At 34.4% G+C, this 138,577-nt stretch overlaps 4 protein-coding genes across 4 annotated transcripts; 2 read left to right on the forward strand and 2 right to left on the reverse strand.

Moving 5' to 3' along the window:
* The first annotated feature begins 11,351 nt into the window (after positions 1 to 11,351).
* On the forward strand, positions 11,352 to 42,009 carry trpl (transient receptor potential-like). Its single transcript, XM_068766804.1, has 21 exons — positions 11,352 to 11,378; positions 12,141 to 12,265; positions 14,225 to 14,462; positions 16,292 to 16,434; positions 17,082 to 17,262; positions 17,976 to 18,167; positions 18,698 to 18,932; positions 20,151 to 20,303; positions 21,410 to 21,665; positions 22,500 to 22,633; positions 23,517 to 23,640; positions 26,493 to 26,688; positions 27,102 to 27,269; positions 30,165 to 30,384; positions 31,597 to 31,795; positions 32,493 to 32,599; positions 33,678 to 33,815; positions 38,629 to 38,696; positions 40,168 to 40,275; positions 41,030 to 41,179; positions 41,854 to 42,009. Exons 1-21 carry the CDS (start codon positions 11,352 to 11,354, stop codon positions 42,007 to 42,009), a joined length of 3,318 nt encoding a protein of 1,105 aa, XP_068622905.1.
* On the forward strand, positions 24,401 to 25,687 carry LOC137923571 (tektin-1-like). Its single transcript, XM_068766789.1, is given in 1 exon segment — positions 24,401 to 25,687. A coding segment is annotated over 1 exon segment (1,287 nt).
* A 6,098-nt stretch (positions 42,010 to 48,107) lies between the features above and the next one.
* trp (transient receptor potential) lies at positions 48,108 to 89,089 on the reverse strand. Its single transcript, XM_068767100.1, has 21 exons — positions 89,025 to 89,089; positions 82,817 to 82,980; positions 77,302 to 77,446; positions 66,742 to 66,837; positions 65,827 to 65,969; positions 64,626 to 64,827; positions 63,984 to 64,157; positions 60,845 to 60,943; positions 57,439 to 57,574; positions 56,324 to 56,476; positions 55,949 to 56,094; positions 55,617 to 55,857; positions 55,407 to 55,530; positions 55,027 to 55,222; positions 53,551 to 53,715; positions 52,430 to 52,652; positions 51,115 to 51,277; positions 50,616 to 50,776; positions 50,019 to 50,201; positions 48,850 to 48,948; positions 48,108 to 48,718 (listed from the first exon to the last, which is right to left on the reverse strand). Exons 1-21 carry the CDS (start codon positions 89,079 to 89,081, stop codon positions 48,180 to 48,182), a joined length of 3,609 nt encoding a protein of 1,202 aa, XP_068623201.1. The 5' UTR covers positions 89,082 to 89,089; the 3' UTR covers positions 48,108 to 48,179.
* Positions 89,090 to 136,221: 47,132 nt separating this feature from the next.
* On the reverse strand, positions 136,222 to 137,530 carry FMRFa (FMRFamide). Its single transcript, XM_068767096.1, has 2 exons — positions 137,400 to 137,530; positions 136,222 to 136,664 (listed from the first exon to the last, which is right to left on the reverse strand). Exons 1-2 carry the CDS (start codon positions 137,528 to 137,530, stop codon positions 136,229 to 136,231), a joined length of 567 nt encoding a protein of 188 aa, XP_068623197.1. The 3' UTR covers positions 136,222 to 136,228.
* Between the last annotated feature and the right edge of the window lie 1,047 nt (positions 137,531 to 138,577).

The raw sequence follows: 138,577 nt of genomic DNA on the forward strand, positions 1-138,577 counted from the left end.
ACCGGCAATATTGAAATCAAAGAAGGAAATCTCTCGAGAGGAAGCCTATGTTTAATAAATTGTGCCTGAATAAGCTCAACTTTTTAATTTAATTTTATTATGTATAGCTAACCTAACCTTTTTTTGACTCCGGAAGGGTTATGTGGGATTCTTACCCTCTAAAACTTCGTCAATGGTCATCCTCGGTACCTTTGGCCACTGGATCTCCTACAGAACTCACAGGTATCCCGTAGTACTGTACCAAGACAAATGCCAAGGGGAAATGGCATTTCTCGTTGCTGCCTTTCTAAGGTTTGCATTGAATGGACAATAAAGGCTGATGCCCTAGTCGCCTCCTATGACAGATAAGGGATACCATAAACTTATTCTGATGAATATGGGCGAAAGAGTCGGACCCTTTTTTTGGTTTCGGGGAAAATCTTTCAGATGTTGAAGATACTTTTCCATTGATGGAAAGACAGGGTTGTGGGGGATTCTTATTTACTAAAACCCGCCGGTGGTTGTCCTCTGGGCTTTATGAGCGACTGCGGTATCCATAAGAAACTTTTTAATTATTTCCAAAGTACCTCGCGCTGTGTTATGTCAGATAGCTCATCCTGCGGTGCTATAACGATGGTTCTAGACCATGTCGGTTCATTGTTCGGCATAGTTAAGATCGCGGGAAGTCGTTTTACTCAGGCAGTACAAGAGCGATTATCGTGACTGTCTTTTAGTTAAGCCTATGCCTTGCAGTAGCAAGAAAAAGTTTACATTGCTCCAGATAAATAATTAAAGTTGTTTATTATCTTTACATACATAAACACATACAAATAAAAACTGCATATATCAATACAGTAATAATTTCTTTATTAACAGTTACGTCTCACTTTCATTGCCACATTTTTATGACGACCAAAATTTTTATTACTTATTTTATTGATGTTCGATTTTATACTTATTTAAAACTTTTTGTTGTATGCGTTAGAAATGTAAAATATTGATGTATAATAACTATAAAAAGTATAATGCCAGGGTTTGTCACTCAAAATAATTTCTTACAGGCAACCAATCGTATTGAAATAGAAGTTTAAGTAGCGGATATTCAACGTGTAGTTACAAATATATATTTATTTACATGTACTAATAATAAATAATTATTTATACAATAATAAATAAAAACATCAATATACTTGGATAAGTTCATACTAGCCACAGAGAGAATAAAGAAAACGTTAAATAATACTAAATTTCTTTTTTTTTTCACAAATATTTTTTTAAAAATTGCTAGCGACTTTGCATGTATTATATTTATGTGTAATGTATTCCACAACCGAACGGAATGTATAGTAAAAATATAGCCTTACCTTTTACTATACGATTACGATGTAGAATCCGTCGTTCGCCACAGCGGTTTTTTTTTTAAATAAGTGTAATATTCATTACTTTATCATCATGTAAGTTCATAGATATCCATTGCAAGATATAGGCCGCACAAAAGATCGTCATAATGATCGGTAATGCGCTGTTCGCGCCTAGCGATTTCCTGCAACCTTGAAAATGACCACAGTACATCTAGTGGAGGGCTTTCTCACGTTGCCTGATTCCTTGTCGCCACTAGAGAGCATTTTGGCCTCAAGTGTAATATATATTATACAATATATTATATATTTAGGCTATGACAAATATTCTTCTAGTCTAGTCTTTGGATGTAATGTTAAAAGACTGTAATTTTTTTTAAATAATGTACTAAAATTTTAAATTTCATTGCATGCATAATGTAATGGTTTATATCCCAAATGTCACTGGCAAAGTTAGTAGTTATAAAACATCCAATAAAACGAGTTAAAGTCCGAGGATCACTTTAATGGCATCGTTGAAGTTTTATTTCTATTCTCCTTTTAAGTATTTAAAATGCGTGTTTATTGATTTCTGTCATATGTTTAGTATCAAACATAAAATCCTGCTGTTTGGTATATATATAAAACTTAGTTAAATAAAATGTCAGTCATCTAAAAATATTGGTATTATGAAGAGTAAATTATAAATTTTACTTATATGTTTAATAAAAGTTTACTAGAATCAGATACATTAAAATTTTATATGAATATGAGTTAAAGTTATAACACTTTTGAATGCGTGTACAATATTCACAATATTTATGATATACAACTGCGAATAGGTAAGAAAAGTATGTTAAAGATAGAATACTATACTATACATCGTATATAAACATATAACACATATAACACGAAGCAAAAATAAAATATTTTTTCAACTTTTTTCCAGCAAAAGTGTCAATAAATTCTTTCGGAATATAAGACCAGGCAATTTAGTATTAAGATCATTGTATTAACTTTCTATAGGAAAACATAGACCTATGTTGGTACGGCTTGACGGTATATGAATAGTTTTTTTGATGGGGTAATCCTTCTATACCAGAGATGTTGAAGAATTGAAACAAAGAAAGATATACGTAGAAAATCATTTGTACAGGTCACCTTGAATTAAAAGGAAAATGATTTATCTAACTTTAAATCTAGGAGATTTTTAAAATAAAAATTATGTTTTATAACAAAAAAATGTACGAATGTATTTTAAATTTGTATTGTATTGAAAACTTTAAAGTTATTTCATAGAATGAAAAATATTTCGGATAGATTATCAATACGATGTATATGCAAATGCTTAATCTTTTATTACAGTTTTTAATGAAATGTACGAAGAGTCGCTGGACTCTAATCTCGTTAATCACGTGTAGGTTTTATAGTTTTTATCGATGCCATCGGTGAGATTGTAATTGAATATATATGTACACATATATGTATATATAAACACATACACACACACACATATATACGTATATGTATACATACATATAACAAGAGCTTTTTACACCAAATATTTTTAAAACTAATGAATGAATGTAACAATAATTTTCTTCTTTATATTATCTCTTTCTCTTACACATCATGAATGATCAATAACCGATTTTAATTTAATATCATTCAATCATTCATTCATTCACCTATGTACGTTTGATTATAAAATTATTGTTTTTATTTCAAATTAAATAGTGTAACAAAATATTTTCTTTTGTACATAGACAACGATAAATAACATTTATTTGTTCTAAGCGTATTATCTCATTAATCCCCGCATTAACGAAGTTAATACAATTCCGTTACAAGTGTCACGTACAATTGCATCATACTTATTTTATGATATTAAAGAGATTTTATTCACAGCAAACATGGAATGATCTTGTGTATAAGTCTTTGGATTGTTTTTTCCTTAGATCAGTTTAAAAATTTAATTGGTTCCCGCTAAAATTAGTAACATATTCCCAAAACATGAAAAAGAAAAAAAAAAATCAAAGTATTTTTTTATTAAAGTTGGCATTAACATGTGCTTTTGAATTGTCGATTAATTTACCATTATAAGCGGTAATGTACCAGCGACTTTGAACTCTGATTTGTTGAGAAAAGCCGAACTGAAACTCAACAATTATTCTTTTAAACTACAACTAACAGCTTTTTTAGTGTCTAAACTCGTAAGCAAAATGTTTCCTCTTATGTGCGTTTACTGTACTTATTTTTTTTTTGGATTTGATATAATCTTATCTTTCTTTCTACAATGTTGTATATAATTTAAATATAAAATTTTTTAATCTTGTGTCACCTATAAATGAACACCTAACAGAACCATTATTTAAATCGAAACTTTTAATGTACTCTTAACTTATATGTACTGCTAATAAGTTTCATACATTTCGATCGCCTACAAACAATTGAATGACAAAAATAGAGATTAGATTTTATTAGACTAGACAAGCTATATTAAATATGGCTAATATTAGTTTTCACAAGTAATAGACCTTAGTTTCTTACAATATTATCTGCCTACAATGATAATAAGCAGTGAAGCAAAGGCATCATTTTATTTTTTTTGCAGTCGAAAGCATAAATTTTCCTAGACCTCCGCTTACGAATTGTGAACCACTATTTCTTTGTAAGAAAAGGACTAATATATAGCTACTTCCGCTATGCAGCAGTAGTCGTGCAATGAAGTGCACCGCCCGGCAGCCCGCCGACAAATGCGCGAGCGGCAAACAATGCGTATCACACAACTACCTCCGTTAATTCACTCAACACGTGTTTCACCCCTCCACGGGTTATCCTCAGGAGTAATGTTACAACGACCAGTGCCAAACACCGAGTGACCGAGTGACACCGAAGACTCGGTATAGCGGAAGTAACTATATATTAGTTCCTTTCTTACTTAGGATGGACTTCCGCAAATTAACACCTGAATCTATTAGATAACGGGAATGTAGACACGGCGTAAGTAGGGCCCCCACTAGATGCACAGACGAGATAGTCAGGATCGCAGATACCGTAAGACCCGTGTTTGTGACGAACTTTGAGAGAGGCCAATACCTTGAAGTGGGTGTGTACAGGCTGACATGATCTTAACGTCGTATTGAAAAAGTTAAAACATTTTATTCAAGGAGATCGCTACGGTGAAGGATTTATATTTAAATATAAAGAGGTTTTACTACGACTTCGATACTTACTTATAAGTATTTATTTTCACCGCGTCCTCAATGACATAGTAGAAATGTAAATAGATTTATAAGTGTTAAAAAAAATCTTCGAATTACCTATATCCAGTTTTGTTCGGTGTGTAGGCTTAACACCCTGTATAATTGGATAATAAGGGTGTATGGGAGGCTATAAAAGGCTGCGCGGGGTTGCCTTGGCGCAGGAGTGGCGGTCAGCCAGCCTGTGCGTTCGTTCATTGCTTGAAAGTTTTTTTTTTAATATTTGAATAACTACAACAGGTTTATTTAGTTTCCGTTGTCGCAATAGTAAGGTGAGTTATTTATTTTATGATTTTACGCAAATGTGTTTCTAACTTTAATTTCTTAGTGTATTATTTGAAAGTTAAAAATACAGTTTTGTAATAAATACGAAAATACGTAACGTGAACAAGCTTGGCGATTGTTCATCACCATAACCATCATATTCAACTTCACCGATCAGACTTCTCTATTTAGCTAACTGAAATAACATTACTTTTAGTAATACTTCTATATTAACATTAAGTAAATCTTTTTAAGTATTACTGATGAACTATGTTGATATATGGATCCGAGATGTGGTCACTTATGATAGGCCTCATAAAAAGGCTCGAGGTCACTCAGAGAGCAATGGAGAGGGCTATCTCGATCCGTAAAAGAACTAAGATCACTGACGTAGCTCGAAAAATCGCTCGTTTAAGTGACAGTGGGCGGGGCACTTCGCTTGTGCAAGCGATGGTCGTTGGAGCCGAAAGGAAGAGTGGCGACCACAAGGCGGTAGACGCGGCGTGAATATGTCCCCTACTAAGTGGACCGACGACATAGTTAAGGTTTCGTGATGTCGTTGAATGCGGGCAGCGCAGGACCGGTCGTCGTGGCGATATTTGGGCCACGCCATGTAGTGGGCGTTCATCGGCTAAAAAGAAAAAAAGGAATAATCTGTATTGTTGGTTACTATTTAATAACAGTCATCGTATCAGCCCATAGACGCCCACTGCAAGGAAGATACCTCCAAAGATATCTATGGAGGGATATACCATAATCGCCTCACTTGGCAGACGAGTTGGCAATTGCAGTTTGGTATTACGGTACACAGAGGACGCTGCTTCCCATTCTAGTATCTTAAACATGTTTGTGAGCAATGGTAATTAATGTACAAAGTTTGGATTTTTAAAATTGTACCCCGGGATTTGAATCCGGGATCTATTAACTTAATAATATTGGAATTTATGTTAAACTAATTTCTATACGATTAACAAAGCCTGGTGGTTTGGCTAGTTGAAGTGGCAAGGAATAGAACACATAGCGTGCGGTACAATTGGCTGGTGAGGCTTTAAAGTTCGGGATTGAATATCGACGACCCTATAATCATGATGATATGTATATATAAATGATCGCTTAATATTCTACTATAGTCAAGCAGTAGTGCGTGAAAATTCTTATGTTGGGGAGAAGCACTTTGTTCACTTTAATTCATTGGAAAATCTAATATGTCGAACTGAGATTCCCGAAGTAGTAGACGAGCATAGTTATAATAATTCATTTTAAACTAAGCAACTATAGAACTCAAAAGGAAAAAAATATTCTAACGTTGCCTTTCCAAGAGAAATTGTGGCTGCTGAAAATCTGACTTGCTGATATAGGCCTCCCCAATTATTTTCTTAAAAACGATGGACAGACGTGTTCGTCTTGTGGTTGAGGTTCTGCATTATAATAAAAAATTTAAAATTTCTCTGTTCAGAAAAAAAGGAAAACCATCTCTTCTAGACCTCGTTCACCTCTCTTCATTTCTCTTTCTTTTGGGCAGTTTAGGTCCAGTTACTGCTCGCTATTTTAATGGCATCATTCCTCTATCGCATTTGTGGCCTTCTGTGGCTTTTTCTGGTCCTATATTCTTTATTCTGCCAGATTTTGTACCAGGAACCCTGTCTGGTAATATGGCGCAATCTTATTTACGCCTTGCCACTCTAATGCCAATATCGGTGATATTGCTCTAATTTATGAGTCACTTATTTGTCTTTTGGTCCCTTAGGGTGATATTATATATGATTATACAGAGACCCGCCACCAGTTTATTTATTGCTTAAGGATACCCTAAATTGCGACTGCGTGGTTGAAAAAACGCTGTGGTCAAGAGCTTAGATTCATCATAAAGACGAAGAAGAATTTTGAGATTTGTCGAATCTAGTCTTATTCTACGAAGATAATGTAATATACATGTATCGGGTAATTGTTTAAAGGAGCAAATGTATAGTTCATTTGCTGTCTATAAATGTATGCTCCACCCTGTACAATAATCAATGTTTTCAGAAATAATATCGTAATGATAATAAAGTAAGAAAATGTGTTCATATTTTTGGGATTATTACGTAGTAATCCGAAATGTTTAAAAATTAATTATTTACTATCTGTCCTTACAGACATTTTGCTACCAGAAGTTATTGGGCTTTCATATTCCAATAGAAAAAATAAATTAATACAATTTATTTCACAAAGATCACTACACGAAGTTATTGGTTATGGGTGTAGAAGTTTTAAAGTTTTATGTTTGTAAATGAGTACATTCACGTCCTTGAAGCTTTAACATTTATAATGAATCATTCCATATATGTGTTTTCTTTATTAATTCTAATTTGCATCGCTAGTATTTTTTTTTACATAATTTTATTTCGCTTTTACTAAACGCAGACAGTTGGGAGAGGGTTGACGCTATTTGATACGGATCTTTCATCTCCCTGCTGCAAAGCACGACAGCGTATTATAATTATTTACAATTTTTCTTACACAATTTTCTCTTTTGGGTAAATACAGCTAAAATTTATACATATTAACAATACAATTTGGAAGTTTTACTCAATTGTACATTAGATGGTACATTATTTTATTTCAAGTCGCTGCCCAAGACCTACAGACCGTTAAATGCCTTGAGGTTTAGGACATTGTGCTGGGCCAACTCATCAAAAGATTTTGCTGTAGATTTTTTTTTTTTTTTTTTCGGTTGGGGAAATCTTCTGGTATTCAAGATGCCCTGCCTCTGAGGGGAGGACAGGGGTATGTGGGATTCCTACCCACTAAAACCCCCCCCGGTGGTCGCCCTCTGCGCTAAACGGGGGACCGCGGTATCTCCCGGTCAGGGATCGCCACGCGGTCTTCCCTTGCGCCTTGCTATTTTTCGATAGCCCGTCCCGGGGTATGCGTGGATACGCTACCCCCGAAACCCTCGTGGTACTATCACGATGGTTCGGGACCACGTCGAACCATCGTCCGCCTCAGAGTCGCCGAAGCTAATGGGAGTTTAGGGCCCCCACCCTAAACTCCCGCGACTCCGAAGGCCCCGTTCATGGTAGGGGAGCACCATTCCTCGGAGGGCCGTCGCGAGGCACGTCTCTGCGCTGACGGCGTCGTCTCCGAGCGGGATCTGTCCTCTGCCGATCCCGTTCGGCTGCCTCCTTCTGGACCATGACGGTCTCACAAAAAGAGGCCACGGCCCTCCACGCCGATGACCCACTCAGCATCGCCGACACGATTGCTGGCAAGGAAAGGTCCTGTCCGATCTCGTCCGCCAGAATCCGCCGCTCCGACTGCCACGCCGGGCAGACCGCAAACGTGTGCGAGGCGGAATCCTGGGCGGCTCCTCCGCAGTGGAAGCAGTTCGCCGTCGCTTCGCGACCAATCCTACACAGGTAATCACCAAAGCAACCGTGCCCGGTGATCATCTGCGTAAGCCTGTAGGTGAGCCTTCCGTCTCGTCGCTGCATCAAGGCCTCGAAGACGGGCAGGATCGCTCCAACGACGCGTCTGCGCGCATAGCGCTCTTCCGAGAGCTTAGCGCGCCACGTCGCGAGCGCCCTGCGCCGTTCCTGCCGTCTGACCGCCTCGAGCACACGGTTCGGCTCGCCACCGCCGTCTCGGCGGAGGGTGCGGACTTGGTCGTAGACCCTCGCATCCGACTCCGCTAGAATGTCCAGGGGCGGAAAGCGCGCCAGGACTGTCGCCGCCTCGAACGATATCGTGCGATATCCGCGTACGATCCGTATGGCCATCCTCCGCTGGACGCTGTAGATCTTAGTTCTACAGCGTCGAATCGCCAGCCTTTTTGCCCACACGGGCGCCCCGTACAAGGCTACGGACCGTACGACCCCTGCATAGAGGCGGCGGACTTCCTCCGTGGGTCCCCCGAGATTAGGCAGCAGTTTATGCATGGCACCCGCTATCCTCTCAATCCGGGGGACGAGGCGATCGAAGTGCTCTTCGAAGCCCCAGCGACTGTCCAAAGTGAGGCCGAGGTACTTCATGTACCGCCCCACCGTGACATCGTGCCCACCGACGCGAACGCGCGAGTCGGGAGGTTCCCTCGTTCGAGGCAACCGGTGGAACCATAGCGCCTCGGTCTTGTTTGGCGCTATTTCCAACCCCAGCCCGCGTATTTTAGCGACGACGACTTCCGTCCCAAGCTCGGCGAGCTCCCTGGTCCTCTCGAAGTTGTCTCCGCTGGCGACTACCAGCGTGTCGTCGGCGTAACAAACGACGCACACGCCGGCGGGGAGACTGACTTGCAGAACCGCATCGTACGCGAGGTTCCACAAGAGTGGTCCTAGGACCGACCCCTGCGGCACCCCGCGCTTGATCTCCCTCCGGTTACTCCTTCCGTTTTGGTCCATGTACACGATGTACCTGTCTCGCAAGTAATCGCCGATGACGCCGCGCAGGCAGGGAGGGACCTCATGCTGGATCAGTCCCTCCCTTATCGCATCCCAGGGCAGTGAGTTGAAAGCGTTGACGATGTCGAGGCTTATCGCCAACGCTACACCACCCCGAGACACGGCCTGCTCCGACAAGGACCGAACGCGCATGATCGCGTTGACGGTCGAACGCCCCCGACGGAAGCCAAACTGGCTGTCGGCAAGATCGGGGCCGACGCGAGACAGATGCTCGCCGATCCGGGCGGCAAGTATCCTTTCGAACAGCTTGCCGCACTCGTCCAGCAGGCATATGGGACGGTACGCAGAGGGAGATTCTACGGCCCTGCCTTCTTTCCTCAAGAGGACCAATCGTGCCTCCTTCCAAGGCGTGGGAAACGTGGCTCGGCGGAGACAGCTCGTGAAAAGCTCCGCCAGCTTACCCCCCAAAGACGCCAGACTAAGTACCCAGACTCGACCCGGTATTCCGTCGGGCCCCGGCGCGGTGTTTCGCGCTCTGAGACGGCTCACGGCTCGATCCAGCTCCTGCGCCGTTACCCTCGTCTCATCCGTCCACTCCTTGCTGTAGATTTTATGTTAAGGAGGTCCGGTAAGTTGAACGTGGTTAAGTCTTTCGGATGCGAATCGGGAGCAGTGTCTGAGTAATGTGTATATAACATGTGTTAAAGCGACAACTGTCTATTACATGAATACAATGTTTCACTTTGTAGAGTTAAAACTTATTTACATCAAGGTTGTAACGTTAAATCCACGCAAAGGAATCCAAAAAAAGACACAGTGTAGCTAATTTCAGTACAATAAATTGAATTACATAGCAATGGTTATTGACCTCATATTGTATCTGGGTGATGGTCGGTGAAATGGATTATCTCGGATCTTGTAAGGCTTCACGTAAAGTCACGTTTCATATAGCCTACTTTGTTACACGTTCGTTTATAATTTGTTCGAAATATTAGGATTGTTTTGCGATTTATTTTGGGAATTTCTTTTTATTTTAGTTCTCCTTCAAATTAAAAAAAATAAACTTTACTGAGATAGAGTAGATTCATTTTCAACCTGGTGTGTGTCAGAGAGACACACATACACATACACACACACACACAGAGAGAGAGAGAGAGAGAGAGAGAGAGAGAGAGAGAGGGAGTTCTAGATTTGTGAACATTAAATTAGAGAGGGACAAATTAAATTAGTATTATTAACTGCTCTGTAAAATGAGTCACATGACTTTCTTTTACTAGAAAGTCGCGGCATTCAATTCAAAATTTGGAAATCTATGGTCATGCTTGACTTTTACATCTTGGTTTACAAAAAAAGCGCATGCTTCTACTCTGCTGCATTCATAGGTAGAAGTTTTTCAATGACTTTCACTGAACGATTGCCCTAATTCGTAGTAGTTTTTGCTAAGACTCCTTTGAACAATTAAAGCTTTATGTAAATATTTATTGCTAGTAAGCTTTTTATCACAAATATGATTAATTTTTAGAGGAATCAACTGCCTAAACAAAATACAGTCGGTATATTTAACAGATTAGCATCTCCTATTATTTATACTTTTCATAAGGGTATGCATTAAAATAATAGATATTTTAACTAGAAAACTATAAACCACAAAACACCAAACCACATCACCATCATCATGATTTCAGTGATAGGATTTCCGTAGCTGGACATAGGGCTCCTCTAACTCCGGAAACACGTTGCGCTTGCCAGGCTGTGTTCTTCATTCCAAAACCCTTAGAATCTAGCGACCGTCTGTCAAAATAATAAATAATTATCTTTAATTTGCAAAGAGAACCAGTTTATTTCGTTTCTCGTCGCTGTTAATTTTTTGTTTCCTTTTGTTTTGCATTTGGATCCAGTCGGGGTAAAATGTATTAATTTGTTAAATTGACTCCAGAAATACGGGGTAAATTCCTAAGATTTCTCTAGTCTTCACAGACATGTACATTTGTAAATAATTTATTTATACAATTTAAATAAAACGTTTTAATGTTTTGCTATGTTTTCTTTGACGATTGTTCTTAAACCATTGTTGTTTTATTAGAAGTTTATGCCGGTAACAGTCGAAGGCCGATATCAAGACAACTGCAGCCATGACAGGAAAAAAGGATTTGGAGAGTGTAAGTTCATTTCGATTTATTTTATTTTAATGGCTTCTTTAGTTGATTGAGTGGTAATTTCTTTAAAACTCTTTTGATACTTTGGACTCTGGTGCCGAGATATAACTTAAGAGTAGCTTAAGTTACAATAAATTTATGTGTCTTTATAAAAGTGGTTTAAGTGTAACAAACAGCTACAGAGGTTAGATCAGATTTCCCGCCTTTTACAGCGAAAGAGGTGTGACCATTTGAAAGAAAAGAGAATCGGTTTCAGAAAGTCATTCCTGGGGAGAACAGCGAACGAAAATTCCTGCTGAAAACAAACATCAAAGAAGTTTTCTTCTTTTTTTTCTTCTTTTCAGCTGTTAGATGCTCATTGCAAGGAATAGGTCTTTCTCAAAGACCGCCACGATGACCCGATTCGCGCTGCAGTCATCCTGTGACTTCCCGCGATCTTAAAGGGTTTAGTGTGTAAGAATTACATACAACTTTGTTCTAACCCCACGGAGTACCATTATAATGATCACCATGTCTTCCATAAAAGTCCACAGCTGGACATAGGCCTTCCAGATTTCCAATAGAAACGGTCAGATACGACTTACAATTAGTCCAACTTGTGCGTGGATATTCTGCGCTGCGCTTGCCAGTCTTCTCATCACAATCTTAAGGTCTCGATGGCTATATATTCTGTGCGCTATGTCGTCTAACAATGTCATAAAAAACTATAATGTGCTGTTAATAAAAGTTAATAATTATTCCTACGTTCATTTTATTTGTTGGCAGGGTGATCTAAATTTAGAATGTGCCAAGCAACCGATGGCAATTCCCGTTCTACCGAAGTCTCTTACGTTCGAAGAGAAGAAATATTTACTGGCAGTCCAGCGTGGCGACATGGCTAATGTTAGAAGGTGATATTTTTTCTCTTATTATATGGCTTACAGCTTTTTTTCTCTTTATGGCTTAAATTTAGTTTGTTTCGATAACATTAATTACATAATATAGAAAACCCAATGCAGAATACAGCTGGCCTTTTAAATGGCAGTATACTTAAGTTTTTAAATTAAAAATATATTTATGGTATTTAATGAATAAAAATATTGAAATGGAGTTTGAGACAGATCTAAATTTATATAACTTTGTGGATGGTTTATCAAAAAAAAAAAACAATTTCCAAGGCTTCTTGCATTTGCTATACAGATAAATAAATCATCAAGGCATTCTTTGAATGTTTGTGGCATCGATCTTGAAACTGCATGTTTTACATGGCCAATTGTAAGTCGTCTGTTCCCGTGCTGTAAAATTACTTAATTAGAAATAAAAATTAATGACTAAGCGTATATTAAAAACACTTAAAAATCACGGTACGGCGCAACGTTGGAAGTTCGCCCACTAGGTGGACAGAGTTTTGAAATGTTTGCACGCTCGTATAAGGATTATTTTGCCGATATATTGGGCTTACACTAGGAGTAACAATGTGGGCCTGTGCAACTTCACTGAACTAGTAAAAATCTTACGTTACTCAAGAGTTCAGGGCATTCCACAGAGTTGGTAATAATTTTTATCAGATAAATTATATCTGCAATGCTTGGAAGTTGTAGTGGTAAAGTAACGAATCTTTCAAAGTTAACTATCCATTATTAGTACTTCTTCCTTTTACATACTATGGTTGTCTGTAACAGATTGCCTTGTGTGATAAGAACGTCCATTGTACTTTTTTGTATATTATTATGCAACTATTTAAATGTACCCTAACGTGTACAATAAAGAAAATGAAATAAAAATAAATAAATAGGATATATAATTTCATGACTAAATTGCAGCGTTTCAACTACAGTAATCGTATAAAGCGATTCTGTGTACTTAGCTATTTTGTCAATTTACATACTGTTTGTAGAGTTCCATTATTGGAATGCATATTCAAGGTGGCTAGGGGCAAAAGTGAAGAATTTCAAAGTATTTGAAGTTTATTTCGTAATAGAAATAAGTACTAGAAGATTTAGATTTAGTTCAATCTATTATATAAAAAATATTCCATTATATTATAATTAAAAAGTACAAATTCCTTAACGTTTATTTCGTCGATCACCTTGATTCTTATTTTCTTAGCAGCTGTAAGGTTCTGTAGAAATATTCGTCTTATATCCAATTTACACATTTTTTAAAAATTGACTTTGGTTAAATATTTTTCTATCGGTGCAGTCCTAAGCTGTCATGTTATAAAAGAAAAAGACAAAACGAAAGCGGGCGTATAATCTCATGAGATATGATGGTTAAAGTTCATAAACTAATTAGTCAAGCAACATTGATTGTTATCGAATTAAAGTAAAATAAGAAAAGTTAAAAGATGAACTTTTAGGACAGATCAATTTCATTCTAAGGTCTATCGAATTAAGTTTTTCTGGTATTCTGCGCTTGATGTACATATGCGGTTTCTTTAAATAATACATAATGGAAAGTAATATGAACACGCCACGAAAAATTTCAGAAAATAAAGAAACTGGATGACGTTCATAGATAGAGATCACCTCCGAAGATTTCCAACAGGTTGGATGGTTGGAACCCTGGTTGGAAGTACCCTGCGTCCAACGTCTTTTGATGACCCTAACAAGGTCATCTCTACATTATCATGTCATGTCTACATTATGGATTGACGCCCTCCGCTGCCGGCTCGTGGTCTATTCCCGAAACTTCCCTACCGTCATATGTTCTACACACTATTGAGCCTATCCACTTCCACTCCAACTAGTCAATCGCTGGGCGCTGGGCTATTTCGGTTAATTCTTTTTGTCCACGGATCTCCTCATTCCGTTACATGGTCTCTTCTCCAGAAACTTAGGGCAAATCTTGATCGATTATAATCATTTTAGGATGCTTCAGAAAGCACATCGCAGGAATAACGTGGATATGAACTGTGTCGACGCTCTTGGACGAGGGGCGTTGACATTGGCAATCGACGGTGAAAACTTAGAGATGGTGGAGTTGCTCATTGTGATGGGAGTGGAGACAAGAGATGCCCTGCTCCAGGCAATCAACGCAGAGTTCGTGGAAGCGGTAGAGTTGCTGTTAGAGCATGAGGAATTGATACACAAAGTCGGAGAACCATATGTAAGTTTTTTACATGTTGTGTAAACAAATGATTTTTTTTAGTTTCTGTGGTCATTCAAATCCTCATTCATTTTGTATTAAATTGTAAGTGTCACCACTTACAAATTACTCCCACCAGCGATTTAACGACACTCAAAGAATCCTAGATTCAAATATATGTCACGCCGTTCTTAGGACGAGACATGCTCCTGACTATCCGAATTACGCGACACTTTATAAGAAAGATACCATACAACACAATTTGCAGCCAATGAAACCAAACAGTCCTTACCGGTCATGATGGTCAAGAACATATAGTGGGAGACAAACCTATCATCCTAGATCAATTCCATTTCAGTGCTAATAATTTTTGAAGTGATAGTTAGGTTAGTCAGTCCTATTTCCAAGTGACCAAACCGATGTTCGTTTCTCTGAAGCATCCTTGAGTCGAAATTTTCAAGCCGAGGTTCCTTCTCAGAAATTCTTGCTCCAGTTCACTCCAAGGAACACCTATCTAATTGATTTAAAAGCTTGACGAACCGTCAATCCGGTAATATTGTATGTGATGTAAGGGCATGAGTTGAGGTTCGCGCGGGAGCTGTCTTTCTAGTTACGTAAACTTGGTTTAGGCCTTTCCCCCCTTAGGATAAGCCGGTCGCTTCACGGCTATTATCTATATTTGTGTGCAATGTTGAATTTATTTGTAATTCGTATGAAGTGTGACTTTTTATATTTGTGTGAATATTGCTTAGGAATTAAAACTAATGTTTAACGAGTCATGTCGCAATTTATTTTTGTGGTACTGTCGTATGGAATACTTCTTCTACAACTTCTAGTCTATCAATAATTTTATTCTGATGATATTTTTTATTTTCGTAAGTGTGAACCAATATTGCGATCAATTTTATAATGTCTCTAATACGAGACAGTAAAATAAGTAATAAAATTGGCTCTTTCGTGAGTTATTTCCGCTTAACCGATTTATAGCGGCCATCGCTGGAAAGTTTTGCTCAGCGAAAATCAATTTTATAGCTGTTCTAGTTTTAGTCGCTTAAACAGGAAACCTAGTCAAGGTTAGATGACGAAATATGTCATGACATTAATGAGTGCATACATGCAACATTTGCAAATACGATTACATCCATAAATATACAGGATGATTTTTTTGGGCATAAAACATGTAAATGTTAAGCTAATTTGCTATCAATTATTACATGGCTACCCAAATAACTCTTCCCAAATATTAATTTCCAAAATTTCATTGTTAATTTTTATGTATTTAAAATGATATATCTATGTAATCAATATGGGTTAAACTTAAACGACAGTTTTCTGAAATTCCAAAGATAAAACTAAAAAAGGATATAAATTTTTAGTGGTTCATTTTGAGGTTATAATGACAGTTTAGTTCTAAAGATTTCATCATCCATTTTCTGTAATATATAATACGAAGAGGACCAATATTTAGCCACTTCTGCACATGCAATGGTAGTCGTGCACCGCCCGCCAGCTCGCTGATAAATGCGTATGCGGCAAACAATGCGAATGATAAAACCGCCACCGCCAAATTACTCAACTCGTGTTTCACCCCTCCACGGGGCATCTTCAGGAGTTATGTTACACCGATTAGTGCCAAACAGAGAGTCTCTGTGTGGCTAAATATTGGTCCTTTTCTTTTTTAGGATGGATTTCTGCAAGGTAACGCCTCCATTAAATATGGAATATACTAAACTGACATCACATTGCATCCAAACTATTTTCGTGTTAATATCATTTAAATTATAATAAGTATTATAATATCAGAAATAAATTCAGAATAACTAACGTAAATTATTTTGATTAATACACAGAGTTGGCAAAAGGTTGATCCGAACACGGCTACATTCACACGAGACGTTACTCCATTAATACTGGCCGCACATAAGAACAACTACGAGATTATTAAACTGCTTCTAGACCGCGGGGCGACATTACCGGACCCTCATGACATCAGGTACGAGAGGTTGCCTCTTTTTCGGAAATTTGAGGATCACGTATTGGCATTTTTAATTCAATTATTTGCCAAACAGTATTTGTATACTATTTGTTTAATTTACACAAACTAATCGAAATATATGAAGACAAAATTGTTTAATTAATGTACGTTCTTGGTGATGACAAAAGGGTTTTATGGATCATCCAGAGTGCAAAAGAAACCATTCTCGGAGCTTCGCATTGAGATTTAATGAGAAATTAGGAAAATTCATGTCGTTGACGTGGCTATCCGAATTGCTTGTGACAGTGGCTTGGATTTTGACTGAAGACCAAGATCCGAAAGTGACGCACGGGTATGCCAGTCGCTAGATGAACCGACGATATTATAAAGTTAGCGATAAATTTCTAAATGCCGGCAGCGCATGATTGGTCATCGTGGCAATCCATGGGAGTCTATACCTTGCAGTCGCCGTCTGCGCAAAGTGTGAATTATTTATAAGGTTATATCCCGGGAATTGAATCCGCGACCTCAAGTCTCAGTCCTTTATAGCAGGGCTTCTTCTGTTCAAGACACTAATAGACTTTTACTGCTCACAATAATATAATTTTTATATAACTAAGCAATTTTACCAGGCTGTTTAGGGAAAAGTTGATGTTTTGCTTCAGATGTGGCTGTGACGAATGCATCCGCGAATCTACCGATGATTCATTAAGGCATACTTTGGCACGTCTAAACGAGTACCGGGCTCTTGCGTCTCCATCTCTTATCGCGTTGTCGTCCACAGATCCTATCCTCACAGCTTTCGAATTGTCTTGGGAACTGAGAAACTTGGCATTCACTGAACCGGTTTGTATATCTTTATACGAAATTAATATTGCACCCAGTGTAAGAAAGGCCAATTAATTTTAATTTACGACACACGGCGCTAATTTTAAATTACAGTTGATCATCGATCAATGTTCGATTAATAGAATTATTATTTGAGAGTTAACAATTTTGAATGAATTTGGCAGATTATTTATACACGTTATTTATCAATTAAATTAAAGATTTTCCACAAAAACCTGGAAATTTATTTTATAGATTTTTTAATAAATGTAATTTAATACTCACAATTAAAAGAAGATTTTTTTCTTGCTGTATGGCGTTTATTTGAGACATTTTTAAGCGAAACAAATCTTATTTCTAGTAACAGGTTTATTATTAAGTTCTTATCAGGATTTTATATATCAACACTGATATTATAGTCATATCTTTTTATTACTTATTTTAAATAAGACATAGTTATGTTGCATACATACAAATAATATTTGATAACGTGAGCGTGAACATATATGGTTTAATTATAGTTTAAACTATGATTAGTTAAATTTGGAATGATGGACTTTTCAGAAATATAACGCAGGTCAGCAAGTTAGAAACAGGGGGCATTTTTAAAGTAATTGTACATGATTGCTGGTTTGATTGACCTTCCTGAAACTAGTCTGTTTGATATATTACACATTTACATTCTAATTAGAATACGTGAAAAGTACTAAGTAAGTAAGTTATATTTGTAGGAAAGTAAATCGGAATATCTAGAATTACGTCGTCAAACGCAGAAGTTTGCTGTGGATCTATTAGATCAGTCGAGGAGTTCACATGAGCTGGCCATCATCTTAAACCACGACCCTGAGGAGTCACCATTCTATGATGGAGACCATATGAAGTTAGCTAGATTGGAGTTGGCGATAAATTTTAAACAGAAAAAGGTTAGTTGAGGCGACGTAATAGACGATACTTTCTTGAATAGTGTCATGGTGATAGATTTCTCTTGTTATGCTTCATGAAATTTATTTTATTGATTGATATGAGATATTCTTTAGAACCGTCGCAAACAGTGACTCTAGAAGCGGTGCAGCAGCGTCGCTGTTGTTCGACCACATCGCTACAGTTGTGCCGTCATCCGCCATACTGTCGCGATACAAATACAATCCAGTAACCTCGGTTCTCTGCCCGTCACGACGCAGTAGCGCTTTATAAATGCGACTAACACGCGTTCGTAGCGATGTAGTCGTTCGCTACAAAAAGTCGTAGTAAGCGACAGCCCTTATATGTGATATTTATATATTTAAATCGCTTAGTTAATAGCAAATTTGTGTTGTAAATATTGTTATATACTAATAATATTACAAATATTTTTTTTAATTTTACATAGAGAATTTTATTTGAGTTGTTAAAAAATTTAATGTGATCTACGATGATTAATAATCGAATATAATAATAATAAATCATTTAACAGTTTGTAGCCCATCCAAACATACAACAGCTCTTGGCGTCTATCTGGTACGACGGAGTACCAGGGTTTCGACGGAAGTCAGCCATAGAGAAGATTATGATAATCTTTCGAGTGGCATTCCTCTTCCCTTTCTACTGCTCTCTCTACATGGTTGCTCCTAACTGTGAAATTGGCAAACTGATGAGAAAGCCTTTTATGAAGTTCCTAATACACGCCTCAAGTTATCTGTTCTTTCTTTGTAAGTACATATTTAGAATATAAAGTATCATCTTTTATTAATCTCCTCGTATTTGCTGCAAATAAATTTCGTCATAGAACCGATTAAGGGAATTTTAGAGAAATTATATTTAAAGGTTTTTGTTTCAATTACCTACTTTCGTAATAAATTGTAAAGTTGAGCCAGTAAAGAAACAACGAAAAACGAACAAAATGAGTTTGTGCCTTTCTTAAGAGCTAGCAGCAGAAAATTTGACTCACATTTTCGGCAGATTTTAAGTCCTCGTGACCATTTCAATTTATAGCTCACACTTTACAGTTAGACATACACAAACACAGAAAATTAAACTCATAACACAACAAGTGTTTTGGTGTAGAACATTTCTTCATAATTGGTAGTCCAACGCTATTAACTTTCCTTATGATACCTTTGGAAGGTAAAAAAGGCTGAAAACCAGCGCTGCTCGTTGGCTTCAACTGTCCTGATTAGCAGAAACGATACCACCTTCTTTTGACTCTATTATAATTTAAACATAAAAATCTTTATTATTGGCAATGTAACAAGGTAATAAATTGATTATATTATTTACTTATAACTTATATAGGACGGTGATTAATGGTATATCTTTTGCCAGGGGCTATTATTGTGGTGTCTATTCATGTTCCTGTTTACTAAAGCGAAACTATTGTTATTCAATTATTCAAAACGCATATTAAAAGTAAATTGGCTTGTTATTCAATAAACGAATGTTTAAATGACAAGAATCCTTAGCAGTGCTTATCCTTAGCAATGAAGTCGCTTGAATATTTTGAATTCATCTAGGCTATATCTCATAAAGTGTCTATGTTTAAATCTACACATTATATGTTGTTAAATTTAATTGAACGATGTATTATTGTAGAGTTTTTTCCTGCATTTTCTCCACAAATATGACACCTTACGAAGCAGAGTAGAGTCAAAACCGAAATAGATTAAAACAATAAGTAAATGATAAGTTGTCGATCAATAAGAGTTCTGTTAAAAGTTCCAATGTGGAATTACTGAATTTTATTTTTTATCATTATTTTACCACAGGCATGCTGCATTGATTTTAATTTTTGCATCACGAACTACGATTTGACTGTTATATCTGTTAAGAATATGTTAAATTAAAACATGTACGCTTCGTCAATAATTTTGAGAGAGTGAATTTTTTAATTGCTTCAAACATTTAAAATTTTGTGGTTGGATTTTTAACAGTGATTCTAATACTGGTGTCTCAACGAGCGGAGGTGCAATTGATACAAATGTTCGGCTCTGAAAATATGATAAAGCATTTGGAGAGTGAAATGTTGAAGCAGAGAGGAAACCCGCCCACGTTTTTGGAGATATTCGTCTTTATTTACGTTTTAGGTAAATTTCTTGTCTTAATTATTTTATGTACTTTCTAAAGTTTTACATACAGATATAATACGCGTAATAATAAAAAGTGAAACATGAAAAACAGTTTTGGAACGACATACGTTGTCAACTCTTTAGGAGTTTTATAGGTTGATTGGTTATATAGCTCATTTGTCAATAAAAAGCTATAAAGCTTTTTCTCATATTTATTACCACCCTCTAAAAATTGGTCACTTTAAAATGTGCTGCATTATTTTTTTATCCATTTAAATGCAACAGGTTGATAACTTTTAGTAACACAAGTATATCATGTAGAAAGATAGTAAATAATAATTAATTTTAATATGTGGTAATGTGAATTTTAATAACGTATTTTCTTGTTATATTATAATAAATGTTATTTAATTTTTAGAAACCGTTAATTTTTGATAGAATGTATCATACAGTAGTTGAAAAATGTTTCACAATATTTCTTAAAAGCTTTTACAATCACCCTGAATAGTTAATATTAATTTCTGACGAAAAACCCAAGTCAATTTTTTATTAGTTTGTTAGTTCAGATTGTAGATCAGGATTGTAAATATTTTATAAAAGATATTTTTATTTTTCTTAAATGACAACATAACTCGACCCCATCACTCTTTTGTGACAACTTCCGATAAAAGGATTGAGAGTGGTGGGGTTGAAACAGCGTTTTGATTATTGAGACGAGAGCTCGGTCACTCGTTCGATAAACATGTTGGCCTATAAGAGTATTAAAAGTAGAATGAAAGTATTTACTGTGCTGTGAATTGGAGATTTTCTGATAGGATTTAGAAATTATAGAAATAGTGTAATAAGTAGAAGTAACAAGGCTTTTAGTAATTAATAAGTACCAATGCATGTAAAATTATCATCGTTTATGATTTTAGCCATTGGAAGTCCACTGCTGGAATAGATAGCACATAGGTTTCTTTCTTTACCGGCATGTCTTTTGTGGCGCAAATTAACACACCACCAAGGAATGTATCTGAATTTACAAATTCTTTTATTACGGAATTTCTATCTATGACTGTAAACAGATTTACGTTAATGTACAAATCATTCCGTGTAATTAAAATACGTCAATATTTTTCAAGGATTTATTTGGGAAGAAACACAAGAAATTTACGTGGAAGGAATCCGTTCCTATCTCCGTAACATGTGGAATTTTATAGATTTCACTCGCAATTCTCTGTACGTTGCGGTAGCACTGCTTCGTATCGTTGCTTATGTGCAACAGACGGCAGAGATCGAGAAAGATGCTAAAACAATGTACATACCGAGGGAGCAGTGGAATGCATATGACCCTCAATTGATAGCAGAAGGATTATTTGCTGCCGCAAATATTTTTAGGTTAGTTTTATTTTTATTCCCATTTATTTCCGTTTATTTTGAATCGCGCCAGAAGTATTCTTCTGGCGCATTAAAATAATTAGAATTCAGATGTACCTGCTTACTGCAACTAATATTGTAAGCAAATAATAACTCATTTATAATAAATCATAGCAATAGTTATTAGGATCTGATGAAGCTATATAAGCATATGTTTTAAAAAAACTGTCTGAATTTATTTTGAGGCCTTCTCAAAATTCGTAAGAAGAACTCGTAGCTATTTAGTTCCATTGATATTTCAGAAATAAATTTATCTGATGTAACCAATCACCTGAGTGTTAAAAGTCTGAAGGACCTATTTAAGAGATATATTTTATCTCACAAAATATGATGTAAATAAATTAAAACTTATGTTATTAAGTAAATGCATGGTAATGTAATACATATATGTATCTTCATTTTAGAAATAATTATATATAGAGATATAATGAAATGGCGTGTTGGTGATGTTGTATGCACTTTTTTGTCAGATAAATATTTGGAAAATTAAATTTAAAAAGTTAGAGTACGTTTGTAACCCTCGTAGCTTAAAATTGAAGGATGTCACCTTATGGTGTTTTTGTTATGACTTCGAGGCTTCTTCTTCTCATCATCATGGTAGGTGACAGAAGCCCACTGCATAGCATAGACTTTCCAAAAAGACCATTACCGGTCTTACGCTGCTTGTATCCAGCGAATTTCTAGAAGTGCCCCGCCCGCAACGGGAGTGATCGCCAAAAACATTGTATATTATGATAAATATATAGTATTAAATACGATCTGACGAATATTAAATCATGCTTATATTCTGTTTAGTGCTTTAAAGCTGTTGCACCTTTTCTCCATCAACCCTCACCTGGGTCCGCTGCAGATTTCTCTGGGACGCATGGTCATCGATATTGTCAAGTTCTTCTTTATCTACAGCTTGGTACTGTTCGCTTTCGCCTGTGGTGAGTTTTTGTTTTTAAAAGATAAACTTGAGAAGTCCACTGCAGGTCATATACCATAGATTTACTTTTGCATCAAATAGGTCAATATTGTTTAAAATCCATGGTTACTATTGAGTAAAATTGTACAAGCAATTCTCAACTCTACTTTGATGTATTTTAATCGATATTGATGAAGTCGATAAAAATTAAAATAATTAAAAATTAATTTATTACCTAAGTATACGATTGTTGCGATCGACAATCGTATGATTGTTGCGATCTTTAACCCTTAAATGTATGACTTTTATTGCATATATACATTACGATGCTAGGAAAAATATAAGAAAATATGTATTTATAACATATTTTACTTATTTATTTAAAAAAAACCTTATGATGCAGATATACAACACTACGCATTCACTGTACACTATTGTATTCAAAGTGGTATGTTGCAGTTTTTCGTCATTGGGCATTTAACCGTTAAGGGAGGCCTATGTTTCTCAGTCTGCTGATATGATGATGATGATTCCCATAGGCTTTCTCCATAAATTTCCAATAGGACCGGCTGGAAGCAGCCTGCAACCACCTGCTTTTATATGACAAGGTCTTTTGACCACCTTATGAGTAGAAGCCTACCGCGCCTGCGATCCCGTATTTTTTACTAAACAAAATTAGGGTCCCAACATCTGTCCTGCTCGCTTTAAGTTCATTATGAAACTTATTTTGTTCACTAAATATTTGGTGAATGATTGCGAAAAATAATAATCAATTTTCACAATTTTCAAGTTTTTTAAAGGTTTTGTGACAATCCCGTCGAATAGAGAATGGAAATTAAAAATCTTCCAGTTACTCCGGTAGTATTTTATGTAACATCACTCGATATATTTTTTTCATTCATCAGGTCTAAATCAATTGCTTTGGTATTTCGCTGATCTGGAGAAAAAGAAGTGTTATGTTCTTCCTGGTGGTCTACCTGATTGGGACAACGCAGGAGACTCTTGTACGAAGTGGCGGAGTTTTGGCAAGTAAGTTGTGTCTCAATACCTTGCTCTTTTTTTCTAATTAACACGTTCACTGCGGGCCCAATTTTGAAGAACTTTCAGCTGGTGCAGCTGAGGTCGAATCAGCCTCAAGCTGAACTTCCTAGTAGTGCGTTTGAGGCCTTTTCTGCCTCATGTTCATCAATATTTTTTTACAATATTGAGTCAATGCTTCGCAGACATAAAGAAAGCTATATTTGTCTTTGTCATACCTCATACGGTTGAGTGTAAACAGCCGCCGCACTAGAGAGAAAACACGAGTTTTACGCGCCGCACCAGTGCAAAGTCTAGCATGAGGCTGAATCGACCTCAAGCCACAGTGAACGTATTAAAAATAAAAATTTTTAATAATCATCGTCATAATATGCAGTATGAAGTCCAAAGATATAGGCCTCCTTCATAGATTTTCGGGTTTAGTTGTATACGGGCTGAATTTGGCGTCTTGCGATGACCTTAAAGAATTATTCGAGCACTTGGCGGTGCTTCTTCTTTACTCCAGAAACTCAAGGCCCCAGTAGCTATCTATTTAGCACGGTAAGTGCCTCCTACTATTACTACAATCTGGCAATTCGTTGAACAATTTCTTTGGTTCGATCTCATAGACTTGTAATATCGTAATTCTTTCATACAAGGTTGCTAAGATGGTATCCATGGAAATAAATAAATCCAATTGTCAATTTACAAACAAGACTAGTTTTTGCTTATATATTTTTTCTTAGAATTTTTAACGTTTTTTATTAGAACAATGACTGATAGTCAATTTGGTGTTCGTCAAGTTATTGGCGCCCCAGTGGCAACAACGAGGTTGTCTGAACAAAGTATTGTCTGTGTTCCGCCTCGTTCCGCGAAATTTACTTTAGACGAATGGAGGCTGAGCAACGACCAAAGATGCAGGAATACCGAGGACCAACAACAACTCGCCGACAGAGTCCTGAACGAATCCGAGAGGATCTGCGAAGAAACCGCCGAACGCGCTGCTATCATGAAAGCAACCACAGACCGACGGATTGAAGAACGCATTGGAGACGTCGATTTCATTAAGAACGAGCTCAAAATTCAAAGAAAAGAAATTTGCTTAGAGCTGGAAGCACTAGGTGTGTATAAGACAAGGTGTTTAGATTGCTTAGCTTCCTTGCAAACAAATGCTCTCACTATTTGCCGTAAATGTCTCATACTGAGAGACGGACGTATCGGCATCGATTTGGTAGTAGATGGAGTTGAGCATGCGCTACAATAAGAGATAACAACCATCCTCGGTGGTCAGAGTTTGATCAAACGCACATTAGAACAGCTCAACGAACAGATGCGACGTCTTCGGTCCATTCGCTACCTGGTGGATCGCGATCTACAATACAAACAAGCCGCGATCGACTCGGACAAAGGCTCGCTGTCATTAAAACCAACCGACTTGTGTCTTTCAGTTTACGAAGGATACGCGAACCTAGATCCAGCGAGTATATCAGCTGAGGAGTACAACGCATTGTCAGCAAAAAACATTCAAATGGCTGCCAGAGAAGTGACCAGCGCGCGACCGATTCGAGTTTTCGTCGACACCTTATTGAACCAAGTTATTGATGACCTCTGGTCCGCTTACAACAAATGCAACCATGAATTCAATGAGCGTATAAAAGAGACTAAAATCGCTAAAGGTAAGCTTGAAGATATGCATCGAGAAACTACTGAAAAGATTTCGAAAATGCAAAACAATATATTACAATTGCAAAAAGCTCTGTCCGATAAGGAGGGTAATATAGGATTGGCACATACAAGACTTGGAAGACGCGCTCAGAGGATTAGTGCCGAGCTGGTCCGCGACCCTCCAGGTCAGACGCTGTATTTCGAATGTGAAATGTTAAGGCACAGCGTTGAGCAATTACAACAAATGTTACAAGAAGCAACTGCATCTCTGCGTTACCTTCTTCAAACACAAATCCAGTTGGAAGAGGACATAAACGTCAAGATGAATACTTTAAAGATTGACGAAGTCGACTGTTTAACCTTGAGGGCGACCATGGATTATCATGCCTACTAAGTTGCTTTACATCTGGTAATATGAGACATCGTATACATCATCATATACAGATATGGGATACATAACTGAAGATCAATAGTATCAAATTACAAAAAGGATTTTACATATTGCGAATGTTATGATAAATATTGTTATATTAATTAGTATAACAGTTTTAAGATTTTTTTTATAAATAACATAAAACACATAAATTACTTTTTTTTTCATTTTTACTGCATTGAGCTCTTTATTTACCTCTGTCATATCTAGGAATAACAATCAAAACTTTTGTTAGGGCTAGATCAAAAATTTGCTGCAAGGTTATGACTTGTGGTGAAGTTTCACCTTTTTTTAAAAAATATGTACTGAGTTGCTCCAAATTTAAACAAAACTAAGAATTTATGTGAAAAATATACAACTTTCTGTTAGTTAAATGATTTAATGGAACAGTGAGTTTAGAAAGAATTTAGACGTTTCTTATATTACATCGGCAAGTATAAATGAGAGTTTCATTCATTTCAAATTCACTATGATCACTGATACATTTTTCAGTCCTTAATATTTTATAAATATGTCGGATTATCATCGTTAATTTCGCCACAGGCTTTGAATTTTAAGGCTGCCATTGCTTAGTTTGGCTCTGTGCGGATTATATTTAATTTAAAATCTTAATTGTTTGTACGAATGATATGTTATAATTTTATAAACTAATTTATTCAGTTATTAAGGTACAAATAAAAAGCATATAACATAGTATTTTCTCAGTTTTAAATTAATATATTTAATTGACAATGCAAATATATATTATACCTGATTTATTTCTCAGTGTATTCGAAGCATCGCAGTCCCTCTTCTGGGCATCTTTCGGCATGGTGGGCCTGGAGAACTTTGAGCTGGCTGGAATCAAGAGCTACACTAGGTTCTGGGGCCTCCTTATGTTCGGTTCATATTCCGTGATCAACGTCATCGTCTTGTTGAACCTACTCATCGCTATGATGTCCAACTCTTACGCCATGATTGATGTAAGTTACATATAATTATTGAACAAAATCTAGTTAAAAATCGACATCAGTCGAAAACTTATTATTTTAATTCTAAGGAATTTTGAATATTATCTCTATTCTTTTCTGTGTTAATAAACATTTGTTTTATTTGATCACACCAGCGGGTTGCTGATCATCCAAATGATATTTTAGCGTCTGTTTTCCTTAAAATCAATAGCTTGTCTTGAGGACGAGAATAACTTAAGAATTCTGGACTCGTAATATATTTTGAGGAGTCTAGTCTTGATCTTGACTAAAGTTGAATAAAATAAATAATTTTATAATGTAATTTTTTCGTTACTAAGAGACAAGCATTCGTTGCAACAGTAAGCTGTAAGGGTTTATTGCGGATTATTGTTGTCAAAATATGATTGTTGTGTATTATTGTTTAGGAGCATTCAGACGTGGAATGGAAATTTGCACGCACACGTTTGTGGATGAGATATTTTGAGGAGGGAGCAACGTTACCTCCTCCATTCAACATATTCCCTACTCCCAAGCTTGTCTGCAAGTTGCTGAGGCTCAGAAAAAAGGATAAGCTAAAGAATATGGAACAGCAGGTAATAAAACATTAATTATATATTTATAGCAGTAATTAAGACTATGTGCCTTTTTACATCTATACTTATATTTCACTTTCTATGACACCTTCTTTCTTTTCGTGTTCGTTATAAAATTTTGTGTTACATTTACAGTATCTTAATAAAAAAAACATTTACCTTGTAGTGAGTATTTTGACACTGATATTCAATGAGGGTATGTCGGGATTTTTTCTTGTGACATGTGGACAGAAAAAAAAAAATAAAACTTAATTTTTTTATACACATTTTAAATTTTATTACAAGTTCTTCAAAAAAGGTTTCACTGCTAAATATTATAAGTAACATTAAAATGTAACTAACATCATTTTAATAGTTCATTATATATTCGCCCAGACTTTTCGTTGACTATTTTTAAGCACTCTCTAAGTGTTTAAAATCGCAAGCCAGATGTTTCCTCTTACGTACGATCGCTTATTTTGGAATTTATTTTTTTATTGTTGTGAATAGTATATTTTAAATGTTGTCACCTATAAAGGCACACAACAGAACTATTATTTATACGGCAACTTTTAATGTGTTTTTAACTTATGTATATAAATATATGAAACATTGAAAATTCTTTGACATAAATTAACAGTCAGGTGACCTTGGTAGCTCCGGGATATTCCTGAAACGATTGATCAGTTTTCGGGGGAAAGATTCTCGAAGCTAAATTCGACAGGAACTACATGATCCTATAGCGTTTTCAAAATAATCACTTTAAAAAGATAAATTTGTTGCCCGACATACGTTATATGGTTATATTTATTTATTTATTCCAAGGTCCTTCACACCTCTCAGATTTATTCATAATAAAATATAAACATTAATACATAAACCACGCAAATTATGAATTACATATAATTAACAATTAAAAATACAAAATTAGACGGGGGAAAATTAAAAGGGGAAGTACTAAACAGAATGTATCACAATAAATTGACAGTGTGTACGGAGTGTTTATATTTATTGTGTATGGTGTTTGTTTGATTGATGATTTCAGTTGTATAGTGTAAAGCAGTGTTTCTCAACCTTTTTTGTGCCATGACCCACCTTAGCGTATCTAAAATTCTTATATAATTGTCGTAAAATATTACATAGGGGGCCCCCTCTATAAAACATTTATCATTATTTAAAAAATTGCTTTCAATGATAGATACGACTTTTAAATCGGCCGGAGCGAAAGGAAACTCGTATCGAGTCTATTTTCGATTTGCTCCTCGTGGGGCGTCGGTCCCGCGTTAGGAAACACTAAAGTATACAGCATAAGTTCATATTATATATAATATATCGTATATAATTTAAAATTATGAATAGTTTCTCTCTTCCAATATTTTATCACGATCCATTTAAGTCGATTTTTAAGTTATTTCCGTGCAATGAGCTCTACATTAATTCTACTTAAAATCTCTAAGGTGAACCGGAATAGGAAACAAAGTTAAAGAGTATGGAGAGTTATCCAATTTAAACTTCATTATATACGACCTGGAAAATAATTGGTGCTTTTCTTTTTACAGGTATTTTTTTGAAAGTAAAGTAATTGGTTGTACTAGTAATTTTTAAAATTGTTTCTAATGCAATTGAGTGTTGTAATACAATGATAAATCTTTTAATGTTTAAATCATATTTAATATACTATGCTGTTTCGTGTTCGGATATACTATACATTCGGTCGATAAATATAAACTGAAATGATACTATGGTCACCGACTAAACGCCAAAGAGCACAATATAATACAAACATAAATAAAAATTATCCCATATTTGTATTTGTTATGTTACAACTTTAGAAAGACTTTACCGATTCGTATTTTATTATAAGTTTTTTAATAGTCTATAGTAGGTTTTTTGTGTGCGTAATGTATTTACAATGTCGATATATAAATCGAAAGTAGTTGTTGTATCGAGTTTGTTATGAGCTTTTTACAGATAAGAGCGCATATGAAAACATATTTCAAACGTATTTTAAGTTAAATGACGCAATTACAGGAAGTTTAATTTAAGCAAATTGAAATCTCCTGGCGTGTTTATTATGATGTACATAAGTGATAACTATATATGATATTTAGCGGGTAATATCATGTATTAATGTCATCACTACTTTATACATGGAACATCCATTGCAGGTTTGTACCACAGATTTCCAACAGGAACATTTGAAAGCGACTAGCATCCAGCCTCTGTCATCGACTATAACCAGGTCGTTTGTTCACCTTGTGGGCGGACGTTTCAAGCTGCGATCTATTACAAAACCTTAAGGTTCCAGTGGCCATCTATTGTGCTATATGGTCTGTTTATTGCCACTTCAACTATTCAAACTGCTGCGTTATGTAATTTTTTTCGCCTACGGATATACTAATTCCTGATTCAAACTTGAACAAATAACGCCCAATTTGTAGTAATACATTATCTATATAAGATTGTAGAGATGTTATTATTTATATAAATACTAGCTGATCCCGCAAACGTTGTTTTGCAAAAAAAATTAAAGTTTTTAATTAACAAATGTAAGATAAGGGTTGATCGTAGAGGGGTGAAAATTTATGGTTGTATGTATTCTTGTATGCTGTATCATAAAAAAATAAAAACAAAAAATTTCGTTAAAAAAATAAAAAAATTATTTTAAGTGTAAACAACCTTTATCACTTAGGGGTATAGAAAATAGATAGTAGCCGATTCTCAGATCTACCGAATACGCATATTAAATTTGGTAAAAATCAGTCAAGCCGTTTCAGAGGAGTTCAAGTTCGAACACCGTGACACGAGAATTTTATATATTAGATTATTATATTAGTCAATTTGATTTTAATTAATGTTGATATTTCAAACTTAAGTAGTAATACTAATTCTATATTTTTCCAATCATTTCAATAGGAACAGAAGGAGAAAGAAGACGATGTGCGCTACACAGCAGTAATGCGAGCTTTAGTGTGGAGATATGTGACGGCGATGCATAGAAAAATGGACGACGAACCTGTTACAGAAGACGATATCAACGAACTGAAAGGAGACGTTTCTTCGTTGAGATACGAGCTTCTAGAAGTGTTTGAGAAGAATGGAATGGACGTTTCTTTCACAGATAGAAAGGAGAAGAGTAAGTAGTCTAGTAATATAAAAAGCCAGCAATATGCATAAAAAGAGTAGGAGTCTTATTTTGAAGTTTTCTTTTATCTATGAAACACTCTATGAAATCGTCAATGATAAACTTTTCATCTGAATTTATGAATTTGATTTGATATCTCTTATTTGATTGCGTTAAAACAATGAATACACCTATTATGTAAAATAATATTCAAATTCAAAAATGTACTTACGTACTCTTAAATAAATCTGACTTATACATAAAACATAAATAAAAATGACAAGAAAGTGCAAAAAATATAGCTAAATTGGATTTTGGTAATAAATATTATCCAAATTCACTGTATATTTATTCCTAATTATTTATTAAGCGTGAAAATCATGTTAACCATTCAGAGAATAAAATATTAATCATAAACTATAGAAATATCTAATGGATTCAGGCATTATTTTGCGGAAGTCTATCCTAAGTAAGAAAAGGACCAATATTTAGCCACTTCCGCACATGCAATGGTAGTCGAGCAATAAAGTGCACCGCACGCCAGCCCGCTGATAAATGGGCATGCGGCAAACAATGCGACTTTCTCATTCTGTGTTGTTCATTGGCGGAAGTAGCTATACATTGAAACTACAGAAATACTCGTAGTGTTATTATATCAGCCTATAGACTTTAAAAGCATAGGCTGTCCCCAAAGATCGCCACGATGATTGTTCTTGCGCTGCCTGCATTCAGTGACTTCCCGAAAATACTGCAATGCTTGAAGATGTAGGTCTTTCACCAGTGTATGTTGCCGGTGATGACTTACGTATTCAACAGGTGATCGTTTACGATGGGCCTTATTCGAAGGCTCAAGGTTACCAGATGAACAATAGAGAAAGCCATTAAAGTATGTAAGATCAAAGTATTATAAATAATTTTTAATAAAATTAAAAATTTATAATATGATTAGTGGTAACCTACGAACTTATCTGGTACTTGCCAACCATGACTTACAATCGCAAGACATGCATTTATTTCTCGATGGGCACGTATACTATATGTGAATTATATATCATCATAGTATTTTATATCATAGTATTTTCTCGAAAGCGGCAAAAGAAAATATCGCGGGGAAACCATGCTGGTTCAAGAGGAAAAATTTAAAAGATCATCACCGTCTGCTGTGGTTTGTGCACGGCTCGTAATTTAGTGGTTAAATGTTTTAACAATAAAACATTATTTCAGCGGTCCTCGCAAAGCGTATGAAGATCTGGGAGCGACGTCTAATGAAGGACTTCCAAGTTGCACCCGTGGCGCCTATAGAAGACGAGGACAGACCGCAGCAAGAAACAGCCCTGTCTAGGTTCAGAAGGATAGCCAAGATGGCGGTTGCATCGACAAGTAAAGCTATGTGGGATAAAACACTCGCTGGAACTGGCATCGCGTAAGTATCTAAATTTTCTTCTTTTCGTCAACTGTTTTTTCAGCTTTGATTTGTTCAGAAAAATTATGTTAATCTTCTAAACATAGATTAAATCTAAACATGTAGTTGCAGGTGTCCTAGTATCCTCGAGATATTAAGTTCAGTCTGACCTAGCTGATCTAAAACCTTCCTGAATACGCATGAGAAACAAGACTGAAAAAAGAAGCATGTAGTCATATGTGATGCTAGACATCATAATCGTTATCCTCATTTTAGCTGTAGGGCGTCCACAGCTGGCCCTAGGGAGGTCGAAAGGGTCCACATTTAGCATGTTTCGACAACCTTAATGTGAAATAGTGGATTTTTTAAAAATAACTTTTGTATTTAAAATAATTATTTCTATTATTTATAACTTGAGAACGACTTTATTATACTATATTGACAGCTTATTATACCTACATAAGGAATTTATTAGACTTTGTCTTTATTCCATTCATTATTTTTATTATTTTTTACCTAATTGCTTCTATGGGTATTTGACAGATTTGTTGTCGCAACAGTTAGTCATAAGGCAATACAATATAAATTCCATTAAAAATCATAGAAATATGATACTTTTTAAATTAAACGTATCAAAAGAGGTTTTATTACGTTTAGGTGTAACAATTAATTTTAGTCTTACTTTAAGATTGCACATTAATTGCCTTATTTTGTTTAGGACCCAAATTGGTCGCTGCCGTACCAGAGAGTCTTTCAAGAACCAACAAAATCTCCAGAGAGCTATGGATGAAGCACGGAAACTCGTATTGCGTTCACCATTGCCAGGTAATGAATTCTCCGTGAATTTTTTTTATCTTAGGAAATGTCATCATCATCAACAATGTAATTTTAATTGTAGAACGTCCACTGCCGATAAATAAATGCATATTGCATAAAATATGCGAGGTGTATAAAGGTTTAATTTTTACCAAAAATTAAACTAAGTCAACTTATAGTCAGACGCTTTGCAGCACAATCTCGGTCGTCCCACGCGCGTCTTCTTTAAGCCACATTTGAACTCTATTGAACAATTGTATATAGCAATACGACATAAAGCTTCATCACTAATAGTTAATCTTAATTTATCTAACTTAGTAATTAACTCAAACTTCGATGAAAATCATAAAAAATAAACATCAAAAATTTTCACGTGTTAAATCCATAAAGAAATCGATAAGTAAATTTTAAGTTGCCGTAAATTTGTAACGTATATGAAAAGAGTAGTAGTGTTCCATTTTTGAATTTTAAATTTATTTATTTAAATTATTTTACATTGGCTTGTTTTTATAAATTTTAAATTCACGTACCATCTAAAGAAGTTGAACGCGTCGATAAACATGCAAGCATCAAGGTTAATTTCATTTGTAACTTTGATGATAGGAAACATAATGTTACGTTCTGTGGGTTTTGACTTGAAATGAAACGCCGCTGGTTCACAAGGAGTCCTTTATTCACAACTCAGAAGGTCACCCTACTTTAACACAAAGTATACTTTCGCTTAGTCCAAACTTCGCTCCCAAATCGCTCAAGAAATCACTTTCCAAATAACTCACTAAATAATCACTTTATATCACTGATCGTAGATCTTAATCTTATAACTCGAAAAACAACACTAAACTGTACACATGGGGAGTACACCTGTTTATACTACGGAGAAGGTTCTGTTAAGTTCGCGAGAGTACTCGGTTAGAATTTCCGAGAACCGTACACAAAATGTATAAATAACTTCAAGGTCACGCGCCATGGCACTTTTTGATCGTAGGGTTCCGTGCTTATTGTTTAGAGGGTTCTGTAACTCTTGCTTTATAACAATAACTTAAAATGTGATGTCATTGAACCGCTTTATTATTTTTATAAACAGAAGGATCACGCGTGCCAACTCCTATACAAATGCCACCGACACCGGGACGCACTTTATTGGAGCTGATTAAAGATATATCGACAGAAATTGGCCAGCCTCAAATATCAACACCTTTCACCAGATCTCCTCGGAAAGGCCTAGGTAACGATACCTTTAATATTTAATAATAAATAACTCTGTGTTTGGCACTAATTGGTATAACATAACTCCTGAAGATGCCCCGTGGAGGGGTGAAACACGTAATGAGTGGTTTGACGGTGGCAGTTGAGTAATACGCATTGTTTGCCGCATATGCATTTACTAGCGAGCTGGCGGGCGGTGCACTTTCTTGCACGACTACCACTGTATGTGCGGAAGTGGCTAAATATTAGTCCTTTTCTTACTAACGATACCTTTTGTTATGTATTTTCACTGAAGCGTTGATTTCGGGATTGATTTTTAGCTATCCACGAGTTCTATTAAAAAGGTCACAGAAAACATTGCGAGTTATATCATTAATTTAAAAAAAATCCTAAAGAGTATGTGACATATAGCAACATATACCAATTTGCACAAGGTATGACAGGTAAACGGCCCTTGCCGAATACTTTACATATAAGTAAAGTTTAGATGAAATGTAAAGAGACTTATGAAATTTATTGTTAATATTACACGGAAAAATTCGTTAATTCATGCAAATACTACATATGAGATTTTTAGCAGATTATCTGTATGTTAATTTTATTATTTTTATGTACATATCCAATAGTTTTGAAAGCTTTTTGACTTTTTCTAAATATTTTTTTACAAAAAAAAGCTGTGTTTCCTCTGAAAGATGTTCATAAATAAATTTATTTTTAACGCTCGCTTCATAATACATATTTAATATGATATTATTTATGCGCCTAAAACTTAGAAAAGAAATAGTAATAGACATATGATAAATACAAGAGAAAAAAAATTATTGGCTATGTCTAAATTTCGTCTTTGTAAACTTAACAAATCTTTCATGGGTTAGAGTACACCAAAACCTCGCTTTGCGTCGTTTCGTTTTGCGTTTTTTTCGAAGTTGCGCCGCTACTTAATTAACACTAATTTTCACTGTGCGTCGTTAGGTTTTCGAGGTTGCGTTGTTTTGGGTTCGCGCCTTCAATTTAAAAAAAAATTCTTTTTGTCCAAAAGATGGCAGCACTTTTGTTTCTATTTGCGCCATGCCATCAAAACTTGGGGATTCCCTTTCTATCTAAAAAACAACGCAATTTCAGTACAGTTTTAATTTCACTTTGTTTTGCTAATTTTAGATTTCAGTTTCAATTACGAAGTGTGTTGTAATGTAGTGTGTTGTGCTTTTTTAAAAAGCGAATAATAAATTTATATAAATTTTTACGTGTTGTTTCTGGTTACAAAAAAGGTAAATATTTTTCCAATTTATTTATTAGCAGAGTTATATAATTTTTATTTTTGGTTTTTAATGTTTACTTTGTTCAATTTTCTTTTTAAAAAGTGGTATTTTCGTAACTAAGGAACCTATCTTCGATCATTACATGGTTTGCTATAGAAAATCTTATTTCACTTTGCGGCGTTTCAATTTGCGTCGTGTTTTTTTGGAACGTAACCACGACGCAAATTGAGGTATTGGTGTATATTCATATATACTAAAGTTCCAAAAATGTCTTAGACCTCCCTTTTTTATTTTTAAATCTAAATTTAAAAGTGTATTATTAAATAAACCTTATTAAAACATTCAAGACATTTTAGCTATCGAAATCTGTGAAATAAGTTTTGATGACACATGACATGGTTCATATATTTTTATAGTATTGTACATTAAAAATTATTAAACTTCGTTTAAAAAAAGTTTTTTATCTACTCTTCTCAACACACCCGAGCCGGTGGTAGTTCACTACTTATAAAGTTAAAATAATCGATGATTTAAAAGTGAATTTAAATGTCTACTTGAACAAAGATATTTCGAATTTTAATTTTAATTCAAGTTGCCGTCAGCTCATTCTACATATATTGGACCAAAAAAAATAATATCTAATTTAAGGTACTTCGGAATAATTACGAGCTTGAAATAAAGCATTCGACACCTGGGGCACATAAACTTCGATATAATTCACTTAAAATTGGTTTTATTTCAACTCTTTCCAAAATTAGTGTGAACTGATTTATGATTTTTGGTGCAATTAAAGATTATCTTCTGCCCGCATCTAAAGACTCCAAGTGACCTTGATTACGTTGTCAACATAGTCGAGGTCCTACTTTAACCGAAAAATAACCATACAAAAATAAAAAACTAGTGATTTTAATGCGATATTTGTAATTATATAGGTGCGTAAATGATTTAATGTTTACTTGAACTTATCTAGCCTTATTACAGGGGGCCATAAAAATAAGCGGTGAAATATGTTTTTTAATCACAGCGCATACATTTAGATGAATTTCTACTTGATTATTGTAAGAAAAACTCATCTAGTACTTTGGGTAACCTCACGATTCTAGCAATAGGGACATCGCTTAAAAGGAAGAATAGTATTTTGATTACATACAAGACATTGTTAACCGATATAGAACGGAATTATTAAAAAAAAAACTTTTTTATTTTTTTAATTTACGCATATTTAACAAAAAAAGTACCATTGCTAATCTGTAACAAACTGCAATTAACCAGTTCATTTATTATTGTAGTAAATTTACCAAAAATGTGTATGCCATTTCTTTTTAAATTGTTTATATGGTCTAGTTTTTTTTAAAACGAAAAAAAATAATTCTTTATTTTTAACAGCTGGTGAGGGTGAGACATATCTGAGTCCAAGCATGATTCCCAGCCGAGCTGCTTCTCCGGTTGTACTTATGACAATTCCTGGACCAATAAAGGTAAATTGGCTATAAAAAATTACTACCATGACCAATATTTTAGGCGTGGGATATCCACAATTACACAGGTGCCTCCCACAGATTACTAATTAGTATCAGAAGCGGTTTCCACCCAGTGTCTTCGGTCGTCTTTTCACGTTGTCTATCCATGCTGTGGGTGAACATCTGTATTGTTGTATTGTTTCGTATGAAGTTAGTGCTGATAGCCTTGCGGCTTTTTCAGCTTCATCTGTAATGGGTTCACGGAACGGAGGGGTCTGTGAACTATATAAATTTACAAGATTCGAGATTCCGAACTCGTATCAATACTCGGTGGGGAGACGAGGTAGTCACAAAGGTAGTGGCCGCAAGATAGAGGCAGCGGGGTCAACCCAGCCAACTCTCGAGGACACAAAGCCAGCGCGACCCAGTTGGCCGGTAGAACTTGTGACTAGCGCGCATGTCTGGTGTGTGAACATCTCCACTTCAGAACTATAAAACCCCAGTGACCATCGCGCGCTAAGTGGACTGTCCACTGTCATTTCAAAACCTACCACAGCATTTGTAATAAATCAAATTTAGTAATTCAATTGTAAGAAAATATTGTAACTTGTATCAAGAATTCTTTTCCAGTAAATTTTCGAATTTTAATAATTTACATATCGGTGTTTTGCACTAATATTATAAACCGGCGTTTCTATCTATTTATCCATCTAAGTGCTTTGGAAAGTTTGTAGTTTTTTTTAAATATAAATAAGAATTACAATGATGGTGAGATAGCACAATAAACCATACTAGTTTGTACCTTTAACAAAGTTGTCCCTGAGTAAAAAAATATTAAGCATTAAACAAAAACTGTATGCAGTTAGTCAATCTTTCGTTTAATTACTTAAGTAGTGATTACTTAACCCTTAGTAGCCTGATTTACAAAAGTGATTTTTTTTAATATTAGTGTGTTTGCTTGCGGGTCTAGATGAAGGGAAAAATAGTTTTTTTTTTTTTAATTACGTTGGAAAGAATATTATACAACAGTAAAATACGTACAGCTAACCTATAAAAAAACTAATAGTAATGTGAACATTCGGTTTAAAAGAATGGTATCAAAATTGAAACTAGGTTATTAAGGGTTAAGTTTTTTGTATCTCTTTTAGATTGTTTGTTAATCCGTCGCGGTAATAGACGAGAGAAGGTCCGCTTATCATATGTATTATTCGCACGCGGCGTCTTTAATCTTTTATGAGTGGTTAAGTACCTTGTAATAGGAAGTGTCAAAAATTGAAGGGCTGTGATTGGTCGGCACAACGTCCAACACTGTCGTACACGGACGTAATGTGGAAAATCGCGTGGTCAATGAAAGATTAGTTAACCAGGCTTAATTTTGTTTCGTTTCTCGTGTTTCCCGCACACCGATGCGTGCTAGTGTTTAAAGAGAAGAATTTTTGTTGGATGTTTTAATTTTTACGCCAATAATGTTGTTTGTCATCAACGATAGGTTTTGTTTATTTTCAAAATCAGAAATGAATTTACTTCAATAATTTACAAAAATCTTTTTATTTCTTTGTTTGTTTTTGGTGGTTATAGTATGGCGTTAGAATACACATTAAAATTAAATTTGTCCAATTTAAAAAAAAAACGAACAATTATTTATAGGTATCCAGAAGCACGTCTCCCAGTCCCGGCGCTATGAGACCTAGGCCTCGTTCATCATCCCCGGTCTGTGAAATGCCGTCACCTAGGAATATGGCGAAAGGCGGTAAAACATATCTATACAACTGTTACCAAATGTTTTAGTCTTGTTAAAAAGATTTAACCCTTTATGTATGTAACATTATATGTAAGAGTTATTATAAAAAACACTTTGTGGCATGTAGTATTCTTTTTTGTTAAGTATATCTTTTAAATATTTACGCTAATAAAAACAAAATTTAAACCAATGAATTATCTTCCGCGTAGCATACATAGATTTAATATTTCCGCTACACCAAAATTTTATATTATAAATTTGATTATTAATCAAATAATTTTCTTCCTAGATTAGAACTTGGACCTTTAAATTTATAGTAAAGTAATACTATAAATAGATTTTCATTAAATTTAACTGCGTTAAATTCGATAGGTACCAACAGTGATTTGATATCTGCAAAGAAAAAAGCTCCCGAAGCTCCCACGTGCACTCATGATCAGGTAAATTATTTACTTAATAAAGTGGTATACATATTTGGACTTATATAGACTTCTTTTTTCAAGGAATTTAATTTTATTATAATTCTGACCTCGTTTTTAACCTATTAGCCGTGAAATGTAGAAAATACAGAAAATTGCGTTGCAATATAAGTAATTTTAGATAAAGGTCGTTAATTGCGTTTTAATTTCACGATGCATGTATCAAAAACGTTTCTACTAATTACTATTACTGATGACTGCTTAATTCGTTTTCCAATAATTGCAATTATTTCCAGAAGATAGAAGTCCATAATGTATACGGCACAGTGAAATACTGGCTACACCAAAATCACGACTCAAAAATCTCCTATTCATTTTTAATAAAAGGAATTATATTTTGTAAAAACTTCGCGAAACTTCTTTAAACTACCATTAACAAAAAACTTGAAGATTGATAGACAAAATAGGTATATTTAATTTGAACGAATATTTAAATGACAGAAATTTTTATCAATGATGTCGCTTGTTTACATTGTTTTCATTTAAGTTATATCTGTCTGAAAATGTGTATACACGAATCAATATTGTTGATCTTAATTTTAAAAGAGGTGTTTTGTTGTGTAATTTTTTTTTAATTTTTTCCTACTTCTTTTCTGTAACTATGATATTTCGCGTCTTAGTTAACAACGTTTAACAACTGTCTTCAACGTATTCTCGATATACACTGGCCTGAGAAAGTCTCCAACGTAGATCTCTGGAAGCGCTGTGGTAAAATGCCGATCGGCTAGCAGATCAAACGCCGCAAGTGGAACTGGATAGGCCACACCTCCGAAGGGATTCTTATCACATACCTAGGCATGCCCTAGAATGGAATCCTTAAGGAAAGCGAAGACGTGGCCGCCCAAAGTAAACCTGGCGGTGGACGATTACTGCAGAAGTGAAGGCAGTTGGAATGACTTGGAGCGAAGTAAAGCGCGAGGCTCAAGACCGCTCGGGATGGCGACGTACTGTGGAAGCCCTCTGCCCTATCTTGGGAACATAGGAATAAATAATGATGATGATCTCCATAACTATAACACCTTATCAAGCGGAGTAAAGAATCAAAAATATAGTAATAAAAAATGTTGTCTTTCAATAAGAGCTCTGTTAAAAGTTCCAATATTGAATAAATAAGATTTTGTCTTCATCAAAAACATTGAAACGATTAGTATTAATAGAACATGTTTTTCCTAGTAAAAATATACTTAAAACTTCTTCCCACATCTGAGGTGATAAAGTTCTACGATATAGTCGACGAAATTACTCAGAGTAAATTCTTAGAGCATTTGTAATGGACGTAGGAGCGAGAGATATAATATTCTTATCTCTTTAACCTGCTGTACTCATTTACTAAACATGTTTCTAGCGTATTTAAATCTACCCCTACAACGCGATGGATTTGGCATCCGAACGTTGAAACTATATAACGCTAAGTAACGTAATATTTTGGCAGATCGATTGCGAATCTAAAGACATGTCATCATTGGTGGTCGCCAGACCTGTAGCGCATGGAATCAAGCCAACAGAAGGCGCTTTACCACCGCCCCCTGCAAAGTCTAAGGTAAATCATATGATTCATTTATTTACATTATATTCCATTTTAATTCGTTTATAGTGGGCACTTGACAATCAAAATAGGAATGCTGGAATAGCTCTTTCACTTAAAATAAAGCTAAGAAGGTTTTGAACAGGTTCTATCAAAATGTAAAAAGCCTTTACCTTTCTCGTGGAGAAATTTCGCATACGATGCTATGCTCCGGAGCAACGAAATGATTATGCTGGACTACTGACAGCTAAATTATACCATGGTGTTATTCGACGTCTTTTGTTAAACTAAGGAAACGCCTTCGCATAATATCGTAGTTTCAACGGTGGTGGCCTAGTGCCTTAGAATAGAGCTGCCGTCCTCCACCCGTTATCATTACCACGCGAGATTTAGCTCGCGTACTACCGTAGAGCCAAGATATACCTGCGGCGGATCACTCGGAACCCTTCATCTTGTTATTGGGGTTGGGGATGAGCGCGGTATAACTCCCTCCGACATCCAGGTCACCAATTGCGGAGGGGGAGTTTAGATGTTCTTTCTCTCAGCGGCCTCTTTCTACAATATTACTTTCTCGCAGAAGGTTATATCAGAGCTCCATAACTGCTCGTTCTGTATCTAAAAGAGAACCTGTAAAAAGCCTATAACAACTTCTAAAAGTATCGCGGCTAAATGGTGTTTAAAAATTTATAGAATATTGTTTTAAATTTTTAATAAAAAAGATTATGTATAATGATCATTTAAACTTTGTTTTGTATTTACATTACTTAAGAATTCCATCGCACCAACAATGGAAGTGACTCCAAGTTCTCCTTCAAATAGATCGATGGCAATTTCAACACCAAAGAAATCAGCTGATAAGGCTGTACCAGATTCTCGTCTGCCGTCTACCACACCTTCACCGTCAGATAGTACTATAGTTGTAAGTAATAACAGAAATATATTTAAACTAGTTCAATCGCAATTAAAAAGTCTTTAATTAGCATTGGTCTAAGACGTACCTTTCCTCAAATTTAAATTAAACATTACATGTATATTATTAAATAAACCTTTTTTATAGCTATCAAGAGTGTAATGACGTGTATGGAAATTGGTTCGTTGATTCATTAAACTTGATATCATAATGTATGTATGAAACACTGCTAAATTTAACTTTTAAAAGCAATTGTCGAGTTTCTGGCCGCCTTCTCTGAGCAGATCTTCATTCCGAACCGCTTGTGGCTTACTACTTATAATGTTAAAACAATTAACGATATTGAATCAAAAAATTTTGAATTTGAATTTACAATATGATGTATCGCGTCTCTTATTGATTTCAAGATTAGTCGATCCCAAACTCAGACTAGAGAAGAACCGTCAAAAGAAACTCTGCGATAATATATGTTTCAAAAAATCGTTCGAAATAATTTGCTTTTGGACAATTACCGCTCATGCGCCCACGACGAGGCGGTACCGCTATCGATGCAAAGCTATATAGACTTTTAATGTGCATTCACGGGCACCATTTGAGATAAGATTTGTACTAACTTTTACCGATATCAAAATTTATACCAATTTAGAATTCGACAATTAAAATTATTGTTTTTTTTTATTTAGTGTCCCAACTCACCACCATCGCCTCCTGCGCGACATTCATCAACTTCCAGCACAGAACAATTGATACCATCACCCGGACACAAAACCCTGCGGCCCATCAACAAAATAGACGAGGTGAACACTATAAAACGTCAAATTAAAACTGGATGGCTCTGATTATTTATTATATCTTTTATATGTCACTGTCTTTTAAGAATATATGGTTATCTGTGTGTTATATTTTTATACTTTGTTTAAAAATATAAGCATATAATTAATAATGTGATATATCTACTAAGTTAGCTTATTTTATTTTTTTGCGAAGTAATCTTTAAGTCTGTCATTATCTTTATTTAAGCCATGGGAACTCCACATAGGCCTCTTCTCATCCATGGCCCGGGAGAAGGACCCTGGTCTCGGTCGCGTTCACTACCTAAGTGACGTCTCACGCACGATTGCGTTTACCAGCTACGTGACATCTCAGGCGCCGGGCCAATTCGAATATACTTTACAAATCTACGTTGTATATTGTCGTATTGGTTTTTTTGATTCTCGGAGCGTCTTTAAATTCACGCCATAAACTTTTACAAATACGGTACAATATACCAAGGTAGTCTGAACGCTTTATAGATGGACCGCATACCCTGTGCAGCCATCTGTTCTGCATGGCACACATTGCCACTTCAACTTATTATTCCTCTGGCCTATGTCCATTACTTTCCTTCGTCTTCGGATCTCTTTATTCCTGATTCGATCATAAAGAGAATTCGAACATTGTCCTCTCTGTCTCGTTGAGCGATTGCGATCTTGCAAATTGAAATATAACAGCCTGTTGAAACCATACCATATATATTTTTGCATATTAAAGCAAAGGTAGTTTTTATGCTTTCAAATAAATTTTATCGCTTAACGTTTTTTTGGTGTGTATATATCAATAAAATGCTTTTAGTCGATTTTTTTTTATTCTTAAATGCTTTTTCATCGTCTCTCGTTATTTATTCGTCACCAAAAAAGTACAGTATAGATTTTTTAAATCCACAATTCCTGTCGATATCAAAAAAGACTTGTAAAAGGTTATAAACTCTGGATCAATTATTAATAAAATACTAAATGATATTACTAGGGTATTATAAAACATAGAAGATAATAAATGTGTAGTTTCAGAGCGTTAAATTCATGGCTAGTTTGAATGTCTGATAGACCACGAGTATCCAATGTTTTATGATTTCCTAATAAATCATTTATGTAAAAATTCTATAACGTTAAGTTTTTGTTTATGACAATAGTAACCTATTTTAATTAATATTAAAATCTTATTAATTATCTGTAATTATTTTGGTGTTAACTTGTTACTATGTTTGTTTGTTTATACGTTATTTCTGTAATAAATGATAATATTCTGCTTATTATAGTTTAAATTACATAAATGTCTAAATATACATTCTTAGCGTACAATTAACTTTTAATTTTGTAAGCTCTGTGTTACGTATATTTGTGTTGTTTTAATAACAAGATGGCGACTGGTATAATAAATACATTATCATGTTAATTTAATGAGCAATATATATTTTTATATTTCGTGTGTTAATATGTGTATAATTAATATAAACTATCAAATTCTATATTGTCAAGCAGTAATAATAAAATATTACGTAAACCTATTTCGTTTTATTACTACAATTATTAATTACAATGTGTAATTTAAATCCAGTACGTGGCGATAAGTTTTCGAGTGGCCAACATGAGACAGACTTGGGAAAGCTTCCCATCATATCGATATTGTGGTCATCTCTGGGGGAGGCCTATATATTGCAAATGGGCGTCTGTCGGTCGGTATGACAATGATGATGTTGTGGAGATAGAAGCTGTTAGAAAATTGATGATATGATATCTCTATGGCAAATGATCGAGCCGTCGTACATTACTTTCGATCACTCTTGTATCAGACGACTGCCTTCCAGTAGAATATGCAAAGACAGAGTCAGCCTTCAGGTCAGGTCCTCGTGGTAGTTTTTCTAATTTCTTATTGCACCTGATTAACCTAAGCTATTAAGCTACTAAGCCTGATTTACGAAAGTGATTTTTTTGTAAATATTACTGTGTTTGCTTGAGGGTCTAGTTGAAGGGAAAAATAGATTTTTTTTTAATTTTGTTGGTAGAATATTATATAACAGTAAAATACGTACAGCCAATCTATAAAAAAAACTAATAGTAATGTGAACATTCGGTTTAAAAGATTGGTATAAAAATTGAAACTCTAGCTTATTAAGGGTTAAGCTGTAAATTATAAAAGTAAAGTAATAGTTATTTATTTTCCAAAGAACAATAAAATGCTATAGTATGGTGGTAATCAGACGATTCTTCTACACAATATTTTGCCACGTTACCTATTAGCGCTCTTGATTAAGGCTTGAGTTGATATGTCTTATTGCCTCTATAATTCACTCACGACTTCTTCTACCGTCAAACGGTAATAAATACGTGCTATTTCAAATACTTGCATATTCACTTAAAAACATGGTAAATTATTTTGGAGAGTTTAAGCTATTGAAGTAAGGAGAGAAAAAGGCATATATATTGAATAACCTTCTGCAATACAATTGAATGCTTACAATATCTATGGTGCACCAAACTCATAACAAACTAAACTAAAGTAAATCGCAAATAAAATTTGTAGTCTTTTATATAGATATAAAAATTCATTAACGGTAATTGATCTCTTCTAAATACATTTATAATATCTGTAATTGCAGATCCATTAAATGTAAGGAAAAACTGGTTGAATTTCGGATCACTTTTCGGACAACACAAAATTGGGTTTACTGGATGTTATATTAGGAAATTATTTAATATCTGCCCCTTCAGCCTTAATACTGCCAGAAGTAATTTGTCTATCATATTTCAGTAGTAAACAATGTACATATTTTAAAGTGATCACGTTATACAGAATGATTGAAAATAGGTTTAAAAGCTCATAGGCCTACAAAAAGCTTAAAGCTTTGATAAAAAGCTATAAATCCACACCTTTAAAGTTTTCACAGCTATTTATTATTACTCTGAACAAAATGTTTGAATATGGAACATGGGAATCAAAACACGAACTACGATCGTAAGTTACAACAGAAAACTTTATAAATGTAATCTTTTACCATGGCTTTTCTTAGCAGATCAGGGTTCCGAGTCGCACTTAAAATGCTAAAAACATTTATTATTCCAAATTCAGTGTAAATAATTAATTGAATAAATATATTTGGAATTTTGAATGTAACATATCCTTTTCGCTTGTGTCGAATCTGCTATCTATTTTACGTGAAATCAAAGTAAATATGTGAAATTTTCACATATGTGTTTCAATATTCAATTTCGCAATATTCCATTTACATTCAAATTGATACATGTCTCGTTGAAGCCGTTTAAATGCGAGTTTTATAACAATGGATAAACAATACATTTTTGGAGTGAATGTATAGCGAGTTATAAAGGAAGCGAAACCTTTTTTTTAAATTGAAATTAAATATTCAGATAAGTCTGTTCGTTTTTCTGAGTAACTTGGATTTGTATTTTTTACGATCTCATCTGAGGCCTCCGGTAAAAAGTCAATTAACGTATGATCATACATCTGTTGACTTGTCGTCTATTTCAATTGTTGCCAACCTTTTTCTGTTTCCATTAATCTATAGTATTGGTAAATATCTGTTGAAATTATAAATTGTTTGTAATAATAATATTAAAGGAAGTTATAATATGATATGTACTGTGAATAACATTACATAGAACATAGATGCACATAAATGCGTTAGGTGACCATAGATATGTGACAGTAGGCCGGAGGATGTGGACAAATGTCAAACAGTCTGTTGTCAAATACCTCGTGTGCGTCTTCCCAATCGCACCTACCCACATATCACTGCTACATTGTAAGGCATTAATTATAAATTAATAATACCTTTGAGCAATGGTAGTCCAGCGGTAGAGGACTGAGACTAGCAATTTTAGACCGCGGATCCGATTCTCGGAATACAATCTTACATAATTCACACTCTATGCTTTAATTGTGATCCGAACCTTGTGATCGCTAACCCGCCTGCCACGCGTGGTGATGATGGTATATCCCTCCTTAGATATCTTTGGAGGAGCCCTATGCCTTCTAGTGGACTTGTATGGATTGAAACGAGAACTAATACCTTTATTGACGTTTTGAGATTAATAATTTATAAAATAATAATAATAACTTTCAACATTTTGTTTCTTGGATGTTATGAATTCTCTTTAAAGTATTTTTTTTAAATCGATATAAACGTATTTAAATTAGTATTCCATTGATTATATTAATTCGTTCTAATTTTGGAAAATATGTATATAATTAAGTGAAAATTAATTACCTTGAATTTAAAATAAGTATATATTTTACTAATTTTGTAGTAAAATAAAGAAAATAATCATTGATGTTTGTTAATTTTCACTTCCACAGGCCTCCCCCAAAAAGATCTATGGGGGTATGTTAGAATCGCCATGCTTGACGGGCGGGTTGGCGGTCGCAGTATTATGGCACACAGAGGACGCTGCTGCCTATCCTCTGGAAACTTGCTTGTGAGTAGAGGCAATACTATATGATTAATGCACAAAGCGTGAATTACATAACATTGAATCCTGGGAATGAAACCCGCAACTTTTTTTCTCGTTCCCTATATTTGGGAAGGACAGGGTCGTTTTTTGTCTTAGTAAATTTGATTTTCACTGTTATTTTCATTTTCGTTCTCTACTATTATTTTTCACATAATCTATCGTTCCATTCTTTCTTTCCACAATTCATTCTATCTTTCTCTTTTGTTCTAATCCTCATTCATATATCGCCTTTCTCATTTAAATTACAGTTTTATGCTTACTCTATTACACTGTTTTACTTGTTTATTTTTGTAACATGCTTAACTGGTACTTTACAAAAACAGAGAAACGATTCCCTACTTTTTGCAACTTCTAAGATAGAGGCGATGTTTTCTTCATTTATTTTTACGCCTAACTGGCGGCATTCGGAGTCGACCCGGAGTCCTCCGAATGCGGGACAGTGGGTTACCAGATGGACCACGGTCTGGTCCACGCCCGGTTCACAGAAGCACGAGGGGTCCTCCTTGAGCTTAAACCGGTGAAGGTACTCGGAGAACCCCCCGTTCCCCGTGAAGAGCTGGACCAAAATCGCGTCCACCACGATACTGTGGAGCACGCAATAGGCTGAGACGGCGTCTAGGAGGAATTTCTGCGTTAACCCGCAACTTACGATCGCAAGTCTCAACTCTCTAGGGGCTACTGCCAGATAAATTTAAAAAAAAATTAAAATCTATTCAATTAGGGAAGGTGATTTAGTAATAATATTTATTGTTTATAGATGAGATTTACACAGATTTTTTAAATAAAATAATCACTTTTAATGATATCAAAATAAACATAGTGACAGTTACAAATGAGAATGTACGATGTTTATAATGACGCTTTAGGGTATAAATCTATACAATTATTTTTACCTCACATAACAAAAAGCCGAGATGGCAAACAATAGGGGACTGGAATATACTAGAGGCAACTTGTACATTTTCTTTTTATTGTCTAAAAATGTGAATGTAATGAAAAATAAATTCAGAATAAAAACATAAATGTTTTATTATCATCAAACAATTACGTACTATATCAACAGAACATAATTATCTTATTTAAAACATAAACTAAATTAAAAGTGTGTACCATGAATACATAGTTTTATTGATATTGATGTTAAGTTAGTGATACAATATACAATGGAATTAAAAATTGCAAGAAAATGATGTGGCAGTTAACAAGTATCGTCTTTAAGCTAGATATAACGAAATATAAAATTCGAACAGCGTTAATTATTTTAATAAAGCAAGGAATAAATAGCAGTATAGCGCTCTTTACTTTTCTTATCTTAAAACATAACTTAGTCGATGATAAACATTCAAAATCAAGACATGGAATAAATTAGATCATTCATCTTTCTAACAGCTCGTCAAATTGTAAAATGTATAAACACTCTGTCGTAAATTATTCATTCAATATATGAGGCAGTGCATCGGGAGAAATGCGCATAAATGTAAGAAACTCCATAAGAATACGGAAAACATTTATTTTCTATTTTGAATATTATGATGTTGATTTAAAACATTCAAAAAACATATTCATATTTAGAATGATTACAATAAGATGTTCTGTAATTTGATTTAAATAAAGAACTGTAAAACTAATAAGTATTTTATATCCTATTTATTGCTATTAGTTTGTTTTGTCTCACTAATATGTCGATATCTAATTAATATATCTAAAACCTATAGTTTTTTCTAGAGCCATCCAGATACAATTTTTCCTGTCACCTTAGATCTTCCTTTATCACCCGTGGGCGCTGGTTTACTAGCAGCTGGTTTTGGAGCACTCTTAGATTCCTCTGAGGAAGATGGCTTAGACTCTTTTGTTGTTGATGGTTTGGATTCTGTAGTTGAAGTTGATGGTTTGGATTCTGCTGTTGTAGTCAATGGTTTTGATTCTGTAGTCGATGTAGTCGTTTTCGTGTCTGTTGATGTTTTAGTGTCTGATGATGGTTTTGTATCAGCTGGCTTTTTTCCTGAATGTTGAGCTTCTAGAGTGGCTGCAGACAAAATTTGTTCTTCTGCTTTCGTTGTTGGTTTCAGTGGTTTTTGGAGATTGGAATCTTCTTCTTTAGTAATGTATAAGTTCTTTGAAGGACTCTCTCCTTCGGGTTCTTCTATTTGGATGATGTGGTCTTTAGATTCAGATTTAGCAGGTTCCTTGGAAGCACTGGTAGTTGGTGCTTGTGAAGGTGATTTTGTTTCCTTTGCTTCTTTTGATCCACCTTGTGAACCTGAAACGTTTATTTGAATTTGAACATTATAACATTCTACGGCGGGAAAGTTCCTAAATTTTTTACTTTCATTCTTTAAATAACAAAAATTACATTTTCTAATACAAATGTGTAAAGAACCTTTTCCTTACCTTTACCTTCAATATCTGCTTCTACTTTAATTTCGTTATTTTTTAAGTTTTCTTCGTCTGAAGTTTCTGGTATAGGTGTTTTCGCCCGGAATGCTTTACCTGTCATTTAATAAATGTGCGGTTAATATTGTTTATGTATAATACTAAGATATATTAGATTGATAGACAAGGTCTTGAACACATATATTTTTATCCTTAATTAGTATTGTCTGTCACCTTAGTTATTGCTTTAATCCCTTTAATTCTTACATAATATATTTATTTTCTTTGACTGTTAAACATTGTACTTTAACATATATACCATGTTTTATCGATGAACGTATATTAAAGTGCATTTTAATGTCATCTAAATGCATATGTGAAAAAAATGTATATAGAATCAATGATCTACACGTGTTTTGTTCTTAATAACAGACAGGCAATTCTCTTTATATATTTTTAATGCATTTTCTAAATTATGGGCCAGAAATGCGACTTACTTTATAATCTAAAATTATTTTTGCATAACTTGGTGACAAATAAATAGTACTTATTTTTATTTTATTGGCTACGATGTCTACATATAAGTAAAGGGTGCACCCAGACGGTAGTGGGTTCTTAATATTTTATAACAAATTACACAGCTCTACTGTGATTCTATTTTAGGCACTGATATAAAAAAGAGAAAAAAATCGTACAGTTTTAAATAAGGTATGTGCTTAAATTATGATATCTATGAAAGGTGTCTGTTCCAGGACGATCTTAGAAAGACTTTCATATTTATGTCATATCCGTAAAAGAATTGAAATAAAATGTTCGTATCGATAATGTAAATCGTGCTTGTGAATGTAAAACCGTTCCGTACGCGTCGTTTCATATTGAAAGTTATTCATGAATATTTTGAAGTACTATTTTATTTAAAACTATAGATACTTTGCTATTTAATTTTAACTTGTCATTCCAAACATATAATACTATTCATTTCTAATAAAATCGGAAACAATTGTGAATAATAATGTGTACTTGTCGAAGTGTGAGTATTGACTGTCGATAATTTAGTTTTCAACAGATGCCTTATGTTTATAATATAATAGCTCGCAGCTTTTTTTGGAGAGTTTTGGGGATGGATATGTATAATATAGTTTGCATTATGTTCGTTTGTCTGTTATAATGGAAAAACGTATATTTACCGACTAGCTTATTGGAAGTATTATCGCTTGCTGGTTCAAATACTTCATCTTCTATACTCAGGTCGCCTTGTGAACCTCTGCCTTCCTGCTTCTCCGTGAAGTCTGATTTGATCTTGCTTCTCATGAATTTAGCATATGCCACTCTCGCAGTTGGATTGACCGATGACAAATTAGGATTATATTCTGAAATGAAAGAATATCAAATCAATCAAATTTTGATCAAAATAATAATAATATCTGCTATCAGAATTTAGCAATATATTTATTATACATTTGTTGGTAATAGACGTAAAACTTTCAATAATGGACGCATAAATGATGAACCCTATCTAAAACGGATGATTTCAGAAATATTAAATAGCGTAAGTAAGGAAAAGTGTTAACCAAAAAGAAACTGTTTACCATCTGTCTCTGTAGATTTTGTACCGTTACAAGCAATTGATCTGTTGTATTCCAATTGAGTTTCAGAGTAATCACTTTATATGAGGTGATAGAAAATGGCTTTAAAAGCTCTGAGGGAATAAATGTATAGGTTATTTTTCAACTTTTCCTACCTATTCCCAATCACCCTGTTTAATGTATTAAATGAAGATTTACCCAATAGTTTTTGAGGATCAATTGTTCGGCTCTGTACATTGTCCAAGATGTGAAGTCTGAGAGATTGTCGGCTGCGTTTTGTTTCCGCTTCGGAAGTTCTTCCGATAGGGTCGCGGCGTGTTGTATTCGTACGTACCAAAGCGTTCCAGTCACGTTTCTTACTGTAAGGTGGTACAGTGATAAATAAAAGATATTTTGAATTAGCATTATTCTTTCCCGACGAAATTGTTTGGATTTACTGTTCTATTGAATCGCTTCCTCTTTCTTTATATAATAGTTAGTTTAAGTATACTTTTTGTTATACAAAAAGAATGAATAAAAATATTCTAGTAAAACATTGTGTGACTAAGGTCATTTTGGGAAAGTCTAAGTCAATTTTTAAATGAGACTAGATATTAAATAAGATGTTGAGTAAGGAAAATTCAATATCTAAATAATAAAAGTAAAAATAAATACCCCAGGTGCTACGTAAACTGTCTGATAATAATAAAAGTCTCACCTTTCAGTGCTGCCCTTCCGAACAATGGCTTTTGCAATTTGACTAAACACATCTTTAGGTTTGCTCTCTCTAGATATGACATCCTTTATTATTCCCTCTACGATGCCGATCTGGAAGTCCTTCAGAATTCTCCTTTCCATAACTTTACCTTTCTTTCCGGATACTAAAACAGAACGTAATTCACATAAATGTTAAAATTATATAATTTTAAATGTTATGGTTTTTGAAATCGTAGTATTTATATTAATCTATGCTTAGTTATATGTTTGATAACCACGTTTGTTCTTAAACTTTGAAGAACATTTTATTTTTTTTGCTTATGTAATAAATCACTTAAAGGCCAGCAAATCTATACAATTAAATAAAATTGGAAAGTCTGTTTTTAATATTAAAATAACCATTTTTTACTACATACATACGGTGCGTGTATTATACTAGAATTTCCTTTTTTCAAATTATTGTCTGTCTGTTTGTTCCGGCTAATATCTGGAATGGCTGGACCGATTTTAATGGGATTTAAACTGTTAGGTAGCTGGTGTAGTAAGAAGTAACTTAGGCTAATTTTATATTCGAAAGTATTTTATCTTAAAGAAATAAAAACTATTTTTTTTGTTTAATTTTACGCGGACGAAGTCGCGGGAACGGCTAGTATACAATAAAATCATAGTCTATTGGCAAAATTACCTGTTTTAGTTAATTTATATTAAATAAAAACGACTTGTTATAAATTTTGTCAAGTTATTATGACAATTTTTTGTAAATTAAGGTTTGTGGTAGCCATGTTGTGTGACTTTAGTGTTTTTTGGAGATAGAAAAAGATGTACAAGCAATCACGAAATATTTTAAGACCTGCCAAAATTTAAATCCACTTAATAGGAGACGAAATATTAAATGCTCCATTATTAGGTGTTTATATGTTAATACGTAGCAGATTTATTTACAGAATCATTAATAGTGACTGTTTGTGTTATGGAAAGAATGCCAGAAGAACCGAGTTAATACAAACTAGTCAGATTGTAATCCTAATCGTCATGATAAAGCTACGAGGGATTCAAATGCGTTATGATTTGCAAAAAGCCCACAACAGACTAAGAAAAGTTTTTTTTAAGGTCACTTGAAATATCCGTGATACAGTACTAGATAGATTTATTCCTATGCTTTATTATACATGGGATACTCGCGGTCTAGATTTTTTTCAGTCTTTGGAAATATTTCGCTTTGCTCCTTGTAATTTTGGTCGATTTTTGGATATTGTCTTAAAGAATACGACGCAATTAACGCATGTATATGTATATGGTATAAAAAAGTTTCTCACTGGTAGTATCCTGTAAGTTAATCCTCGGTGTCTTCATGCCGTTGTTGTGTAGAATATCGATCAGCTCGAATCGCAACGTGGAGATGTCCTGTCTGATTTCCATCACGTCATCCTCTGTGACTCCGACCTCGTCACGCGCGCGCTGCTCAGCCGTGACATACCGGCGCACCAGCACGCGCATCACTGCCTCGTGTTCCTGTCGCGCTTTCTCACGAGACTTGCTCTGTTGAATTCGAAATTTAAATAGTTATTTCATGTTTTTAATTAAAATAAACTGGCAAGTGATTTCTCACTTCGGACCTCATTCGAAAGCTCATAGTAGACCAACATGCCCAACATGGAAAAGGCCTCGCTTGGGATTTCTATACGAATGACATTAACCCACATTGCCCAATGGATTGGTAAGTTAAATTGGTGGTGAACAGGCTACACAACGCGCAAAATAGTTGACCGCTAAAACTTATGGTTCTGGAATGGAAACTACACAACCCGACGACTACATTAAATAAAAGCCATTTGTTTCTGGTCAGTGGACGTCCAACATCTGAACTGGAAAAAGTGGATAGTGTGGTGTCAAGAAGATGGTAATTGAAAAACACTGGTCATTTAGTCCTTTTTCTGACGTTACTAACGTTTGTCATAGTAATCACATTTATTTCATTTCCTCTGGCACCTTTCAAATACACTTCTCTATAAGTGTTGCAAGAACTTGGATCATAATGGTATTAATTTTGAACGTCTATTGGCAAACTTATATTCTTATAGGTTAATTAGTGTAAGTACAATATGAGATTGTCTATTGATAACTCGTCGTGTATTTATGAATAAAAAATATAATTGTGTCAAATAAATTTATGTTATAAAGAATTGAAAAAAAAAATGTCGTACTGGTTATAAAATCAGTTTAAAAGTTGTTATGTCCTGTGATAAAGGAAATTGGATTAAGCGGGTTTAAGTTCCACAGGACTCATTAATTACATGATTTTTTTATAACGCTTTACGTAAATGATCCTATTTTATGCATTATTTTCGGAATATGTAAAAGAAGGATGAAACATACAAAATATGTTACAATCTGGTATATAATTTTGTTAATGTAAATATGAAAAGTGAAAGCTTACAAGAATAGAACCCCGATCTCTTTTCGAGCAGCAGCGATCTATCCAACCCTTAAAATGTTTGGGAGTGGGTACAATATTGAACGGCGGTGGTACAGTATCGCCATCCTCGAAATACGACATCCAGAGATTGCTTCTCGCGAATTTCCATTCCATATCAGCTCGTTCCTGTAAAAAAATAAATTTCAATTTTAAATGTTCTTTAATTATTTAAAAATATTTAGAAATAATTTTTGATAGCAAGAAAAGACACAACTTAGATAAACCTTTGGATCACCGGGAAAGTGGATGGACGGTGATCACTAAGCCATAGCTTCATGGGATGGTCCGAACCACGCTCACCACCACGGTAACCGAAACAATATATACCGACGATCGGCAAAAATGGCGTGACATAGTACGTGAAAAATCTTCCAAAAAGTGTCACAAACGTCGTTAGTGAGTTATATGCAAGAGAGGATAGTCTAGAGCAGGGGTAGTCAACCTGCGGCTCGCTACATGCGCTCTTTGATGGATTATTTGTTGCTCGCGATAAATGTTACCGAGTACAACTTTAATTTTTATGTAATTATGTTTTTAAAAATTGTTATTGTTTCGTATGTTTCAAGACTTTTTTAAAATTCCTGTAATATTTATTTTAATGCATATATTCTGTATTTATTGGAAAAAAGTGAAACATTTTAGAAAAGTTATAGTATTATTTGCGGATCGCCAAAAACAGATATTTTGAAAATTGGCATGTATTGTAACGGCGTAATTGTAACTTATTAACGGAATATAAACTTAGTTGAAATTCTTATCTGATTTTGTCATTCAGTATGCCATCGGGTGTAGTCAGTCTATGATTACCATAATACTATATATATTATATGTAGCTTTAGGAATGTCCTGTGGTCGAGATAAATAAGTGGATAATAAACGTTTCCAATTTAAAAGTAACTTATAATTGCTGTTCCATTCAAGGTCACCACTCACTCTGAACTGTATTTATTTCATCACTGTTTACAAACCATTAATAAAAAACCGGCAGAAAATCAACAAAGCATAGGTCGCATAAATGGAAAAATTGAATGAATGATAATTATAAAGGATTCACAGTAGAATTAATAAATAACATGCACGTTAGATATTTAGGTGGTGTAACAAGACAATCTATTTTGACTTTGAAGACAATGATTTTAAACTTAATCTATTATCTTAAATATGATTTATTCAATATAGATTAAATATGTTTTGTTTTGTTATTAGGGAGCCGTTTAATATTGTCTTTCTGCTTTATTAAATAAAAAAATTGTTTGATATAACCTAGCATAAATAATAGTAGGGTTATGCAAACTTATTCAATTTGTAACATATTTAACGAAACTAATGTAAACCTGTATTAGGTTTAGCTTCAGTTGTGTCTTTTTTGGAGTAATAAATATAAAAATTTTAGGAAAAAAGACGAGACAGTTATCAAGTAAATTATAAGAAACGTACCGAGATAATTTGATAAGAGTTTGACATCATCGCAATAAGCATGTTCAGCAGGACTATGATGTTGATAACGGAGTACGATCCGAAGGTGAGCAACGCCCAGAATCTGGTGAAACTCTTGATGCCTGTCAGTTCGAAGGTTGTCAGGTCCACCAGACCGAAAGACGCCCAGAAGAGAGATTGAGATGTTTCGAATAAACTGAAATAAAGAATTTTACGTTTAATTTAAAGCCTCGTAGTTTTGCTTACTTGTTTATTTTCTGTAGAAGTATGTGCTGTTAGCCTGAAGGCTTTTACTGCTTCATCTGAACTGAGTTCACGGAGCGGAAGGGTCCGTAACTTAAAAGTTTTGCTTATTGACAACATTCTTTTCTATGTCTTACTTTGCGTATCGTCTCCAAATTTCACATGCTCGTTCTTGATTATCAAAATCAGGTATTCCAGATGGAGTATGATAACATTTGTTCTTTTCCAGTTCGGCGTAGTACCACAGTAGTTGATTCAAACCTATTAAACAACAATAATATATAAAAGAATGCGGAATGTTCTATATTGTAATATTCTTATCTACTTTATATATTTGAAATAGTTACCGCATCCAAAAGCGAATAACACCAGCATGTAAACGAAGAAGAACTTAATGATATCGATGATCATACGACCGAGTGATACTTGAAGGGGTCCCAAGTAAGGGTTGATGGAGAAGATGTGGACCAACTTGAGGAAAGAGAAGATCATGCCGGCGGCGAAGGCACCTTCGGAGAGAAGCATAGGGTCGAATGAGTCCCAGCGCTCACGTGGGTACCAGGGATCAAGACCCGCACGATAGTCTCGCTGTAATAAATAATTAACGCATTAGTTCTTAATTTATCTTAGTAGCACACACACAATATTTGTTGTACTATATTAAGATAAGGTTCTATACCTGAACAATGTACCAAGACGAGAACCGTAAGCTAATCCACGCTATGTAGAACATGTTCGTGATGAAGTCGACAATGTTCCAGAGATCGCTGACGTATTCCATGAGACCACCGCTCCATAATGATCTTATCTCAGCCCATATCAAACCTGAAATTATAGAATTAAGGCAAATCAAATATGAATTCCAAAATATCATTTAGCATTTCATAATTGAAAGCCTAAATGATGGTAGATTGATTCAGATAAAAAGTGATGAGATATTTTTGATTGTTACGTCATTTAAAAATTAAAGTTGCATTAATTAAAGTAAAAAGTAATTCAATGTCTCAAATTTCTAACGCTAGCTTAAATTGCATGCTAACAAATGCAAATTTACTTGCTATGTAGATGATGACAGTAAATTCGATTAAGCCTGGAAGCGCTCCTCTTTCGTGAGCCTTCCAATAAGCCACCAATTCCTGAAGCCAACGGATTCCAGACCATTCCAGTACCAAAAATTCTGCTCGCTGTGATGCTAATGATAGTAGAGCTGAAAAACAAAATGGTCGTAAAAACAATTTGAGGGTTAATTGAAGATCTTGCTGCTAATGGCTGATCTAATGTATCGTGTATAAAACTGGTATATTTATTTGGTTTCGTAAAAGTGTTTTGTATGACATAAAAAAATGTTTTCTATTCTCTCTTCACGTATTTAATGTTCATGTATACATAATGACTATGTTTTTGATTTAAAAAACATTAGGGTGCTTGTAAATATAATGTATATAATGAAATTTTGGTTTATTGTGTATAGGCGATAATAGGGCGTATTTAATATCGTTATAACATATTTGAAATATTTCAAAATTTCTTTAAACTTTTTACTTATGATTTTCGGATGTTCAATACGTTAGCCCCTTCCTTGGTAGTAGATACTACAAATCACTCGAAACGTCGTGATTGGTCAATTAATCCGTAAAATAGTTTCATTACATTCCATGGATATTATAAATACACCTATATTTACGTAAATAAAAAAATATTGGTGATTATTTACGTAGTTTATTTACATTAATTAAATAATATATCGTTAAGTTTATTGCTTTGGAAGGTAAAAATACTGGAGCAAAGTTGACATAAAGATTTGAGTTTATCTGTTGTTGTTTTATGTTAAGGCCCTCGCTTTAAACAAGGGGAAGTCTAATTACGTTAATATGATATTAAAGGTAATACTGATTTTATCACGATGTCCTATAATTCTACTTTTTCAGTCAAAAATAACGTCCATAAAAAATGATCACCTTCAGCTATAAGCTAACGCTAAAACTGCTATTAAAAATATTATATTAAATTTTGTTATATTATTTTATATTATATTATATTACATTATATTATATTATATTATATTATATTATATTATATTATATTATATTATATTATATTATATTATATTATATTATATTATATTATATTATATTATATTATATTATATTATATCATTATTTGACTTACAAAGAAATAACATATAAGATGAACTATGACAGATGAACTTAACGAACGGTTTCTTCATGAACTTTCCGTATTCCGAGTCCGGGTTCAACATGTAGATGGTGCAGTATACGGGAAACATAAATCCGAGTTTGGCGACCTGTAAAATAATATTACTTTATCAATTGAGTTATTTTAAGTTGTTCAATTGGATAATATAGTTTTCCCATTATTAACAATGTTTGGGTTTTTAATAATATCAAGCAGTTATTAATTATAATTAATTTTATCTGCAATCGTCAATTTTGTGGTCGTCTATCATTAGCGATTAAAATAATAAAAAAGTATTATTCAATGTCAAATTGAAATTCGAATTTGACTCTAGAAGGTTTAAATATTTAATATTTATTTAGGTACTGATAATAGGATAAAATTTGATACGGTCAGATAAAATATTGTTTCATTTAAATATAGGTATTCCATAAACCAGTGGGACAATTATGAAGTGCCTCATTTGCCTTTGACCTTTAGAGCCGCTATCACCTCCATTGGGTCAACGAAACGTTGAAAACCTATGCCTCAGAGATTAAATACCAAACATAGTTTTTTCATTGCTGGTTTATTGTTTATTAACCAAAGTGTTACCGAAACTGCTATATCACGCCATAGGAAAGCTCGGCGAGATGATAGTAGAAGAAAAAAGAGTACGAGTCGCAGAGAGCTTTGACAACTGACTGATGGAGCGGAGTAGCTGATACTCCTTTCATTCCGAGCATATAAAAGACGTGGTACAACGTGCGACGTACGGACGTGATTTTGGCAGAACTGTAGTGAATACAAATTAATATTTAACTGTCGCATTCCGGTATAAACAAATAAATTTAACGGCATTTGATATTTCATAACATAGTCACTCAAATCTTCAGGGAATAAATCATCTTTAAATTTCAATATCGTGTATCAGCGTGAGAAATAGAAAGTAAATCCTTCGTTTTACATATTCTTTTCTTATGTTTCCTTCTGAAACGGAAATTCTCCAACTGAAATACTATTTTGACGATTGTTAATCAACAAATGAACAATACTCTAGACGTAAAGACGATTAAAATAGTTTTATTGCAACGGTCATTACACTAGGTGCCAATGAAAACAAGCAATACACTAACATGCGCAAACAAACGTCTATACAGGACCACCTGTGTACAGTTGTTTGAAGTCAATTACATGTTTTAAACTACGATTCATGGAAAGTCATAGATTATAGAGAGAGAGAGAGAGAGAGAGAGAGCGAGAGAGAGAGAGAGAGAGAGAGAGATACTTAGGATTTTTCTAAAAGATCAAAAACGAAATGAAGAGATTGACACAACCCATCGAACTGACCAGTAGAAAGGGCAGTGAGCAGGCAGAGGACTTGAACTTTTGGGTCAAAGACCATGTATCACAAGCGCAATGTGGTACGTCCATCCACATATACATAGACAGTTGAAATCAAATATCAATCAATAAACCTGAATTATTTTTATATAAATGAAATTATGTATGAAATGATTGGCAGGGTAAATCTGTATGTATGTATCTATCATATTAGATGTTGCGTGTGTGCAGGTTAAATTATGTCAGAGTCACCAGTTATATACCGAATGAATGCTTTACATTTCATCATCATTATCATAATTTCAGCTATAGGATGTCCACTGTTGTACATGGGCCTTGCCGCATAGACACTACACAATTATAAAAATTTTGCATAAGTTTAAAACGGTTCAAGTTAAAGTAAAAAAAAAAATGCTATATATGAATGCTAGTATCTTCTCTACTACAAATTGAAAAGACTTTGTGATATCTCCTTCTAGTTTTATTACGCCAAACCAAAGCGTTACAAATGTTTCCTTCGAGAAGGTTACAAATATTTTTTTGTGTATACGACCCTTGTAATTGTTCATTTTTAAAACTTAAAATCCTTCTACACAATCGCTGAAACACACATCACGTATTATTTGTTAGTCTACCAATTATGATTCTGGCCACTGCAACCTTTCATGATCATCATGTCAGCAAATAGAAGTTCATAGGCGTCTCCCAAAGATTTCCACTATGAATGATCTTACGTTGACCACATTCAGCGACTGCACGGAACCTCAACTACGTCGTCAGTCTTCCTAGTGAAGGCATATCCATCCCGCGTCTACCTTGGCCACTCAGGAGTCAACCTTCTATACCATGACCGTAATAGCAACATGTTAACCACATATAGAATCATTATTTGCTTTATGTTCATTAATACAGTTTGAAATTGATTTTTCCCGTATGATATCTCTACACAGCGCGTATCATGATCACATGCAACTTAAACCAATCATAACCAATCGGAATACCGTTGTCTGCCCAAATAATCTCTCGTCCTTATTTTAGGTCTATTCCCGGTTTGTTTTTCGAGGCTACAACAAAATATTCTCGACAAAAGTTTAATACAGCACGTCAGCCTTTGTTGCTTACCATAAGATACAGGCCCTCGTAAATTTATAACATATAAATGGAATTTTTGCACTCACTTACCTTTATACAGGCTTTAAATTAAAAAAAAACTTTTGACAGGTTAACGAATCGAATAGGAAAATTATTGGATAAAAAAATTTCGTATTTAATATACAGATGTGTATTAATAACATGACAAAAATAGCCCAGTATATGTTGTCAATATTAATTTTCTTTATAAATTTATAACATTTATACGTATGAACTTTAAAATAATCATGAATATTTAAAATTCAAATCTAAGACTTATTAATGAAACTTAAAATTATATGCTTGTCCAGTGGCAGAATTTTGCTTTTAAATTAAATTTTTCCCATAATCATTAAGAAAAATAGTAAAAGAAAAGTTTTAGCTTTGTTATTTATGCGGGTTTTATAACTATATATTGTATTGAACAAATAAGCAACACGCGTTCGAAGTTGATGCATATAAGCTAATGATTCGTGTGTGATTGATGATCCTCAATCGTCAAAAGTATATATATCCATTTATGTTTTAAAATACGAATCCTTATAGCATTGTATTGTCATGTCCCTATTTGCAGTTAATTTTATTTAATATTTCTAAGATCATTAATTTTTAGTTTGGGTGTACTTTACATTAATTCACAGTAAATGAGATATATTTGTGCTCTTTTGATGCTTTTACGTCAATTTAAACAATCACCATGTATTTAAAATTGTAAACAGTATCATACGAATTATAAAGCTATTATCAATATTAAATATATATATTTATATATATATATATATATATACACACATATATATATATATATATATATATATGTAGGAAAAAATGGATGATTCTTTTTTGTATATTAAAAAGATATGCAGATAAAAAGTTGTAAGTATATAAAAACTGTTTATATACAATATTAAAATGTTTTTAATACCTGAACACACTGTCCGACGATGCTTTTCCGTTTAAATCCAGGCAGACCTTCATACCATATAGCTCCTAGAAGTTGTTGTACGTTTGGATGAGCCACAAACTGTAATAAAATTATATTAGTACTAATACATTTGCCTTAACGAGAAAACACCGATTAGCAGTTGCTGATTTTCGACATCATTGCATCGTATCACACACCACTGAGGATTGTAATAGATTTTTGAAAGTTTGTTGGGCACTATGTAACGCCATCTGTGTGAGATCTGAGTAGTGCATAGGCCTCCGTCTATCTACATTTACAGTAGTCAAAAGTTGGTGACGTATATACGAAAATATAATATTCCAGTTAAAGCCCGATTTTCTTACAGAGCATTTAGGTTTCACTCTAAATCACGGCCTCAAAACAAAAAGAAGCCTATACTTAAATTCTTAGCATAAATACATTATTTAAAATAACAGGGAATATTAAAACAATGAATCTAAAATAAAAACACTAGGCATACATCTAATAAATGTATGGGAATGTTTGTTCATATATACTACATTGTACCAAAGGATAGATCTTAATCTCTAACGATCTTAATAAATAAATAAAAATGAACAATCGCAACTAATCAATCAAATCATCACTATACCAGAATTCATTTTTTTATTTGTCACATAGATGCTACACAACGACCTGCCTTTCTATCACAGCTGCATTTCTTTCAAATATTAAAAAGTCGCAAAATATTATTCTATATGCAACTAAAAATTACATATCCATATTGCAAATGCATTAGTAAGAAAAGGACCAATATTTAACCACTTTCGCACATGCAGTGGTAGTCGTGCAATAAAGTGCACCACAGAGTCTGAGAGCTCTGTGTTTGGCACTAATCGGTGTAACATAACTCCTGAAGATGCCCCGTGGAGGTGTGAAACACGTGTTGAGTAATTTGGCGGTGGCGGTTGTGTGATTTGCATTGTTTGCCGCATACGCATTTATCACCGGGCTGGCGGGCGGTGCACTTTGTTGCACGACTACCAATGCATGTGCGGAAGTGGCTAAATATTGATCCTTTTCTTACTTAGGATGGACTTCCGCGAAGTATCGTCTGATTCCATTAAAAGCAAATGCATTAATTATGAATCTGACGTAACTTGTCATTTTAAAACTTTTATAACCTAACGATGAGACGTTTCAACCGCCTCGTGTATAAGAAGCCTTATAAAAAAAATAACTGTACAGCAAGACGTAGCACTATCCCAGTCATTCCATTCTATTTACTAAATTGAAATAAACGACTCTCTTTGAGATATCGTAAAACTTTTCTAAACTAGTCCACGCGTTCTTTCGTTCTTATACTGAAAACTTTATTGTTTATTTATTTACATTCATCTAATTCATTTTATTTCATTATAATCTTAAATCTATTCAAATAATTTTAAGTTTACACTGACTCATCACGACTTTTCTAGAATTATAACGCTTAGAGACTTGAAATTTAATAGAAATATTTCTTTTGTCGAGTAGATGTACTAGATTCTGCCCGCAAGTGTTTTTTTTTATGGCCCCCGCTATTGCGGGCCTCTCGTACCCCTATCTTTGAGAAGGACAGGGTCGTTTAAATTCTTTATTGGCTTTTTCACGATCTTTTTCTTATTATTCTCTTATTTCATTCATCACATTATCTCTTTCTACTTTTTTAATTCCACAATTTTCTCAGTCATTCTCTTTCGTTATATTTGCCATCCATCCATTCTTAACTACTACATTCTAGGTATCTTTGTTTACAGTTTTCTTTAAATCTCAGTTTTATACAGCTTTATATTCTATTATATATACATACACAGACATATATACATACACATATATATAAAATTCTCGGATCAGTCAGTGTTAGTTTCTACTCTGAAACGTCTTGGCTGATTTTAAGAATTTTCATATGTATATTTAGTAGGCCTAAGAATAGATTATAAACTACCTAATATTTCACACCCTCTTAGCGATAAAGATAGATTACCCCATTTCTTTATAGAATTTAGCATTAAAATACATACTTTTCACAGTTTTTATATCAACTTCTATTTTAAGTAGTGATATTAGTACTTGAATAATTTTCTACTCATGGCGTTCGATTATTGATCACTTACCAAGTACACACTATAGCTTTGAGGGATTGATATTATTTTTTAGTTTTATATTTTTAATTGTCCACTGCAACTCTCTTTTCGGCTTTTTATAGAGACTGCAAAAACTTCATTTCGTTTTCTAAGTAGCTTCTTGTTTGATGAAGTTATTTGAAGGTTTATTCTTTTTCACTGCTTTCCAACTTTTAAAGCCTTCCTTAACTAAGGCATTTTTATCCGCGACTTAAAAAGCTTCTTCCGCGCTTCGTCAATTTACGTCCAAAGAAAAAGTTTGACGAAACCAATAAACGGCTTTTTATGAACACATTTACATACGTCGTAAAAACGTCTACAAATGTGTGTGAAGGAATTTCTACGGGTGTTTCTAGAGGTAATTGAGATATTTACGTTGTATTCAAAAGTTTACGTTTTAGTGTAAAAAATATTTACGTTTCCGGGCAGCGTAAGATTTAGTGATAACTGTTTTATTTGATTTTGTAACGTTTTGTTTGCTTTGATATACACCTTTTTTATATACAAAAGACTGGCATACATCTATAGTTGTCAGAGCACACAAAGTTACCAAAAAGCTTTTAAAATACAAAATCCTGAGTAACATTGGGTATATTAAAATATGTAAAAACCATTGGATATTATGATTTCTTACGTAGAAATTTCATAATAATTTCTGCCTTTGTTGAAATTCAAATTATCTTTACGAAGGCATTTTACACGCATATTTGAATCGTCAGTAAATGTTTGTATGTTAATGATTTATTATTAACAAAATACTATCGCAAAATGGCCGCTGTCAAAAGTGGATATTAAATAATATGTAAATAATGTGTAATATAAAATGTCGCACTATTTGTTCTAGTCACTATTTGCGGGCACGCAAGACTGATTGTCGAAGTGATCTTTACGAAAGACATGTATTGCCGTGGACGTCTATCAGCTGGTTTGGTGATGGTGATGGTGATGAACTAAACTAAATAAACATCGAAAGAATCTTAAGAAAATTTGCTTACCATTTTTTGTTTATATTTAATAGCTAATTTGAGACGTCCCAGCGTTTGCCGTTCACCAGGTTCCCAGCAGTCAACATCCCATGGGTTGTAGTTGAGCATAATTTCCAGTTCTTGAGATGTTCTCGTGTGATCCAATAGGGAGGTAGCAAATTCTTGACACTGTTGCCTTAATGCCTGATGAAGAGAAATGGGATGACCTATGCCATTCAGTGGGCGTATACGGGTTGAATTGAACTCTGTTTTAGATGATTATAAAAAATAATAAATTTTCTAGTACTGCTTGCATTTGTAATGCCAATAAATGCATCGTAAGGGCTGTAGTTGTGTGTTGGCATTTTTTGTGTTGTCGCTTCTGTTGTTAAATATCCAACTATACTCAGAGTTTTATAAATTTACTTACACAATTTACACTTCTATTTAAGAATCTCTTCCAGTGAACTTACAATTCGACGGAGGTGTCTATCTACTCATACACAAAATATAATACACAGAAATAGACCGTATGAAGTAATATATAGTTTCTCTGCATGTTTTTTATTAAAAACTTATTAGTTTAATTTTTTATCAGAGACTACAGAAAATTGAATAGTTGTTTGTTCATTTATGAATTGATACATAATAGCAAAAAATAAAACTTTTAACCTTGTATTCGACTCGAAATTCCGTTTCCATTCTACTCAGTCGACCTAGTTCCCAAGAAAGCTGAAAAGCGGTTAGAAGAGGATCGGCAGAGGAGAGGGCAATTAGAGAGGGCGACGTGAGCGCCCTGTAGGCGTTGATGCGCGCTTGCGAGTGCCGCAAGGAATCCTCTTGAGACGACTTCACGCATTCGTCGCAGCCGCACCTAATACACAATTAGGAGTGTGAAATGGAATGACAAATAATGTGAAACATGATAGAATGAGAGAGCCTATAAAGACTAAGAGAAAGAGTAAAAAAATAATACGTAACGTAAAAGATTTATGTAAAAATAATCCCTGTCTTCGACGTGATAAAGGGTACGAAAGGCTCTAATAACGAGACCATGAAAAATTATAAGAGTCACACACTATTACGTCACTAAATTTACCAAATTGCATAACTAAAAATAAAGGTCTGTTAAATCAACTATTAAACCTGTGTTAACTTGCCTTGTGTGTTTAAAAGATTTGTTAATGAAAAATAAAAAAAAATTCGGTCTTATTTTACGACAAGGAATATTATTTGTCTCTGTCTAATATATAGCCCTGTGCCTGTGAGTATTAAAAATAACTTTTCAGTAAAATGACGCAAAGAAAGCATGAAAATAACTTTAATCCACAGTAAATTAAGTAAGTACGTAATAGTTATCTAGACTTCGAAAATATACGAATGTGTTTGCCTATTCTCCAAATTACAATTAAATAGTCGCAATTACATTTTTCATATAAAATGAAAAGAATCTAAGACAAAGTACTATTTTTTTTCCTGTGTTACACAACTGTATTAAGTTATTTTAATACATTTGTGTAACAAATTAATACATAAATGCCAGAGAGTAAATAAAATGTGAAAAAATTTATGTAAAGTTTTTGATAAATTCGTAATTGATGCCGATTGTAAATACAACGGCAATAGGTGTTTTAACTCCAAATATCAAATAATTAAGGTAACAATTTTAAAAACTATAATAATATTGAATAATTGTTAAGGAAATTTATGACATCGCTTAAGGAAAATAAGTTAAATTAAAAAATTTTTCGCCATCGATGTAACATCTCCAGTTATTTTTGTTTTTTTTTTTTCAATTAAAGAAGTTTGAGGTATTGGTTAGCATAGTTCTCTGAAAGGGATCACAAGGGGCTGATGAAAGGTCTGTACCTACTTGACGTCGTGTGGCACTGGCAAGGTGGCGCCTCTATCGAGCAGGATCTTGAGGATCTCGTAGTGGTTCCGATGCGCGGCCAGGATCAATGGCGTTATGTCCACGGTAAACGTGGCCGCAGAGCTGTCTACTGATTCCCAACTCTATAACAAATAAGTAACATGAATAAGTACTCGACCAGGAATGAGATCCAAATCTGCTTTTAGAGGGATAATTCGGCGGGTGTTAGTTTTAGTATGTAATAAAAACAATACAGTTTATATATATTTGATAAGATTTTTGTTTACAAATTGTTCACCAATTTGTAAACAAAAATCTTAATGAATGATAATAAATTTATACGAACATTGTACAAGGTTTTGCTTTGTTTTAGTTAAACTAAGATAAAGTCAAATATTACTACTTTCGGGTAAGGTATTATCACGATAGGATTCATATTTAGTTAAGACAATAGGCTTCTGAATTGTGGGACCACATGAAGGTATACGTGTTTTGCGGACGGAGGTGAAATATCACCTTTGTATCTGTTCTGCGTCGCTCTTAGATCATGTTAGGGTTACCAATACACGCGTTTTGCTGGTAGGGGCGAGTTACCATGCATGCACGCATTTGTTTCTTTTTAAAAGCCAGCCGAGCACGTATTTTTTTCCTTTTTCAAAGCTAAGTCACCCTTATACGAGAGTAGCGAGTGGAAGTGAGTAACCATGCAAGCACGTACGTGTTCCTAAAAAGTAAGGTAACTGCTGCTATCATTTACTTTTTTTACTGGCTGTCGGCGTTCGAATTTTAAGTCGCACGCGCATGAATAACTTAAGACTAAAAAGTATTATAGCTGTAGTGGTCTGTAATAAAAAGCCTACAAAGGTAAATCATTTTGAAATTATATGAAGTAAAAAAACAAAGATATGTACTTACGTATGGTTCACCAGGGACATGATGCTCCTCCTCCCACTGCAGCAACAGTTCCACCGCTTCCACGTATTCCTCTTTGATTGCATGTAAAAGTGCGTCCTGAGAACAATAAGAAAACCGTGTATGGAGTGTGTAGTCGTGTACACTAGACCATTTAACCATCTTCGTTTTAACTCTGGTAAGCGATGAAGGTCCCCACCTAGATCATTCACAAACATGAAGACTTGTTTAGAACTTGCCTACCTACCTAAACTTGCTTTTGAAATAAATAAATAATGTTTCGAAGTAATTATTTGTTTACAAAAATGAACAATGTCGATAATAAAAGTGTCCTGTGTACAATAAAGGAAGAAAATATTAATAAATAAAATTGAATACAGATGTAAACATACACAAACTTTTTTGTTAATAAAAGAAAGTATATATGACAGTGAAATTACTTAGCAAGTGAAATAAGTTAAGAAAATAACAATAAACATATATAGCTGTAACAAAGTTTATAATATTTATCTACGTAATTATAATAATTAAGAGAGTTTTAATTTAAAAAATCGGTTTAACTGTAGAGCTAGGTTTATTAACCTAATTTCGTAAGAAAATACAGTTACATGAAAGTTCGTGAATTTATAAAAATTAATAAATAGGTAAAGTAGCAATATGTTTAATTACCCCGTATTAACATTATCATCATATAAGCCTAGAAACTTCTCGCGATCTTAGCTGCGTTGTCGGTCCATCTAGTTTACTATTACATAAATAGCATAAAAAATACTTACATTTAATTAAAAATTAACTTTAATATAGTATAGACGCATTGGAATGTTTTTAAATTTAAACTATTGATAAAGATATCCAACACACGTGGGTTTATCAAAAAGCTTATAGTTTCGCATGGTAGGTGGAGCCGCCGACGGGCAGCAACAACGCACCGTGAAGAAAATAAAGTTAAAACGAGCTCCGTTCTGCCGTAACATGATTAGAGGTCGCCCACATCGCTTATTATAACTTCGCATTACGTAGCCTATGCGTTAAAAGTACTATATACAGTAAACATATAACTTATTTCAACTAGTAATTAATTATAAACGCAACGGTAACATATATTATCTGTACTAATGTAAATAGACATAAATTATTCCTTAATATTTTTGTTTTATTATGTATCCTTCCTTATTGCGTATAAATTGCGATAAAAATCAAGTTATAGAGTAGTCCCTCTTGATCAATTCATAAAACTATTAAAAATTTAAAAGGGTGTATAGGATATGCGGGGGGCGGTTCTCCAATAGCGAGTAAAAAGAAAAGTGTATATATATATATTTATATATAATGTGGTATACATCACATCATATGTAAAGAACACATACGTATTGTACAAATACTATTTATTCGTACAATACGTATGTGTACTCTATTATTGATGCAAACAGAGTGGCAGTTATCGAATTCAGATGTTACTGTAGCGGCTAGTAAGTGGTTACGAGCAGTGGTTGCCTGGCGGTAGAGGACTAAGACTTCTGCAGGTCCGGAATTGTGTCGATTGTGAAGTATAATGAAAATTGAACTGGAGTTAATACCGAACATTAGATATTTAGAAATGGAATATTTATACTTCCCCAGTTTACTTTCTATAACAACACATGTAAAAATTTATTAAAGGCAACAATTAAAAAAAAAACTTTCAAGAAAAACAACTATAAATTAGATAATAGCAGATAAACACTACTGCGCGACCTTTTTGCTCCGGTAGAGTCCTGTGTAGTTAAAATTGTAATTTTGTAAATAGTGTAATATGTATAAAAAGCCAAAATCATGCTGTACGGCTATCGTTACAATCCCAAAAGAAAATAGTTAATCGGTTAGAAGCGGTCTATATTCAGCTTCTTCCCATGACACTAACAAGGTCGTCTGTCCTTGACTGATAACCTGCGTTGCACTTGCTGGTTCGTGGTTTCCACTCCAGAACCTTGAGATCTCCAGAACCTTGAGATCTTGGGCAACTGTTCTGTGCATTTTGTGGCCCGTTCACTACTGAATCCGCTGGGCTAGGCAGCTATTTCTCATAACGGATCTCCATATTCTTGATTTGATCTCGAAGAGAAATCTTAAGCATGCATGTAAAGTTCGAAATGAGAGACCACGTTTAAGTATCGAAAGTAACCGATATTAGAAATTATTAACCGCTTTAAAATAATTAGAACAATTATATAAATATCACAAGGCAATATTATTTAGTTGCATAACAACTCCATTGATTTATTGTCCGTGTATAATGCTTAATACAATTAAATACAACCTCTCTAAAGCCTACGGACGGATACTTCATCATTAAGGTTAAGTTGATATATTCTACGCTCACTGTAAGTTGTGTGTGTTCACTTGCGACTAATGATAAAATAGACTTTTGCATGATCAATACTGTAAATTATTTTTATTTGAAAACCATTGTATATATAAGTACAGAAATTTTTTGCTGTTTATGATATAAAAAAATAAATAAAAACCTCACAATTAATTTTGATTTTGATGATTTTTTTTAAATATGGCTCCCGTTATTGGGAGCCTCTCGTACCCCCTATCTGGTGTGGGACAGGGACTTTTTGTTTACATTTATATTATTTTTTCACCTACTTTTTTATTTTTTTATTTTCTTTCTCTTCTTTTATACTTCATATTATCTGTCGTTCATTTCTTTCTTTCCACAATTCCACTATCTTTCTCTTTCTCTCTGTATCGCCTTTCATTTATTCCTCATTAATTTTACATTTTCTTGTATTCTATATCACATTTTTACTTATATTCTATTTTTATTTTATATCACATTACTTTATTTTGCTTTTATTTTATCTTTGTGTTATTTGTTTACAATTTTTTACTTTTTTTAGTCTTTATTTTTATCTATTGCTTTTCGTATAATTTTTTTACAGAGGTGAATGAACTCTTTTTTAGTTTTTTCGTCGCATATCAGGGAGGCTGATTTTGATGATTACAATACAGTTGTTTTTATTTACAAAAAAATACGAATTATTTGTGTGATTCAAATGATAGCCAAAACTGTGGTTCCCTCTGAGGTGCATTTATTGCTAGCAATCTAGCGTTAACTTTAGTAAGCTAAGAGCTTAGTTACCTAATGCGGTAAAGCAATGAAAAGGCTCGGCCGCCGAGGTTATTAAAGACTTAGTTGTAAAGAGGTCTAGGTTAAGCATATTTAGCACTCTACCTCTAATCCTATGAAGCTGTTATACAAGGCAACAAGCATACGAACATATATAATAGTATTTTTTAATGTTGTTCAATGGTCCCCATTCCAATAACGGGCCTCTCTTTCCCCCTTTAGAGACAGGGCTATTACTATCTATATTTGTTTCATATTAGATTTTTATTTTCACTCTCTCTTTCATCATTCACAAATTCTCTCTTTCTTTCTTTTATCATGCTTTTCATTTTTTCTTACTCTCACAGCATTTATTTGCATATTCTCCCATCCTTCGCCACATTTATTAGAGATTTTCTATTATTTATATTTCCAATTATTATTATCATTTTAATTTTTTTCTTCAATATTTCTTTTTTAATATTTTTTCATACAATATATATATTTTTAATTTTCTAATGTAAGAATTGAGTCTTTATATTTCATTTTATCAATTCACTGACGACGATATGATTAAACCGCAGGAAAATATGGCGGCTCTCCTCGTCTTCCAAAAGGGATGCGATGTATGCAGATGCACAATGAACTTCCTTTGGGCCTACCTAAAAAGATACTCTGAGGATCTCCTGTGCCTCGATATATATAAAATATGTTGGGAAAACATTCCTTCGTCTTTTGTGCTTATATAAAAATTCGGGAAATATTTTTTGTTTTATTTTAATTTAATTATAGCAGATAGCTGTCATTTTGTTCGTTGACTTTTTGCCATCTTGTAGGTAGTGATGCAGTTGGTGTATTCATTTCGTGACTTTTGATCGAAAAAACACTAAAAACTGGAATTGCAGGGTCATCAATGTCATCCCATTCAAACTCTCTTAATTTTTGCTGTGTGACAAATGACAAAATTGGAATGTGGTGAAGAAGTCGAAATATACCTCTGGATTTATAAGGCTTAGAAACTTCAAATTTGGTGGGAATATTCCTTTTATCAAGAAAAGATTAGGTAAGAACACATGTTTAAAAAATCCGTAAGGTAGACTGTGGAAGCATCTGTTAAGGTTGTGTAGCAAACACGGAAACGGGACTGCTACTGCAACAGTTACATACATTATTAAAAGTATAAACACATTCTTATATAATTCACACTTTGTGCATTAATTATATAGGATTGCCACTGTTAACAAATAAGTTTCCTGCGATCACCAACCCGCCTACCAAGCGTGGCGATTATGGTATTTCCCCACAGACATCTTTGGGAAAGGCTTTTTCCTTGCAGCGGGTGTCTATGGGCTGATACTATACGGGAGTTTATACTAAAATCGTATACAGGGTCACACATTGAGTTGTTTACACTTAGTTTAGCTTAACAAAGTTAAGTCAAAAACCTTGCTCCTCTATCACGTTTAAGATTAAATAGACAGAGAGAGAGAGAATTTTATTTAATTCTCTTTAATTTTTATTTGAGTCTGTGGGCTGAAACGACGACGACGATATATTATGTATTAGCGAAAGCTTTCAATATTCTATTAAAAATATCAGATACGGATTCGTTCCATCAAAAAGATATTTGTTTGGCTTATAGCCAAAAGTAAAATATTTCTAAGAAAAAACTTAAAAACCACCGAACGTATTCTTAACCTAAATTACAGCTTATTATAAAATAATACAGGTTTGTGTAAACCTGTATTTCGAAAAAAATATCAAAATTCCAAAATTTAAAATATCATTATTCAACATCGGATGAATTACATCTCTTATTTACTTCAATGGAAGTCTACTACAAAGATCAAACGAAAGAAACACATTGGCACTATTTTTTTGGGAAGAATATATAAAATTATATATTTAACATTGCAAAAACCTAGAACCGAATACATCATTTTCCAAGTTGAGCTAGCTTGTATCAGATAATTTACGGTGTAACCTTTACCACACAAACACTTGTTGATATATACCTTTTCAATTTAGCAATATGATCTTTCTGAACATTATGTGGGATCTTATTGTAAAAGTGCCCATAGCAAGACTTACAAACACAATGAAGTCGTCTTATACAAAGTTTGACAGAGGCGTTTATTTTACTATAGCTTCGCACCAAAGATATAGCCTTACGTGATGTTTTATTTGTATGTGTTTTAGTTCAAATTATTCGTTATATTTTTAGGGAATATTATTTCGTTTTAATCCTACTCTACCTAATAGGGTTTCTATATCTGTTCGAGAGTAATTTATTAGGTAATTAATTTATTTTATAGTTATCTATTTTGTATATTTTTCGATTATTTTTTGGAAGTTGAAGTTGTAGATTTAAACCTAAACGCAAGAAGAATGAATTTTGTGACAAACTTGTCAATCGCAACCAGAGACATTTTAAACAAACGAACGAAACCGAAGGTGTCCGCTGAGTCCTTACGTTTTTGGAGTAGATCCGATGCAAGATGCCGGTTCCAATTGGAATGGTAAAAGCCTATGTAAAGTAGTGGACATCTTACGTCAGAGGTGATGAATATACTGATGATATATTTGTAAAGAGAATTTCTGTTGTCAGCGAGTCATTTTACAACGACAACAAAGCGTAGGCCACGCCACGCAGTGCCGGACGAGGACGCTCCGACCCCGAAAGGCATTAAAAAACGCCCCCTGAAAACATCAGAGGGGGCCACCACCAAGTAGACCACATCAAGATGGCCAGGACACGCCCGACGAAGAGGGCGCACCGAATAGCTACTGCCAAGAGACAGTAGCGAGAAGAAAACATCGAAGAAGAAAACGAAGACATCATCATCATCATCAACACAGAAGACATGAAGACGAAAACACCGATAAAGTCGACGCCGACTCCAACACCAACATCGAAGGAGGAAAGCCGCAGCAACACTGGCTAGTCTCTTGCAGCGCACACACGCGCCGAGAGTCAGCAGTAGGATAGTATATAAATATTAGCTCGCGAGCCCTGAGTCCGACGAAGTTGTGAAAGCCCGCAAGGCTAACAACATCATCATCATCAGAAACCAGAGCGAGTCATTTTCAACGATGTTTATACATATAAAACATTATAAAAATTACATCGGCAATAACTGATTTTTGATATAATATATATCTTTGTAAAGAACAGTAAATCAGTTTGAAATTGATTTCATTTATCTTATGGAACTGATTCACCTTGCGGCTGTTTCGGGAAATGACAGTTGTATAAAGAGGAAAAATATTTTGATGTTACAAAATCCGTGGCCCGTAAATACAATTACTTATCTATGTTCGTTTAAAAATAATTCACAGGCTATTATGAAACGAAAACACCGAAGTCATAAAATAAAAGTAGAATTTAAAATCGATTTACATAAGAAATATTTATATCACATTTGTCTTTGCGCGGACTTGTAATATTAAAACAATTATATAAATGTTACATACGTTGATTGAAGGTGGTATTTGGTTTATTTTTCATTTTACATTAACTAAGATAGCTGCTGGGACCATTAGGTTCTGGAGAGGAGGCCAGATACCAGACCGGAGACGATTTTGTTAACATTCTTAGAATACGTGGGATACAGGCCGCTTATAACTGGTATTACTGCAAATATATTAGGAAAGCTAATTTTCAGCAATGATATCCCACGGTTGGAATGACGATGAAGCAAGATAGAAAATTTCTAGAATATATCCATCGTTCTTAACTAGTATAAATAAATATTTATATATTTTTTCAATTAGTATCAAATTATGACTAACAGAGTTTAAAGTGTAGATATCATGAAAAATTATCAGGATTTGTAATTTTGCTACCAGAATTGACAAGTGAACCAGAAAGTAATATTGAATAAAAATATACTTGTGCAGTAATTTATTTTGATTGTGAGTTGCGGGGTTTGATTCCTGTGATACAGCCTAATATAATTAACGCTTTGTGCATTAATTATAAGATTGCCACTGCTCACAGGTTTTCAGAGCATGGGCAGCAGCGTTCTCGCATTTCAAGCTTCCTGCGCCACTACACCGCACTTTAAAAAAAGCGAGGAGGACAGTGGTAAAAAGAGCATGAACGCCGCCACCACATGTGTCGATGACAGATCGACTGGATTGAGTAGTCTATACTCCCCCTTGCCGCGCGCATACCTAAGGCGGGGTACAGCAGCGTATGTAGCACTATAAGTGAAAGAAGTAAAGGAAAAAAAGGACCAATATTTAGCCACTTTCGCACATGCAGTAGTAGTCGTGCAACAAAGTGCACCGCCCGCCAGCCCGTTGATAAATGCCAAACACAGAGTCTTCCAAATCGGTGTAACATAACTCCTGAAGATGCCCCGTGGAGGGGTGAAACACGTGTTGAGTAATTTGGCGGTGGCGGTTGTGTGATTCGCATTGTTTGCCGCATACGCATTTATCAGCGGGCTGGCGGGCGGTGCACTTTATTACACGACTAACACTGCATGTGCGGAAGTGGCTAAATATTGGTTCTTTTCTTACTTAGGATGGACTTCCCCAAGGTAAAGCCTGATTTCAATAAATAGAAGTAAAGCATTTGTTAGTAATGTCACTACATGCCAAAAGTATGTGCATTCAAGTTCGCAATTAGTTAAATTACTTATCAAATAAGACTTAAGTTTGTTTTTATTATTTATTATTAAATCATAGCGAGGTAGGCAATCGCGGTCAAAGAATTATGTTAGAGGGATATTTTAAAGATATGTAGTAATCTACGAACATAAGCTATCAATATAATTTACTATCGTCGATTTAATTTGGTCAAGCGGGTAGTAAGTTTAAAAATATAGGTATAGACATCCAATCAACTTACGGGCAATATTGTACATAGCGGTCAATGTCATTGTATAGAACATGTTTATTAGGTTATGGTATATCAGTAATTTGGTAGCAAATTGAAGTTCATGGTATCTTTTATAACGTGCATTACGAAATGAATTATTGCGTGTAATCTATTTAATTTTTTTTTTACGTAAGCCTATAATACCTAAATGAAAATGATATACGCGGTAAATTTTGTTTTATTGGGGAATACGTTTTTGCCAATTATTTGAACACTAAAAATTTAAAACTTAAATTAAAAAAAATACTACGAGTTTATCTTCATAGTGGTAAAAATAGCTAATTATGTAATGTAAGGAGTCACATTTTTTTTGCATTTTTAATATTATTATTTTAATGTGTTAGCAATTCTGGCATTGTCAGCACTATTAGTAAATGTGATTGTATATAGGTTTTGTAATATTTTTTTTATCATGCGGTGTTCACCGAACTTATCGGTCAGCTTATATCTAAGTTCATATCTTCTATTTATTTTTTACGTTCTTATTTTTTTGGCCTAATTGTATACATTTTAGGCCTAAGAGTACCTACTGCTTCATTCTACTTTTAATTTATAGCAACCAGGACATCCTGAATGTGATCATTCCGTCCTTTAGTATGTAAATTGGATACTAAATTGTTGTGGAGAAGCGGACATAGTTGTATGGTGAATTTAACAATAGATTCATAACCTTCATCATATATATATGTCCAGCTGATAGCTTGGTGGAAAATGGCGAAAAACTTCAACTTCTTAATTGTTAAAATTCATTAATTCAAAATTGGAACTTTTGACAGGATTCTTTTGAGCGTCAACTTTTTTTTATAATTTATTTTCGACTCTATTCTGCTTCGCAAGGTGTTACAATTGTGGTGAAAATGCAGGAAGAAACTTCACAACAACACATCTTTTTATTAAATAAATTTGTATTTATGAACTTATAAAAATAATATATATATATATATATATATATATATATATATATATATATATATATAAAGCGTTATACGACTGATAAGTAAAACGTATTATGTAAAGTAACGATATATAGGTCAAAAATGAATCATATTGTATTGAGATTTGCTAAAAGATCAAAAAAAAACCTTTATGAAAATATACGAGGGTACGTTCATGCAGAGTATCGACAGAATGATTTCCCATAGGAACAGAAGATGTATGAGATTCTTAGATCTCTCTAACAGGAATGAATTCGTTTCGACTTCCAAATTTAGGAGTTTTACCAGAGTGACAATAAATATGCGAAATGCTTTTAGGAAAGCAATAGCTAATCTTTTTTATAAATATATTTTGTCTTATTTGGTCTATATTTTTGTTAACTTTTTGAAAACATTTTTAATAGTAACTGTCATTATAATTTTAATTGTAATTTTCAATTTGATTGTTTCTCCTAGATAAACGCCTACTGCAAGGTATAGGCTTCCCTTAAATATATCTATGGAGGCATATATTATGATTGCCGCTCTTAACTCTCCTGGGGTTGGTGATCTAAGTGTGGTATTTTGGTATCCAGAGGTCCTCGGCAAATCTATTTATGAGTAGTGGCAATCCTATGTAATTAACGCACAAAGTGTGAATTTATTAGATTGTATCCCGGTAATTGAACCCGAAAGCTACGTTTGCAAGTCTCAGTCTTCTCCTACTGGACTATAGCTGCTCATCTTATCTCATTTTTTATTAGAATTTTTTAATGTTCTTTAATTTGTGTTTGTTATCTTTTTATTCTTTTAATCATGTGAATTATTATATAGTCAAGTAATATCTATAATTGTAGCTGTGGTGTAGTTTATTAGTCAATAATCAACATTTTCTATTTCTAGACTTTGAACTTATTTACAGTATTTTATTTTGATCCATCTTTTTGTTATTATCATACTTTCAAACGTTTCGAAGTTTTGGTATGTTTGTTAGTATGTTGAAACAAAAATAAAACATTGATTCGTATAACTCAACAGGTAGGCAGTATTGTAGTATAGTATAGTCAACAATTTTGCGACGTTTTTTGGTTGTTCAATTGAACAGCCTAAATTGCCTTTGTTTTTACATTTCCACATATAAACACCTTTATAAATTATTTACTTACTGAGAAAACTTAAATTAACTACACGATAATGGTTCATCAAAAGTTATCGCGTTTAAAATGATCTAGATACTGTAGACGTATAAACGCAAGAAAAATAGGATGTATAATTGTCTTACAAAATATCTATAAATATATATCTATAAAAAACAAATATATCATAAAAATTTCGTTAATTTAAATTCAAGAACCAAATAAATTGTTTAACAATTTGCGATTAATATATATGTATACATGTATGTACCAATTTGTTGTAAAAAGTTTAGAGGTATGAGTGAATGTATAGCTTATTTAAATATAAATATTTTAGTGCACGTGGTATTTTAATGTTAAACGTGTAGGATTATTTTCTTTAAAAGGCAGCTGTCGGTGTCACCAAGGATGCAAAGAGTAGCCGTGTATCCGGCTGCAATCTACTGCCTGTTCGTGAGAGAACTAAAATTTATATAAAAATATATTAAATGCGTTATGTACATAAGAACAATGATCATGTTGTATGCTTACCTTTACTTTGATACCAGAAGCCAGAAGGAGTTTAATAAGTTCTATGTTCTCGTTTTCTATAGCGGCTATTAACGCCGACCGATTCAGTGGGTCCACGCAGTTTATGTCGAGAATTTCCGGCGACGATGCATACTGGTCTATCAACCTGAGAAAAAACATATGTATATCAATAATGTTGTACATTATTTTTAATATATATATATATCTATATATACACACGCACCCACACACACATATATATATATATATATATATACACACGCACACACACACATATATATATATATATATATATATATATATATATATATATATATATATATATATATCCTTCGACCTTGGTTGGCGGGTAGAGAATGCTGGTAGAACATTTATACCACGTCTACAGGCTCATGGTCGCCACTGCCAAACAGATGTTCGAGTTACGTTGGTGACTTTTGTTCCTACTCAGACCTAATCATTTTTGATTGAATTTCACAGCGAAGCTCCGAGCATAGCTCATGCCCGCTGTCCATTGCTCTGTGACCTTGAACCTTAAAAGTTTCATTGGTAGCGACCACGTCTTACTGGCAACAAATATTAGTCCAAAGACCTTCGAGGTCAGATTTTGCATTTTTTTTTGGCTTTTAGTCCGTCGTTTTACTAATTATAAAAAGAGTAAATAAATAAATAAACTGCTATAACAGACAAAAAAAAATAGAATGAGGTTTATCGATGCATAACATCGGTGAGATTGGTTAACGAATTTCTGCCTACTGTGTTATTATCATTGAAAATATTACATACGTATGTATACATATATAAAAATATATGCATGTATTAATTATGAGTGATATATTGAGACTATATTTGCTATGCGCGCTGCTGCGCAGCACGCGTGAATCGACTAGCCTGAAACCCTGTGCACCTGCCAGAGTCGATTTAAACAAAAGAAAATAATTACAAAAAAGTGCGTGCAATCTTCTTGTATAACATTCTTCATCGATAATATATCATTTTATATTTAATCCTATCGGACATGTTTAGTATACATATGAGGTGTTAAACAATATTGAAAAATGATGCATTGTAAATCATCGCGACCCAAAAAATATAACGAGGCTTTGTTTTGATTGTTTTTTTCGAATCAGAAATCAGGAGATTCGCTGAAGAACAATTTCACAGACGTAATTCGAAGAATTACCCGTCTGAAATGGCAGCGGGCGTTGCACGTCGCTCGTGCAACCGACGACTGTTGGTGTCGAAAGTCTCAAGTGGCGACCACGAGCTGATAGGTGTACCGATGACATACTTTGGGTCGCGGAAAGTCACTGATTACGGGACAGCGCAAGAAGAGTCATCGTGGCGATTTTTAAAAGAATCTCTATGCCTTGTAGTGCACATCTATCGACTGAAGATAAAGAGATAGAGAGTGTGAAGCAACTTTCTCCGAAAACCGACTAGGTAACAATTAGCTAATACAATACGTCAGGTGAAGGATCTGACGTAGATTTTTTTTTAGTTTATTAGCTCGCGGATTTCGGATCCGCGAGCCCTGAGTCCGATGAAGCCAAAACGGCTAACAGCGACCATCAACTTTCGAATACAGCCCGAAGCAACTTAGACAATAGTATAAGTTTTTTTAATCATATATATCGTACGTAAACAGGCCATTATTTAATACAATTTAGTATACAAATGAATAGTAAAAATAAATAGAAGTTTAATAATGAAAGTGAGGGATATCGCATGTGGGACAGGGTCAATGTGATAGCGCGTATAAACAAGATTAAAGTGAACCTTGTAGTGATTCCCGATTGGCCATACTTACAGACGCCGAAATGGCTTTAGCTACATTATGCGCTACAATACCGCCTTTATCCGGATTGTAATGTGGCGAAATTTGGAATCTATTTAATTCTGATACGTATTTCGATGAAGATATCATATATAACACATGACATTGGTTCGTAATCTAAAGTAAACATAAAATAACTTTTTTATATCCTGCTACCTAAAAATAAGGAGATGTACTTGTTTTTGTTGCAAACACAAGCGTAATTATCTGTATAGAATAACTTTTAATTGATTGTTTGCAACCTAAAGTAAAATGCTATTGTTAAAATGCACAATTATGAAATAATGTTAACAATATAACAATGTTATATACAGGACGATTGGAATTAAAGTCAGACTTGATTAAAAATCAAAATACAAATAAACACCTAAAGACTAAAAGTTGAGAATGTTAAAAAGATATTAACGAGCAATAAACACATATTTTGCAATTATTAACCATTACTACAACGCAGCCACTATTAAAAGTATTAATAAATTACAAAAACAATAATAATAACATAAATTAAAGACCAATAAAATTTCTTATAGATTCAGGCGTTACTTTGCGGAAGTCCATCCTAAGTAAGAAATGGACTAATATGTAGCTACTTCCGCTATGTAGCAGTAGTCGTGCAATAAAGTGCACCGCCCGCCTGCCCGCTGATAAAAAAAGAATTGCCACTGATCACATAGAAGTTTCCAGAGTATTGCCAAAAGCATCCTCTGCGTACCATAATGCCACACTGCGATCGTCTACTCGCCTTGAAACTATAGAGATTAGTGTGTATCCACCATAGACATATTTGATGAAGGCTTATTGGTGGAACGGCCTATAGATATCTTCCAGTGGGACTTGCTGAAATGACAATAGCACATTTCTGATAATTGATGTATGGTACTTCCCATCCAAAAATCAATGTTTTTAGATATGTTACATACTTATGATGACATAAACGAAATGATTAGTACTACTTTGTACCAGAAGTCATTGGCATACTTATTTCCAATCAGCCTGTATGTATATCTAGTTACACATTTTCAGTTGTCAGCCTTAAGTTAGTACCATGATGAACAGATTAGCCGTGCTTGTTGGGGCTTCGCGACCATCGTGCGAGGTTTAATACCAGAGCTAGGACATCACGTGTACAATCAGATGTCTAGGTGTCATCTATTTATCGATCTGTTTACGACCTTAGCTTACTTAAAAACATAACACATTTTTATCACAAGTATGTCTCAAAAGAAAGTTTGTACTCTGTATGGTATGTTGCGTTAATGTAATCTGAAGTAAGTCAATAAGTATCATGGATTTAAAAATGTAATTAAGTGATCATAATAGAGATTCTTGATTGCGTAGATTCTATAATGTTGGTTCTTAACAAATAATTTCAGAGGCTTGTGTTCCGGAATTCATTATACTATGGTAGTAGATGTTCCGCTAGATAGGAATCTTTATGCAAAATGAGAGACAATAATGAGGCTGTAATGAGAGGCTATCTGAGGAATTTCTCTACGAGAATCAAAAACAAAGAGTAACCAACTTGTAAACTTTTTACATAATATGTAAAGGAGGACTTGATGCCTTATTGATAGTCTGACCTTCAGCTAAGAGTGGAGCAAAAAACAATGATGAAATGAAATTTCGAAAATGAGATGAAATTTCGTAAAAGAAAATGGATACAAACATATATCGTATTCAGTAGTATATTTACAGATTTACGGAGTTCTCGTGGACCTTCAGGCTATATCTTCTGGTAGAGAAGGCTAACAGTGGCCAACTTCAAGTGTACAGAGATATACATATGGTATACAGATTAGTCACAATTACCGTTACCATATGCTGTATAATTTATACTATATATAAGGTGCTATATATAACTTTTTAAGCGATGAATGTCTAGATAATTTGCGTCAGTTGTGGTATAGTAAATCCTATCCAAAAAGCAATGGTTTCAAAAATAATAAAAAGAATTCATATATTCTGACGAATTATATGTATTCATTTATTGCTTTTTGTTTACTATCTGTTCCTCCAGTCTGTACTTATAGAAGTTATTGGCCAGTCGCATTTAAAATGGCAACATCGCGGTGATCACTTTATAAATTATGGTTTGAAATGAGAGTAAAACTATCTTTTTGCGTACAAATGAGCTATAGATTCACTCCTTTTGAGCTCTGCACCTATTCTCCTGTATACTCTGATATATATGTAAACAATATGATGTTTATCGTACATTTAAGCGTAAGAAAATTTAATAACGTTGGGTATAGTCTATTTAAAGGTTGGATTATGAACGTAATTATGACAGATATGGCTTCGGATGTGAGTGAAACCCGTGTAGTTATGTTTTGTTTTCGTTACGGTCACGTGCCGAGAGTGACATGTGTTGGTAGGTAACCACAACTTGTTTATATTTTTAAAAATTTATGCACGACTATTATATACCTAGAACAAAACTGTTCAAATAAACCATACAAAAAGGGGAGAATATACACCTTATTTATATACCCATTTAAAGGACATATAATAAATCATTCTGTATATTTTTATGTACAATTTTTGAGTATCCTAATTAACTGCTAGTTAATATATCGTCTTTATAATGATTCCAAATTTTTTTTCTTCTCCGTTTCAGCCTATAGACACCCACTATAAGGCATATGGCTCCCCTAAAGGTCGCAACAACAGCGACTTCCAGCGATTGCGTCAACGGTCTACCCAGTAGAGTTCTACCAAAGCGGCGTCTACAGACTTGTGGTCGCCACTTGTGAAACTTTCGCTCCCAACGGCCATCAGTTGCATGAAAGATGTACCCCGCTCACTGCCACTTTAGATGAGCAATTTTGAAAGCTACGTCGGTGATCTTGGTTCTTATTCTCCAATATCCGAAACTCCAATATCTCTCCCCAGTAAAGTAGGATAAGTTATTATTGGATGTATAGATGATATAAGAGAAGTTAAGAATAAGTATAAGCACAAAGTTTTGTATTGTATATGGATAGACAGATAAGAAATAGTATAAGCGTAGAATTCATATATAAGAATAGACTAATAAAAACATGTAAATAGCTAAGTCAGCTTAAATAATAAGTGTAATATAAATTGGAATTAATACTATAAGAATATTAGGAAATATGCAAAATAATTAGAAACTAATTGTAACAGAGCCGACGGTGGGGAGTTTTAGTCAGTAAAAGTCTGACACTGCCTGGGCCCTCCATTCCCAGGCGTCCGATGAGGATTTCCCCCCCCCCGTCTAGAAATTGTTAACTAGAATTAAAAAGGCTCTGACCATGTTAGAGGTACTTTTGTATTGTATAATTATAAAAAAAAATATCTCTCCCCATTGCACTCTTTGTGTCTTGAACCTTATGAACACTGCATATTAAATTTGAATATGAATTTGTAGTATAACTGATTTGTCAGAATTCATACTGCCAAGTCCTATCTGTCACAGTTCAATATATTAAATTGAACCTCTAGTTTTTGCTAAATGTATTGATATAATGTTTTATTAGTTGGTTACTTACAAAAAATAAGTTTTTTTTATTTAGTTCACCGCAAGATTTTATGTATAATCAACAATAATGCCGAAAAGTATTTTCATAGTAATGCTCTATTATGCGATTTTTAATTTTTTTTGCTATTATATTTCCTAGTTTAATAATATTTTAGAAGAAGAAATAGCGTACATACTTTTTAACCGTAGCGTAGTCACCCCGATCAGCATTCAGTAGAAATGATTTCTCTTCTCTTGTTAGTGCTTTTTCGTAAACCTGTCGTAAGTCATGCTGGCTGTTCCTGAGGGCTTCCTGAGAACTCCCCAGGAGCTCCTCTCTAGATCCCCGATTCATTCTCGCCTGTAACAAAAAGAAACAGATTTTGATTTATTATTTCAAGTGTTCAAGCATCGAATGTCCAGCGGCTGTCAATCCGGTGAAATTGTCGTAAGTAATGATCCGACCTGAGGCTTCTTAGGAAGCCCTCGAGGATTGCTATCTTAAGAGAGGTGTTAGGCTAAGCGCCTTCTGCGCCCTTAGCGCCCTGCTTCTCACCAGCGGAATCTGCAAATGCCATTTGGGCCGCAGAGCAAGACAGATAAAAAAAAAATCCGGCCGCTGAAATTCTGATTATGATGATTTCAAGTATAATAATGGCATATTTGAAACAAAATGGGAAAATGTTATAAAGCTATTTGAAAGTCCGAATATTTTTAAATAATTGATGGTCACTGTAATGCTTTGTTATTAAAATAGAAAATGATTTGAAGAGGCGTAGTTCTTCATGAGAGTTTCAATTTGTATTCTTTTGTTTTGAATCAGTGCTTTTAAATATAGATTTTGTTTACAAATGCTTAAATCTGATATTAAAGTTAAAACATATTTACTCATATATCAACGGTTTTTCATTCATTATGGCATATAGAAATATAAGTATTATTTTTTATTATGATTATATGAATTTGTATATTATCTCTATATATTAAATTTATTGTAATGACATTTCCTCAGAAAATTATTTACCTAAAAAACTTTATACACAGAATTGTTATTGAACTCTGTTTTTTATATAAAATTTATTAACCAAAAAGTTACCATAATTAAGTTGGATTTACGTACATACGCTGCAGAATAATTTTTAAATTATATTTTTAATTTTTATTCATTATTGACGTATTTTTGATACTAAATGGGTTCATTTGCTATTTATTGCTTTCACTCGCACCGGTAAACAAGAGCGAGAGAAAGGGATAGATAATTGTTGTGGGTCTCAAAAGGAATAATTTACATAAATTCATAAGAATGCGTTCACACTGTGCAAATGATAAATGCACGGTGATATTTTGTCTTCATGTAAATACATCCTTACTTCGTTATCATAAAGTTGTGCATTTTTATATTCACTATAATAGGTTAATAGAAAGAAATTAATACAGTCTATATATCACAGGTTACATGAGATAAAAACAAAAGAATGTAGCTTGATGCTGACGTGAATTATATACCACATAGTATAATATTGTTATGTAGTGTAAGTGCCTTAGATCCGTGAAAAACAGGCGAAAAAATTCATCAAATCTTTTTATACTTTTAAAGAAATATATAATAAAATATTGCAGAACGAGTGGTGTTTTAAAGTTTAACAGATGTGGGTATCTATTGTTTAGAGACAGATGTGGTTGCATTCAATTGAGAGTCCGACATGGGCCCGCGAATCGCGAGCATTACCACAGTTTAAACTACATCACAATTTTGTGTATATTGTAAAGTAAAGCACAATATGCACGATCGCTTGTACACCATTCTTCTATTTCTTCTTCTTCCTGTGGCGCTACAACTCTTATGTACATTATTCTTTTAGTTCAATTCGTTAAGAGCTACGAATACGAAAACGATGCTCCGAAAAATGAAGCGAATCGATCATTTCCAATGTGTGCTATCTTCTATAAGATTATTTATAGTATCCCATACATATACAACCCATAGCATAAAAAAGTTCTTGAATTTTTTTAAACTTTGTTATAGAAGCTATATGGACATTATTTGGGATTATATTGTAAGTGTGCATTTCCTCTACAAAGATTTACTCACATACTGAGTCGATTCTTAGGTACAAAACAGTTTGTATTTACATTGTGTATTTGAAAATCGACAATGCTTTATGGGCATGTTTACATACGTGTATTAAGAAGCAACAGGTAGTATTTTTATTAATTTATTTTCTTTTAATTTAGTAAGTGTACTCTCATAGATAATTAAAGTATAAACAGTGTAAAATGAGATTATATGTAATATACTACCAGCTACTCGAAGGTTGTAGTAAATAAAATAACATATTTTATTCATTCAAATATTTTTTAAAAAGAAAACAATATGTCTCACCATAGTTTCGACGGACATAAATGTGAAAATTAGTATAAAGCACTATACAAAAACGAAAATTGTAGTTTCCTCACTGCAATCTCGGACCATGAGACGTATCCGGATCAAAGGGTTGGGTGTCACTGACGAAAATTCGGCCTTTATTTCGTGTAAATAGAGGGTAACGATGGTCAAATAAGTCTGAGTTTACATGCTATTACGCGTTGCCAGGAACTTCACTTTGTAGGGCACATGTTTTTTTACCATCAAATAAAGCAAGTATTGGTGATGAAACGTTTTGCTATGTGCACTAGATGATAAGTTGACGATATTTTTATATACTCGTATACAGGTTGATTAGTTATAGCTTTAAAAGCTTTAAACCGCTGATCGTTCAGTTTATTTGCTGTCAATTAACTTATGGTAGTAAAATAAAACCTCAGAAAAGAACCTTTCAGAAAAGAAAACCTATTAACTACTCATCACGATAATAAGATATATAAGTCTTTGTTATTTATTCATTTTGATTTTCCTTTGTCTTTTCCTTTGATATTTACTTATTTCATCCGCCTTTACTAATTTATTCCAGGACCGCCCAAATGGTCAACTGTTGTAATGCCTTCAGCATTAAGTTCAGCGTTGTACATAAAATGTATAAAAAGTGTTATAAATAAATAATAAATAATAAACAATATAAATTATAATATAGTAAGAGGAGCGACTTTGTATTGTCAGAAGGTATTAGCTTGTCGTATTACAATAGATGTTCAATGATATCACTTTACAGGATGAATGGTAATAGGTGAGAAAATTTTAAAGTTTTTTGCTGAAAATCATTTATAAATTCACGCCATTACAGCTTTTACATATATAATACATTACAAAACGTGTGCTAAGATCAAAAGTTGAGAACGGCTCAATCTATTAGGCTTTTGAAAAATATTTTTGATGAAACACCAGGAAGCTCTTTTTTCACTTTCTCTGGTTTATACAGGTTACAACAGGTTATAACAATAACAAATTTGCTATAAAGCGCAATGAAAATATAGTAAACATATTATCGAATTTATTTACTTACACTTTTTTCTACATAGACAATATAGAGATGTATATATGTATATATATAAATCTTCTTGTGTATAATGTAATAAACCCTATTTATTATATTTCACACATCATTGTTAAGTAATATGATGCGGTACAAAATTATTTATGATTGTGAAAAATGCGCGTAAGTGTTACTTTACACGTCGCGGGACAAAAGGGGCGTCCCCGACAATGGAGAAGGACGGTTGACGTGATAGAGGAGAAATCTTGAATGTATCGTGACGTAGTAATCCGGTCTGATTTATGAACGGTCGGCTGTTTCCACAACTGGTCCGATTTATACATTCGGAGGGAAATTCTTAGGCGTGGTTTGTGATTAATAAGGAATATCCGTTCATGCGTTTTCTTATTCGTAGTTGCCAAACCAAGAAAAAAAAATATTGAAAAAAAAAAATCCCGTAATATATTACATATTAATATGTTTTTTTAAATATTTACTCTGGCGTCTAAATCAAACAATGCCTGTGTTTTAATTTTCAGTTTATTTCATTACGAGATATTACACTTACACTGCATGACATTAGCTACACTGATACAGCACTACACTGATGTTGTTAAAATAATTAAAGTTATTTTGAGGTCATTTTTGATGAACTTCAGCGCAAGTTTACAGTTTAAGTTATACTACGAAAACTATGGACTTAATTGCAACCATAATTTAACTCTTATTAAAAACTTACTTTGAAACATTATGTGCAGCCTACACAACAAAATTGAAGTACTAAGAGTAGGTAAGGAAATAACTAGAAATAAATTCATAGTGAATTTATGTGCGGTGCTAAAGAAAGGAGAGATATAGCAGTGAAATCTCTATGATCTACTTAAAAATTTTAAACTGTCAAGAACGAACATCAGCTTATTTATAGAACGGACTTTCAAAGCCGAAGGATCTTTTCTAGTTTGTTTAGGCAGGGAGGGGCGTCAGGTCTGTAAGGGTCAAATCACTTTTAGGAAGGCATCTTTAATCGGCTTCTTGGTTCCTCTGCCCCCACCACCGTACCTGGCAGGGACAGGATTCAGGTCGATGGAGGTGGACGTCAATGCGTTGCAAGGAGGTTTCCCTAACCGTTTTGGCGGTTCGTCAGCTCCAAGCACTTTTCACAACCCTTTTTTATGCAACGGGATGGCTCCGGCACCGTTAGAGTGAGAAGTAACAATTTTTTTTTACATTATAGAATGACAAAGTAATAAAGAATCCTTTTTTTCACTTGATCGTAACAAATATGCTACCAAATATATATCTTCTTTTAACTGTTTTTCCATTATTTAAGAAGCGTTTTAAGACCACTGTCTTGTCTAATTCTGTTAAAAAATAGCGACATTATCACACAAACACGTATATTCACTAATCGCAAAAACTTTAACCATTGTTTTTGATCCTTGAAAATTGGTTTAAAGTTAAAAAGTATCAATATTATATGCTTTAGAAGAAATTTATCGATATTTATTAAGCTTTAGAATAAAGGAAACTGCGTCTTTATCGTATACATTAACAGTGCAAACGTACACAAATAACATTTTACATTGACTGTTTAAATAATCGCTTTTTATTCGTGTATATGACAAGTTAGATATCATTCGTCTTCCCGTTATTGAAAGTACTACGAAGAAGGCTATACGATTAAAAACAGATAATTACATTATATTGTTTATTTTAATTTAAATAAGAATGTTTTTCGTTTATGTTTTGCCTTAACCAATAAGAGCCTAAACAGCTTACATTATGGTCCGACACATCTTATCGTGTGTTTCATTATAACTTCTATATAAATTTTAATAACTCCTATATAAAAAAATAATTTTCTTTGTAATTTTTTCGATTGCATGATTCTTTTCGACTTTGTTAAGTTTTTAATGTTTGAAAGAAGTAACCCGATAAATCTACAATCATTAACTAATAAAATTGCAATTATTCAATTTTCTTATTTTGCGACATTAAAAAGAAACGTTGTATTAGTTATAATACCTCTAATGTATATTATTCGAAAATGAATCCAAATCATTACTTTCTTTTGGGAGGTTTTTTTTTAAAGTACCCGGCGATAAATATTGCACCTCGACCTTTGGAAAGAGACAATCGCCTAATTTCGGCTTCGTAGAGCGTTATCTCTGTCGCACGAAATACAACATTTATCGCCGGGTACTGTATTTGTTTCTTTTTAAAACTTTTAATTTTATTGCATAGTTAATAATAAAATTCATTTCAAATTCATATATTATTAATATACTATTTTTATGTATTACTAATTTTACCAAAATCTGTTTGAAAATTTGAAAAAAGAACTTGAAAAGTTTTCTATTCATGCTTAACACTATTTTTCGTCTTTTCAGTCGTTAAACGCCCCCTGCAAGGTATAGGCCTCACTCAAATATCACGAAGTTGTCCGGTCCCGTGCTGCCCGCACTGATTGACCCGACTTTCAGCGACCTTAGCTATGTCGTTAGTCCACCCGGTGGGGTACCTGCCCACGCTGCGTCTACCGGCTAACAGCGCACATAAACATTCGAATATAGCCATGTTTTATTACCTCTGTTACTATTAGCTCTGCATTTTTGTTAAGTAATTTATTTATATACTATGTATAAATATAAACACACACACACACACACATGTATATATATATATATAAAAATAAATATAAAGTAAAACAAACTTTTACTGATATTTCGGTTAATACCTTATAAAAATCTCATAGATTTTTTATGTCATAAACTATTTTAATGGTATACTGTTTGTCTAATAGGTCCTATTAGAAATACGTTGGAGAGGCCTTTATCCAGCTGTGGACGTCTTGTGGCTTAAATGATGATGATTGTTTGTCAGTTAATTGATTTTAATTAAGGTTTATGCTTTAAGTTGTTATAATTATAATAGTATAGATTTGTTGACTATTTTTGTTATTTAATTCTTGTTGACGTAAAAATTTAATACTTACTGTGGTGTTCATATCGAAGCGAACACGCACTTTCTTGTCTTTTTTTCGTTTCTTCATTTTTATTAATTTCTTTGTCAACACTTATATTTAACCCATCGTAACTGAATTAAGATTTTATTTTAAGATACACTTAACATATCGCCTCAATTTCTTTACATTTTATATAAAAATTAACGAGATTTCGTTACAAAGAAATGTTCTGTTACAATCATAATCGTCAAATCACTAATTCACCACAGTGCAGTGAACACAAGTATACAATATGCAGTTTTTTAAACGTATATTAAGGTGTTACAATTGGTAATATTTAATCTATATCTAAATGAAAGTTTTCGCGTACGAGTATAGTACAGTCCCCGGCGAGAACGTGGTGGTACTGAAGCTTGACGTGCTATTTTTGAAGTGATATATTGCCATCGTGGATAAGTGCTTGAAATGACTCATGGGGCCAACTACCGTATTATATATGGAAATATGGTAAATGAAATTATCTAACTATTAACTAATATTTAAGGTAACTAATATTTATCTGTCATCAAATTTTCATTTCTGACCTTATTAATAATTGATAATTTCACCCTGCCTAGAACGAACGTTTATTAACATAAGTCAGACGATCCACTTTTTTTTGGTCAATGAAAATGAAAAGTCCTACATAAAAATGTTTTTGTGCTGTAATTTTATTACTTTTAACTATGTGTAGAAATTCTAGATAGATCAGTGTCAAGATCGTGATACACCATAGGAGAGAAGTGATCATGGTGACATTAAAAGAAAAGTTAAAAATTGCTTTACAATAAAGTTAATGTTTGATTTAGAAACGTGATGCAAAACCGATAATTTGTAGAGCAAACTCTACTAATTGAAAATAATGAAACATTTTATATTAGTTTATCCATGAAGCAGTGAAGATGTAGTAATTTTTAAGATTTATTCATAAATAACATATTCTTATATTCATAGATACTTTAAAAAAATTCCCTATTCCAAGTTCGATAGAGATGGGCATATAATAAAAGCAATTTAGTACATAATTTCCTTCTTCTTCTATTCCCGCTACAACCTTAATAATTTTCACCTCGTCTATAATCGTTTTTCAAATATCGAACCTGCCTGCCTATCTCAAGTTGGTAGATATCTCCATCTTTTTACTCTATATTCTTTGTAAGCAAATTCTAAATTCGTATTTTAGCTTCGTTTATAAGCTTTAGTTTTTTATTTATAGTATATTACTGTATTAGATCTATCTCTACATTCGCGTTTCCGTTTTTGGTCATCATGGTTCAGTTACATATATATCTGATAGGAGATTGTCTAAAGTATCAAGACTATCTATAAATATTTCTTCGTTTTTCAAGTGTTATCTACCAATAAATCTGAAAGAGTATAAATTACTATTTCTTTACTACTTCATGGATAAAATGACATTACAACACAACTTATAGTATCTTGACCAAGTCTTCTATATATCTCGTGGGATGATGTCCAACGCTGCATTTACCGCTTAGTGAAACATCGACCCGACAATCATAGACTATGTCTACTGTTCACTTCATTCCTCAGTAAGATGCGCGATGCAGATTGCTCATAACCAGTGGAAATCTAGGATGTCTATTTTCAGTAGTGATAATGATGAATAATGTTTTTGTCAAAAGTTTTATGTGGAAAATATTAGTTATAACGAGACAATGAGAATCATTGCAATAAATAAAGAAATTTGCGAAGAAACAATTTTAGAAGTGAACAAACGCCATTGTGCTGAGACTAATTCGACACTTTCCGATTTACAACACATGCCACGCGTCGTCTTTGATCAGCGGACGGCGACGAGTATTTGTTTACGCTGTAAAAACTCCGGGCCCCATACGCGGCAGTTAACCTCTCCGGGGCGAGAGCTGATTTATTGTAAGCTCATACTGGACGCGCATCGAACGATGTACAGTCTAAATCGATATATAACGTCATCCGTTAAATTAACTCTATTTGTATATATTGAAAGCAAAATATAAATTTACTTTTAAAATAGTTCAAACTGGGGTAAGGTTCAGCGTAGGAGTTCCAACCATCAGGTGCAGGAGTAATAAGATGATGTAAGTAAGGCGATGAAAGCAAGAAGGAATGAAGAATAGAATGAAAGATATTGTGATGGAAATATGGTAAGAATAAAAGAAATTGAGAAGAATGACAGTGAGTGAAGAATAAAGATGGAAAATCTGAAAAACTTAAATGTAAACAAAGACTAATTAGGGGTACGAGAGGCCTCCAATAGCGGGGGCCATAAAAAAACTATCAGGTGCGCAGACGACATTTTTAAGTTAGTCGAAAGATGCGAAATGAAGGCCTTTATTTACGGATCCTATTGGAAATCTTTAGCTTTATGGGCTATGATGAAACTGGGATAGGCTGTCTTAAAAATGCAAGATCAAGGATTGCCAAGTAACAGCCTTAAAGGTTCGAAATAGAAATCACTTGGGTTCACATACATTCAAATTAACTTTAAAGACCGACGTGTCTAAAAGCGACTTACCTTATTAATTAACAATGGATTTTTTATAAAATTTTCAATATAAGTTTTAATGAGTATAAGTTTTGTTACATATTACAGTTAGATTAAAAAAAATCTGATGTATTTGGAGTAAGCGGTGTCGAGTTTAGTCACTTAATTTACCGGAAAGTTTTTAAATTGATTAATATTTTATACTTTCGAATTTATTTGACTGTAGGAGTCAGTGTCGTTAAAAAAATGTAGCGAATTTGTAAAATATATTTTGAATCTCAGTACTAGGAGTTACAAAAAATACGAGATAAATATAGGTATTAAATATGAAGTAAATATATATGCAGTAGAGCATGTAAGAGTAAAATTTACAAAAAGAGTATTGATTTCCATGGCAAAACCAACACGCGGGTCCAAAACTGATGACTGTCTTTTATCTTGTTTTGGTTCACGGAGATACCAGTTTGCTCGCGAAGGTATTTTTTAAAATTTAAAAACAGTTGCGGCATTATATTTTATATATGTTATTCGTACTTATCTTCTTATTTTGTTCTCTCTTAGTTTTTCTAATGGACGGGACCACGAGGTACCAGAGCGAGACCTAATGCCAGATGGGCTGACGAGATCGTGGATACGGCAGGTAACGGGTAGATCCAGGTTGCTAAAGATAGAGTAAAATAGAAAGCTTTGCAGGAGGCTTTTACTCTGAAGAGGTCTATACAAAATGAATACAAAATCATCTAACAATTATTTAAAAATACTAATTTTTAGGTCATTTTTATCGAATTAAATAAAGCTTTTATTATTATTCTTACTTATCGGGAATTAAATCTTAAGCCGTTCATTATAACCACTAGTATGCTACTGCTTCAATAATATCTAATATCTTAATAATTACTAACATAACGAAAAAGAGAGAATTAGCTTTTCAGCATTTCACGGATTTACCGTGCAGTTGTCGGCTCAATCGCGTTATAGGGAGAGGGGTTTAAAGAAACCTCCTTGCAATTGGCGTTCACCTTTACCGCATTAACTCCTATTACTAACCAAGTTTTCAATGATCATTTATAACAATCTTTCCTTGGAAGTCTATTCCAGAAATTACTGTAATTTCAAACGTTTTTTCGTGATATTGTCAATAATACACGGTAATTTATTTTGCTCATATCCAAACATATAAGCAATTTTAGTAAACGGTTATATAAATAGTCCTTATTATATAGCTTTTTTTTAAATATTTAGAAACACTTTAAATACACTTTATATAAAGTGAAAGCAGTTATAAAATATAAAGGAGGCTGTTTAACTGTCAGAAAATTTAGAATGAATTTAATTTCTGATTAGTTTGAATCTGTTATATAAAATTTATTCATATTGCTATACACTTATAGTAATTTGCAGTTATTACGTACGTCATGACGAAGAATAACGGGAGAACCCAATTTGATAGATAAAAGAATTAAATTATTGTAAACTACAATAGCATCCTTCAAGTTTAAGCTACAAACTTTTGAACCCTCTGAGAAGAGGGTCTGATATGAGGAGAGATCACAATAAACATTGGTGATTTTTTTTGTTACTACTATCTCTTATTTTTAAGCTTTATTGTCATTCAAAAGTTCTAAATCATGTAATGTTACCATAACTTTTGATATAACAATGTTTTGAAGTTTATTCCACAAGTAGTTAGAGACATTAGTTGGAAGTATATTTTAATGGCCACTCGCTATTTGGGATCTTTCTTACTTCCCTTATCCTAGGTACACAGGGATAACAGTTCCAATAATAATTTATAGACTAAATTTTCCTATTTCCATACTCTTTTTTCTTCCATCTTTTCCATTTTAATGTCATTCTTTCATTCCTCTTCTATTCGTTCCATTTCATTCTTTAAATTCCTTTTATATTTCGTCTCACTTATGCTGCCTTCCTTTAACGAATAACTACAGATATTTTGTTTATTTGGTTCATTTATATTTTAAATCATGTTTATTTACTTCTTACTTTTTATTTTCTTATTAGTAAATCACATGTTCCTTGGAAGTGAATTGTAAAATCGTGCTACAAGGGATTTATTAATTTTTACATCAATAAGTTTTTCATTAATCAAGAATAACGGGCTGTAGATCAAAATATCGAAAACATATCTATCAGATTATTCGTTATCGATCAAAAGGATTTACAACCAATAAAAATCTAAAAAGATCTAATCAAATCAACGCGATCAATAAAATCGTTCACGTTAAATGTTTATTCCAGATATTCCAACATCCACACGATGCATTACTATATTTCTCAAATCATAAAACTATACCAGCCAATGATGCAATGAATTTGAATCTATTTCAGTATTTCCCGAAGAGTTCGCCAAACTGCTATCAGATCCACGTGTTTACGTTTCGAATTTACTAATAAATTATTTGAAATTTGAGAAATTGTTCCATAATCCATTTAAAGAATTTTATACGATTGTTGATGTATTTATTATAGTTATAAATTATAGCGTTGACATTGATTCATACATTTTTTTTTCAATAATATCATAATGAAATTCTAGCTTAACGAAGTTCCAAATGACATGGATTTGAATTTGCTAAAATCAATATAAATGTTTTTGGATGGTTTTTTTTTTTTTTTTTTTTTTATGACCCCCGCTATTGGGGGCCTCTCGTACCCCTATCTGATTTTTGGGACAGGGACCTTTTTTACAATTATTTTTTCACATAAATTTTTTTTTATTTTCATGATCTTCTCTTGTTCATCTTATCATCCGTTCTTTTCTGTCTATCATGTTACATTTCTGTTCTTTTATGCCCTTATACTCTATTCCTCTTTCTTTCGTCCTCTTATTTTTTTACAGTTCTTATTTACTAGGTACATTTATCACAGTTGTTTTCTTATACAATTAATTATTTATTTTACATCAGTCTTGTTTTTATTTTGTTTTGTTTTTACCTAGTTTTATTTTTATTAATTGCTTGTATTATGATTATTTTACAGTACTCGAGGAAGTCATTTCTAGTTTCAATTTCGCCTATCAGGGAGGCTATTGATTCCTCCCTGATTTGCACACCAGACCGGCACTCAAAGCCGAACCGGAGTCCCCCGAATGCGGGACACCGGGCCACAAGGTGGATCACGGTCTGGTCCACGCCCGGTTCACAGAAGCACGAGGGGTCCTCCTTGAGCTTAAACCTATGAAGGTACTCAGAGAACCCCCCGTGCCCCGTGAAGAGCTGGGCCGAGACCGCGTCCACCTCGATGCTGCGGAGCACGCGGTAGGCTGAGACGGCGTCCGGGAAAAACATCCTCGTTACCGAAGCCGTCGTTCCTTCCACATACCTCCTGTTCCATTCGTCGAGCGACTCCAGTCTCAGTTGCCGCTTTACGAATGAAACAGGGCATCTCTCGTACTCTGGTCGTCTTTTACTCTTCAGGGCCGCTTCCTTGGCCAGCTGGTCCGCCCTCTCGTTCCCCTCCATCCCCGCGTGCGCTTTCACCCAAAACAACCTTACATCCTTCCCTTTTTCTCTCGCTTTCATCACATTCTCCTTCACTCTTAACGCTAAGGGATGGAGGGTGTCCGATCTTGCGACAGTTTCGAGGGCGGACCGCGAGTCGCTCAGTATGGCGCAGGCTTGCGCTGACTCGCCGGCCGCGTACCCTGTTGCCTCAGCTAGAGCCAGCAGCTCTGCCTGGTATACGGTGCAGAAGTTGCCCAACTTGAGCTTTTTTGTGTACAGCTCTGCGGCGCCCCGCTTGACGCAGAACGCCGCACCCACCTTATCTTCTATGCGGCTGCCGTCGGTATAAATTACCAAGTCGGCAGCCGCGGTGGCAAGTCGGACTTCCTCCGCACTTTCCCCCAGACAGGAGAACTCCACACCAACTTGACCAGACGGGTGCGGTAGTCTCAGGTAGCTGACCGGTACCTCCAGGTCTCGGTCCTTTACCACCTGCCGGGAATGACCCTTTCTTATTTCAAATAAGCGGGCTGCTTCTTGGACCCGAAGGTCCAGGGGAAGCAACCCGGCAAGTATAAGGGCCGAGTGCAGGGACGCGGTCCTGTGGGTCCTCGCGATCTTCTGCGCGAAGCCCCGCTGGACCGCGTCCAACTGCCTGCGGACCAGCAGCTTCCTAGCCGCCGGCGCCCATGCACTCGCTGCATACAAAATCGTCGGCTCCAGCACCGCCAGATACATCGCTCTGATCACCTCCGAGTTCAGACCCCAAGATACCTTCGCAGCCCTGCACAGCTGACGATAGAGGCCCTGTGCCTTCTTGCTCACGTTCTTCACGTGGCTGTTGAACGTGAGCCTATCGTCAATTGTGAGGCCTAGTATCCGGACCTCCCCAGTCCGGCCAAGCGGCTCGCCCCCCATGCTCAGTAATGGGTAGTCGAACTTCTGCTTGTTGGTTAGCACCATCACCTTGGTTTTGTGTGGTGCGAACCTCAGCTTGTTCCTAACCCCCCATTCATGAACATGGGCGAGAACGGCATTGGCCCGACTCGAGATGTCCTGGGCCTTCTGCCCCGAGAAGACCAGCACGACGTCATCTGCGAACGCCTGGCAGTGTGTCCCGGTCTTTACCACCTCCTCCAAGAGAGGGTTGATGAGGAGGGTCCAAAAGGTTGGGCCGCCTACGGATCCCTGCACGCACCCCTTGGTGGTCTCTCTGGCCCACTCTGCCCCCGCATACCGTACGGACACCTTGCGATCGCTAAAATAGCTGTCGGCAAGGCGCCGCAGATTCACGGGGCAGCGAGTTTCTGCCAGTCTGCACCGTATAGCAGGCCACCAGGCGTTATCGAAGGCTCCCTCTATGTCCAATGATACCAGCACTGCGATCTCCTTCTCCTTCAACCGAGTTCGCAGATGCTGGATCAGGACATACAGGGAGTCCTCGGTACACCTCTGCGGCATAAAGCCGTATTGGTGGCTGCTGACATACGGCGCAGTGTACCACCGGATCCTACGGACCATCATTTTCTCTAGGACCTTGCCGAGAATCGGCAGGAGTCCGATGGGCCTGTAGGATTTCGGGTGCGTGTAGTCCTCCTTGTCCGGCTTCCGCAACGCTACGACCACTGCCTCCTTCCATCTCGTGGGGAAGTGGGAAAGCGCGAGACACCGGTTGGAGAGCGCGAGGTACAGAGCGGGGTCCACGGCGACGGCTGCTCGGCTGTTTTTGGATGGTTAAGTTACATTGTTATATTTAATTTTCTTCTCCTTGGTTCGAGGTAAACGATCAATAGCATAATGACCCACAAATATGGACGGTAGAAGAGGAAATCACCAGAAACAGCAAAATTATACAAATGTAAAATCGTGAAGTCTATAAAAATTTTCATACGAGAACTGACAGACAATAGTACATCGCCCCCGAGATATACTTCAAACGTTAATGCGCATAAATGTAAAATTTGTACCGAGTGTACTTTGCAATCCAGCTAGATGAATCAGTGTTAGTTATTTAAAATGTAAGCCAAAATTAATTATAAATACTGTAAACTTCAATGACGTTTTAGTTTATCCCAAATTAAAATTATTTCGAATTAAATCTGACGTGATTTTGTTTCGAAAATTGCTGAAATATCACAATGTTTCTGATTCATTTATTTTATTTTACATCGTCCTGTCATTCGACATTTTTAATACAAATTTTTTCGTTAAATAGACTGCGCAAAAATTAAAATTTTTATGGTTAGAACAGCAAAACGATAGGAATAGATTTCATATAAAAATTTAAACATGATTTCAGCTTAGGGTCGTTTTCCACTGGATGTAGACCTCTCCCATGGATTTCCAATAGAATCAAAAGGAGCTGTCTGTATCAGGTATCATCCGGCGGCCAGAACAACGCCTTTCACTTACCGGTTGTGGTCTTCAGTATCATGACTCTCAAGCGACCATCTGTTCCATTTTAATTTGCCTTTACATTGATTTTATAATATACTATGTAATATATAATACAGATATAGCTTTCTAAAAACATTCACTGTATACAATTATTAAAGAGATTAAAATTTCTGGAATTAATATCGCATCGTTTAAGTGCGTTCACATTTATTCATTTGTTTGATCTTTGCACTGAAAACCTTTGACCACGTGCCCTTGTATCGCTGTTAGTTTAACTGGCTTCTAATCCGACTTAGCACGTATTTTATTTTACTTCCTTACTTCTACGTATTATATCACACAAATATTATTCGACCTAAATATGGTATTGTAAAAATATTAAATGATGATCTGTGTATGAATTATGAATGTGTGTGTGCGTGTGACTTTATAATAAATAAAATAAAAAGTCTTTATACGAGTAAATAAATATCATTTCTCTTTATTTTTTCTTATTATTAAATTATGTCACGTAAAGGCGTGCTACTTTGCAATAGGAACTAACTGATAGGCATAAAACTTATACTCAGATAAAAGTTTGAAAATCAAATTTCTTTATAGGTAAATAGGTAGCAAATACCTAGGAAATAATTGGCCTTTATAATAGTTAAAGAAAAGGTTTTTTTTGAAGTTTCGTTATTTTCACTTTTTAATAAACAGATCATATCACTTACGATCAAATGAACGATTTGATCGCCTAAGCATTTCGTGACAAAAATTATACAGGTAATGTTTAGCATTTATATCACATCTGAAGGAGGTTGCTTATCACAAAGTGATAGCTAACTTATATTAAAATGAACGGTTTGATCACTTCGTAATTTTATGATAGAAAAAAGATTCAAGTTATGTTTGGCATTTATATCACATGAGGAGAAGGTATCACTCTGTGATTAGGAAAGTTTATCACTTATAACCAAATAAACGATTAGAGCATATCGTCATTTAATGATATAAGAAATATCCAAGAAATGTTTGGCATTTATATCAAATAAGAAGAAGGAATCACTTTGTGATAATAAGTAACATGCTACTTATAATCAAATGAACGGTTTTATTATCTCGTCATTTTATTATATAAATATTATTCAAGTGATATTTGGCATTTATATCACATAAGGAGCAGGTATCGCACTGTGATAATAAAAGTATAATACTTACAATCGAATGCACGCTATGATCATTTCATAGTGTTATGATAAAAAAGGGGAAATATGAGCGATTTAAATCACAGAATTATAGCATACTACTTACAATCAAATGAAATTAATAATTTAATTGTAATATTTGGCATTTATATCACATGAGGAGAAACTATCACTCTGTGATTAGGAAAACTTATCACTTATAACTAAATGAGAGATTAGATGATATCGTTATTTTATGATATGAAAAATATCCAAGACATATTTGGCATTTATATCACATGAGAGAATTTACTTTGTGAATAATATATATTTCATACACAAATATGAGAACCGGTAGAGAATGTCTGTTAATGTAAGTGAAAACTTACCTAAACAATTTGGACTTTCACTAATTCATGTTTGTTTGTATCACAATGAATTCCCAGTTAATTAAAGTACCGAATACCGTGTAGTATACACTGGTGCGTTTTCTCGTGTCCTACGGGACACTGGTCAGACAATATGGTAAGTGAATACCACGTTAATCGAATTTTCATAGAGGGCTCGTCGCAGGTTTAAATAGTGCGGGGACAATGTCGAGTGTTATCGATTCATTTTAAAAGAATAATTTCATTGAAAATAGAATGAAATTATTCTCCACACTAATGGTATTCTTTAACTTAAGTCTATAAGGGTTCCAAATACGTCTCGATCCGGGAAAAGTCTATAAAGGTTATCTGATAGGGATCGCCTAGAGAGATAACACCGCCTGTTGGCCTCTGTGAAAATTGTTCGATTTTTAGTTATTATATATGTTTTTTTGTTAGACTTCCTTAGAGATGTATTTCTATAGTTTATTTATTATACAATAAAGTGTAGGTAGTGTATAAATAAATAAATGTTTTCTTACCATTTTCTTTCTTTTTCCATTCATAGTTACACGCACAAAAGAGTTACTAATCTTATGAAACGTGAGAATAATAAAACAAGCTTATCTTCATTTCTTAATAAACTTTTAATAAAAGCTTCTGATTTGTGCAACGATTGCTTGATCCGTGTGATTTGGGTCTTTTTGGCATTTTTATCTTAGCGTACAGAAGTGGTAAGTATAAACAATCATTGAAGGATAAAAATTATATGAATAAATGATAATTTTTTTTATTTTGTGAAAATCGCTGAGAAATAATAACAGTGAATATTTTTTTATTAATATCGATACATCCGGGAATACACGCACGTCACTATAACACGAGCCAACGTTAATGCTATTAATGTAAGTCTGTCGACGGCCACTGTGTCGATATGTTTAATTTGTTCGCATCGGAATCAGCATGACCGCGAAATGAAACATCATTACTGTGCCGATTTTTTATCTATAATTTTATTTGAAAGCTTCACTAATAGATTAATTGAGAACAATATGATGATTGAAAAAAAGTTCTTAAATATATATTTATACACAAGTAGGCATTACTCATAAATTTTTATTAGGTATGATTGAAAGCTGTCTGCATTCAGTCCTAAAGGTACATATTATAGACTTCTTTACAGTATCTAAACTCGAGAGCTACTTCCAGAGCTTCGTTTTGGGACGCCTAGACCTTAGGTCACTTAGACAGAAGCAATATGTTAAGTACCCGACAGGTGATTATGACTCCCATGTAAGATCTCTGTCTTAGAAATTTAAGAAGTTTACTAAACAACTTAAAATTCTAAAGAGGAGACCATGGACCACCAAGTGCAGCATGAGACATCCATTCAAGGTGGATAGCTAACCTAGTTAAGCTCATTGTAAAGCACAAGACGCAGGAATTTTTTTTTCATGTCATTAGAAATTTACATCAGAGGGCTCTTGTCTCATAAAATGATGATGATTTAGCAAAAAATTACAAAACAACCCTGCGAATGATTTTTAGGTGATAGTTTGATAAAGCCTGTTGTATTAAGGATATTTTTAAAGTAACCACAAAAAAACAACTTTGTTATGGGCTCTACTCAGATAGGGGCGCCCTTGATACCTTCGTAGTTTTAAGATAGAGACTACCATCATAGAAGAACTCAAATTGATTCAAATTTCAAAAAAAATTGGTACGTTCTCGAAGTTTTTTTCATAAAGTATACAAGTGATAACTGAAGTCCTCAATAAATAAAAATATAAAAGAGGTTCAAAAGTAGGTATACTCGATCCGTTGCTGTGGTTTGATTCTTCATGTTGATCAAAAGTGAAAAGAAAAAAATTGTGTCTATATAAGGGCGAATGATCATTAAATCCTTTATATCAATTTATAATTAACAGGATGCGACTGGTTCATCCATTCTAGCAAAACAAAGCCTTCAAATACAGATAGTAAAGAATAATTAATTTTAATATGTAGTAACTCGAATTTTAATAAGGTTTTTCTTACTATTTTATTGTTACGTTATTTATTATTTTTGAAACCATAGATTTTTGGATTGCATATAACATACATTTATTGACAGAAAATGAGCTTAACATTCATGACTAAAAAGCTATTTCCAATCACCGTGATGAAATATGCCAATAACTTCTGGCATTACAAATTATGCAAGGGACGATCTTTGAATATGATTTTTCTTACTGTTTTATTACTACATTATTTATTATTTTTGTACCCATTGATTTTTGGATGTGGTGTACCATATATTACAGCAAATGAGCTTTACCTTCACCCCTTTAAAACTTTTACACCTATAACCAATCATCCTGTACACTAGTGATGCTGCTAATGTCGTCTCACGGTATATTTTTTGTCTATGGGTAGTACTATACGATTCGATGAGAGCAAACCATTGCATTGTTTATGTGGTAGTATTGCAGACAGTTATAAATGGTACTATCGACCTATATCACGGATGAATGCGGTAGTAATAAAAAAATATGTAGAACTTGCGTTTTTATTACAGCACTGGATATTATTTATTGTGTACATAAATCTGTTACGTTTATTTGTGACGTCTGTTATATTACCTGGGAAGACGTTCACAGCGGTTTAGTTTTTTGTCAAATCAGTGTTGTGGTCGACGAGTTCGTGAAGATGTATTGTGATTTTCGTCTTATTAAAATAAATAATGTAGACACAGATGACGTTTTATCATTTCTATTTCAGCCGTAGGTCATCCGCGACGGAACATAGGTCTCCCTCCGAGACTACCAATAATATCGGTTAGATACCTGCATCCAGTATTTAAATATATATAGATATATGTTGTATATCACGATTGTTAGATGTAGATGTCTTTTTGGATTCTGATGGGTCCAAAGTTTACATTCCTAAATCGAAGAAAGTTAAAAACTTATCACCAATTTAATTGTCTCCTGTCTTCGCTCAAAGATATATAATAAATACATTTACATCTATACATATATATAAATATATATATGTATAGATGTAAATGTATATAAACATATATATAATACAATACATACAATACAATATATATAACCTTTACTATATTCATTGTTCACACATTCACGCATAACTATAAAAAATGTTTTTTATAATTAATGTAATGGAGCTTAAAGTCAACACCTTTCGTTGATCCGAGTAACAGAGAATCGCCATTTTTAACGAGTTAATAAAGAAGCTTTCAGAATCGGTTATAACTGGAAATATCGAAATATATTTTAAGTCGAATAACGGCGTTTCTAATTTCCTCGTAATAGAATTTCAACATTGAAAATTTGTTATTTTTTTTTATTCATTGTGATATCATTATGCACTTTTATTTCACTAAAAGATTACACTTTAAAAGAATGCCTTTTCCAAAACAAATCAGTGTTATTTGAGTTTTTATAATCTTGAACAGTGTTTGCGTTTGTCACCTATATACCAAACTCCCTTTCATTAATTTATGATTCTCGTCTTAACTAGTCATAAAAAGCTACGTAATATTGGGTTGTAGTCGAACTTAAAAATAAAAAAAATATCAAAATACTTTGTCTTATCATTGATGTTCCCTTATTGAGTCAAAGTACTTTTGCTTTGTTGATAATTTCCATCACCTTTTAAAGACGCCCAAGCAATGTCTATACACATTTTCAAAGATTTGTTTACCGGAGGAACATACACCATTCTTCAACCCCTATAATATGGCTTTGGTGGCGAATTTGGGTGTGATCCACCAAATGGATTTAAATGTTTGAGAGAGATACATTCACGTACGTTATTTATTATAAAAGAAAGCTAAGACGCCTTAAGCCGATGCAAACGTCTAGATAAAACCACGGCGGTGTAAGAAAAAGATCCCGTAGGTAAGACAACTGGAGTAGAAAGAAGACCGCGGGGTTTTGAACCGGTTTATATAAATCAATGAATTCATTAAAAAATACTAATAACATCTAGGACCTCGTGCTTTAAGAGAAGCCTAGTAATCTATAGTCCAAATTAATGCTTGGTTTTTGTGAATGAATAATTTTTGTAAGTATAAATGTATTTTAATATTCAAGAGTATATAAGAAACATTAAAGATAATCCAATTAGATATACGACGGGTTGCACGTGGGGCGGTGAGGGCCGACTTGCACTTGCACGCTGCAAGGTCCACCGGCTCTCAATCTTTCTCTCCTAATTTTTTTATAAAATTAATTAAGTTTTTTAAAATAACGAAAAATACACATACTACATGTTTATTATTTATAAACCATTGGTGCAAATCTGACTGTACATAATAAAATAAATCCTACTCAAATATTTCGAAAATTCATATGTTTAAAGGTCTTTAGGCAAATAAAAAAAAACATTCTGAATTTTCAATCAAAATAATCACTTAGTGATCATGTTTTTCCGCGCAAAAATGACAATCGCTGTCATCATTTTTGTCGAGTTTTTAAGTATTTGCGGTCTACGATTGTATTTTCTCTGTAAAAGTATGTGCTGATAGCCCTAAGGCTTTTACAGCTTCATCTTAACTGAGTTCACGGAGCGAAAGGGTTCGTGAACTTAACCACTCTACGAGTTCCAATACTCCTTGTTAATTTTTTCCATAATTTTTTGCCTAAGACTGGCGGAGATAGGAAATGTTATTTTTTTCTGTAAATAAACAACGTAAAGTACAAACACTAACAAAAGAGAGAGAGAAAGAGAGAGAAAGAAGATTATGCAATATAAGTAAAAATTTCACTCCTATTCGGCATGCTAAGAATAGATACAATTATGTTTTTATAAATATTTTCACTGCTTTGTTTAGCTAAAATTTTTAATATGTAACCAATATTTAGTTTTTCTTCTATCCTGAAATATTGCATTTTTGGTTATCATTTTATTCTGCAGTGGCGGCTATTTGAACTTTTGCTACGCTACGCTAACCGTACCTTTGACTTCACTCCTGAACCTGAAGTTCCAGCAAATTCAAACCATGATCAGATATCTAATATTTGAATCTATTTGTCTTTAAGTAAATAGAAAGATTATACAAAAAATAATATAATTTTTATTTTTCATTTGATACGTAAAAATACAATGCAATGCATGTGTTTTAATACAAAACTATTTGTGAGGTAAAGAATAACGTTTTAAAACTCTTTTTAAACGTGAAATTATTAATCTCTGGTAAATTACTTTAAAAAATAGAATAAAAAACGATCACAGCGAAACCATTTGACATTAATTCCATACGAAAAGGCCGTAAGGGTACTCAAGAAGATCTTGTGTTATTTCAATCGGCTATAAAATAATATTAATTTTGAGTGTAAAGTTTGAGAGCCGCTGTCTCGTTATATAATAATAGTTCGCTTGAGAGCTAGTCGCCGCTAGCAGCATGTGTCCATCGAGCTCATGGCTGTACAGCGCTGCCTATAATCCGTTTACGAAGTTATCCAATCTCGCGGTTTATTTACTATGAGAGATTAACCATTGTAGTGATCTCTTTAATCCAACGTCGAAGGTCAATATGTGATTAACAGATGAGTTTACCTTGGTGTAAAGATGTCATCTGATTGCTTGACCCTATTTTTATACTTTATCAAAATTGTTAGTTATATATGTAAGGAAATGGAATATTAGCCCAGTGCTGGACGTCTACCCACAAGAAGGACAGAAGACCTTCTCAACGTTGTCAGAAGACAATGTATACAGGTCGCTTCCAACTGGTTCTACTAAATATTAAATTAAAGTATATAAATGTAAAAAACAAATATAAAAGAAAACCTTAATGTAGGATTTAGCAGAAAAGCTGATGGAAGTCAGGCGATCTACAAAAAGAAAGGTAAGTAAAAGAATGCAAGGTGCTGTGATTGAAAAAAAAGAGAAATGAATGGAGGATATTAAGAAGAATGAGAGAGGAGCATTGCACGAATGATATACAGTGAAAAATTATTTATTGTATAAACAGACCCTGATTTATTATGGTTGGGGAGAACGAAAACAGACATTCTGCGGTTGAACTACTATGGTTGAACGATAATGATTAATAGAATATATGATGAGTGGTTGTGATGATTTACTCTTCAATTTCTTGTCATAAAAATTGAAATTTAATTTTAGTGTTTTAAATTACAAAAGTAAAGATAAAAAAAATGAATATTCATTATTAGTGTAAGTTAATTATTAACTAAATGACATTTACAACTTATAAACAATGTTTATATTACCAATGGTCTAGTATATCTAATAGATGTGTTTCACAAATTTCATTGAGATAATATAGACAATCGACGAATACTGTATTAACTAACAAAACTTATTTATACTTTAATATGTGTTAGGGGGGCCGGAAAGTAATGTCGCTTTCTTGAGTTAAATTTACACGACTACGTTCTTAACAGATTTTATTTCTAATCAACAATATATTCACCTTCGTTATGAACAACCTTTTGACATCTAGTATACAAATTTTCAACGCCGGAGCGGTAAAAATCAATCGGTTTTTCTCTAAAATATGTCGACAGAAACAACATTACTTTCCGGTCTCTACAATATATATAAAATATATTTTTATTTATGCATGATTGTGTAGTTGTAAAATAGATCCAAGTTTAGTTAACATATTGTCATTATGTAATTATTTGATATAGAGGGGGTGTGGAAATTATATACAAATAATTATTATTTAATATACATGTAACGCCATCTATTGGAACGTAGATTGTATAGTGTTCCTACCATCATTGTCATAAAGTAAAATGTATGTATGTTTCTGAACGTATAATAAAAAAGTTAGTTCTGTTCGAATCTCATAACCGGCGTTTTATTATAGTTTTAAACTATTACTAATTATTAATGACATATGTAACAAATAATATTTTGAATGTAAAACTCTGGTAATTATTGGAGATATTTAAATTACATTGTTTTTATATTTGTCATCATAGATGAGCTCGCATGTCAACATTATCATGCACTATATAACTTCGCTATCAGTAGTCTAGAGTATAGATTTTCATTAATTCTAGTTTGTTTATTAAAAATAATACTTGCCTATTGGACTCATCATTATGTTTGGCTTTATACGCCCGCTGCAAGGCCTTTCCCAAAGAATAGTCTACCGGTTCTTGGTCGCCAATCGAGAATTTTCGGCAACGACCATCGATGTGCCACCTGTCTCTTTAGACGAACAATTCTTCGTGCTTCGCCAGTGATCGATATTGGGTTACAACGGAATAATTATAATTAACAATAAAACAGAGGTATCGTACGATTTCCGATGGCTGTGATAATTGGGGCTAAAGTTCTTACAGAAAATGAGATTATAGTGTACTTATCAAAGCCGCTACGAACCCGTTGTCATTAGCGGTTGAAGCCAAATAAAATTTTATTTATTAATCTGGCAGTGAGGACAAAGCATCTGCAGCTTTGTATGAACGTTATATATTTAATTTGGTATGCTTATGTTGTAGAAAAATATTAGTCTTTACAGGTCAGTTGACGTGATTTCTCCTTCATTGGTAGGTCCATAATAAATGATGTTTTGACTCGAAGTTTGATCTGCGTATTATCTGTGTTGAGTTTAATGTGCCATTTATTATAGATCATGTTAGAGATCGCCTCGAGCGATAAGTGCGCCTCTTGTACCATATGATTTTTTTTCCCTCTATTTATTCTATCTATGGTATACAAAAATGTGTTAATAAATAAAAAATTAAATTGTATATCTTAAGCTGGAAGGGAGACCAAAGCATCTGCAACTTTGTATGAACGTTATATATATATATATGCTCATGTTGTAGAAAAATGTTAGTTTTCACAGGTCAGTTGACGTAATTTCTCCTGTTATTAGTAAGTCCAATAAAACACTGTTTTGATGGAAATCAAAACTCGAAGTTTGATATTCGTAATATAACAATTCTTGGGTTTGATATGCTGTTAAAGATGCCGTTAAACCAAATCTCGCAATTAGTAGAAACGTGGTACGAATTCCTCCGATGCTTTCGAATTAAAAAGAAAATATATATCTAGTTACAGTCCCAGCTGAGTTTACATATCTGAGACCCTTCATCAATTTATGGAGTGTCTGATCTTCAAATATAGAGGATATGTAAATTAATAAATATTTGATTAACTGCAAAGAGGCCTCATTATATCTGTAAATGTTGGTCAGCTTCGAGCACCATACTCGGCTTCTCTCTTTACAATGCGATAAACTCTGTATTAGTGGATCCACGGAATGCTGAGAAGTTACGTATCTGTAATGGTCCCGACCCTCCTCACGGATTTAATGATTTCATTGATTTTGATGTATATATTCCGTGTAAGATTTCTCTTCGTTTTCGTTACAGCTGGTAATGGGTTTATTTTGTTTCATCGTGTTTGCACCGTTGTAATATAACATAAGGATAAAAGTTTGTGATGTTATATCAACTAATATTCAGAAAAAAAGGGTTTTCATAAATGCCTCTCAAGTGATATGCTGTCAGCGTCGCGGCCTGTTCAAACATGTCCCACATGTGTTCACTTTAACCTTCGAAAATGTATATTGAGCGAATATTAATGCATATAAACATTAAGATGTTGGTTTTTCGCAAGGATTTTTTTCTCACACAATTTTTTTGTAGAAATGTGAGGAGATATTCCTTGTTTACTTAATAAATAAGTATAAATATTTATTTATTTATCAACAAGGCATGTTTACATATATACTCATATATTAACAATGACTACGTCTTTTATTGTTGCCATAATCTGGCATACTCTAGAGATTTCCAATAGAACCTTTTGAAAACGACATCCATTAAGCTTCTTCCGACAATATTAACAAGGTTGTCAGTCTACCCGGTGGGAGGAAATCCTTCCCTGCGTTTGCCGATCTGTGGTCACCACTCTAAAATCTTCAGTCGTAATCGGCCGTCTTTTCCATGCGTTATGTAACCTGTCAACTCGAACTTCAACTTGGCAGTACACTGGGCAATGTCAGCTATTACTTTATCGATGAGCTATTCATTAAAAAAACGTAAAAAAATATTAAGGTTGGTAAACATAATTTAGTTACTTGTAGTTTTCAGAGAAGCAATCATAATCCAAATTATATATTTACTCGTCGTCGCTTTAGCCCATAGAGAGCCCACTTTAGGGCATAGGCCTCCTCCAAATATAACTACGTTGCCGGAATGGCGACTGCAGTGTGGTATTATTCTTCGACAAAGCCGCTTTGCACTATCTGGAAACTTGTTTGTACGAAATGGCAATCCTATATAATTAACTCGGAAATTGAACCCGCGACCTACAATTGAAAATCTCAGTCCTCTATCGCCGGGCTACCATTGTTTGTATTATTTACTATCTTAATTAGGTTTCTACCTTCAAACTTCTAACTCGATATAGTATATAATAACAATTTTTTAATCACTAAAACTATACACCATTTACATATATTTAATTGTGGGTACACATTTAATTCAATATTTTTGCAGGTATTTTGGGAAGTCTAGGCCCCCTATCGCTAGGTTACCACTTCTTAATTATATAATATACTATGACAAAATATCTTGCATCTTTCTCGCTTGTCTTCGTATTCGATTATAGTAACAAATTGAATGAATGTTTACATCAATCCTATTTTGTGAATTGACCCGTAAACGCTAATGGTGGAAGCGACCTGACAAATGGTCGAGGTCTTTGCGGAGGTTTGATAGACTCGACGCCGCCCAAATGACGTTTCTATGATATTATTCTTTATAAATAATTTATAAACAGTCAACGATTAAGTAACATAAATTACGAAGCTGTGACAACAGACTTTGTTAACAGAAGTTATTGGTCCGTCGCATTTCAGTAGAATCCATAAATTAATATATTTTTTTATATCATTTCATATATTTCGCGTAACAAAACTTCAAACTGGCATTTTCCATATTCTTATATAACGGTTGAGACCTTATAAAAGCGGACCGATTAGATATGAAATGTAGTGCAGGACGCAAATGTGGCGACTTCCGTGAACTGTGATTCGACTTTTCAAGGATCTCCGCTCCTAAAATTCCACCTACATTATAGAATAAGGATATCAAACAAGTTTGTATAATCAAAATATATTATATTGCTCTGAGTGTTTTGAATCTATTAGTTTGAAGAATAACCTTTACGCTGTCTTCATAAGTATGATGCAAATCGTTGCACGCGTTGTCACTTTGTTCAGTCTTATTTATTTCATTTTCTCGCCTTGGACACGTGCACCGCGGATGTTAGAGCTGTGATATTTATTCTTATCGATATCGATATTGTAATTCCACGACATTTCTATTTCAAGTTATTACATTAATGAAATTTTAAATTCATATGTACGTACGTATGATTGATTGGTTAGGTGTAAAAGCTTTAAAGGTTGTATTAATAAATCATTTACTGCCAATTAATATATGATATACCCTTTCCAAGAAACAGTGGTTTCAAAATCAAGATATAACATGTACATATAAAAACTCTTATTATATATTATTGGTCCCTGCAGACTTTTTATTGTCAGAAGTTATTGACCTGCACCATTCCATCAGAAAAAAATGATCAACGTTACTTATATATGAGTAATTATTTTATACAGTGTGATGGACAAAGTTGTAAGAACTTTAAAGCTTTTTGATCACAAATGAGCTTTGCATTCAACCCTTTAAAACTTTTATACCTATATCTATTTACTCTGTACACAATTATTTTTTATTTTTAATTTCTCACAAGATGTAATTAAGAGGAATATACGATAAAAAATTGTATTTAGAGAGAAACTTAAATTCATTCTTTGTGATTTTTCCCATTAACTAGAAAGCATTAAAAAATTACATGCATCGTCGTTACAACCCACGGATGTCCACTGGCAAAGGCCTTCCCCGAAGATATCTTTGGGGTATATACCATAATCGCCAGGCTTATCAGACGGATTGGCGATTGCACTGTAGTATTATGGTATGTAGAGATTGAGCTGCCCATCCTTTGAAAAATTGTTGGTAAAAATTGACAATCTTATGCAGTGGCAATTCCATATAATTAATGCACAAAGTGTGAATTATATAAGACTTTATTTCGAGATTTGAACCTGCGTCCTGCGATTGTTAGTCTCAGTCCTCTACTGCTGTGAAACCACTGTTAAAATAAATTATGAATTATAGTGAAAAAAAAAAAAAACGTTATAGAATTAGTTTCTGGAAGGTTTTATATAACAGACGAATCCAATATATTAATAAAATATATACTTATCAAAAACTCCAATTCACAGCACAGTAAATACTTTTATTCCACTTTTAATACTCCTATAGGTCAACAAGCATAGTTTACACTAGACAACTTATCACTTCGATGGTTATCGAACGAGTGACCGAGCCCCCGACCCAATAATCGAAACGCTGTTTCAACCCCACCACGCACAATCCTTTTACTGGAAGTTGTCACAAAAGAATGACGGGGTCGAGTAGTGTTGCTATTTAAGAAAAATAAAACTACCATTTATAAAATTATTATATGCTATTATATAAAAATGAGAAAAATCTCAATTTCTAATATTTTTAGCAATTGATAATGATATTGATAATTTGAACATCGATAAATTGTGTAATCGATTCCCAACACTAGCACGTATAAGATTTCAGTCATGAATCTGAGCCACCGCGGCCTTTGTCCCTGTAACGGGAAAAAGCTTTGGTTTAACTTATTCAGTGTTATAGTTAAGGTCGTCATATTTTATTATATTTCTCATTTTCTCTTTTTTCTACTCGTTTATTTTTAAAATATTTAAAACTTTACTTCAACAGAGCGAAAGTTCAAAATTACAGTTGCATGGAAAGTTGGAGTCAACATGATAATTGGATTTTATTACATATAAATAACATACACATATATATATATATACACATATATACATACATACATATATATTTATGTATGTATGTATATATTTATATTATTTTGTTATCGTGTACCATTATATCATAGTAGAATACAGGTAATATACTTCGTAAGTATATCTGTGTAATTCTCTTTTACGATATTTACTTATCCCTTTCATTAATTGACATTGGCATCGTCAAGATGTTAACTAGTTGAGAATGCTTTTGGCATTGGCTTAACCATTGTGCTTTCTAGAAGTGGTTTCTAACCTGAGACCTACGCCCAATAAAGTGGCAATTTGAATGTTAAGGTGGGTAATTCGAAAGTAAACTCGAGACGAGTTAAATATAAAACGATTTTATATACAAAATGTATGTTACAAAGACAGGCGTAAGCATTTTAGAAAGGCTATAGTGGGGTATAGAAAAAAAATGTTTAAAATTACAGCTCCAGAGTAAAAACAGTGTACAAATAATCAACATCAACTTATTAGAATACTTAACATATCATATGTTGATAGTTATTTTTTCTTTTTTCTAAAACAGACGAGTAAATATTACTTCTTTATATAGTAAAAGAAGTTGCTTATGACTATCCGCGATAGCTTTTGTTTTGACGTAAAAATTCTGTTCCGTTTCCAATTCTGAGGTTGCCATTATCAAATCTCATCATTTCTTGCATATTTTTTTAACCGTGAGTACGATGTAATGGAGCACCTATAAGGCTTTCACACTAGAAGTTGGTAACCCGCGGGCTCCGACTGACTGCTTTGACTGAACTTATCTCCTCCCTTTGAGCAGAGCCAGTGCGCTCTGTTTGACATGCGGCTTGCTTTGAAGAACGAAACCACAATTAATGGCGCGTATCGGGGAACACCGCCGCAACTGACAACGCACTTTGAAAAACATCGCAACAACGGACATCGTGCATTTCATATACTCGTGTGTATATACATAGCGTAAAAAGTGTGTGAAATGAGTTTTAAGGTCGATGGCATAAAGCCAACAGCAACAACGGACAAAAAAAGAATATGGGCGCCGCCATCGTGAGCGATGCAGATTTCTGGCTTTCAGATTCAGGGCTCGCGGATCCGAATTCATCAAGCTAATAAAATAAATAAAAGTTGCCTGACATATTACAGTAACTAATTGTTATCTACTCGGTTTTCTGAGAAAGTTGTTATCCTTTTCCGATGACATTTTGGCAGACTGACGGAACTGAGCAGCATATCACTCTACCCACCACGTGGACCAATCCTGGACGCAGCTATCAATCGGTATGGTTTGAAATACATTTTTACTTGGTCTATTGACTCATTTATATGATTAATATTATAATGTAAACATTAAAAAAATGTTAAATATAATTTAGAAGAGTAACTGTTGAGTTTCTGGCTGACTCTTCTCAGCAAATCAGCCTTCCGAGTCGGTGGTATTTTATTACTTATAATGTGAAAAATCCATACAAAAGCGCATGTAAATGCCTTCTTGAAAACGATATTTTGGATTAAATTGAATTGGATGATGATAACGATGATAAATGTAATTATATACCAGAGGTGGCCAAGCTCCTTGATAGTTCGAGCCATTGTTCGAAATTTGAAATTTTTCCAGAGCCGCAATTTAATACGCATTTAAAACACACAAACGAATATTTCTTTACAAGAATTATATTTATCGAAATTATATGACAAAATTACAAAACATGTATGTTGAAGTTACATATAATGGCACACGTATATGAGGGCACTCCTAATAATACTTAAGATGCCGGTTAGTTAATTATGATCAGTGTTTAGATATCGCTAATTTTATGGTGAAATAGTAATAATTATTACTCTTACCATTAATTTGTTTCGATTTCCCAGGAGCTAACATAGGTAACATAAATTTAAATATTGAAATAATTCGACAATCAATCGGAGCCAACAATAATCGTTCAAAGAGACGCATGTGGCTCCCGGGCCGCAGTTTGGCCTCCCGTGTTATATACCGTAATGACTCATACTTTTTTACTTTTGACTTATTACACCTTGAAAATAAATAGTGGCAATTCTATGCAATTAATGCACAACGTGTGAATCATATATAAGTCTGTATCCTGGGAATCGAACGGCCTAGGATCGCAAGTCTCTGAATAATTTATGTAATTATTTAATTGATATATATTTATATTTATATATATATATATATATATTTATATATACATCAATTTGATAACCCTTGTCATTGGATATCCACCGTAATCCATTATTGGAAATACACGACAAAGTTAGTACACGTCCGGAACTTTGCAATCCGGTATTAAGCAAAGTGATCCACGCGTATTGTTCATGTTTATTATCACAGAAGCTGTCGCCTTTAAAACGTCAAGTTTACTCGCTCGAGTATCTACTAAATCTCTTTTTAAAGCATAAAAATAATCTGAAAATTTTGCTTTTTCCGGTTGGAAAATCTATATATAATAATATGAGACTCAAATTACATGTAAAATATATATATGGCTATATATGTGTTTATAAGCATGGTAATTGTTTATAGGTGTAAATATATATCTCTGTGTTTGGCACTAATCGGTGTAAAACACGTGTTGAGTGGTTTAACGGTGGAAGTTGTGTAATTCGCATTGTTCGCCGCATACGCATTTATCAGCGGGCTGGCGGGCGGTGCACTTTGTTGCACGACTACCACTGCATGTGCGGAAGTGGCTAAATATTGGTCCTTTTTTACATATATCTATATATCTCATATTTTATTCTTTGTGCATTAGTTATAGAGGACTGCCACTGCTCATTAAGAAGTTTCCAGAGAATGGGCAGCGTCCTCTGGGTACCATAATACCACGCTGTGTTTGCTAAACCACCTACCAAGCGTGGCGGTTATGGCATATCTCCTTTAAATATGGGGAGGCCTGTCTTTTTGTCGCTTCCTTTTCGGGGGCAAGCTTATCCACGAAAGGTATAAGTCCATAATGTTCTGTAACTCTCTCCACTCCTTTCTACCGTAGTTTGGGGAAAAAAACAAATTAAATAGTTTTTTAATTTTATTAAATAATACAGTCTTTAGAAATAAAATATAAAAATGCATTTTGTTCGGTGCGTAATAATCTTCTTTTTCTACTTTTTTGATATTTCCGAAATTTGAGACTTTTTGAGGCAAAGAGAACACCTGAGGTACCCCATGTAAATAACCCCAGACTAAAAATAGTCTTAAAGTAAACTTACCAAGAAAAAGACTGATAGCTCTAGAGCAGGGCTTCTTAAACTATGGGTCGCGACCCCAAATGGGGTCGCGAAGCAAAATTCTGGGGTCGAGGGATTTTAATGTCAAACTAATATACATACAATTTTATAATTTTTTGTGCAATTTTAAATTTTAGATTTTTGTATGTTTTAAAACGAATTCTAAAACTGTATATTTTCATATGTATATGCATATTGTTACCTAGTAAATAAATCATCAAAAATATTATTTCTTTTTATATTTGTATGGGGTCGTTAAGGAACTTGCAATCATAAATGGGGTCGTGAATGACAAAAGTTTAAGAAGCCCTGCTCTAGAGTAAAAATAGAGTAACATTTCTAACTTAGATAAGCGCGGTCGGACTTAAGACTATTAAACTGGTCAAGTGCTTTATCAATATGAACATGAGGTTCTTCAATCGCATTATGATTATGTCTTTAACTTTCGAAAAAAAATATCAAAAGGTATAAAATTTTACTGTAATAATTTTACAAAAGGTAGTTTTAGTTTTCTTAAATGGCAACACTACTCGACCTCGTCACTCTTTTGTGACAACTTTAACTTCTAAAATGAACAAAAGCTACCTCATAGTATTTATTTAAATTTAGACAAAATAAATACTTTTATGAGATTATGCTTGTTTAAATCAAAATTATATTAATATTTTATTCTAATGGCTTCAAAATAATACTAACTTAAGTTAGCTAGTGATTTATTGGCAGAGCTCCTGATGTTTTAGTATGTCCGGAGGTTACATATTTCGTAGTATGGCCGAAGGTAATAATTTTATAAAAGGTAGTTTTATTTTTCTTAAATGGCAACACTACTCGACCCCGTCATTCTTTTGTGACAACTTCCAGTAAAAGGATTGAGAGTGATGGGGTTGAAACAGCGTTTTGATTATCGAGTTGGGAGCTCGGTCACTCGTTCGATAACCATCGAAGTGATAAATTGTCTAGTGGAAACTATGCTAGTTGGCCTATAACTATTGTATTGTATTCAAAGTGGAATAAAAGTATTTACTGTTCTGTCAATAGGAGTTTTTTAATAACTTCTTTTTCTTCTTCTTGTGGCGCTACAACCCTTTATTAGTCTTTGCCCCTTTCACGTTTCTCTTTCATATCGCAAAAACACTACCAGTGCTATTGGCACTACGGTCCCAAGCCCGGATAAAAGAGGAAAGTTCTTCAATGGGATAACCAATCGTCATGGTAAAAAACAGTCGAAACTGTAATAATTCTTCTTATAATTTTTCTAGGTGACGTAACTTCTTAGAATTCAATTTATACACGGTTCTCGGGGCTGACGACCTTTCTAGCAATGCATTGGTATTTACTATCACTGGTCACACTTCTCTCTGTACCTAATTTTACCTTAAATGTTTCAATGTTGTTTTAACAGCCTATTAATAAAAATGAACTTATGCTTGCTCTTCACTGGTCTAAATCTTTCAGCTGGATATAGAAAGAGATCGCTGTTATCCTCTCGCTCCTACCTCCAACGCATACACTTTGTATTTATTCGTAGTTATGTTACTCAGGTACGTAGTACCTTAGTTGGGTGCTCTTAGGTATCTCTTTTTCTTGGAACAGTAAGTTTCATTTGCACAAAGTTATAACATTTCTTTTCAGTTACTCAAAATTAAATGAGAACGTTGATTCAAATTTTTAATTTAGTAAAGGGCTAGTCGGTCTAAACGAGGCTTTATAATGAAACAGCCTCCGTTGTTTAGTCCCACTGTTCGGCGCTTTCAATGTCCGCTAACATGTGTATGTACTCACATTATTGCGATAGATTGCAGTGCTTGTAATGAGATGGATTGTTGGTTGCGATACACTAGTCGTTATCAACGCCTACAGGATGCTTTCATTTGCAAACAAAGTGTTATTAAATTTTTGATATGCAACAGTTTACGGATGCATGGTAGCGTCTAGTATACTATGATAGCTAAGTACCTAGAAATAAAGAGAACCTTCTTCAAGTTTTATTAAATTAATAACTCTTTTGTTGCAACGGTAAACGATATAAGATAAATTATCATGAACTAAATAAATTTTAGCGTCAGAAAACTTTAGAATATGTTTTTAAACTGATCAGAGTATGTATAAAGAGCTCGAAGAATATATTAACCAGATGTAGGTTACAATAAGGAGTGCCCCAAGATACTTTGAACTGGAATATAGTCTTGATGGTTGCAGGGCAACAAATGTATCCCACTTTGAAGTCTACAAACATCATATATAACTCGTAAATAATGTATTGTATATATATATATATTTACTATGTATATCTATATATACATACATATATGTATATATATACATAGTAATTACATATACATATATATACCCTATTTGAAGTAATTTTTAATTAATTTTAAATTAGGGACTTCTTTTTTCAACACCCTTTACAACATAAATGGTTATGAGAAACCACTCATTTAGCAAAATGTATTCCAGTCAATTCTACATTTATATAAATATATAAATTACTAAAGTGAACAACACTTTTCATCCATTGTAAAATGGAAATAAATGTATTTGTAAAACGAATGTATTATTGCATACAGACTATGCAATTTCAGAATACCCACAATTATTAAATTCATGTCCTTTATTTTTGTGTATTTAGTAGTAACGAACTTTAATTAGTTTTTTCACTATTCTATTTCGTGAATTGAATCAATAATTTTCATTTTTAATGAAAAAAAAAACTTTTTTTTCTTTTTTTTTCTTTTTTGCACAATAAGGCTTTTTGTTCATATGCATATTGGATACTGGAATTAAGGTGTATTATCTCCAAAATTGTACACAAAATGAAGGAATTATTACATTATTATTTACGTAAATTATTATCGTGTTCATTCAGTATTATACGATTTGCATTGTCGATTTAAATACGACAATGGTATTAATTATAAATATAGAACAACAGAACAAGCAAAGTACTTATGATACAACCGAAGTATATCATTTGAATAACATTGATTTTCTCTCAATAATGTTTAATGATGAATGTATAAGGGAATCTTTTATCGGATCTTGCTCATTAGCGATGAAGCATCAACGATATCATTTATTTAGTATCGTTATCATTAAAATTTTTAGAAGTAGATCTCCTAAACAAAAGACTGTAGATATTAAGTGCTTATAAAACGACCTAAATAAGATATATAACAATAGGAAAGCCTAAGTGACTCAAATGTTATCGAGAGAAATCAGAACAAAAGCCATAGCCCAAAACAAAAAGCATAACTATGTTCTGATATACGTATGATGAAATATATTATAACATACATATACAGTCTTCCATGAAGCATTAGTTTTATACAATTGATTCCTAAGGGATCTTTTCTTTCTTTCTTTTCGAATTCTTTATGTATATCGTGAAAATTTCCACATGAAGAGTTCGTTGTGGATTATTCTATAAACAGGTCGCATTTGTAGCTGTATTTAAGAATGATGGAAGGCGAGTTGAATCTGATTAGATAGTGAATCAGATTGAAAAGACGATAGACGCTTATATACATAAGCTTCACCAAAAAATCGCTACGATGACTAGTCTTACACTGCCCATATCCCACGACCATAATCTTGTCAATTCTAGTGCAGGTCCTACACACGCCACGTCTACCGGCTTGTGGCTGTCACTCGACTTTCTATTGGAAATTTCTAGTTCTTCTAACATTTATGTCATCTGACTTGATTTGAATTGATTTTCAATTTCAATTAACACATTTAGGTCTACGATGCTGTTAAGATATTATGTCATCCTATAGAATATTCTGAAGAAAAAAAAATTGTTCACAAACCATCTTTACAATTTTATTTATTTTACATTTTATGTATTTTAAATTAAAAACTTAAATTAAACATATTTTTGTCAACTTCCTATTTAAATTGCATTCATATAGTATGTAGACGCTAATTTAATACTAGATATATACACAATGATATGTATATGTATAAGCAAAAAAACAATATTATTTGCACCCAGTTTAAGATAGATTTAAAATATCAAGCGTCAAGAACATTTTGTTTAAAAGGAAGTTAAATATTACAAGCTCGGTTAGCGATTAAAATAAATTTCAGTTTAAGTCCACGATAAAGTAAATGTATTATGTGAGCATAGTTTTACAGCTAAGTTGAACAAATTCCGCAACGGAGCACTTAATAAGATTATGAGAAGAGGAAATGAACAAGGATGTTCGTTAGGATTAAAAAAGAGGTTATATAACGACGGCCTTAACGTTATTCTCACGGTCAAGTATCATATGGTTTAAAGATTTACAATATACAGGATGATGGGTTATATACATAAAACCTTTTTATCATATGTTATTTGGAGGCCTGTCGATCCTCTATCTTATTTTAGAGATTGCATTGCATTTTTGCAATAATTTTTCTAAAAACTTTCCTATTTTCATCATTTCTCTGTCATCCGATATTAAGGCTTAAAAGGGGGGAATATATATCTCTCTTATTAGCAAAAAAGCTTTAAATCATATACGCTTTTTACCAATCACCTTGTAAAGTGATCACTTTGAAATATATTGAATTAATTTATTTTTCTATCGGAATGGGATAAGTCTATAACTTCTTTGCATTGACATTGGCATTAAAGAGTCTACACGGACAGCTAGTGAAAAATAATTAATTTTAATACGTAGTTTTCAGATTTTTGAAAACGCTGTTTCTTACTATATATCATCACAACGTTGTTTTTTATTTTAGAACCCATTGATTTTTGATGCGATGTACTATATATTAATCAACAGCGAATGCTTTAAAACCAATCATGCAAATAAGTCAGCAAAGCAAGTTCCACACATTTCGATCAACTAAAAATTTTGAACGCTATTATAATATTCACTTATTGTAAAGATTTAAAACTAAGAAAAGGATGGTGTAAAATATCTAGTGGAATTTTATAACATCTTTGTACATTCAGGCCCACGAAAGATTTGTTTCTGAAGACAAAAATTGTGCATTGTGTTTATTTTTAATTCTTGTTTTAATCACGTGTCTGTCAGTATTTTTAATATGAGAAAAAATTAAACCAAGTAGCAATGTAAGATCTTAATTATATTAATAATTAAACTATTTGAATTTATTTTAAGTCATTGTTTCAGCTCATAGAGGAACAGATGACTGTTGGGCTTTAGGGATGTGGAGTGAAGACTACGAACTAGAATGCGCAACTTAGTCTACTTAAAAGGGGGGATAGATGTCCATGTTAACTTCGTCGAAATACACTGGATGCAGACTGCTTCCAACAAGTTTATTTGGATATCTATAAGGCTGGCTATTGTACAACAGCGGGCGTCTTATAGCTGTAAATATGATGATAATGAAAAAAAAAAATATATATTAACTAGTAGCACCATTGCAGAGGAATCACATGATTTAATTTTACCGACCACTTTTTAACGCGAAGTAACTATAAAAGACTTATATAGTCTATCCGCGTTAGAACTACAATTTAAATGAGAAAGCCGCGTTAAACTGTGCTCTTTAAAGAAAAGTGTGATTATTCATGTTATTTACTATGATCCAATTAGTCGACGGTCGTTGGGCTCGAAAGGTTCCTGAGAGGCGACCACGAGTTATACATTCACCCCTTTAAGGCTTTATATTTAAAACCTACTGCCATTTATATTACAAATACAGAACGAGACCATAGAGTCACAATTTAGCTACCAGCAGGAACTGAAACAATATCTCTTACCGTCGTTCTACAGTTTAAAGCCTTAAAACAATGCAGCGAGTATCATTAGCCGAGTAATGTTATTAACTACGGTGCCCTTCACATCGGAACAAAACGCTTACAAGTTAGTTTATTGAGGTATACCAATCTTATAAAATGATATAAGGTAGTTAAGCAAATAGCATAGCTTGTGATGGAGTACGGTTTTCTCAAGAAGGGTTTATTAAAAACAATTGAACATTTATTTATTTTATTCATTTAATATTATATGCATAAAATATATCTAAGTATTTATACAAAATCATCTTAGTTGTGTCTTTTTCGATGTAAATAAAATGTATAATTACCGAATAATGTTTACTTTTTCACGCATTATCAAAAGTTATCTATGTGTGAGTTCATCTATGTATGTGTTTGTAAAAGAATATAGCTAGAGGAATTTATGCAGAACTGTACTCATTTGCATATTATATTTGCTGTTTAAATAAATTTTCTTGCAAAAAGAGGGTGAACGGCATTTGATTCAACAAAAACGACATCCACTGTTCGCATATATGGTAATCAGTACCCAATAATTAGCATTATTTTAATAAAATAATGATGTAATGAATAAAAGTGTTATTTAAACATTAAAAGGAAACCTATAGTAGAATAAATGGTATTGTACAAATTATATGAGATATTTAGAGGATTTTCTTTCAATTAATAATACTATTATATGTTCATTGAAGGAAATAAATATTAACATATTGCTTATTATATACATAGCTTGGCAAATATTAAAATAAATAACTTTTATAAAGAATGTTTTTTTAAATTTAAAAAAAATATTGCTAAAATGCAAACAAAAGATTCAATAAATCTACAAATCAATTATAAAAAACTTACCTACAAACCAACGCCCATCGTTTAAGATAATTTTATTTATACTCATCTCAATTCGTTTTATAGTCCTAAGTCAAGTACCAAGTGATGATCAACGGTATAAAAAGGTAGTCACTCACTTCAGGCCTCACTATTTTTTTTTTAATTCTAATTTGTATTGCTAGTAAATTTTTTCTCTTTTACTGAACGCAGACATAAGCTCAGCCAATTGGGAAGAACGCTTCGTATTACTGACGACTACGTCCATGATACTTTTTGTTTGAAATTTGAATTTGAAATTCGAACTTGAATTTGAGCGCGGATTTGAATTCGGTCTCCGGGAGTAATGTGGCTGTCTGCTCTATCATTGCATTTGGGTTGATTTTGATGATCAAATACGTGCTCGTACAGTAATTCATCTCCAGTCGCTAGACGCGTTTATTGGTGACCCTGTGAAGGTTTTAAAAGGTTAAGTAAGTTAAAAAGGATGTTACAGTATTTCAATGACAGGTAAGACGCATTGGTGTACATGAGTAGTAATGAAACAGCTACCATGAGCATGCATTTATCCAAGCTTTGTTTCATAGTATGAAAAGACTAATACTCCACCAAAAAGTTTTAAGAACAAAGGTTTTATTACCTCTGCGCCAAATAAAACTTAGTTGGAGATCTTCTCATGTGAAATAATACTATATACGTCGTAAAAAATTAAATCGTATAGGATTATGTATTTTAGAATTTTGGATAACAAATTGATAAAATAAAGTCTTATGGCTGTTTCAGCCCATAGATATCCATTGCAAGGCAAGGTTTCCCTTAATGATATCTATAGGAGTTTACATCATAATCGCCACGACAGGTGGGTTGGCAATCGCAACGTTTTATTATGGCACGCATTGGACGTTACTGTCCATTCTCTGCAAATTTGTTTGTTAGCATTGGCAACCCTTTTTAATAAATGCACAAAATTTGAATTATATAAGATTGTATCCCGGGAAACAAACGTGCGACCTACTATCACAAATTTTAGTCCTCTACCGCTGGACTACTATTATTGAAGTCAATCCATCGGTCAACGCATGCGCAAAATGTAAGGTAAAGTGAAGTAAAGGTAAATGATTTGTAGGCGGTTGTCAAAACCGCGTCTCACGCCAAAAAATATTATGAAATAGAAAAAATAGCGAACGGCGTTGTTTGTGAATTTGTATTAAATCTTTAGTGCTGTAATGGAATATTTAATTAACTACTATCTTATATCAATTTTGAATCAATGTTTAATATTAATTTTTTTATTTATTTTTTATTTGTAAGTTAACGTTTAGTTTCACTTTTGGTATTTTAAAATTTTTTAATAACACAAAAACACAACAGAGTTTTGCGAAATCAAATACCTGGTATGATAAACATTTAATCAATGTAACATGTTTCAATTGTATATATCATTAAAAAAATAACGAATAAAACCTTAATTGTTAAAAAATATCTTGTATCTAACAAAGGGAAATGAAACAAACTGAAGAGAAATAAAATAAAACTTTATTAATAAAAAAGCGTTTTCTTTTATGCTTCGGTACGATCCGTACTCCTTTTAGAATGGCAAAGCTATGAATGCCGTAATCGAGACTCGGTGTCGAATTTTTATTTTAAATCTGCAGTCCGGATTTAGGTCTCAACGAACTTTAATAAAAACCACAAAGTGTCTTCGAACAAGAATGGAGCTCCTAATATTGATATCTGAGAAATATTGCAATGATTTGAAAGCAGTATATACAAATATTTATTTGTTGCATTGAAAGAAAAGTAATAAAAAATCTTCGGTACATTACAACATTGTAAAGAAGCGCAGACAGCGAAAAAACATTCATTTTCAGCCAGTTATTTCAATAACATGACATTTATTACAATGAAGATAAAGAATACACAAAATATTATAACTTCTATTTTCAAATTATAAAATGAGAAATGGTAATCAAATTTAAAATATTCTTTATTCGAAAAATCTGTTGCAAGCACTTTCGATTCGTCAATCAACATAAAATGTTAGCATTGTTGTCCCTACAGAAAGATACTATCGACTCGGAAGGCTGTCCGGCGAGAACAACTCAACAGTTGCCATTTACAGATGTATTTTTATAAAGAGAACTTTGCTATAATTAACTGAATGAGCATTAACAATATTTATTTCCACGCATTAACATCAATACAGTGCATAGAATAATATAGTTTTTATAGTGTTATATATTTATATATAGTTAATTAGATCAACTGAGCTTGTGTTGCGTATTAAATTGATTATTCCCACCTAACATCTTCTTACATCTGTACTGCAACGTTGTGTACCTTATTGTTCTGTTGGATATTTTCTTTCCTTATCTTAGTGATTACTGAGACATTTTCTTCTATGTACTGACTAATGACGTTATCTCTGGAATCATATGATTAAATATGACCTCTCACTTTGGGCCTGAATAGCAAGTTCGCAGTCGCTTAGCGAGTAATATCGATAGACCATTTACGAGATTTCTCTACGAAAACGAATGGGGGTTTCTTAAAAGAAAAAGCCCAGTGGTTTGTTAAGTAGTGTTAGTGCCCAGTGGACAGATGGGACTGTGGATGGACCATAAAGTGCGGGGAACAAATGGTCGCTTGGGCCTTAAGATTCTTGAGTGGAGACCAGAGACCGAGACACGCAATATGGACAACCGAAATTTGTTAGACCATTCTTAACGGGTCCTAGTGCAATTTTTGAGTAACGAGGATCTTTGTTACAATAATCCTGCCTGGTCAATGAAGAGATAAAAAGGGATGATCACTCATGGTGAAAACAATGGTTGTCTCGGAAATGCTCTCCTCTTTCTAAGAAATAGTTATGTACTTTACTAATAAAAATCGAATCAACATGTTTCATCAGTACATCTAAATGGGCTCCCATACTTCGGTATACACTCCATTAAAAATACAAAAATTTCAAAATCTTTCAATAGTAAAATCTAAAGTGTATTGATTCTTCTTAAAAGTTTTACAATAGTTGTCGTATTCACGCAGCTAAAATAGAAATGACAAATTAAACGCTAATCACCGGCCTACGTAACAAAGTTACTTTCAAGTTGCAATAACTTAGATATAATTTTCTTTGTGAATAACTTTTAGTTACGAAGAAATTAGAAACAAAATATAATTTTCCGCTACTTGACTTATTTGTTTTATTTTTAAGATCTATATTTCATAGATATGGCACCCGTGCCTTGTTTTACATTTACCTCTTATATTTTCAATTTTTTTGTTTAAGTTTTTGCATTTAAAAGTGTTTACTAAGTCTCTTAATCTATTTTAATGACCCTCTAACAATGTCCAGTTTTTAAAATTACGTTTTGTGACCACTTATCTCATCCATATTGTTATCCCAATATATATATGGTTGCCGTATTCGCCACATCGATAAATCTTACGATCGCATCTTGAGTCTTTCCGTGTAATACAAGCACGAGTTTGTGTGACGTGATATTGCTACCATCACACGATGGACACTGGCATAGAGCCCGAAGGTGTCTGTTGTTCGACGGAAAGCGATGACCGCCTCGCTCGTTCGCCCCTGAGCCTCGTGGATGGTGAGCTACTTTACATTTGTGGCGTTCATTAGAACGCAACAAAATTTATTATCTATGAACGCATCTGTTTTTGCATGCCCCTTTTTACACTTGGTACATCCCGCCCTCTCTCTGACGCGCCGCGCTACCGAGTGGACGTGTCGCTTCAACCGCTGTTCAACAAAGGGAATACTTGTAACTCAGATTGAGATTTCTTGTTCTGTGATATTATATTATAAGTTTAACTATCCGGCAAGTGTTTTCCTTTACATCGAATTATCTATTACAGGACGAGGGGCCTGTACTAACGATCACCCCTCACATTTAAACTATGTATTACACAATATATACTTTATGAAACCCGATAGTAAAAGCTTCAAATGGGTTAATATATTTGCTGTCAAATGGTAAAGTCTGACCAAAAATCAATGGATTCATAAATATAAAATAGCTTTATGATAAAATTCTAATTAATATATTACATAATAAGATTAATTGTTGTTTACTATCTGTCCTATCGCATTGCAATAGAGAAAATTAATTAATGTAGAATCAATTATAGTGTGTGTGGGTGTGTGTGATTCTAATTAAGTGGAAAAGCAGTCAATCTTTTTGTTGATATGTAATGTATACTCTTACTTCACTATTTTAAAGCTTTTATACCTAAAAGTATTATCAATTACCCTATATCTATGAAAGATGGTTAGTAAAAACCTTCCAATAACTCTTTAATGCCCGTGTATTAGTAGAAAGATAAGACCACGCCTGTTTCATCCTTTAGTCGGCTTACTATCGCTGCGGGTCGTGACCTCATCATGGTGTGGTTGAGGGGATTTCTTATCTGTATTAACCACCATTTTTCGCGTAGCATGCGTATCAGTCATATTCTTACATTAAATTGATGTTAAAGATTTTTATTATCATTTTTATTGAAATTAGTTAAAAGATTACTATTTTATTTAACAGTGTAATAGGTAGATGGTGTTATAATTGAATGAAATGCGTCATAATAAATTAAGAACATGGTAGAAGCAAAAATAAAAAGAAAATATTAATGTAAGGGTAGGCAAGAGTCATCATTGACATATCAGTCGAAAGACGTCCATTACAAAACAGCCCTTCTATCATAAGGGATCTGATCGTCTAAACCAGGGGTGAGCAAACTTTTTTGGTCGGACGGCCGCAGTTTCAAAAACAGTGGGCCATGAAAAAAATAGAGTATATATTCAAGGTTCAAACCATGTTCTAAACGTAATTTATGTTCGTAATCAAGCGATTTACAACTAATTAGACACTTTTATTATATTTAAAGACTTGATTCTAGCATTTTTTTTTAAAAAAATACAAATTTACTTGCCTCGAGGGCCGCAAGCGGCCTGCGGGCCGCGGGTAGCTCATCCCTGATCTAGACGATGACTATGATCTGGAGTAAAATTATTTAAAAAAGGATTGATTTTTCAAAAAAAGGAAACTCGCGGAAAATCATTGATCGAATAAATTGAATGTAATGTATCCATTCTAGCATAGTTTTCTCTCTACTCTCCTCACTTTTCGTACTTAACTCTTGTAAGCTAGTTTAGGTTAAGCGCTCACAGAGACTCAAAGCCTGCGAAGCTGTGAAAGTGTTTATGGAAATACATTAGTGGTTATCTATTAATTTTCTCTACCTGTTATTACAAGAATATTGTGAATAATCTAGATGGATCTGTTTTTAAATTCGAACATTACGTTGAAATTTTAATACTATACCCGTTTTTCATAATAAAGATAATAAAGTGTCAGGTGAAGTCAATTAATATGGTAGGCGACAATGAAAAGGGGTTATGTTGCGCTTTTAATTGGTCATTTCACTCTTAACGTCTACAACTGTACTTTACAACATTATAAAGTTTATCTTGTTGGATATTTTCTTTGTTTACATTGGGGTTCTTAGTCTAATATAGATAAGACGATTCGTCTTATCATTTATGTATATAAAAATGAAAATCATACCTGTCTCTTATTCCCGCCATAACTTGTGAGCGATTTTATACGTTATTTTTTATATACTCTTATAAACCTTTAATTTATTCGAGTTTCTACCTTATTAGATTTTTTATAAAAAATACAATTTCGCAGTAAATCTTGCATTTGCAATGTAGATCAATAAATATTTAACGGAATCAGGCGTTACCTCGCGGAAGTCCATTCTAAGTAATAAAAGGACCAATATTTAGCCACTTCCGCAAATGCAGTGGTAAAAGCCCCGACTTTTGAACTCCTGAAGATGCCCCGTGGAGGGGTGAAACACGTGTTGTGTAATTTGGCGGTGGCGGTTGTGTGATTCGCATTGTTTGCCGCATACGCATTTATCAGCGGGCTGGCGGGCGGTGCACTTTATTACACGACTACCACTGCTTGTGCGGACTGGTTTCTGATGATGATGATGTTGTTAGCCTTGCGGGCTTTCACAACTTCGTCGGACCCAGGGCTCGCGGGTCGAAGACCCGCGAGCTAATATTTATATACTATCCTACTGCTGACTCTCGGCGCGTGTGTGCGCTGCAAGAGACTAGCTTGTGTTGCTGTGGCTTTCCTCCTTCGATGTTGGTGTTAGAGTCGGCATCGGCTTTATCGGTGTCTTCGTCTTCATTTCTTCTGTGATGATGATGATGTCTTCGTTTTCTTCTTCGATGTTTTCTTCACGCTACTGTCTCTTGGCAGTAGCTATTCGGTGCGCCCTCTTCGTCGGGCGTGTCCTGGCCATCTTGAATGTGGTCTACTTGGTGGTGGCCCCCTCTGATGTTTTCAGGGGGCGTTTTTTAATGCCTTTCGGGGTCGGAGCGTCTTCGTCCGGCACTGCGTGGCGTGGCCTACGCTTTGTTGTTGTTGCGTGTGTGTCTGGTATGTAATTGGCCGCTTGGACCACCAGACTGTTCGGATGGTGTATGGCGTCATGGAAGTATCTCCTTGACGCCTCTCCAAAGTATTCTCTGATTGTGGGGAGGTCTAAGTCGCTGTGGAGGTCGACGTCCCTCTGATATGGTGCCGCACCGGTTGCTTTCCGGATGAAGCGGTTTTGAATTACCTGCAGGCGATTCAATTTCAGCTCACTGACATGAGCGAAGACTACGCTTGCGTAGGACAGTAAAGGTCTTACGCAGGCTTTATAAATGTGGATTTTGTGCTTCAGCGATAGTTTGCTGGAGGCACAGAGTAGAGGGTGGAGTTTACCCAATACGAAGGCTGCTTTGTTCCTCACGGTTTTGATGTGAGGTGAGAAATTTAGGCGGGAGTCTAGGGTGACTCCTAGATACTTGACCGATGCTTTCCATGGGATTGGACGGTCGAAGAGGGTGATGTTGCCTAGTTTCCTTCTCTCAGGTACTGGCTTGAGCCTGCGCATCTGCTTTCTTCCGAATTTTCGGCCGAAGAGGACAGCTTCGCTTTTGTCCGGATTGATGTTGATTCTCCACTTCCGGAACCATTCGCCTAGGCGGTTGGCCGCGGTTTGGAGTCTGATCGTGATTCGGCCCTGATGCTTGTCTGTGTAGAACAGGGCCGTGTCGTCGGCGAACATAGCTAGTCCGACCTGGGGGTCTTTTGGTATGTCGCTGGTGTACAGCGAGAATAGGAGCGGTGAGAGGCAGGAGCCTTGTGGTACTCCTACCAGGAGCGGTCTTTTGGAGGACCGGGCTCCTTCCACACGATATCTGAACGTGCGGTTCTTCAAGAAGGCTTGTATGGTGAGCACAAGCCTGTCGGGCACCTTGAGTTGATAGAGCTTATATATTAAGCCCTCGTGCCAAACTTTGTCGAACGCTTTTTCGACATCGAAGAAAAGTGCGCCGGTGAGGACGGGCTTTTTTGATCTTCTTTGACCTGACAGTATGTGTTCTGTCAGTCTGTGTACTTGGTGTACACATGAATGCTTCGGTCTGAACCCGAACTGTTCGTCCGGGATGAGGTTTTGACCGAATGCGAATTTCTTCAATCTTGATAGGATTATTCTCTCGTACACTTTTCCCATGGTGCAGAGTAGGCTGATGGGGCGGTAGCTGCTTGGCAGCTCTCGGGGCTTGGCTGGCTTGGGGATGCCGATGACGACCGCTTCTTTCCACTCGTCGGGGAAGGTGCAGCTGGCTAGCAGGACATTGAAAATACCTGCAAGCAGAGTTAGTAGCTGCCCGGGCAAGGCTCGGAGCACCCTATTGGTGATGCCGTCCGGCTCGGGTGCCTTATTAGGTTTGAGATCTGTTATGATCTCGGGGACTTCCTTTTCTGTCACTTCCGGTAATGCATTTCCCTCTGGGGGGAGTGCGGTTCTCCTACTTACTTCTGTGTTTACTAGATGTAAGTGAATAGGGTCGGTGTAGCGCGTAGATGGTGTGCACTGGTTTTCTAGGCTGTCGGCTAAACATTCGGCCTTTTCTGAGTCCTCGAAGGCGAGATCGGCATTGTTTGTCCTAACTAAGGGAGGGATGGTTGCGCAGTTGCCCATCTTTAGGCTTCTGGCCAGCCGCCAGAACGCGTACTGCGACGGTTCCAGGTCCTGAAGCAGCGCATCCCACCTATCATATCTAAAGTCGGAGACGCGCGCTTTCACTTGCCTTTGTAGGCGGCGCAGTCTCTGTTTGTTTACCTGAGAAGGATGTTTGTCTTGCTGCCTCATAACGGCATTCTTATCCCTAATCAGCCTCCGAATGGAGCCTGGGAGAGCCCCGAGTCGGTGTTCCGATTCGGGTATCACCCTTGTGGCTTCTTCGATTGCTGATGAGAGGTGAGCTGTTAAGGATTTGATCGCTCGGCAAGCTATGTCGGGCGTGTCAATTACGCCTGGAATCTCATCCAGGTACTGGGATTTCGTGGCCTCGAGTTTGACCCCGAGGCTACGCTAGTTGACGACGGTTTTGGTCAGAGGGACCTCGCCGCCGGACCGGCCCAGCTTCATGACTACTGGTCGGTGGTCAGATGTAAGATCTTGTACCACCTTTATAGCTGCTACTTCTAATGTTATGTTTTTAAGTAGCGCTATGTCTATTGTTGACGGCCGATGGGTGACTGAGTGTGAGTACCTCGTCGGCTTATTTGGAGCAACTATGTCATAGTTAAGTGTCCCCGCTAGCTTGAAGAGCACTTTACCGTTTTGATTTTGACCTGATGCGTTCCAGGAGGTGTGTTTACTGTTGAGGTCACCTGCCAGAAGCACTGCTGGACCTAGGTTCATAATGGATTCTAGATCCGATTCTAATATTGGTTTCTTGCATTGTTGGTATGCAGAAACAATTACTAGGGACTGATGGCCCGTCATTGCCACCTTGCAGATGGTGGCTTCTTAAGTTAACTAAAGGGGGGGGTGTGATAGGCACACAGTGGAGTTTTCTTTTGTAGTAGATCAGGGTGCCGCCTAATGGTCCGGTCAGCCTGTCTTGTCTAGCTATTTCATAATTGGCTATCTTGGGGTCGCGAGTTGCTAGTTTAAGAAATGTTTCTTGTATGAGCATGATGTCTACATCATGCTCCCTAAGAAACAAGCCGATCTCGTCCCTCTGAGACTGGAGTCCGGCCGCGTTAAAGTACGCGACAGTAAGTGTTTTAGGTTTAGTCCTTTTTATGTTTGTACTACCCATTGTGGTTAGTTCTCGTGTTTAGAGCTCTGCTTTGAGAGCCCTGATTGTTGCGGCGTGTCTGATCGCCACCTCCATCCTTTCTTTCCACCCGCTAGCGGCGTGGAGGTCATTTGATAGCGCTAGAACGCTATCGATGTCTATACGGTCCAAGAATCCCGTAAGGGACTCTAGTCCCGCACCTAAGTCTGTGATACCTGTCCTGGGGGTGGGTCTTCTTGCTGCTGGTGCTGGTGGTTGCGGCCTTGCGGCCGCCGCAGCTCGAGCTGACTGGATTCCCGGCAGGGGTTTGGCCCATGCCGAGACTAGTGGGGCCGGTGCCGGGCGCAGCGGCGCTGGCGGTGGCTGGGTGGCGGTTGTGGTACCGCGTGGTTCCGGGCGGGGGCGGTGCTGGTAGCGCTGATTGCGCTTAGCGCCCCCGCGGTGCCTGCGCGGAGCTTTGGAGCATCCGCGATAGTTCGCGGGATGTCCCTCAGCCTTACACAGGCAGCAGGTTGGTGGGTCGACCGAGTTGGCCGGTCTATCGCACTTAATTGTGCTGTGATCTCCATCACATTTAACGCATTGGGGGCGGGCGTAACAGTTACGCGCCGAATGTCCATAGAGTTGGCAGTTGTGGCACTGCCCTACCTGTCCTTTTCTATGTGGGGTTTCTATTTTAATGCCGCTGAGCTTGCACAACGTTTTTACGTTGTACACTTTTTTGCCCTCCGGGGAGAGCTCAATTGATGGCATCAACAAGGGGATGGGTTGTTTTGTCCTAGAGTTGGACATCCTGTAGACACTCCTCGCCGGAATGCCTTGCGCTTTAAGGTCTTCGAAGGCCAGGCCTGCGCCAACCTCAAGAGGGATGCCTCTGATGACAACCCTCAGTTGTTTATCCTCCGGGAGAGCATAGGTGTGAAAACCTATGTTCTGTGCCCTAAGGTGCTTTGTAAGTTTACGGTAATCGTCTACCGTACCTATATTGATAATGATACCCTGCTGGGTATTCTTTGCCTTAAGGCAGGAAATCTTGTTTCTGGCTATCCATTTGGATAGCTCATCCCATTTGCCCTTCTCCTGAAGAATAATGGGCGGAGGGGGTTTGGGACCCCTGGGTGCCTGTGGTTCGATCTCTTGGGCGGGGGACGGAGCTTTGCGCTCCGTTTGGGCCACTTTCTTAGGCGGCGACGCGCCTGGGGATGGGAGGGCCAAGGTGTCCTCGGTCTCGCTCTTTTTCGGCGCACGTTTGCGCTTTTTGGTGACAAGGGTGAAGCCCTCGTCACCTGCCGTGTTAACCTGCTCTACCTCCATGTTGGAGCAACTAGACTCCGACTCTGAGGACGTCTTTGGCCTCCCGTAGGAGGTGGAGGGCCGGCCCTGTGGGGTCGGGCGAGCCTCTGGCCTGTGTGCGGCCTTGGTGTTTTTCTCCGGCACTGCTGTGCCATCGTCGGATTCGCTTCCGAGGAAGCGTTTATGCTTCGCTAGGAAGCCTTCCCTTAATTTGGGATGGGATTCTTGGAGGTAGAGGACTAGGTGCCTCCCTAGATCCTCCATCGTGATGATGTTTCGGTGGTTTTTGATGAGTCAGTTACTCCCCGCCTCGCGGCAGGGAGAGAGAGTCTTTCCTCCCTCGGTAGCCTGCTCGCTTGCGCGGCAGCCACCAACGGGAGGTAAGGGCGTGTACTTACCCCACTGGAACCCAGCGGCGTTTTCCACCTCAGCGTGGCACGTGCACACTCATACACTCGGGCGCTCTGAGCGCACTGTCGGCTGCGCGCACTTGCACTAGACACGACCGCCCGGCGGGCTGTCGCGTCGAACACTGATTCACACAACTACTCGTCGGTAGCTTTGGCGGGCAGCATGGGCTGCCGGGGATTGCACTATGGGAGCGCACGTCCGTCCGCGTCGACTACCTGCGAGCGAGTGTGTTTTCTTCGTTTTGCATGTGCGGAAGTGGCTAAATATTGGTCCTTTTCTTACTTAGATAAACAAATCGCAGGGGTTGTAGTTAGACAACAATCAAGTTTCACACGGAACCAAACATAATCAATCTAAATTTATGTTGACTTTCTACGCGTTGGAAAAGCAACCACTTTATATATTTACGTACAAGAAGTTAGAACTGACAATGTCTTGTTATAAAAATAAATAAAATTCAATTAATTTACTATGCACTAACTTATTAACTTTTTAATTAATTATTCATGGCTAACTGCAATCTGCCTAGCTTGTTTAAATTTTCCACAATTTTTAAATATAATATTGTTTAGACGTAGCAATAATAAGGAAGTAAAACCACATTCTATATCAGAGCATTAATTCCTGTCAGTCAAAAACCTCTTCCAAAGACGGCTGCAAAGACCAATTTTGCGGTGCTCGCGACCTTTATTATGTCGACTGTTCATCTGTTAAAACATACTTATTACCAAAATACAGGAATAAACATGATTATTTAACCATAGATACATTTATGTTGAAAATTTCGCCATAGTACTTGATAGAGAAAGAAAAAAAAATTAACAATCATTATTACGCTGTCGCCAAATTTCTTGCATTTGAGACAAAAATGATAAATTGACAAGAAACAGAATAATTTAATCAAATAGAAAAGTTATAAAAACGAAACGAAGACTGATAATAAACTTTATTTTCATTAAGACAAAAACTTATCGAACCATAATAAAAAATTCAGGGTGATAAAGTTCATAAAGGTAGACTCAAAATAACGTTGACAGGTCACACAAATTATAAAAAAAAAATTCTACAAAGTTTAACGTCAACAAAGAATAGGATAATAACCTCTATAAAGTTTCTTGTGTCGTTCCAAGAAGTTTACGGATTATGGTTATAAAATGTCTTGTTGGCATAATTAGGTGATTTGTTTTACCTGATACCGTTTACGTAAAAATGATTTCATAGAACAAAAACGATAACCCATTACGGTGAATACATTAAAATGTACAAAGCTTGACGGAAAATATTTAATGTTTTATTATATATAGATATATAATATTTATTTTCTGTTTTACTTTATTTTTACATGTACATTATGTCATAATTTAAATTTACTTTCCTATTTACACTCTACATATATCTTCTTCGTCTTAGACATTTCGGTTTTTGTCTATTTGTTCCTTTTAATGGTTTCTACTATAACTCTACCGACTCTAGAAAGATTCCGCTACTATAACCCTATCGACTCTAGAAAGATTCCGCGACTTTCGTAATCCATTAGAGATGCGAAATTCCTTTCTTCGACCCTTTGCTGCAACGGAAACTGGTAATCACAATAATAGCGTGCCAAATACAGGACAGCCGATGATCAGGTACACCACGGTATCGGTAACTGAAATTTAGACAAGATAATAATGTCTTTAAGGTTCTGGAATACTGACCACTGCCAGGCACCTGTTAGGATCATTGGAACATAGAATGGTTGTCTTTTTTGGTTATCATTTGAAACCTATTTAAATGTATCCTAGCGCGTACAAAAAAAAATTCAATAAGTAAAAAAACTAAATGGTTAAGAACCATTTACTAGACCTATAATTATCTATCTGTTAATTCATTTCTTTTTCTTCTTCTGTTTCTTTCTGAGGCAAGTGCGATCGAACCAATACTGATCGAAGTCAGTTTGATGGTTTTATTTATTATTGTATTATATTTATAATATGTAATTAACCTTATTTATTATAAGTATATAAGTTATATACACATGTATGTATGTTTAAGTATATATGTTTAGGTTCGTTTGTTTATATGTATTTTTTGTACACGTAAACTACCCATTATTAGTACTTTTACATTTTCTATACTATGGTTGTCTGTAAGAGATTGCCTTGTGTGATAAGACCGCCCATTGTACTTTTTTGTATATTATTGTAAAACTTGTTAAATGTATGTTATCGTGTACAATGAGGAATATTAAAAATAATTAAATAAATAGAAAATAATAGCCGCTTCCAACTGGCTCTTTTTGTGAACAAAAATCTAGATACATTCAGTCTTAGACCTTTAGATGTTGTTTATGTTAGAGGCTGACATTATTATTATCATGATGAAAGGTGTTACAAGTTTGATAAATGAATAAATATAAAACTTTTCATCATTTTATATCATTAACAAATGCTACTTAAATATTGACTTTTACATTTAAGGGCTTGAGGAGGAAGAGTATTGAAAGTGTTTGCTTAACATAATAAATCTATATAGTAAGTAAACTCGTGACTACCTTACGTAAGTTTAAATTGTATAAGCAAGCAATTTAATACATTTCATTCCATTTTAGATGAAAAACAAGACATCTTTTACAGTATTACCTTACAAAAATAAGTTAATTAGGTTATTTTTTAAAAAATAACTCATAATTTTTGCTAATATTTTCGTTGATAATTTTTAGAAGGATATTGTAGGAGTTGATTAATTGAATAAATGACGCCGTTAATGGAACTCTGTCAAAATTTTGTACTAAGTAATAATGGGGTGAGTCGAAGGCGATACTATAATTTGTCCATTCTCCCTCTAAAAGTTTAGTAGCGTCGTTAAATGAGAATTTGACAATATTTTAACTCTTGTCACAATAAGGTTTTAGAGAGGGTTCTAACGGAAAGCGTGCTTAGACGATCTTTCGTAAAGACCAGATAAATGATCTGTATTTTTGCTAATGGTCTCGAAAGTTATTTGAAGTACGTTTTATATGCTGCCATGAGATCTGGACATCGCAAATCGTTATACCTTACTTCAAGGCATTTAACTGGTTGTGTTTCCGAACGATACGCCGCATTTATCTGCTGGCCAAGCAATAGTGCACAAGATAATTATGCTTGCGTCTTAAAACCGGTGGGCGGTTGCAAATCTTGACCACAGATGTAACTATTTCAATATGTATTTGACAAAATACAGGTAGTTCACATTAGAGTCAAGACATATGCTGCTTCAAGCTATGGTGCACTATTGGTTCATAACCAACATTATTGTTCAGAATTTAGCACATAGGCACATTTAACATAACTGTAACTTTAATCTTATAATATAATATGGTATTATGCTATATACGTATATAAAAAAATTCTATTGCACTTCAGCTGTTGCACAAAGTCGGTAGTCTTTCAACAAGATGATTATTTTGGCATCGTTCGGAAATCGCAGTCTAGCAAGCGGCTGAGAAAATATATAGGTTCAAATGGCAGCAACACGCTGGGAGTAGTGATTAAAAATAGTTCAATAATGTTTCCACATACCCACTGTTTATGTAAAACCGAGATCGTGGACTCGGTGTTTGGCACTAATCGGAGTAAATTTACTCCTGAGGATGCCCCGTGGAGGGATGAAACACGAGTTGACTGATTTAACGGTGGTAGTTGTGTAATTCGCACTGTTTGCCGCATGTGCATTTATCAGCGGGCTGGCGGGCGGTGCACTTTATTGCACGTCTACTGCTACATAACGAAAGTTTATTGTATTATATTTATAATATTTATTATACCTTATTTATTATGTATTATTTAATATATATGTAATATACACTTGTATATATGTTCATCTACATTTGTTTGTATATAAGTATGTTTTGTACACGTTATCTACTTATTATTTGTATTTCTACCTTTTCCATACTATGATTGTCTGTAAGTTTTCCTTGTGTGATAAGACCGCCCTTTGTACTTTTTGTGTATTATTGTGAAACTATTAAAATGTATCCTAACGTGTACAATAATGAATATTAAATAAATAAAAATAAAATAAAGATTGTAGATATGATCAAAACGAAGGTATCGTAAAATAAAACCAAAACTCCATTGTTTATACAATCATGCCATTTATTATGCAATTATACACTTACATATTTTTTAGAACATTATAATAAATAAAACATTCACTTATTACTATTAACGGTATTAATCAACTTTTTTATATGTGAAAGTATCCGGATTTGTTAAATATGTCCCAGCCTTATTCGGATACGGACACACATGTTTTTTTTTTATATTTTCATAACATTATTACAACAATTGAATATTAATAAATATTTTTTTAGATTTAAATACAATAATTTATCTTGAGCTTTTACATAAGTAAGAAAAATCTTTTAAATGTTGTAAGAAAATTCATTTAATACATATCAACGAACGAAGCTATCAAATATGAAGGGTTACGAACGCTAGAAATCTTAAGTCTTAAACATCAACATGCAATGTTTTAGGAAAATTTAACAATAATTTATATTATGTGTAAACGTGGTCATAATTAAATTTTATTAACATACTATGGAGATGAAAACCGTGGCGCAAGTAAAAAAGGTATCTAATTGAAAATAAAGATTTAAAACTTCTACTATAAATGATTATTACAATTTTCGGTAAGAGAGACAAGTCACGCCTCGGTTTTCTATTTGGTTGTTCGAGGGTCTATTAGAAAATTACGATTGGCATTCGCTGCAGATCTCAGCGGACCTCTTCCTCCTTTCCTCCGGGATCTCCTCACCTTCGACACTCACATCCTCGCTATTACGTCCAAGTCTGACAAAGTGATCCCGTGCTCGGCTTTTCCTTTGAGGATATCCACTTACGTACAACTGAGAGTTCTGTTCGAAGCTCTTCTCCTCATCCGCAGACCTTCCGAGCCTGATGAACTTGGGATCGCGGCCAAGTCGGACAAAGTTGGAGACTCGTTTGGACACGGGACTTTCGTAATCTTCATCATAAGAGCGGAGGAGAGTGATCAGGTCGTCGGTGGTAAAGGTGATGGGTTGAGATCGACCAAATCGCAAGAAGCTGTTGCCCCTGCGTGTAGGACGTTCCAGTGCTTCTCGGACGTCAGCGGCTGACGGTTCAGGGGGATACGAGCGTCCGAATCTGTAAGAATTGGTTTGTAAAAATATTCAGATATATTGTCAAGCATAGTTCTTTTTTTTTGGGACCGGACTTACAATCCTGTCAAAGTTGCATTTGAAAATTCACATAGACATAATAGCTTTAATTCGTTGCCATTATAAGCCAATATATAATATTCAACCTGTAATAATAATATAACAGATAATACAAACGTAATGTCATAATTTGAACCGGCAACAATTTTATTATAGATTAAAAAAAGAGCTGTACTGTTGAAAGAAATTTATTTAATAATTTGTGATTAATGGCATTAATTGGTTGTTGATCAATTACATCTGCTTCATAAATGTCAAAGCACATTGACATTTGGCGCTATTTGTAAAAATTAAAGCACGTCCACATTATGATATTACTTTTGCGCAACTTGTTAGTTTCTACGTAATTGGGCTCTTCTGGCGTTTTTCTCATGGCATTTATCACTTCAAATGTTGCTATATAATAATATGAATTATTCAATTAAAGGTATTTTCATTTGAAATTACACCCGAAAAGGGACTATGAATCGACAAACGCAGTGTAAGACGTCCACCCAAAAGTTAATCAGATAACCTTATCGGAGAAAGCTGATGCTTGCTGATTCATACCGGTTTTATCAGAAATCCATGGCAGAGGCATATATTCAAAAAGATATCTTACGCAAGATATAATGATGATGAAATTTAGATTGTCAAGTTGTGTTCCAACAACGACCATTACCTTATCATACTCCGATCTATAGCACTCCTACGTCTTGCTTCGAGGTCGGGAGTTCTGCGGACAGGGTTGCAGACCACGGCAGCTACCAGACATAGCACAGCCGTCAGAGTAATGCTTCTGGAACTCTTCATTTTGGCTGAGATCTGCAAAGAAACAGATAAAATACGTTAAGTTAAATAAACGGTCCCGTCCCGCGATTATTTATGATCAAAAACAAGACCCATTGTGATCAGCAGCACGAAATAGTTTCATCACCCAAAGCTATATTTATTGTGACTTGTTGCCTGAGACAGTAACGAGAATCGTAAAACATCACACAACGAAAACATTCACGCATTGAATCCATATTGACGCAGAAATGTAATTTTTAAGCTTCCGCCAATTTGTAAAAATATAATAGGAGAATAATGAAATATCCATGAAAGAATTAATAAAGGGTTCTTTTTTGTAAATTATTTTTAAACAGGTCAGATGAATACTCTTTTATTTTCATCAACTTATAGGCCTATTAAATCAATTTTCTCTTTGATATTCTTTTGTTTTATTAATTTGCAGTGTATTAGTGTATTTTCTATTTTTTACCAAAGTAATATCATTGTACCACTTTATATTTATGAATGCTTTATATATTATTAGGTTATATCAATGCTATTGTATAATACTACTAATTTATCTATTATTATTAAATAAATATACAGAAGGTGTAATTATAAATTTTAAATCCGTAATAAAGAATTTTATTATAATTAAAAGCCTCACATTTCAATCCAGATTATTAGCTTGTGTTATTTATACAGGGTGGCATATAATTGGTATGAAAGCTATAAAGGTTTGTATGTATAGCTCATTTGGTGTTAATAATGTATGTACACCATATACAAAATTAATAGTTTTAGAAATAATATTTTGGGTTATGATAATATAGTAAATAATAGCGTTTTTAATATTAGGATAACTACATATTAAAATCAATTATTGTCTACAGTCTAGCCCCGCAGACTTTGTACTTTCTAGAACCAATTTTCTGGTCTTATTACTATAGAAAATTTCCGTGACTTCGCGCAACCTTGATTATATGTTTGGTGTACATAGTGAGAGGGCCTACTCCCGCCGCGTCTACCGAAAAAATATGAAAATATAAATTGATTTAATATATTTCAGAGTGTTCACTTTATACA

The sequence above is a fragment of the Battus philenor genome, unplaced genomic scaffold (assembly GCF_028537555.1).
Source record: "Battus philenor isolate CCGP_79_NKW_IND1 unplaced genomic scaffold, ilBatPhil1.0.hap1 SCAF_22, whole genome shotgun sequence".
In the NCBI taxonomy this organism is placed as follows: domain Eukaryota; kingdom Metazoa; phylum Arthropoda; class Insecta; order Lepidoptera; family Papilionidae; genus Battus; species Battus philenor.

Bases quoted from the DNA above. Each gene is read 5' to 3' on its own strand.
- FMRFa (XM_068767096.1), bottom strand. From the start codon at position 137,530: ATGAAGAGTTCCAGAAGCATTACTCTGACGGCTGTGCTATGTCTGGTA. The intron at 136,665-137,399 runs GTAATGGTCGTT...CAATTCTTACAG, and splicing joins ATAGATCGGAGTATGATAAG to ATTCGGACGCTCGTATCCCC.
- trpl (XM_068766804.1), top strand. From the start codon at position 11,352: ATGACAGGAAAAAAGGATTTGGAGAGT. The intron at 12,266-14,224 runs GTGATATTTTTT...TAATCATTTTAG, and splicing joins GACATGGCTAATGTTAGAAG to GATGCTTCAGAAAGCACATC. The intron at 33,816-38,628 runs GTAACGATACCT...TAAATTCGATAG, and splicing joins ATCTCCTCGGAAAGGCCTAG to GTACCAACAGTGATTTGATA.
- trp (XM_068767100.1), bottom strand. From the start codon at position 89,081: ATGAAGAAACGAAAAAAAGACAAGAAAGTGCGTGTTCGCTTCGATATG. The intron at 82,981-89,024 runs GTAAGTATTAAA...TTTTTGTTACAG, and splicing joins GCTTCGATATGAACACCACA to GCGAGAATGAATCGGGGATC. The intron at 66,838-77,301 runs GTAAGCATACAA...TATTGTTCTCAG, and splicing joins CTTCTGGTATCAAAGTAAAG to GACGCACTTTTACATGCAAT.